Source organism: Lepus europaeus, chromosome 2, assembly GCF_033115175.1.
Source record: "Lepus europaeus isolate LE1 chromosome 2, mLepTim1.pri, whole genome shotgun sequence".
In the NCBI taxonomy this organism is placed as follows: Eukaryota; Metazoa; Chordata; class Mammalia; order Lagomorpha; family Leporidae; genus Lepus; species Lepus europaeus.
Window position 1 is genome coordinate 93,689,399 of NC_084828.1, and position 121,896 is coordinate 93,811,294.

The window sequence follows — 121,896 nt, forward strand, 5'->3', positions numbered from 1 at the left end:
AAAAATAAACAACTAATATGACATATATATAAAGACCCATTAAATAAAAAGAAAATTAATAATACAGTAGAGAAATGGTGCAAACAAAAGGCATGAACAGAGCATTCACAATAAAGGAAATACTGGTGACTTTTAACATTCTGAACCATCAGTTTTCAAAAGGTGTCATGTATTCTGGGCACTAAAGAAAGCTATTGCATTGTTAATTCTGCCTCTGATGGGCTTGAAGACACCTGGGGTCCTGCAATACTCTTCAGATTACTACTTCTAACTGGACAGGGCCATATAGAAACTTGGTAGAGTTTATCCTGACTCTGTGAACACTATATTGCCTAATATGGTAGCCACTGGCCCACAAGTGGCCATTTAAATTAATAAGTTAAAATTAAAAATTCAGTACTTTGGTTGCACTGGCCACATTTCGAGTGCCCACTGGTTACAAGTAGCTATTGACTATCATAATGGACAACATAGATACAGACCATTTCTACTATCCCACAAAATTCTATTGGACAGCATTGGACTAGAAAGAGTTTTTGAATAAATGATTTTTGACTCACTTAATCCTTCTTTAGCCCCAAAATTTTAAATATAAGTGGATTTATTCTCATTTGCATTTTCTATAATGAATATGTATTATTTTTTAAAGATTTATTTATTTACTTTGAAAGTCAGAGTTACACAGAGAGGGAAGGAGAGGGAGGGAGGAGGGGAGAGAGAGAGAGAGAGAGAGAGAGGGGTCTTCCAACCGCTGGTTCACTCCCCAATTGGCCTCAACAGCCAGAGCTGCACCGATCTAAAGCCAGGAGCCAGGAGCTTCCTCCGGGTCTCCCACGTGGGTGCAGGGGCCCAAGCACTTGAGCCATCTTCTACCACTTTCCCAGGCCATAGCAGAGAGCTGTATCAGAAGTGGAGCAGTCGAGATTCAAACTGGTGCCCATATAGGATGCTGGCACTGCAGGCAGCAGCTCTACCCACTTGGCCTCAGCGCCAGCCCCTATGTATTACTTTTTAAGTTACAAAAATATCAGTATAGAAAAACTAATAAAAAGAAAAATGCAATAGGAAAGTATGCTTCTTGGAGCAATCCAGTGGTTTGATTGCAGGAATCAGGGGTTTCTTGGCTTGGAAATCAGGCTGCCACCACATAGCAATTATTCAGAATTGACAAACTTATCTTCCCAAGGTTCACTTTTTTTCTAGTTTTTTTTAATATACTACCACTAGCATGGGTTTCCTGTGACTTTCAATTACTAGCATCAAAAGTAAGATATTCTCCCTCCCCACTAAAAATTATCATCATCATCATCATCATCGTTCCTGAAACTCACTGATTACATTCCTCTTTTGCAAGTTCCAAGCACAAAGGAGAAGAAAGGCCAGAAGAGAGCCACCCTCGCTTCCCAATTGTCTGCGCTAGCCTTCTCTCTGTCTGAGGGGCTACATCAGGTCCTTCACAGCTCCTCTCCCCTGCCCTCCTCAATACCCAGCCTTCCAGAAATGGAGATTGGTAACTCCCTTTGGAATGAGACTTAGAAGTGGAGGTACTTGACTTTCCTTTTCCAGGTCACCTGATGTCCACAATGCATCTGTCAACTACCAAGTTTACCACTGTGTTGTCAGGGAGCTGAAAATATGCTGGTCTGAACAGGCCAGCAGCTCATGCATCCTTTCTAATGACCCACAACATTACTTCAGCCCAATAGCTGGAAATAAATGCCCCCAGGGCCTAAAGACATAGCGAGAACACCATGCCTCGGCACACACCCACCAGGCAGCTGAGCACAGGCTTGAAATGGAGCGCCAATGAAAACACAACCTTGGTGGTGGAACCATCAGTAGAGAAGACAGCACTCCCTGGCATTCAGCTTCTGTTTGTTACTAATCAGCCAAAGTGTGAGTTGGATGGGTTCATACTTCAGTGTTGGGGAATGGGTTTTCCATTTCCCTAAAGCTTTGTGCTCCCAGCACAACTTCCTGAGACTCCATCATGATAGCAGATTGTCCAGGAAGCGGTGGTAACACTGTGGTCAGGGCCACTCAGAGGCAGAAGTTGGCATCTGAGTTGCTCAAACTCTGCCGTGTTTGCCGGGAACTGGCCTGCCAGGGTTCCCTGGCCCTCCCTTATCGGTTACAGGTCTCTCTTTGCTGGGCTCAGCTTCCTGGCCTCCAGCCCACAGCCTGGACCAAAGCACAGTGAGGCCTGGCTGCAGCCCGAGTCCTCCCCAGCATCTCCTGGCAGCCCATATGAGGGACCTGTCTACCACCATTTACCTCACCAGTCCCCAAAGGTAGACTCTTTGGTTGTTTTTATCTTATGTTAATACAATAATGTAAATAATGTAAATGTAATGTGATCTGGTAAAAACCATATTTCCTCATTATGTAGGTAAAAAAATTCCCAGAAATACGATGCTGGGTCAAAGTGGATACACTTTTTTTTTTGTTCCCCCAAAAGCAAAGTGTCTGCAGTCTCTCAAACAGAACATGTGGCCTAACTTTTGGACTTGTGCCAGTGAGGCAGGTGAAATAGAGATGTTAATTTGTTAATTTGCATTTCTCTGAACATGGTTTACTGTGGTTTGGACACTTGTCCCCTCTCAAACTCAGGCTGAGCTATAACCGCCAGTCTAGCAGGATGAACTGGTGAGTACTCCAAGAGGTGCCTGGGCCGCAGAGACTCCGTCTCATCAACACATCAATGGCATTACCGCAGGAACAAAAGGCTGAGTTCTGCTCCCTTCTCTCTGTCTCCTACCTCCTCTCTGCCCTTCTCCTTCTGCCAGGGATGATACAAGAAGCCCCTTGCCCTGTGCCAGCCCCTCAGTCTTGGACTTCCCAGCCTCCAGCACCAAGAGCCAAGAAATTCCCATTTGTCACAGAGTGCCCAGTCTCAGGTATTGTATTGCAGCACAAAACAGACTAAGGCCAGGTTGAGATGAGCTTTATACATACTTAGAACCATCCATATTTCTTTTTCTGAATTGATGATTGCTGGACTTTGCCCATTTTTCTACTGGGACTTTTCTTTCTCAACTTGTAGGAGTTGGTTATACAGTGGTGCACTGCTTACCAAAGGAACACATTCCAAGAACTGCGTCACCGTGTGAACACCACGGATTGCACCCACATACACCCACGTGCTGTGGCCTACGACATACCCAGGCCATGTGGTACCGCTTATGGCTCCTAAGTCACAAACCCACCCAGCAGGTTACACAATAGTAACACAATGGGAAGTACTTGTGTAACTAAAGAAAGAAAAGGTACAGTAAAAATGTGGTATAAAAGGTCAAAAATGGTCACCTGGATAGGGCAATTCCATGAGTGGAGCTGGCAGGACTGGAAACTGCTCTGGTGAGCCAGTGAGTGAAGGCCTAGGACACTACCATCCACTACCGCAGGCTTTATCCACCCCAGACACTTAAGCTACTCTCAATTTGTGAAAAGAATTTTACTTCTTCGATAAATAAATTAACCTCATTTTATACACTTTTTAAATTTTAACATTTTGACTCCCTGGTAATAACAGTTAGCTTAAAACATAAACACACAGTACATCTGTGCAAAGCTATTTTCTTCCTCTATATCCTTACTCTAATAGCTTTCTCTAATATATCTTTTTCACTTTTTAAACTTTCTTGTCAAAAAATTAAGACAGAGGCAGATGTTTGGCTTAGCAGTTAGGATACTACTTGGTGGCCCAACATTGTTGCACAGCAGCTTGCAACATTAGCACCACTTGCAATGTTAGCATCCCATACATATCAGAGAGCCAGCTGCTCTATTTTGGTCAAATTTCCTGTTAATGCACCTAGGAAGGCAGATGATGATGGCTGGAGTACTTTGGCACCTGCCCTCCATGTAGGAGACCAGGATGCAGTTCCTGGCTCTTGGCTTTGGCTTGGCCCAGCCCTGGTGGTTGTGGCATTTGGGGAGCAAATCAGTGAACAGAAGATACCTCTTTCTCTCTCTCTCTCAATCTGTGTGTGTGTGCATGCACGTGCGTATGGGGGGGGGGGTTCACTCTGCATTTCAAATAAATACTTTTTTTAAAAAAAGATGCCACTTGGGTGCCCACATCACATGCCAGAGTGCTTGGGTTAGAGTCCTGGCTTTGCCTCCAATTCCAGCTTTCTGCTATTGCTGCACCTTGGGAGGCAGCAAATGATGGCTCAAATAGTTGGATCCCTGCTGCTCACACAGGAGTCTTGGATTGAGTTCTGGCTGTGATCTGGCCCAGACCAGGCAATTGCAGGTGTTTTGGGGAATGAACCAACTGATGGGAAACAATCTCTCTCTCTCTCTCTCTCTCTCTCTCTCTCTCTCTCTCTCTCTCTCTGACTCCCCTATCCGCCTTTGAAATAAAATAACTAAATAATTTTTTTAAAAATATAAGACACAAACACACACCGTACCCTGTGCCAAGACAGTATCAGGATCATCAATATCACTGTCTTCCACTTCTGTATCTTATCCCACTGGAAGGCCTTTGGGGGCAACAACATACATGATGCTCTCTTTTTTAAGATTTTATTTATTTATTTGACAGGTAGAGTTATAGACAGTGAGAGATAGAGAGAAAGGTCTTCCTTCCGTTGGTTCACTCCCCAGATGGCTGCAATGGCTGGAGCTGCATCAATCCGAAGCCAGGAACCAAGAGCTTCTTCCTGGTCTCCCACGTGGGTGCAGAGATCCAAGCACTTGAGCCATCTTCTACTGCTTTCCCAGGCCATAGCAGAGAGCTGGATCAGAAGAGGAGCAGCCAGGACTAGAACCGGCGCCCATATGGGATGCCAGTACCACAACTGGAGGATTAACCTAGTGCACCACAGCGCTGGCCCCGGAGCGCTCTTCTGTGATAACAATGTCTCCATCTGGAATGGTCCCTGGAAGACTTGCCTAAGGATCTTCTTGAGAATGTGTCACTCTTTGCAGAAACATGTCTTGTTCTTGGTTTCTTAGTTGTTTCTTTTTGTCCATTGTAGATTTACTTGTATGCAGATAACGTATAATAAACATTCCCTCTATTAATGAAAACTGCTTTGTGTTGGGGATCCGTGTTTTCAAAGTTTTTAAGGTGCTTCTTGAGGTCTGCAAAGGCTCTGCTGAGAATTTTCTTGGAAGTTTTTTTTTTTTTCCTTCTCCTGTAGTTTCCTTTTCTCTTGTCTCCCCTTCAGCTGTGCATTCCTATTCTGGTTCCGACAACTTCTCATTGGCCAGTTCCTCAGGAACCACCTTTCCAATGTCATCCTCATCCACACACATGTTAGAGTTCTCTGCCATCTCAACCATAGCCTTGTTGTTTTTGCAACCTCCTCATCCTTGGCAAATCCTTTAAAGTCATGGGTAAATCTCTTACAAGTCTTCTTCCTGGCAAAATTCACACAGTCCTTAGTGATGTCACCCCAAGCCCAAGCAAGGTTCTTGCTGACATCATAGATGTAATTTTTCTGGAAATGCATCAGTGCCTCCTCAGCTAGAGCAATAGACTGCACAAAGTCCTCCTCAAGCAGTGGACTTTAAAAGCTCTGGAACTCCTTGATCCACTGGTTCAATCAAAAAGGTGGTGTTTATAGCAGACTCATAGAATGACAATCGCTTTAAGTAACACTCTGACCTCACAGTCAGCCTTTAAGGTTTCCTGGTCTGGCTAAAAGCCCATGAGAGCATTTCAGGTATGGAAAGCCAAGACACTGTGGCAAAATTAAAAAAAAAAAAGTTCTAAGTGGAGGACCTCTCTGGGTGAAACCCCAGTGAAAGAAATGCCATCAAAGAAGGATGTACTTTTCTTTATAGGGAGGAGAGAACTTCCACTTTGCTTATGGCCTTGTCTAAATACTGATGGAGTTTGTGGACTCAACGGCTTCCATAGCCTTGGCAGCTCATGTCGAGAGCCTCGGGTGGTCACTGATGTCATACATAAGAATGTTAATTGCTAAATTAACAACAGGAGTCACTGTGCACTAACTCCCCAGGCAGGACCTCTGTCCTCAATGAGTTGTATTATGAGAGTTAACTGTAAAACTGGTTCTCAAACAGTTATTGTGTGTGTGTGTGTGTGCAAATTGTGAAATATTTACTTAGTATAGAGTTGATCTTCTGTGTACAAAGTTAATTGAAAATGAATCTTAATGGAGAATGGGACTGGGAAGGGGAGAGGGAGGAGGAGGAAGGGTGGGAGTGTGGGTGGGAGGCAAGTATGGTGGGAAGAATAACTATATTCCTAAGGTTGTACTTATGAAATTTGTATTCTTTAAAATTAATTAATTTAAAATTAATTAATTGTTTAAAACGGTGGTGTTTGGGGGGCCAGCATGGTGGTGCAGTGGGTTAAGCTGCCGCCCTCAGCACCAACATCCCATGTGGGTATAGGTTCTAGTCCCCAGTGGTCCACTTCCAATCTAGCTCCCTATTAATATGCCTGGGAAAGCAGCATATGATGTTCCAAATTCTTAGGTGTTGCAGTTGATTTCTCAACAATGTTGCAGTGGATTCATTTCTGAGAGGAGCATGGTGGGGGCAAGAGGTGCGGAGTCACCACACAGACCCCGGGAGTAGAGTGAAAGCAGGCTTGAGGCAAGCATTCGGCAGACTCGTTTATTTCAGTTAGTACAACAGCTTATATAGCCAAGACCAGCCAATCCAGTCATGGGGTGGTCTATGCCCCAACCAATCACAGCCTGTTGCCAGGCAGTTTCCAAAGCCATCCAATCACAGCCTGTTGCCAGTCAGGCTCTTGTTGCCAGGCTTTTTCTGAAACCATCCAATCATGGCCTGCTGTCAGTCAGGCTCTGTTGTCATGTGGTTTCCTCTGTTGTCATGTGGTTTCTGAAGCCATCCAATCACGGCCTGTTGCCGGGCAGTTTCTGTTGTCAGCAGCCATCTTGGCATGAACTTTTCACCTCAGTGGCCATCTTGATAAGACCTTTTCACTTCATTCCACCACACTTAGGTCCCTGCCACCCATGTGGGAGACCCTGATGGAGCTCCAGGCTCCTGGCTTCAGCTTGACTCAGCTCTAGCAGTGGCAGCCATTTGAGGAGTGAAAACAGTAGATGGAAGATCTCCTTCTCCCTGTCTCTCCCTCTCTGTAACTCTGCTTTTCAAATAAATAAATAAATCTTTTTTTAAAACAAAACATGGTGTTTGGAAGGAGAAATACCATATTGATATTAGGGAGAAGATCACCAACAGAAAAATTATTATTTTTTTAATTAAACTTTTATTTAATGAATATAAATTTCCAAAGTACAGCTTATGGGTTACAATGGCTTCCCCCTCCCAAAACTTCCCTCCCACCCACAACCCTCCCCTTTCCTGCTCCCTCTCCCCTTCCAATCACATCATGATTCATTTTCAATTCTCTTTATATACAGAAGATCAGTTTAGTATATATTAGGAAACGATTTCAACAGTTTGCCCCCATATAGCAACAGAAAGTGAAAAAAAATACTGTTGGAGTACTAGTTATAGCATTAAATAAGAGTGTACAGCACATTAAAGACAGAGATCCTACATAATATTTTTTTAAATTAATTAATTTTCTATGCCATTTCCAATTTAACACCAGGTTTTTTTTTTTTTCATTTCCAATTATCTTTATATACAGAAGATCGATTCAGTATATAATTAGTAAAGATCTCATCAGTTTGTACTCACGCAGAAACACAAAGTGTAAAAATACTGTTTCAGTACTAGTTATAGCATCACTGCACATTAGACAACACATTAAGGACAGATCTCACATGGGATGTAAGTACACAGTGACTTCTGTTGCTGACTTAACAATTTGACACTCCTGTTCATGGCGTCAGTAATCTCCCTAGGCTCTAGTCATGAGTTGCCAGGGCTATGGAAGCCTTTAGAGTTCGCTGACTTTGATCTTATTCCGATAGGGTCATAGTCAAAGTGGAAGTTCTCTCCTCCCTTCAGAGAAAGGTACCTCCTTCTTTGATGGCCCCATTCTTTCCACTGGGATCTCACTCACAGAGATCTTTCATTTAGGTCTTCTTCTTTTATTCTTTTCCATGGTATCTTGGCTTTCCATGCCTACAATACTCTCATGGGCTCTTCAGCCAGATCTGAATGCCTTAAGGGCTGATTCTGAGGCCAGAGTTGTTTAGGACGTCTGCCATTCTATGAGTCTGCTGTGTATCCCACTTCCCATGTTGGATCTTTCTCTCCCTTTTTGATTCTATCAGTTAGTATTAGCAGACACTTGTCTTGTTTGTGTGATCCCTTTGATTCTTAGACTTATCAGAGCCATCGAATGTGAACTGAAATTGATCACTTGGACTAGTGAGATGGCATTGGTACATGCCACCTTGATGGGATTGTATTGGAATCCCCTGGCACATTTCTAACTCCATCATTTGGGGCAAGTCTGATTGTGCATGTCCCAAATTGTACATCTCCTCCCTCTCTTTTTCCACTCTTAAATTTAACAGGGATCACCTTTCAGTTAAAATTTAAACACCTAAGAATAATTGTGTGTTAATTACAGAGTTCAACCACTAGTACTAGAACAACAACAACAACAACAAATACTAAAAAGGATAAAGTATTACATTGTACATCTAGAGTCAGGACAAGAGCTGATCAGGTCATTGTTTCTTATAGTGTCCATTTCACTTCAACAGGTTTCCCCTTTGGTGCTCAGTTGTCACCGATCAGGGAAAACAAATGATATTTGTCCACCAACAGAAAAATTATTAAGAATAAATGGGGAGGAGTGTGGAGAAGGGGGCTGGTGTTGTGATGCAGCAAATTAAATGGCTGCTTGATGTGCCTGCAACCTGTCTCAGAGTGCTGGTACTAGTCCCAGCTACTCTGCTTCTGATCCAGCTTCCTGCCACTGTACCTGGGAGGCCCAAGTACATGGGTTCCTGCCACAAAAGTGGAAGACCAGGATGGAGCTCAGACTCCTAGGTTTGATCTGGCCTAGCCCAGACTGTTGTGGGCATCTGGGGTGTAAACCAGCAGATGAAAGATCTCTCTCTTCTCTGTCTCTCCCTCTCTCTCATCATTCTATCTTTCAAATAAATAAATTATTTAAAAAAAAAAAAAGAATAACCAAGGGACAGGCACTTGACCTAGCAATTAAGGTACCTGAATCCCATATTGGAGAACCTAGGTTAAATCTAGTTCTGGCTCCAAACTCCAGCTTCCTGCTAACACAGACCCTGGAAGACAGTGGTGATGGTCAAGTAGTTACTCCTGCCACCCACCCATGTGGGATACCTGGATTGAGCTTCTTAGTCCTGGCTTTGACCTAGCCCAGGCCTGCGGGCCTCAACCACTGCAGGCATTTTGGAGAATGGACCAGTAAATGAGAGCTATCTATCTATCTATCTATCTCTCTATCTCTATCTCTCTCTCTCTCTCTGACTCTCAAATAAATAAATACTATTTTTCATAGAATAATCAAAATCTTGAAAGGTTAAGTCATTCTACAAACAGTACTTCTCCATTTCACTGACAGAACAATTCAGGGCAGCAGGTAGGAGGAGGAGCTGGGTCACTCACCACTTCCCACTGTGCCCGCAGGGTGGTGGCACTGTGTGCTTACTGATGTGCTTGAAATCCAGATCACAGAGGGTTCCAATCTGTGCCCAGCAATTCTGCCCCCAAGCGAGACTGCTAGCCTATCCTTAAAGGCCTTGGAAGTGCCATTGACTTGTCCTCCTTATGGGTGAAAGTCTTTGCAGGCATCCATTTCCAGAATCGAGAGGTTTCATCCACATGCACAAATCTGTTCTGGCAGGTAATTTTCCTCCACAATCAGCTGAGGTAGAGTTTCCAAAAATTCTTCAGCTGCCTTCACGTCAGCACTGGCAGACTCACCATTCACTTTCACATGAAGTAATGAGTAACAATTCTCAGATGATTTGAGCCACCCAGAGCTGGCAGTAAATTCAGTGTCACAGTGAGAGGCAGCCTTTCCTTGCAACATCGCAAACCAACTGTTTCCTGGGCCATGACTGTCATGCCACTAGGAGGACTCTGCTTCTATCTGCTTCTTCTTCTTCTTCTTCTTTTTTTTTTTTTACAGGCAGAATTAGACAGTGAGAGAGAGAGACAGAGAGAAAGGTCTTCCTTTTCTGTTGGTTCACCCCCCAAATGGCCGCTACAGTCAGCGCTCTGCGCCAATCCGAAGCCAGGAGCCAGGTGCTTCCTCCTGGTCTCCCATGCGGGTGCAAGGCCCAGTCACTTGGGTCATCCTCCACTGCCTTCCCGGGCCACAGCAGAGAGCTGGACTGGAAGAGGAGCAGCCGGGACAGAATCTGGCACCCCAACCGGGACTAGAACCCAGGGTGCCGGTGCCAGGTTTATACCCCAGATAGAGCCGCCCCAGCAGCCTCTATCTGCTTCTATAGCCTGCCTGCAGGTTAGCAGAATTTTCTCCATATGGAATCTAGGTCCTTCCTGAATTTTTATCCATCTGTTTCTCTTTAATGAATCCTTTAATAGCTACTGTCACTTTGTTCTTGTTCTTCAAGATGGTTGCTGTGGGGGCCAGTGCTGTGGCATAGTGGGTAAAGCCGCTGACTGCAGTGCTGGCATCATATATGGACTTTGAGTCCTGGCTGCTCCAATTCTGATCCAGCTCTCTGCTATGGCCTGGGAAAGCAATAGGAGATGGCCCAAGTGCTTGGGACCCTCTTCCCGCATGGGAGACCCAGAAGAAGCTCCTGGCTCCTGACTCCTCACTTCAGATCTGTGTGCTCCAGCCATTGCAGCCAATTGGGGAGTGAACCAGCGGATGGAAGACCTCTCTCTCTCTCTCTCTGCCTCTCCTTCTCTCTCTCAGTAACTCTGACTTTCAAATAAGTAAATAAATCTTTTAAAAAAAAACAGTCAAGATGAACAAAACAGCACAAAACTAAACCAAGTAGAAGAAAAAATTACTAAATCAAGAGACATAGTAAACATGAGATACATGAGGCTGTTGCTAGTATAATTTGGCATACTATTATACAGTAAGTTTTTAAATTAAGAAAAGTACTTGTAAATAAATATATAAATTTTATCCGCAAGTCAGAGAGACAAAGAGCTCTCAAATGCCTGAAACAACCAGTACCAGACCAGGCCAAAGCTGGCAGCCAGGCAGGCACTTGATCCAGGTCTCCCATGTGGTTGGCAGGGACTCAACTACTGGAGCCATCAGCTGCTGCCACCAGGAAGCTGGAATCAGGAGCAGAGCTAAGACTCAAACCCAGGAACTCTAATGCGGGATGTGAGCATCTCAACTGGTGGCTTCACCACTGGCCAGTCACCTCAATTTTTTATATTATTATTTTTATAGTAGTATGGAAATAATAAAAAGTATAGAAGAGTAAATACATAAGCCAGTAACATAGTCATTCACTACCAAGTATTGTATACTATGAATAATTGTATGTGCTATACTTTTATACAGCTGGCTGCACAGTTTTGTTTACCCTAGTCCCCAACACGTTGCCACCATAGGTGAGTCTTCAAAAGGCTGTTGCTTTGTTCAGTCCACCTAGCTGCTTCAGGTTAATGAAGTGCATAAGGCCAGTGAACACCATGAGCATGAACCTAATGCCACACTTCATTTTCCATTAGATCAATTCAATTGATCAAAACTAATGTGTGGGGGCCAGCACTGTGGCATAATAGGCTAAGCTTCCGCCTGCAGCACCAGCATCCCATATGGGCACAAGTTTGAGTCCTGACTGCTCCTCTTCTGATCCGTCTCCCTGCTAATGCACCTGGGAAAGCAGGGAAAATGGCCCAAGTGCTTGGGCCCCTGCAGCCACGTAGGAGGCCTGGAAGAAGCTCCTGGCTCCTGCTTTGGATTGGTCCAGATCCAGCCATTGCAGTCATTTGGGGAGTGAAACCGCAGGTGGAAGACCAACTCTGCCTCTCAAATAAATAAATAAAATCTTAAAAAAAAAAAAAAAAGTAATGTGTGTGGATTCATGGTAGAATATGGAATTCTTAAAGTTTATAGATAGTAGTTTTGGCAGAGGCACTGAGGGCAGGGAAGAGAAGTTGTATTCAGAATGAATGCCTGTTTCAATGAGAAAAAAACTCTGTCCCCTCCACAGTGAGACTGATCCTACATAATTAGCAACCATGGGCTGATCATCTCCTGGGAAATGAGGCCATACCTGAGGTTCAGTGTTTATCACTGTTATCAGTGGGTTGGGCACAATAGGCCTTAAAGTTTGAAAGTCCAGATCATGGAGCTCATGCAAAACACCAATCCCTCTTGTCACGGCCACTTTGTTTATGAGTCCACAGAGCAAGGACAGGAGTGACTGGGGAAGAGGTTGACATTCATGCACAGAATGACTCATCGTGTCCATTTGCTTGTTAAAGCCTCAGCGGTGAAGCCTGGTCTTTAGGGAGCATTTAAAAATATCTTCGCAGTCCCTGCCCATTTGAATAAGTCTATCCACAAGTCTCTTCCTTACACCCTCTTGTCATCAATTTTCCAATAAAGCTTCTTCCCGCTCCCCCAGCCACCCGCTCTGGCATGAATATGGTTCACGTCCTCTGAAGCTCATCAGGCATTTAATCCCCATTGTGAGATATTATTAAGGGGGGTGGAAATGTAACCCAACTATGGCATTTAGAGGTATGGTCTTTGGGAAATGATTACGATCAGATAGGTCATCAAGTGGAGCCCTCAGTACTGAATATTGGTGCCTTTATAAGAAAAGGGAGGGGCTGGCACTGTGGCATAGTGGGCTAAGCCTCCCCCTGCAGTGCCAGCATCCCATATGGGCGCCAGTTCTAATCCCCAGCTGCTCCTTTTCTGATCCAGCTCTCTGCTATAGCCTGAGAAAGCAGTGGAGGATGGCCCAAGTGCTTGGACTCCTGCACCCGCATGGGAGACCCAGAAGAAGCTCCTGCCTGGCTCCTGGCTTTGAAAAAGCTCAGCTCCAGCTGTTGCAGCCATTTGGGGAGTGAATCAGCCTATGGAAGACCTCTCTCTGTGTGTGTCTCTCCCTCTCTCTCTTAACATTACCTCCCAAATAAATAAATAAAATCTTAGAAAGGAAGGAAGGGGCCGGCGCCGCGGCTCAATAGGCTAACCCTCCGCCTTGCGGCGCCGGCACACCGGGTTCTAGTCCCAGTCGGGGCTCCGGGTTCTGTCCATGTTGCCCCTCTTCCTGGCCAGCTCTCTGCTGTGGCCAGGCAGTGCAGTGGAGGATGGCCCAAGTGCTTGGGCCCTACACCCGCATGGGAGACCAGGAGAAGCACCTGGCTCCTGCCTTCGGATCAGCGCAGTGCGCTGGCCGCAGTGCTCCAGCCACGGCAGCCATTGGAGGGTGAACCAATGGCAAAGGAAGACCTTTCTCTCTGTCTCTCTCTCTCACTGTCCACTCTGCCTGTCAAAAAAAAAAAAAAAAAAGGAAGGAAGGAAGAAAGGAAGGAAGGAAGGGGAGAGAAATCAGGACACAAACACAGACATACACATGCACTCCCCGCCTCTTGCCATTTGATGCCCTGAGCTATCTCAGGACTGTCAGCAAGAAGGCCTTCGACCTTCAATCAGAATCATGAGCCAAAGCAAACCTCTTCTCTTCTGTGGTATTGTGTTATCAGCAATAGAAAAAATGCCAAGACATCATCCAACTAAGACTTTAGCCATTGTGCATGAAGTAGAATCAATTTGCATTTTTGGCCATCTCTCTTCCTGTGCAAAATGAACAACCAGGTGCCCTCCTCAAAGATCCCCCCAGGAGGTTTCCCTTTGTCACCCTCCATCAGCGCCATCTTAGCACGAGGCTGGAGTGCAACAGCTGTACACTGTGCAGTAGTGTCAGCTCATTGTACAGAGTCACAAGTCAACTGTACTTCCTCAGTCAGCTGGTCAGAGGGATCTTCTCAGGAGGCCACCAGTGTGAGCTGAGAAGAAAGAGACCATGGGGCAGGAGCAAAGGCTCGGGCTTCAAGGGCTACTCCCCTGGGTTACACTGTTCACAGTACCCACAGTAACTCCTAAGGGTATCCAGCACAGTGACAGAAACAGGCTATGTGACTTCCAAGTCAGTGAGGGAGGAAAACGAAATAAGGAAAGAAAATGCTGAACCCAAAACAAGGCAAGAAAAGGAGTGAGCGATTAACCTATGGATTGAGAGGCCTGCCCTGCTCCTGCCTCCTACCCCCCAACCCCCAGCTCCGGCTCCTGACTCCAGCTTCCCACCAATGCAGACCCTGGGAGGCAGCAGTGATGGCTCAAGTAATGGGCTCCTGCCACGCATGCAGGAGACCTGGATTGCCTTTCTGAATTCAGGTTCTGGCCCTAGTCCAGCCTTGGCCATTGTGGGTGTTTGGGGAAATGAACCATAGGTGAGATCATCTCTCTTCCTCTCTTTCTCTCAAAAATAATTTTTTAAAGTTTAAAATATGCCCATGGTTTAAAAACCTCAACATTATGTGAGTGAAAAGTGAAAGTCTCTCTGCACTCCCTACTGACAAATATTACTGTGTTTGAAGTCTTCTATGAGAGCCCACCCACGCATATCATGTCTCTTCCCTCCAAGAAAGCCATAACCATTCTGAATCTCATATTTATCACTTACTTATAAAGCACTTTAGTTCTACTGTATAGGCATACATTTTTAAACAATGTGTTGTTAAAATATGTACACTTTTTAGAACACACACATCTATCACATAGACTCAACTCTACACAAAGGGGTTTCAAACGTTTGTGGGAAATGGAAATTAAAAATAAGTTTATTTTAGGACAAAAACATTTGAAATTCACGTATTATTTTTCAAAGTATGCATTTTCACAGACTTTTTAAAGATCCTCTCATCTGTATTCTGCAACTTCTTTTGTTTTTATCTTTCATTTCATTTGAAAGGCAGAGAGAGAGAGACAAGGAGACAGGGAAACAGACAGAGATCTTCCATCCACTGGTTTACTCCCCAGATGCCCACAACAGCCAGGGCTAGGCCAGACAAAAGCCAGGAGCTCCAAACTCCATTCAGGTCTTCCAGGTGGGTGGCAGAGACCCAAGTACTGCTGCCTCTAAGAATGTGTATTAGCCGGAAGCTAGATTGAAAGTGGGGTAGCCATGGCGACTCAGACCAGGCACTCCAATATAGGATGCAGGGGTCCCCAAGGTATCTTAACTATTGGACCAAATGCCCACCCCTGCAACCTGATCTTACAATTCAATTTTATGCTTTTGAGATTCAACCATGTTGATAGGCTACATATTATTCTGCTTACATCATTACCTGCAGTAATGGGCACAAGTGGCTATGGAACACTTGAAATGTGGCTACGGTATTGAGGAGTCGAATTTGCAATTTTAGTTACTTTAAGTTTTGGTGGTGACATGTGACTAGTGGATGCTGTATAGAACACTGCCACGTTCGAGTACAAACTCCTGGAAGCAGCACTGCTGAGTCATGCCACACGTGCGTCTCCACTGGGGAGACCATGGCAAGTTGTTTCCTCACGTGTCTGCACGGCCATCCATAGTGTGTAAGAGTTCCCCTGGCTCTGTAACCTCACCAGCACTTCCACTATCAGACTTTTCAGTTTTTGCTATCTGTTAGGAATGAAATGATATCTCCCTTCAAGTCACTGACTTTGCACTCCCATAATCATAAATCAGACTAAGTATCTTTTTATATGTTTATGGGCTGCTTGTATTTCCTCTTTCCTGAAATGCCCAATTCATGCCTTTTACCCATTTTTCTTAACAGGTTGTTTCTCTTTGCTATTGATTTATAAATATGCTTTGAATCTTTTCTATTATTCTTTCGTCAGTTATATTGCAAAGACATCTTCTCAGTTTGTGACTTGAATTTTCTTTTTCTTTTTTTTTTAATTTATTTACTTATTATTTGAAAGCCAGAGTTGGGGCCAGAGCTATGGCACAGTGGGTTAAAGGCCTGGCCTGCAATGCTGGCATCCCATATTGGCACCAGTTCAAGTCCCAGCTGCTCCACTTCTGATCCAGCTCTCTGCTATGGCCTAGGAAAGCAGTAGAAGATGGCACAAGTGTTGGGTCTCTGCATCCACGTGGGAGACCATGAAGAAGCTCCTGGCTCCTGGCTTCAGACTGGTGCAGTTCTGGTCATTGCAGCCATCTGGGGAGTGAACCAGTAGATGGAAAACCTCTCTCTTTCTGGCTCTACCTCTCTATGTAACTCTTTCAATAAATAAAATAAATCTTAAAAAAAAAAAAAGGCAAAGTTACAGAGAGGCAGAGAAAGAGAGAAGTCTTCTATCTGCAGGTTCACTCCCCAATGGCTGCAATAGCCAGAGCTGCACCAGTCTGAATCCAGATGCCAGGAGCTTCTTCCAGGTCTCCCACGTGGGTGCAGGGGCCCAAACACTTGGGCCATCATCTACTGCTTTCCCAGGCCACAGCAGAGAGCTGGATGGGAAGTGGAGGAATCGGGACTTGAATGGGTGCCCATATGGGATGCCAGAACCGCAGGTGGATGCTTAACCTACTGTGCCATAGCACCAGTCCCTTGAATTTTCAAATTTAGTCACCTTTTCTTTTTTTAATTCTTTGTTTATGTTTCTTATTTATTTATTTATTTGACAGATAGAGTTAGACAGTGAGAGAGAGAGACAGAGACAGAGAGAAAGGTATTCCTTCAGTTGTTTCACCCCCCAAAACGGCCGCTACGGATAGAGCTATGCCAATCCGAAGCCAGGAGCCAGGTGCTTCTTCCGGTCTCCCATGCGGGTGCAGGGGCCCAAGCACTTGGGCCATCCTCCACTGCCCTCCCGGGCCACAGCAGAGCTGGACTGGAAGAGGGGCAGCTGGGACTAGAGCCCAGCACCCATATGGGATGCTGGTACCGCAGGCGGAGGATTAACCAAGTGAGCATGGCTCAGGCCCCGTCACCTTTAATGGACAAAGCTTAACATTTTCAACCTTTTTCTTTTATGATTTCAATGTTTTAAGAAATTCTTGCTTATCCAATGTTCAGTTCTTGAAATGCAGAGATATTGGATCATTCACACATTGCTAGTGGGAATGTAAAATGACACAGCCAGGGGGTCAGCACTGTGGCATAGCGGGTAAAACTGCCGCATGCAGTGCTGGCATCCTATATGGGCACCAGTTCCAGTCTCGGCTGCTCCACTTTTTTTTTTTTTTTTTTTTGTGACAGGCAGAGTGGATGGATAGTGAGAGAGAGACAGAGAGAAAGGTCTTCCTTTTTGCCGTTGGTTCACCCTCCAATGGCCGCCGCGGTAGGCGCGCTGCGGCCAGCGCACCACGCTGATCCGATGGCAGGAGCCAGGTGCTTCTCCTGGTCTCCCATGGGGTGCAGGGCCCAAGTACTTGGGCCGTCCTCCACTGCACTCCCTGGCCACAGCAGAGAGCTGGCCTGGAAGAGGGGCAACCGGGACAGGATAGGTGCCCCGACCGGGACTAGAACCCGGTGTGACGGCGCCGCAAGGCGGAGGATTAGCCTAGTGAGCCGCGGCGCCGGCGGCTACTCCACTTCTAATCCAGCTCTCTGCTATGGCCTGGGAAAGCAGTAGAAGATGGCCCAAGTGCTTGGGCCCCTGCTCTCACCTGGGAGACCGGTAAGAAGCTCCTGGCTTCTGGCTTCGGATTGGCACAGCTCTGGCCGTTGCAGCCAACTGGGGAGTGAACAAGTGGATGGAAGACCTCTCTCTCTCTCTCTCTCTCCCTTCTGCCTTTCCTTCTCTCTCTCTGTAACTCTTTTAAATAAAAATAAATAAATCTTAAAAAAAAAAAAACCAAAAAGATACAGCCAGGGCTGGAATTGCGGCATAGTGAGTAAAAAGATGCTGCCTATACAACCAGCATTCCATAAGGGAACTGATTGGAGTCCCAGGTGCTCCACTTCTGATCCAGCTCCCTGCTGATGGCCTGGGGAAAGCAGTGGAAGATGGTCCAAGTGGTTGGTCCCCTGCTACCTATGTGGGAGACCCAGATAAAGCTCCTGTCTCCTGGCTTTGGCTTGGCCCATCACAGGCTGTTTGAGCCATCTGGGGAATGAACCAGCAAATAGAAGATTGATCTCTCTCTCTCTCTCTCTCTTTCTCTCCCTCCCTCCCTCTCTCTGTAAGTCTGACTTTCAATATAGACAAATATTTAAAAACTAAACATGATTAGCATACAATCCAGCTGTTACACTTCTGGGAATTTATGCAGGAGACTTGTATTCACAAGAAAACCCGTACACAAATGTTTATAGCAGCTTTATACATAATAGCCCAAAATTGTAAACAACTCAGATGTCCTTCAGCAGGTGAGTGGTTAAACCAACTGTGGTCTAGCCATAATGAACTCCTGATACATGCAACAACCGGGATACATCTCCAGAGAATGGAGCTGAGTCCCAAAGCTGTACTGTATCATCTGATTTAGATAACATCCTTGAAGTGGCAAAATGAGAGACCTGGAAAACCGATTCATGGGTCCAGGCCTTGGCGGTTAGGGAGGGAGGTGGCTGTGTCTGTGAAAGACAAGTGAAGCCTCCTGGTGTTGATGATCTGTGTCTTAACTGAGGCAATCATCAATGGTTGTAATAGTGCCTTACAGGCCAGCCCAAAGGTTTCAATCAAGTGAGTGTGAATCAGCTGGTGAACTACATGCACACCACCCCTCAGTGGGGGTGGTGAACAGATCCAAAAACGACTGTGTGCTGCCACACTCCCCGATGTGTCCAGGGCTGTAGGCTTTTAGAGACATTAGGTGAGGGTGGGTATTCAGAAGAGTTCTACTTTAGGAAAATGGCAAAATGGAGGATTTGGTTGGATTGAAACTGGATTGAGGGTGCTCTATGAGTAGGTAACTGCAGTGGTTCAAACAAGGTATGAGGCGTATCTGTGCTACAGTGCTTTCTGTGGGGAGAGAGATCTACTAGTCAGGTTCATGTGTCAGACATGCAGCTTAACTTTTCCAGCGAGTTTCTTAATTCAGTATTGACAATAATCCCTAATGACCACTGTAAAGCATATTTGCCTTGGTCTGCCACAAAATTATTGCATGTTCTTACTTTCCAAAGTTAGCAGTGTCCCCCAATAAGAGAGCATCACCATTCCTCTCCTGGTGGCCACACACTGTCCTTGAGGCACAGTCAGCTCCACAAAGATGTCAAGAAGACGGCAGAGGTGGCCTCACCTGACCCCTCCCTCAAGTCCTGTTTTCTCTCCCAGGTACTTGCAACACAGATTTAAAACCACCCCTCTAGACAGGCCTGCAAAGTGGGTGTTTCTCCCATAGCCTTGGCCTCCATGGCTGCTCACCTGCAGCCTGGAGGGCATGCCCAGCAGGGGCAAAGGAGGACATGCACCTGTATCCTCTCTGCCCAGGCTTCACACTAGAGAATGTCATCTGACATAAGCGGCATTGAAAACCAGGAACCAACGTGTGGCCTGAGCTCCTTCGAGGGTAAATGTTTGGGGCCTCTGCTGAATCCCCAGAGGAGAGTCCAGAAAAGGAGAAGGGAAGGGGTGGCCTGTTAGCGGGGACTCCTCTGCCCCACTGTCAGCCGTCTGCTTCAAGGCAAAGTCAGTGAGAGCAGGGGATGATGGGAATACGTTTGCTCATTCTGTAGAGCGGTAGGGTATCTGAACCAGACGGGTTAAAATTCGGTGGAGTAGCTACGTTCTGGCTTCCTTTTTGAGGCAGATGAAAACCCACTTCACTGATCAGGACACACAGCCCCTCGCATCTGCTCACAGAGACCTACCACAAACTGCGTGTCCTCCCATTTTACCACTGCTCCAACTCCACCCCTCTGTACCGTCCAACTTTCCCCTTCTCCTGAGACACGGTAACTGTGACAGGGTAGTGTGGGTCCTGCTGACAACACCCTCACTCCTTTCCTGTCCCGCTTGGGAGGAAGTGATGGGGGTGGGCATTGGTTTCTCCCTGGTTTGGACAGGAAACTTGTGAATCAACTGGTGTGGAAAGGCAGTGCAAGCAACAAGGGAAAGGACCCCCTGGCTTTACTTACAGTCATCTCCTGTCCCAGTTTCCTGGGACTGGGTGTGGGTGGGGTGGACAGGAAGGCTTTTACACTGCATAGCTCCACCAGCAACACGGTGCATGACAAGGGAGACCTTCTCAAGGTGCTAATGATGAAATGGCCCTCACAGTTCTCAGAAGTCTGAACTTAAGAAGGGTATGAGGGGGCTGGCACTGTGGCATAGTAGGCTAAGCCTGTGTCTGCGGTGCTGGCAACCCATTTGGGCACCTGTTCCTCTTCTGATACAGCTCTCTGCTATGGCCTGAGAAAGCAGTAGTAGATGGCCCAAGTGGTTGGGCCCCTGTACCAGTGTGGGAGACCTGGAAGGAGCCCCTGGCTCCTGGCTCCTGGCTCCTGGCTTTGGATCAGCCTAGCTCTGGACATTTGGGGAGTGAACCAGCGGATAGAAGACCTTTCTCTCTGTCTTACTCTCTCTCTGTGTATAACTCTGGCTCTCAAATAAATAAATAAATCTTTATATTAAAAAAAGGGGGCATGGGGTACAACACACAGTAGGTACACCATAAATTCACATCAGGCACAGAATTTCATCAGTCCCCATACTCACGATCACTTTCCAAATTCTTTTTATAGGAAACATGAAGGTGAGAAGGGAAAATCTAGAAAAGACATTTTAGGAAACTTTTGCTCATTTTAGACATTTTAGGAAAATTTTGAGGAAGAATCATTTTAGAGCTGGAGAAGAAATAAAGGACAAGAGAGTTTATTTGTTTTTATTTAACTGTTTTTATTTAACTCTCTGAAAGGCAGAGAGACAGAGAGAACTCTCCCATCTGCTAGTTCATTCCCCAAAAGCCCACAGCACGTAGGGCTCAGTCAGCCTGAAGCCAGGAGCTCCGAACTCAATCTGGGTCTGCCCCATGGATGGCAGGGACCCCCACACACTTCAGCCATCACCACTGCTCCCCAGGGTGCACATCAGCAGGAAGCTGGAACCTGCAGCAGAGCCAGGACTTGAACCCTGGTACTCCGATATGGACGTGAGCATGCCAGGCTGCACCTTAACTACTAGACCAAACACCAGTCCCGAGGCCAAAACGTTAGGGTTTCCAGCTTGAAAGGAATAGGACTCCTAAGTGGTTATTTGCATACAAATTTGGATAGGCTTAAGTAGGAGTGGAAACACAGGAAGAAAGGTCTGAGCCCTGACTCAGCTCGCCACATCAACTTCCACCATTTGCCTGTCAGACCTGCCCGTCCGCCTGGCCCCGACAGGACGAGGGTCTTGGCTCAGTAGGGCAGGGTTCACATGCTTATTGATGTGTCCACATTTTCCTTCTCTGTGGAGAGACCCTAGGCCTGGTACCTCTCTCACACAGGAAACACTGGCGCTCTGTTCCCATCTCTCGCAGAAGGGCAAACCCTCTCTCCACCAATTGCTCAGGATTGACGCTTGTGCTTTCTAGGCTGTAATAAACCAGAACACCTCACAGCTGTCATCAACTACAGCATCCTCGTTCACATCAGCAACTCCTTCACCCAGAGAGCCATCCTGGTAGGTTCAGACCCCTGCATTTTTCCAAAGGCTTCCACTAGGGAGCAAAGACTCTTTACACTGTCAGCCCAGTATCGCCCTGGTCCTGCAATAAGCAATGAGCTTCCTGAATGAATTCTGTACAAGACAGAGGTCCGCCATAGAGGGTAGGGAGACATGAGTGGGAAAGCTGCAGTAATATTTCTGCAGAGAATGTTTGTGAGTCCTGCTCTCATGGGAATATTCTGAAAATGCTTCCCAATGGGGCTTCCTACTGTTTTTCACCTACATTTTCCATGAAACTTGCATTTTTCTGTTTTTAAAAAAAGATTTATTTATTTGTTTGAAAGTCAGAGCTACATAAAAAGAAAGAGAGGCAGAGAGAGGTCTTCCATCCACTGGTTCACTCCCCAGTTGGCCACAACTGCCGGAGCTGCGCCGATCCGAAGTCAGGAGCCAGGAGCCTCCTCCGGGTCTTCCCACATGGGTACAGGGGCCCAAGGACTTGGGCCATCTTCTACTGCTTTCCCAGTCCATAGCAGAGAACTGGATCGGAAGTGGAGCAGCGGGACTCGAACTGGCGCCCATATGGGATGCCGGCACATCAGGTGGCTGCTTTACCTGCTACGCCACAGTGCCAGCCCCGAAACTTGCATTTTTCTGACCTATCTTTTCTCCTGCGACTTGTGACTGAAAAGCTGGAGTGTCACAAGGAACCACTTAGAGGGCCACAGCAGGAGGTGGACTAGGGCCCAGTTCCACAGCACTAATGATCCCATATGGGAACGTTGTTTTCATTGCTGTTGGGATGTACAACTTCAGCTGCTGATGTCATTTCTGTGGTTAAACATGGTATGTGAAATTCAGCTCTTCCTCCTCTTTTTTTTTTCTGGCTTTGCTTGCAAAAATCACATTTGTTGAAATTGGCAGTTCCTGAGGGAACACAAATGCAACCCACATGGGGCCAGCGTTGGTGATAAACAGTGTTCTGGCTGCCAAGCGACTTTGAAATCATAGATGGAAAACACAGGGAGAAGAGGACGTACAATTGGAAGGCCTTGAATTAGTTTCAAGGCATCCAGCTTGAGAGCTCTCTTGAATGGAAAGCGAAAGGCCAGTAAGACTCTGGAGCAGGCCGGGTCTCCTGGCACTGCACACTAGGCCGCTGCCTGGGATGCCAGCACTACGGCCATTTGCAATGTCAACCAGTGAATGGAAGATTACTTATGCTCTCTTTGTCTCTCCTTCACTCTATATCTCTAGATACAACTCTGCTTTTCAAATAAATAAAATAAACCTTAAAACGAGAGAACATGAGACAGTTATCACTAGGGAAAGAAGAGAAATCATAATTTAAAAGGAAGTGATGTCAAAAATCGATATGCCCAACAATATGCATAGTAGATTCTGTCATGTAAATAAAAATGAATCATGAAGGGCCGGCACTGTGGCACAGTTAATCCACCACCTGCGGTGGGAGCATCCCATCTGGGTGCCAGTTCTAGTCCTGGTTGCTCTTCTATGGACCCAGCTCTCTGCTATGGCCTGGGAAAGCAGAAGATAGCCCAAATCCTTGAGTCCCTGTACCCACGTGGTAGACCCAGAAGAAGCTCCTGGCTCCTGGATTCAGATTGGCCCAGCTCTGGCCATTGTGGCCATTTGGGGAGTGAATCAGTGGATGGAAGACCTTTCTCTCTGTCTTTCCCTCTGTCTGTCTGTTACCCTACCTCTCAAATAAATAAAATCTATTAAAAAAAAAGAATGCTGGAATATGCATTAACTTCTTTTTCTGGAGTGATTCACAAGAAACTATTAATGAGGCTGGGATGGGATAGGGGCTGAGTTGGGGTGAACCAAGGAAGGAGAAGCTTACTTTTTCATACTACACCTTTCTGGAATGGTTGAAGTTTTATCATGTGCCCACAGGACACAAATTTAGGGTCTGGCATTGTGGTGCAGCTGGTTAAGGTGCTGTGCAACTCCAGCATCCCATATCAGAGTGCCAGTGTGAGTTCCAGCTGCTCTGCTTCCAATCCAGTTCCCCGCTAATGTATCCTGAGAAAGCAGCAAAAGATGGCCCAAGTCCTTGGGCCCCTTCCACCCATGTGAGAGACCAGGATGGACTACCTGGATCCTGGCTTTGGCCCCGCCCAGCCTCAGCTGTTGCAACCATTTGGATAGTGAACCAGCAGATGAAAGGTCTCTTTCTTTCTGTATCTCTCATTCTTTCTGTCACTATTTCTTTCAAATAATATATATATATTGGCCGGCGCCGTGGCTTAACAGGCTAATCCTCCGCCTTGCAGCGCCGGCACACCGGGTTCTAGTCCCGGTCGGGGCGCCAGAGTCTATCCCAGTTGCCCCTCTTCCAGGCCAGCTCTCTGCTATGGCCCGGGAAGGCAGTGGAGGATGGCTCAAGTGCTTGGGCCCTGCACCCCATGGGAGACCAGGAGAAGCACCTGGCTCCTGGCTTCAGATCAGCCAGATGCGCTGGCCGCGGCGGCCATTGGAGGGTGAACCAACAGCAAAAAGGAAGACCTTTCTCTCTGTCTCTCTCTCTCTCACTATCCACTCTGCCTGTCAAAAAATAATAATATATATATATATTTAGAAACAATGCATATGTATGTATATATTGTAAAGGAAATGGAAGGGCAGGAGATGCTGGCCTAAATGAGCTCCAGGTTTCAGCCATAACTGACCCTGTGCTCTAGACCTGGGATAGCTCATTCATCAGCTGGACCTGAAGAGTGTGCTGACAGCAATAAACTCACCGTGACAACTGAGAACTGGCATTGAAGCTAGGGAAGCTGGATGCCCTGCCTTCAAGGAACAGCCCAGGGCAGTGCAGGGCAAACCCATTCAGTGGGGCCATGGAATACGTATTTCAGAGAGAAGCAAGATCACAGTGATCACCTTTTCCCCTAGAAGCAGGAAAATGGGGGAAAAGGCAAGATGGTGAGGCAGCCTTAATGGGCCCTGCCCTACGAAAGAAATCGCTAAATGAAACCCAGAGCTCAGGCCTCTCTCCCCTTCTACCACCTGGCATGCATGTGGATCAGACCCCAGAGAGGCCTTCTGCACGTGAGGTAGATGACAGTCACATTGTCTAAGAAGCTGATGCCAGGAGCAGCAACCATAGCCCAGACATCCCCTCCCACCGGCAGAGCTGTGCTCTGGCCTCTCACCACTTCCCCTCCCAGGAAGTCAAGGTGCAGGTTCTGGGGTGGGGTCACTGAGGGCAACCAAAGGGACAGCAAAAAAGCATCCGCAGGTGAAGTCATTTCAAACTACATAGAGAGAGACCCTAGGGTAGTTGCTGACTGAGGATGTGTGGATGGTGGGGGTGGGGTGGAGTTAAGTTTGGGAGAGGGTAAGATTTCCAGAAAAAGCCCGGGCTGGAACTCCAGTTGAGCAGCAAGGAAATCATGTCATTGGGCAACGTGGGAAGGGCAGCAGAAGTCGTTTTCGAAGTCATCACCAAGCCCTGTCGGGGGTAGGTGCTGAGCAGATGTGAGTTGGTTGAAAGTTTGTCTCCCCCACAGTGGAATAGCACACGGAACAGTCACTAGGCAGGGACAAGGAAGGGTGGAAGGCAGTGCAGATTCTACACAACCCTGTCTGCACACAGGGGCGTGGGACAGTTCCTGCCTCAACAAGGCCATCTGAAAGATGTCTGTGTCTCTGGGCCCTTTCACCACTTCATAGTCTACATGAGCCCAGGGATCCGGGCATGGCTGTCCTCCCTACCACCACCTCCCTCACTAGACCCCTCTGGCTCGCCACATCAGAGCCTTTCACTGTTCCAGCCTCCCCATGCCTAAACAGTCATTGCCAGCACTCTCAGAAACAAGACAGTATTTCCTAAGTATAATGAGTTCAGAATATGCATGCTTATATTAGGAATGTAATTTTACAGGAAAAGGCAGGCACCTAACTACTTGAGACATCACCTGCTGTCTCTTGGGGTGCACATTAGCAGGGAGCTGGAATTTGGAGCAGAGCCGGAACTCGAACCTGGGCACTCAGATATGGGATGCGACTGTCCCAAGTGGTATCTGCCATGGCCACACCTGTCCCAAACCTCTTTAAAAAAAAAAATGCTACATATTTTCTTTGAACAAATGTTCACTGAGCACCTACATATGTATCAGGCACTGTTCTGAGTGCTGGAGACACAGCAGTGAACTAAGCTGACAGAAATCTATGCCCTCCTGGAGCCCATGTGAGAGGTGGAGAGAAACAGCCATACATGAGACATACCGCGTGTGTTAAGGAGAGAGGAGAAAAGGCAAAGCCCACCAGGGACAACAGGAGTAGGGGAAAGGGTGGCAAGTGCAGCTTGGGTGGCCAGGGCAGAGCTCAAGATACACCTGTCTGACTAGCTGCAATGCCCTGTTTCACAACACATCTGTTTTACAAGAGGCTTGGAGGTTATGCAACTGGCCCGAGGTCATGCATCTGGCACTGTTTCTAGCTTTTTCTTAGGGTAAGGTTCCAGGTATGTCTTTGACAGGTTTAGGGAGCACAGGTGATATTGTAATTATAATGCTATTGGCCAAGCCCTTCAAAGACTTTGAGATGATGTCTTGTTGTCCAGCTGGAGAAGTAAAATAAACATTGAAAGAATTTCAATTAAATATAGAACATGCTTTTAAAGTTTTGTTGAGCACCATTAAAGAGAAACTACTTACTATAAATTTTACAGGAGAAAGGATGGTTTTAGCTGGAGCACCGGTTCTCAGTCTTGGCTGCACATTAGAATCATCTTTTAAAAAAATTTATTATTTGAAGGCAGAGTGACAGGAGAGAGACAGAGAGATTGATTGATTGATTGATTGATTTTCCATCCTCTGGCTTACTCCCCAAATGGCCATGATGGCTGGGGTTAGGTCAGGCTAAAGCTGGGGGCCTGGAACTCCATCGGGGTCTCCCACTTGGATGAGAGAGGCCCAAGTACTTGGACTATCATCTGCTGCTTTCCAAGGCACATTAGCAGAGAGCTGGATCAGAAACACAGCATCCAAGATTCAAATCAGGTGGATATGGGATGCTGGCATCACAGGCAGCAGCTTAACCTACTGCACCATAACACTGCCCCCTCACCACACACAGCCCCAGGAGCTTTTTAAATAGGGGAAGGTGTTAGGTGCATCCCCTATCAGGGTGCCTGGGTTTGAGTCCCAGCTCCACTCCCAGTTCCAGCTTCCTGCTTGCTAATGCACGCCACTCACGTGGGAGACTCAGATGGAGTTCCAGCCTCCCGGCTTTGACCTGGCCTAACCTTGGCTGTTGCCACATGTGAGAAGTAAACTAGCAGATGAAAGATTCTCTAACAATTGAGAAAATTTATTTAATAAATCATTGTCAATTTTTTAATGTTTTGAAAAAAGATCTCTCTTTCTCTCTCTTTGCCTTTCAAATAACATTTTTAATTGTTTTAATAAACAATCCCAATGCCCAGGTCTCACCCCAGACCATTTAAACATAACCTTTAGGGGCCTCAGTGTTAGTGAGTTTGAAAGTTCCCCCCATGAGATTCTAACATCTGCATACAGAGAAGAGCATCATGACTTTCACAGAGGTTACAGAATCTTAGTAGTGTTAGAACTTGCTAGATCGCTGGAACACAAATAGTTAATTTGACACCTAGCAAACTAAGCCCAATTAAGAATGACCCTGAGGATGTCCCAATGAAATTTCATGGCCTAAGAGTCTGTCCTGGCTCTCATAGCTGCTAGCTTGGGACATCCAGAGCTGATAAGACCCCGTGTTGTAAATTGTTGACAATAAACACCAGTCAAGGGGGTTCCTGCCCAGTCTCTGCATGTTCTCAAGTCCCCCTCCCAACAAACAACACAAATAGCCTGTTGCTCATTGCCTTGTGGGCTGAATATCTTCTCAGACCCCCATCCACCATTCAAGGAGGCTGCCACCTCACTTTCCACCTACCATGCTCCCTCTACCATGCTGTCCTGTCTTCAGGAAGTCTTTCCTGTTTGTAAATGGCTGCCTTTTCACCTTCTTAGGATCCTACAAAATCCTGAGCCTAACAAGCAGAATCCCCATATTTGGAATCCTGAAGACACCCAAGTTTTAGCTTACAGATGCCTACTTACAGTAACCCTGAATTAGCAAGTTTTCAGAAATGATCCATGGGACCAGTGCTGTGGCATAGCAGGTAAAGCTGCCACCTGATGTGCCAGCATCCGATATGGGCGCCAGTTCGAGTTCCGGCTGCTCCACTTCCAATCCAGCTCTCTGCTATGGCCTGGGAAAGCAGTAGAAGATGGCCCAAGTCCTTGGGCCCCTGCACCCATGTGGGAGACTCGGAAGAAGCACCTGTCTCCTGGCTTCGGATCGTCGCAGCTCCGGCCATTGCAGCCATCTGGGGAGTGAACCAGTGGATGGAAGACCTCTCTCTCTCTCTGCCTCTTTTTCTCTCTCTGTGTAACTCTTTCAAATTAATAAATAAACCTTTAAAAAAGAAAAAAAAGAAAAGAAAGAAATGATCTTATGTGATGTGTAAGACTGAAAGAAGGACCTGAAAAAGGACATGGATTTGTTGGTCCTTTGGGAGACCCTCACCACCCTGTGGGAGAGACCCTACTCACTTCTCTCTGGGGCATCCATACCTACTATACCTGCATTCTCCACAGTCCTCTGACTAAAATTTGGACACATTATCAGATTCTTTTTCTGATTTGTAGAATCTACACCAACAGCCTTTTTAAAATCTATTAATACAATTACATTCATTGGCCGGCGCTGTGGCTTAACAGGCTAATCCCCCACCTTGCGGCGCCGGCACACAGGGTTCTAGTCCCAGTTGGGGCACCGGATTCTGTCCCGGTTGCCCCTCTTCCAGGCCAGCTCTCTGCTATGATGGCCCGGGAAGGCAGTGGAGGATGGCCCAAGTGCTTGGGCCCTGCACCCGCATGGGAGACCAGGAGAAGCACCTGGCTCCCGGCTTCAGATCAGCGAGATGCGCCGGCTGCAGCGGCCATTGGAGGGTGAACCAACGGTAAAAAGGAAGACCTTTCTCTCTGTCTCTCCTCTCTCTCACTATCCACTCTGCCTGTCCAAAAAAAAAAAAAAAAATTACATTCATTGACTTAGAGATTTACCATTATTAAAAAACAAAGTTACATAAAAGAAATATAAAAATTGCAGGCCGGCGCCGTGGCTTAACAGGCTAATCCTCCGCCTTGCTGCGCCAGCACACTGGGTTCTAGTCCCAGTCAGGGTGCCAGATTCTCTCCTGGTTGCCCCTCTTGCAGGCCAGCTCTCTGCTATGGCCCGGGAAGGCAGTGGAGGATGGCCCAAGTCCTTGGGCCCTGCACCCGCATGGGAGACCAGGAGAAGCACCTGGCTCCTGGCTTCGGATCAGCAAGATGCGCCAGCCGCAGCGGCCATTGGAGGGTGAACCAACGGCAAAAAGGAAGACCTTTCTTTTTGTCTCTCTCTCTCACTATCTACTCTGCCTGTCAAAAGAAAATATATATATATATATAAATTGCAAACAAGGATAATTAGCTACTAATACGTACCCATACTTTTGTCTTTGACCTGCTGTTGAAGCTGATAGGTTGAAGAGATATTATTCCAGTCATCCATGTTGATCAAAAATTCTACTTGCTTAACTATTACAGGGCTGAGTGAAGCAGAGGCACGGTGGCTTCTGCAGTGTTCATGAAAAATTTTTGTTTAGGCCTCCCTTGGTTTGCACATAGAAACATTACTTTAATAATAATAACCAGCTTTGTCTGGGTACTTTCTATATGCCAATCCCAGTAGACTCATTATCACACTTGGTCCTTACAACTGTGCTATAAGGTAGACACTAATATTACTTCCACTTTCAAAAGAAGAATACGAAGGTCAGGTGCTGTGACATAGCGGGTAAAAGCTGCCGCTTGTGGTGCCAGCAACCCATATGGGTGCCAGTTTGAGACCTGGCTGCTCCACTTCCAATCCAGCTCTCTGCTATGGCCTGGGAAAGCAGTAGAAGATGCCCCATGTGCTTGGGCCCCTGTACCCCTGTGGGAGACCCAGAGGAAGTGCCTGGCTCCTGGCTTCAAATTGGCTCAGCTTCTGCCATTGCGGCCATTTGGGGAGTAAACCAGCGGATGGAAGACACCTCTCTCTCTCGCTCTCTCTCTCTAACTCTGCCTTTCAAATAAATAAATAAGCTTTAAAAAAAAAAAGAATACCAAGGTCAAAGGAGGTCAGCATTCCTTCCCAAGAAGGATAGAAGTGATAGAATCAGGGTTTGAACTTAAATTTGTCTCTTAGTCCTCTGAGTTTTCTTTTTAAAGATTTATGTATTTACTCATTTTAAAGATAGAGTGGCAGAGACAATAAACAGTGACAGAGGCAAAAAGAGATCCTCCATCCACTGGTTTACCCTCCAAACAGCTCCAATGGTCAGGGCTAGGCTAGGCTGAAGCCAGGAGCCAAGATCACTATCTGAATCTCCCACATGGGCAGCAGGAACTGGTACTTGGGCCACCATATGCTGCGTTCAGGTATATTAGCACAGAGCCCAATCAGAAGTGGAGGAGCCGGGACATGAGCCAGCGCTCCCATATGACATACAGGCATCTCAAGCAGGGTCTTAGCCCTCTGTGCCATAGCACCTGCTCCTACCCTCTGTTTTAACACAACAGTAGACTTTCAATTCAGAATGATCCCCATCAAAGAAATCCCACCTGAGTCTACTCAATAATTCTTAGCCTCATGGTATCAGTCTCTACTGTGGACACCATCAGCTTTTGGACTGACCTATCTTTCCCAGCTCTCGTCATTTCCTTGCTTCTCTCACAGGGAGCCTCAGAAACTGGCTTGCTCACACACAAAAATGATTGCAGGGTTCGGTGTTTGGTAGAGCAGTTTAGATACCACTTGGGACCCCACAATCCACAACAGAGTCCCTGGGTTCAACTCCCTTCCCTGTTCCCAACCCAGCCTCCAGCTAACGCAGGGAAGCAGCAATGCTGGCTTAAGTAGTTGGATCCCTGCCACCCACGTAGGAGACCTGGATTGAATTCTGAGCTCTTGATTTTGGCCTGGCCCAGCCTCCATTGTTGTAGACATTCGGGGAGTGAGCTAACTAAAAGATTGATCTCCCTCTCTCTCTGTTTCTCTGTCTCTCTCTGTCTCTCTCTTTCTCTATCTCCCCCACCCCACCTTCCAAATAAATAAAATTATTTTAAATGAATACATTTATAACTGGTGTAATCCAAATGGACTCTATGGATAGAGCAATTGAGAATTAATTTTCAGAAAAAAGGCAAAAATCATGACTCTCATATAAATGTAAAAAGGAATATATACTCAGTAAGTGGTTGAACTCTCAGTCTCACAGCAGATGCTATAACAAGTTGAAGGGAAAGGTCGAGAAGTATAAACTTGGATGGTGTAAAGATATCAAATTGTAAATGGAAGTAAAATTCATTTCTTGGGAGGGAGGAGGGAAGTCAATTGGGACACCATAGGAAGATAAGAGTTGGCATAATGACAACATCAAACCTTAACTGAGTACTTGTGTTTCCAGAAACAGCTATGGATAAAAAAAATAGCCTTTCCTTTTGTGCTCCAGGGATCAGTTTACACAAAGAACCACCCTTCCTTGTCCTCTTAAAACAGCCCACTGTTCACCTTTCTCATGGTTCCCATAGAACACACAGGTGACTCCCTTGTCCTTGTGATAAAATCAAACATAGAATTTCTCCTTTTGCCTGAACCCACTGACAAGACCACATACAGAACTTCTAACTCCCCATTTCTTATCACAAGATTAGCTGAGATCAGAACTGTTTGTCTCCTAGGCACAGAAGTAAACATTCCCAGTTCAGCTACCGACTAAGGCTTCCCCTGATCGAAAAATAATCCCAACTACTAATCATCCCAGCTATAACTTGTCTACTCTCCCCTGTAAGAGTCTAGGGCAAAACCAGCTCACCGACATACTCTGGTTTTCACATCTGGGTGATCTTCCTATTGCAATAGCCTGAATAGAATCGATTTTCTTAACCTTTTGATAATATTCATCAATTACCTGCAATTTAAGAATTGAGCTAGGATCAGACAGGTGGGAAAAGGTGCTATCTTCAAAGAAGTTTCTCATCAAAGTACAAACTTTTTCCTGTAATCTCCTCCCTTTTCTATTAATCTTCCCAATCTCAAAGGAAGATTATTATCAAACACAAAATAGATTGGTCTCATAACATCTGGCTTCATTGTTTACATGGGTGCAATAAGAATAGGCATTCACTGTTTAGGTCTTCTTAACTTCACATTTCTAGAAGCTTTCAAAAAATCTCAAATATAACTTTTAAAAGCATCTTGGAAGTTAGATAGCTACACAAAGAACTCACCATGAGACTTCACCCACAAGACCCATAAATTTGGGTGAATTTCTCTCTTCTTCAGATCCCCCAAACATCTTAGGGTACTAGGCTTGCTGGAAGTGACCTATAAAATTTGGGAATCCTTGGGGCTGGCGCTGTGGAGCAATGGGTTAATCCCTGGCCTGAAGCACCGGCATCCCTTATGGGCACCGGTTCGAGACCCGGCTGCTCCACTTCCAATCCAGCTCTCTGCTATGGCCTGGGAAAGCAGTAGAAGGTGGCCCAAGTCCTTGGGCCCCTCTTCCCGCATGGGAGACCCAGAAGAAGCTCCTGGCTCCTGGCTTCAGATCAGAACAGCTCCAGCCATTGTAGCCAATTGGGGAGTAAACCATCGAATGGAAGACCTCTCTCTCTCTCTCTCTCTCTCTCTCTCTCTCTCTCTCTCTCTGCCTCTCCTCTCTCTGTGTAACTCTGACTTTCAAATAAATAAGTAAATCTTTAAAAAAAAAAATTGAGAATCCTGTAAGCCAGGTACCAGGTCAGTTTTCCTGGCAAGTTTTATAAGCATTGGCTTCATAAACTCAACTTGAGTTCCTTAGAAGTATCTGACCATGTTTGATTAAATTAACATCATTCTCAAATTCCAGGAGAGGCCTCAATTGTACAACCACTGTTTCCAATATGTCCTGGTTAGAGAGGAGGACAGAGGGTCAGCTGTTTGACACAGCAGTTAGGTCATTGCTTGGGACACCTGCATCCCATGTGGGACTGACTGGTTCATGTCCTATATCTGCTTTCTGCTAATACACACCCTGGGAGGCAGCAGATGATGGCTCAAATACTTTAGCCCCTGCCACCCACATGGGACAACCTGATGGAGTTCTGGGCTCTTGGCTTTGACCTGACCCAACCCTGGCTATTGTAGCTTTTCACTCCCTAATTAAAAGCTGTGAAAGATCTCTCTGACTCTCTGCCTTTCAAAAAAAAAAAGAAAAGAAAAAGAAAGAAAGAAACTTAAAAAAAAAATACAGTTAGAGGGGCTGACACTCTAGTATAGTAGGTTAAGCCTCCACCTGTGGAACCAGTATCCCATATAGGCGCCAGTTCAAGTCTCTGTTGCTCCACTTCTTATCCAGCTCTCTGCTGTGGCCTGGGAAAGCAGTAGAAGGTGGCCCAAGTCCTTGGGCCCCTGCACCCGCATGGGAAACCTGGAAGAAGCTCCTGACTCGGCTTCAGATCCTCCCAGCTCCAGCTGTTGCAGCCATTTGAGGAGAGAACCAGCAGATGGAAGACCTCTCTCTCTGTCTCTCCCTCTCTCTGTATGTAACTCTGCCTCTCAAATAAATAATTACACCTTTTAAACAATAATAATAGGGGCATAGTGAGTTAAGCCACCACCTGCAGTGCCGGCATCCCATATGGACACTGGTTTGAATCCCAGCTATTCCACCTCCAATCCAGCTCTCTGCCATGGCCTGGGTAAAGCAGTAGAAGATGGACCAAGTGCTTGGGCCTCTGCACCCACATAGGAGACCTAGAAGAAGCTCCTGGCTCCTGACTTCAGATTGGCCCAGCTCTGGCCTTTGCGACCATTTGGGCAGTGAACCAGCGAATGAAAGGTCTTTCTCTCTGTCTCTCCCTCTCTCTGTCACTCTGCTTCTCAAATAAATAAATAAAATCTTAAAAAAAAGAGAGAGAAAAAAACAGCTTCTATAACTACCCCAAAAGTAGGAGAAGTAGATATCTGTGTGAAATGATGGATATGTTAATTTGTTTCACTATAGTAACCATTTTACTATGTGTATGTGGGTGATAATATTATGTTGTTAAATATACAAGTAAATTTTTACTATCCATTTCAGTCAGATATGCACAGAGACACTCCAATGATGGGTGCTCAAGGAAAGCCCCAAGCACAGTTCAAATTGGTACTGGTTGGAAATGCTGGTACTGGAAAAGCTACATACAGGAAATGTCATTTGACTGGTGAACTTAAGAAAAAGTATGTGGCTACCCTGTGTGATGAGGGCCATCCCCTTGTGTTCCACACCAGTGGAACCTATTAATTTCGTTGTATGAGATACAGATGGCTAGAAATTCGGTGGACTGAGAGACGGCTGCTATCCAAGCCCAGTGTGTCATGTGTGATGTAACGTCTAGCAGGCACACAGATCTGACAGCACTATTGAAAACATCTCAATTGTATAGCTTGACAGCAAAGTGGATAGTCAGAACAGGAAAGAGAAGGCAAAATCCACTGCCTTTCAAGTAGAATCATTTTTTAAAAAACACATATTCAATTTTTAGACCCACGTATTTAGCTGTTTTGCAACATAATTTTTTTAAAGTGGTAAGCAAGGTAGCAAGGGTCAGTGGAGTAGGGCATCCATCAGACTGGACAGGCACCTCTCCAGACAGAATCCAAGAGAGAGTGCCCACTCATTCAGACTGAGGAAAGCAAGGATGCATGGTCTAATAGAGAATACACTAGCGGGCCATGCAGGCAGCTCAGGAAAAGTTGAGAGCTGCTTAATCTGTATTCAGATGGGGGCTTATAAGGGAATGGGGTCCAGCTCTTCCCACTGTTTCTCCTTCCCCTCCTCCCTCTTCTCCAGGATAAAGGGTTTGCTGAATGTGAATTAACTAAAAACCTCCTAAGACAAATAGGAACTGACAGGAGCAGAATTTGGGGGCTTAATAATAATTGGGTAGGCTTTAAGGCCTGGCCAGGTATGTGTGAGGCCCAGACCTATCTGTATCTTCACATGGAGTACTAGGAAAGACATTATAAGGGAGGTGTGGACCTCCTTAAGGAAGGCACTCCCACTGACACCTGTTACTTGGCTGGACTGGGAGGAAGGCTGGTCTAAATAGGAGGCTAGTACAGAGTAGCCAGTGTCTCTAAATGGAAGTTTGATTTTTCCTGAAATGTCACTGACCCTAGGTCATCCACTCAATAGTGATGGTTACTTTGGAAGCTGGGCAGAACTAAGGGCTTTTCTTAGTTTCGGGCCATCAGGGCCTGTGGTTCTGACCCCAGGGCTGTTCCATTTCCAATGCCTGGCTCTTGGCAGAGCTGACAGGGCTCTTCAGAAGCTGGCTTCTGCACTGCTTCTGACAGCTGCTTGCCCAATGCTCTGGCTTTCCATATGGAAAACGGGTGCCATTGGGGGATGTATTGATCTTAACAGAAGACCACCACATAAAGCAGCTATTTTTCTAAAAAATATTTTATTTATTTATTTGAGATGTAGAGTCACAGACAGAGAGAGGGAGAGACAGAGAGAAAGGTCTTCCATCCGCTGGTTCACTCCTCAGATGGCTGCAACAGCAGAGCTGGGTCGATCCGAAGCCAGGAGTCTGGAGCTTCTTCCGAATCTCCCGCACGGGTGTTGAGGCCCAAGCACTTTGGCCATCTTCTACTGCTTTCCCAGGCCATAGCAGAGAGCTGGATCCACTTCGTATCCAGTCCCCTGCTAATGCACCTGGGATAGGAGAGGAAAGTGGCTCAAGTGTTTGGGCCCCTGCACCTGTGTGGGAGATCCAAAAAAAACTCCAGACCCTTGGCTTCAGATCAGCCCAGCCCTGGCCATTGCAGCCATTTGGGAAGTGAACCAATGGATAAAAGATTCTCTCTCTTTCTCTCTCTCTCTCTCTCTCTCTCTCTCTCTGTAACTCTGCCTTTCAAATAAATTTAAAAATAAAAAAGAAGCTGTGGTCATGGGCAAATTCTCACACTTTGTATTTCCCTGTGCAACATAATTTTTTCCTTCTCAAGTTTCAATTATAAGACTGCTACAGCCCCATCACAATATTCAATGGTGAAATCTTATTTGTTCTTGTCATTTCCATTTCCTATTCATTTAAAATCATAATAAGACTATATTTCAAAAAAACCTTTTTTAAAAAAAAATCCAGAAGATAGACCATTACAGCAACATGAACAATATTTCAAAAACCACATTCAACCCTCCTTAGTCCATTCAGTCCTATGTAACTAATTCTTCTTCCCCTGGATCTTAGAAGTTAGAGGTCTCATGAGTCCATTGGCTTTTCAACTAGAGTTCTAGAAATCCTGACCCAGTCCATTGTGTGGCCTCAAGGGTTTTAAGTGATGCCATCAGATGCTATATGTAGGCAAGGAGGTAGCTAGCAAGGAGAGAGCTGAAGTCACTAGCTCCTCCCTAAGACCCTGCCTACTCCACCCAAACCCCACTCCCCCTCGTGCTATAGCTGAGGTCACCCAAAACTGCCATTTCCACAAAACCACCACCCAGAACCAGCTCTGGCTGAAAATGCCCAACGTGGCTGCTGACCATGTCCCCACAGTGACCTATGGCTAATTATAATAACATGACTCTAAAATTTCCATGGCTGACATTCCTAATCCCACCATGCCCCTGAAGCCATGACCCTCTGAGACTTCCTTAAAAAGCAAGAGAAAGGGCAGTACTCAAACTCTACCCCAAACATAACCTTCTATGAATATTCTATCATAAAAAAGGGATAATCCCAAAGCTCACGGGGTGCAGCTCACTGTTGAGTGTGTCCTCACTACCTTTTTTTTTTTTTTTTTTTTTTAAGATTTTTTTATTTAGGTCGGCGCCATGGCTCAATAGGCTAATCCTCCGCCTGCGGCGCCAGCACACCAGGTTCTAGTCCTGGTCGGGGCGCCGGATTCTGTCCTGGTTGCCCCTCTCCCAGGCCTGCTCTCTGCTGTGGCCATGGAATGCAGTGGAGGATGGCCCAAATGCTTGGGCCCTGCACCGGCATGGGAGACCAGGAGAAAGCACCTGGCTCCTGCCTTCGAATCAGCACGGTGCACCGGCCACAGCGCGCCGGCCGCGGCGGCCATTGGAGGGTGAACCAATGGCAAAGGAAGACCTTTCTCTCTGTCTCTTTCTCTCACTGTCCACTCTGCCTGTCAAAAAATAAAAGATTTATTTATTTATTGGAAAGAAAGAGTTACAGAGAGGCAGAAGCAGAGAGAGAGACACAGAGAAAGTCTTCCATCACTGGTTCACTTCCCAAATGACTGCAACAGCCAGAGCTGGGCCTATCCAAAGCCAGGAGCTAGGGGCTTCCTCTAGGTCTCCCACGCGGGTGCAGGGGCCCAAGGACGTGGGGTATCTTCTACTGCTTTCTCAGGCCATAGCAGAGAGCTGGATCGGAAGTGGAGCCCAGCGCCCATATGGGATGCTGGCACTGCAGGCAGTGGCTTTACCTGCTAAGCCACAGTGCCGGCTCCCTCACCACCTTTCAAAGTACATGCCTGCACTTGGTTCATAATAAATCTTGCTCCTCTGCTAACCTTCACTTACAGCTCACCCTTGAATTCTTTCATGTATCCAAGACAAGAACCTGGACCCAGCCATCCAACGACAATCCTGTGCCCAGAGCATCTGACACAAGCCTTTTTCACAGGATTCTGAGGCAACCTGCTGTGCTTCAATGTCTCCTCCAGACCTCACGCTGAAATTTAACTGCCGCTGGAACAGTCTTAAGAGGTGGGAACTTGACGAGCTAATTAGACCATGACAGCAGGCACCTGCATGAATGGAGTAAAGCTGTAAAAGCTGTAGAGTGGGAATGGGTTAGTTATCTCAGGAATGGGCTCCTGGGAGAGGGAGTTCTTGATACCCCTGTCTGTCTCACCTGTGCCCAGTGGCCCTCCTGCCTTGTTTGACACAGCACAGAGCACTGTCAGATGCCAGCACCACACTCCTGCACTTCTCAGGCTCCAAAACCCGGAGCAAATAGACTTCTCTTTCCTCTCCGCTACCCAGTCTGTGTTGTTCCGTTACAGTGCAGAAAACACAAAGATACGATCTTTTGTTGAAGACAAAGCCTAAGACAAAGCACTGTGGTTTGTGGCTGACTGCTGCAATTTCACGGAAGCATTAGAGAAGACAAAAAACTCTAGATGACCGAAGACTTCAAATGGTTGATGTTAGCTTCCTAACTCACTGACAACTGGCAAAAGTGAAAGATCTAATGAGAATTCATTACAAGAATTATGCAGCTGACAAGGAAATGTGGTTGCCTTTGTGGGATGCAAAACAAGATAATAAAGCCTTCCAATAAAGTCAATCCAAAAATCCTTTAGACGAGACAGTTATTAAAATATCATCAATAACTTTTTGTAAGGGAGACAGCATGCATTACAAATGTGTAATGTATGAACATACTTGCAGAGAGAAAGTATTGAGACATCACTTACAATAACCCTGCTGTGACGTATCACATAACATGAATTCACAGCTAGAACATACCAAGACTATCAAGTAAAGAGATCTGAATAAATCCTAAACATCTGGATATTAATAAAATTCTATAATGATCTGAATCCCTAGTTGAAACTTACTGACCTAAAGGACACTAGATTTAAATCTAAGAGAGCAAAGGCAACCAGGTTAACATTAAAAAGAAATAATGACTAAAATAATGACCAAGGCTCCACCCACATGGCCAGAGACCTGCTGCCCTCTCCTGGAAGCCACTCCCCCATTCCCCTCTGGCTGGAAGGAAAGGGAGGAGGCCTACAGAAGCTTTTACTTCCTCCCTTCCTTCCTTTTTCCTCCCCACTCCTCCCCTTCATCCCCTCCCCTCCCTTCTCTCCTCCTCTTCTTTTCCTTAGTTTCTTTCTCTCTTGTTTTTAAAAAAGAATTAGTTATTTGAAAGGCAGAGAGACACAGAGAGAGATCTTCCATCTGCTTATACACTCCCCAAATGGCCACAACCACTAGGCCTGGGCTAGGTTGAAGCCAAGAGCCTGGAACTCCATCTGGGTCTCCCATGTGTGTGACAGGAGCCCAGGTACTTGCGCCATCTTCCATTGCTTTGCCAGGCACGTTAAGCCCTCCCGTTGGTCTACCTTTCTTAGTTATTTAAAATTTATATGAAAGTTGCAAAAACAGCACACAGAGCCCCCTCTGTACCTTCACTCAGCTTTCCTAAGTGTGACTATTTCTAAATCATTGAGAATAAGTGCAGAGTTGATGTCCCATTAACCCTGAATAATTCAGTACATATTTCCCAAAAATTAGGACACCTCTATGTCATAACCAGAGCATAACCAAGGAAATCGGAGAACTAACATCAACCCAATGTATACCATGTGTTGTCAGCTGTTTTAGTGCAGTCTTCCAAAGCCCAGGAGTCAGTGCCGGAGCACATGGTACATTTAGCTGCCTCTGTCTCCAGTCTCCTCCATATGGAACAACTCTTTGGTCTTCCTTGTCTTTCATGACCTGGGCATCTTTGAAGAGAAAAATAAGATACATAGCATTTGAGCATTTACACACCATGGACCATTTACATCAGGGCAACAAGAGTGGCAATTTGCCATATAGACCTTCTTGAGTTTGGTCTGTGGAGGTTTTCATAAAGAATCTCAGATCGCAGGGGTTTTTTTTTGTTTTTGGTTTTGGTTTGTTTTGTTTTTTGGGTTTTGGTGTTTTTTTGTTTTTTGTTTTTTTTTCTTTTTTTTTTTTTTTTTTTTGGACAGGCAGAGTGGACAGTGAGAGAGAGAGACAGAGAGAAAGGTCTTCCTTTGCTGTTGGTTCACCCTCCAATTGCCGCTGTGGCTGGCGCGCTGCGGCCAGCGCACCGTGCTGATCTGACGGCAGGAGCCAGGTGCTTATCCTGGTCTCCCGTGGGGTGCAGGGCCCAAGCACTTGGGCCATCCTCCACTGCACTCCCAGGCCACAGCAGAGAGCAGGCCTGGAAGAGGGGCAACCAGGACAGAATCCGGTGCCCCGACTGGGACTAGAACCCGGTGTGCCGGTGCCGCAAGGCGGAGGATTAGCCTATTGAGCCGTGGCACCGGCCAGATCGCAGTTTTTATATGGTCTTCAGGCTAGGAAATCACACCACACACTTTCCACTAGATTTCCCCTCCAGTACCCATAAATTTGGAAAAAATGTCCTAAAATCTCTGGGTTTGCCAGGAAACGATTTTCTTTACTCATCTCTAAGTCTGGGAACGCAGACAACAAGATACCAGGACCAGTTTTTCTGACAGGGTTGTGTAAGGATCTCCTCCTTAAAGTCAACCTTAGGGGGCTGCCACTGTGGCTTAGTGGGTAAAGCTGCCGCCTGCAGTGCGGCATCCCATACACTGGTTCGAGACCCGGCTGCTCCTCTTCCAATCCAGCTCTCTGCTGTGGCCTGGGAAAGCAGTAGAAGATGGCCCAAGTGCTTGGGCCCCTGCACCGGCGGGGGAGACCCGGAAGAAGCTCCTGGCTCCTGGCTCCTGGCTTCAGAGCGGCGCAGCTCTAGTGTTCCGGCCAACTGGGGAGTGGGAGACCGTCATTCTCCAACGCGGCCTGCCAGGCAAGCGTCTGCTGCATAAGCAACCTGTCCTCGTGTGTATTTGCAAAAAGGAGGCCAGATTCTCACTGAACGGATGCCTGAAAACAGAAATATTCAGGAACAGTTTCTGAATTCTGGAAGGATCATGCAGGGAGAATGTCGTTTACAAACACTGCGTTTCCATTTTTACTAAAACGCTATAAGTTTTAAGCTATAATAGCTTAAAAGGAAAGAGAAGAAGTGTCGAATCCATCTGGAAATTAGAACACTACAACAACGTCAGCAATATTCCAAACAAAATCTGCAGTCACCTGCACCTGAGAAACGGTGCTCCTGGGGACAGGTGAGGAGGTCGGCGCGCAGGGCCCGGGCGGCTGAGGTGGAGGCGCCAGGCCGAGCGACCGGGGACGCCGGGAGAGGCGCTCGCGGCCGCCGGGAGAGGGCGCCCGCGGCCCACAAGCGGACGCGCCAGCTCGCGAGCGGCGCACGGGCGCCTGCGTGAGCGCATGCGTGGGCGCCTCTTCCGCGCCGCCTCCCGTTTGCTGGTCAGCTGAAGGGAGCCCTGCGCGACCTACACGCGCAGGGACAGCCCTTTGAGGTGACATCGCCAGGGGCGCCAGCCTCTTGAGCCAGGGAGACTTTTTTTTTTGAACATCGGCCCTAACCAAGTTCATTATCAGTTGAGGTGTTTGTTTCGTTTCGCAGTCGCAGCCTGTGGATCTTGCGCAGGTCTCCCTGGGCGACCTGCGGTGGCCGGCGGGCGCCTGTGACCTCCGTGCGGGCGCCCTCGGGCCCTGGGTGCCCCGCGCCTGGCGCCTGGCTCTCGGGGTGGGCGGCCCGCCTGGCTGTTGTGTAAGGGGAGCCGTGTTCATGTTCCTGAGCATGTCGCCGAAGGATCCGTGCCAGAAACAAGCGTGCGAGCTGCAGAAGTGCCTGCAGGCCAACAACTACCTGGAGGCCAGGTGTCAGGCCGTCCTGCAGGAGCTGCGGAAGTGCTGTGCTCGGTTTCCCAAGGGGAGATCTGCGGTGTGTTCGGGATTTGAAAAGGAAGAGGAGGAAAGCCTGAGACTGAAGTCGACGCCGGAGTGAAGTTCCTGGAAGTTAAACCCTGCTCCCAGATTCCACGAAGCGAGTTTGATTTCTCCTCCTCCTTTGGGCCAGGTACAGCAAACAGCACAGGGGAGAGTCAGCGATAAGAATATGCGGTCCATGCAGAGCAGAAAGAAACCTATTAAAAGATGTGTACAATGTAATAAAACTAACCCCGGATAAACCTGTTTACGTGGAAATTTATTTTGGTATTGAATGCATTTTAAGAAGAAAAAAACTTGTCATCCATTCGTTCAGTCTGTGTAATTCCTGTTCCACTAGATGTTGGGTTAGCAGGTCTTGTACTGAATCTTGGTGGCTCATGAATGCATCTGCTTCTTGAAACATGGTCTTAAGTAGTCTTTAAATTTGGCTTCAAAGTCATTTCAGCCAGGCCGTGGGAAACCTGTATCCCAACGTGTCTAGCACAGTCCGTTTCCACAGCACCCTTTGGCCTACAACTGGTCACTGAGCTTCCCACCAAGTGTCAGAGTGAAATGAAAAACTCTGTAGACCACAAAAGATTTAAAAGTACTGTGGTTAGCTTACAACTTACTGCTGAAATTTTCCAAAAGTGAAAGTTCATTACAAGAATTACACAGCTGGAGCCAGGGTGTGATGCAGCAGGTTAAGCTGCCACCTGCGATGCTCATCCATCCATAGTGGAGCACTCTTTAATGCCCCAGCTGATCCACCTCCCTGCTGATGTACCTTGGAAGGCAGCAAAGGATGGCTTAAGTACTTGGGCCCCTGCCACTCACCTGGGATACCTGGATGGAGTTCCAGGCTCTTGACTTCAGCCTGGCCCAGACCTGACTGCTGTGGACATTTGGGGAGTGAACCAATGGTTGGAAGATTTCTCTCTGTCACTCTGCCTTTCAAATAAAATAAATATTGAAAAGAATAATGCAACTGACAAGAAAATTCTATGGCTTCTGTGGCTTGCAAAACTCTAAGTCCAGAGGGTTTCACTAGTGAATTTACCAACCATGTGAAGAATTGATACCAATCCTTCACAAATTTGCCAAAAATAGGAGAGGAGGCTACACTTGATAGCCATTATATAAGACCATTATTACTAGTAAAACAAGACAAAGACATCACAAAAAAAGAAAGAAAAGAAAGACTGCATTGGCCGGCACCGTGGCTTAACAGGCTAATCCTCCGCCTTGCGGCACCGGCACACCGGGTTCTAGTCCCAGTTGGGGTGCCGGATTCTATCCCAGTTGCCCCTCTTCCAGGCCAGCTCTCTGCTATGGCCCGGGGAAGGCAGTGGAGGATGGCCCAAGTCCTTGGGCCCTGCACCCGCATGGGAGACCAGGAGAAGCACCTGGCTCCTGGCTTCGGATCAGCGAGATGCGCCAGCCGCAGCGGCCATTGGAGGGTGAACCAATGACAAAAAGGAAGACCTTTCTCTCTGTCTCTCTCTCTCACTATCCACTCTGCATGTCAAAAAATAAAATTAAAAAAAAAAAAAAGAAAAACTGCAGACTAGTATCTTTGTAAATATAAAAGTTCTGGCAAGCCAAATCCACCATGACCAAATGAGATTTATCCCAGGAATAGAAACTTGGTTTAACATCCAAAAATCAGTATAATAAAACATTCAGAGTGAAAGAAAAAAAAAACATAAAACACAAACAATTCAAAGTGTGAAAACATGTTTAACAAGACCCAACACTCTTTCGGTGATGGGGGTAAGAGGGTAAAACAAGAATGAAAGTGGAGGGCAGGTGCTGGCCTAAGGGTTAAGCCACTGGTCAGAACACACACATCCCCTGTCAGTGCAGAAGTTCAAGTCCTGGCTCCACTCCTGATTCCAGCTTCCCATTAAGGTACATCCTGGGAGGCAGGAGGTGATGGCTCTTTGCCACCCATGTGTGAGACCTGCATTGAATTCCCAGGTCCCAGCTTCAACCTGTCCTACCCTCTGCCATTGCAGGTATTTGGTGAATGACCCGGCATATGGGAGAACTCGCTCTCTCTTCCTTCTCAAATGAAGAAATAAATTTTTAAATTTTTAAAAAGAATTGGGGGCCAGCACCATTGTACAGTGGGTTAAGGTTTGGGTCCCGGCTGCTCCGCTTCAATCCAGCTCTCTGCTAATGGCCTGGGAAAGCAGCAGAAGATGGCCCAAATCCTTGGGCCCCTGCAACCACGTGGGAAATCCAGAAGAAGCTCCTGGCTCCTGGCTTTGGTCTGGCTCAGCTCCAGCCCAAAAGGCATGCTGATATGGGATGCATTTCAAATAAATAAAAATTTTTTGAGAATTCCTATTAAAAAAAGAATGGGGGTGGGTGTTTGGTGCTGTTCTTAAGACACTACTCGAAATGTGAGCATCCCAGATCAGCATGCCTGGTTTGAGTTGTGGCTCTGCTTCCTATTCCAGCTTCCAGCTAGTACGCACCGGAGAGGCAGGTGATGGCTCAAGTACTGGGTTCCCACCACCTGTGCGGGAGACCTAAACTGAGTTCTAAGCTCCTAACTTTGATTTGGCCCAGCCCCAGCTATTGCAGGCATTTGGAGAGTAAACCAGCAGATGGAAGAGCTCTATCTTTCTCTCTTTGCCTATCCACCCTTCAAATAAAATGAAAATAAATAAAAATTAAGTGAAATATCTCAACTTGATAAAAGGCATATTTTAACATAGCTAACATCATACTTGATGGTGAAGACAGAAAGCTTTCCCCCCCAAAAAGAAAAAAATCAGAAAAGAATGTCCAAATTTGGCACTCATATTCAACGTGTACTGCAGATTCTAGCCCAGGAAACTGGGTAAAGAAGAGAACTACTATGTTACTATGTGTCTCATTTACTATAGTCCTTCTAGTGGACATAAAGTGGCATCTTGTTGCGGGTTTGATTTGCATTTCCCAAATGACTAATGCTATGTAGCTTCTTTCATGGTTTTCTTAAAAGCACTGTCCACACTATTGAACTGTGAGGGACCCAGGTACACTTACTTCTGGGATATCCCCCCAACACACATTATAGTAAATGGAAGGAAAGGCACTCCTATCTCCTATCCCATACATTATTCATTCAAAGATACATTATTTTATATGCTCCCGTTGGATAGGTGTGCTACTGGAATTCAGAGTTTGTCAAGTTTTAGAACAGTAATAGGCTGCATATACACATGCCTTATCATACTTCCACAGGGTCTGAGACAGTTCCTGTAATCAAAAAAATGCATATGTCCAGGGCAGAGGCGGGAAGTACGAATATTCACACAAAGGAGAGTAAATGCAGATCATAAATACCTTCACTGTTGGCATGAGATTGTGCTTCCCAGTGAGTTCACCTTAAACTAACAAAATTTTTAAAAACTTCATTGTTGGGATGTTTCTGGATTTTAGAATTATGGATAGAGCCTTGTGGCCCTACTTATACCAGTGTAAGAGTTGAGTTGGCTAATACAGTGTTCAGATTTTTGACATTTCATTCAATATGTATTAATTTTTGATGATCTTGAAGCTTTCTTTTGATTTTTTTACAAAATACTTATTTATTTATTTGAAGGGGAGAGAGAGACTGAAAGACAGAAAGACACAGATCCTTCATCTGCTATTTCACTCACCAAATAGTGGCAACACCTGGGGCTGGTCCAGGCTGAAGCCAGCAGCCTGAAATTCCATCTGGATCTCCCACACAGATGGCAGGGGCCCAGAGATTTAGGCCATCTTTTCCTGCTTTTCTGGAAAAGAAGAAACTGGATGGAAACTAGTGCCACCAGTACTCAAAATAGCACTCTAATACGGGATGCTGGTATTGCTGGTGGAAGCTTAGCTCACTGCACCACAATGCCAATCCCTCTTTCAATATTTTGAAACCAATGATTTTTTTCCCAAATCCCAAACATTTGGTAGGCCAGTAGAAATTTCTTAAGCTCAGTACATTTGCCTCCTGTGTTTTATAGGTTAAAATAACCCTGCAAATTTATGCAAAAGAGAGAAGAAGGGACTCAGAAGCAAAGACAAAAACAAAAGAGTGGCATGAACAAGTACGAGCAGAGCAGGAGGACTTGTGGCCAGCAGAAGCTGACACTTGAAAAGCGCTGCAATGAAGAAGGGACACTACTTAGCACCTATGAGGGCTCCGCGCTGTGCTCACTGTGTGTCAGGTGTCACCTGATTTAATCACCATCACTGGCTATTCTTATCCCCACTTTGCCATCGGGTACACTGAGGGGTTTAGACGCCCCCCCCCCCAAATTAAACAGCTGGTATGCAAGGGAAGCAAGATTTGAATCTGTATCTTCTGATCCTAAATTCAGTATTGCTCCCATCACATTGTCTTGAAATATTCAGAACAAAATGTCCACAAAGAGAAAGATTCACCCTGGAAGAGATTTTTATCTTTCCCATTAAGAAAAATAATTAAGTAGATTGGAAAGGGGTGAGCCAACATGACCAAGTACATATCTATAAATATAAGGAAAGAGAAACAGGGCATCCACCTAATTCAAGATTCTACATCACCAAGCCTAAGAGTTTCATCAAAGGTTAATCAGAGGGGCTGGCGCTGTGGTGTAGCAGGTTAAGCCACCACCTGTGACACCGGCATCTTGTATGGGATCAGTTTGAGTCCTGGCTGCTCCACTTCTAATCCAGCTCCCTGTTAGTGTACCTGGAAAAGCAGTAGAAAATGGCCCAAGTGCTTGGGCCCCTGCACAAATATGGGAGACCCAGAAGAAGCTCCTCTTTCTCTCTGTCTCTGTCTATGTGTGTGTGTGTGTGTGTGTAACTCTTTCAAATAAATAAAAAGCAAGTTGCATTACTATACACTGATAATGTACAATCAGAAATGTAATTACAAAATCAATTCCATTAACATAAAAAGATGGTAAAATCTGACCTAATCTTGTGCAAAACTCTTTAGTTACATCTTAAACAAATGACTTACAGAGGACAACATAGTGATCGCTGGCCCACCACTCCCAAAAACTGCACCAAAACAAGCCCATCTTCTTTTTTGATATGGCTCCTCAACTGGCTCTTTTTTAAAGCTTTTAAAAATATATTGCTGGCTGGGGCTGGCGCTGTGGCACAGTGAGTTAATGCCCTGGCCTGAAGCACCGACATCCCATGTGGGCACCGGTTCGAGACCCGGCTGCTCCACTCCCCGTCAAGCTCTCTGCTATGGCCTGGGAAAGCAGTAGAGGATTATTGCTGTGAATTCGTTCTGAGAGGAGGAGTGTGGTGGGGGCAAGAGGTGAAGAGTCACCACACAGACCCCAGGAGTCCAGTGAAAGCAGGCCAGAAGCGAGCAGTCCACAGACTCGTTTATTTCAGTTGGTACAGCAGCTTAAATAGCCAAGACAGCCAATCTGGTCAAGGGGCGGTTTATGCCCTAACCAATCACAGCCTGTTGCCAGGCAGGCTCTGTTGCCAGGTGGTTTCCCAGGGGGTTTCTGAAGCCACTCCTGAGTTACTGACGCTGGCTTCCCAGCAGCCATCTTCGCATGGCCCTCTCATTCCACCACAGGGGATGGCTCAAGTCCTTGGGCCACTGCACCTGCATGGGAGACCGGGAAGAAGCTCCTGGCTCCTGGCTTCAGATTGGCACAGCTCCGGCCATTGTGGCCAGTTGGGGAGTAAACCAGCAGATGGAAGACCTCTTTCTCTGTCTCTGCCTCTCCTTATATCTCTGTGTAATTCAAATAAATAAATAAATCTTTAAAAATAAAATAATATTGTTGGGTTGACTGGAAAGGCAGAGCATCAGGGGAGAGAGAGAAGTGAGCCAGTGGATGTAAGATCTCATTCCCTATCTCTCCCTCTCTCTCTCTCTCTCTGTAACTCTTTCAAATAAATAAAATAAATCTTTAAAAAAAAACATAAACACACGGAAACACATTGCATCTCACACTGGAAGATGTAAATTTGTTAAGATGTCAATACTACCTAAAGGTGATCACCAAATTCAATGCAATCCCCATTGCAATCTCAATGACATTTTTTCGCAATAATAGAAAAATGAATCCTAAAATTCACATGGAATTTTAAGGGGCCCCGAATACCCAAAACAATGCTTAAAAAGAAAAGAAAAGCTGCAGGGCTCGTATTTCTTTATTTCAAAACTTACTAGAAAGCTATAGTGACCATAACAGTACAGCACAGGCATAAAGACAGACATAGATCAACAGAATAACGTTTGGCACAGCTGTTAAAACACTGCTTGAGGGGCCTGCACTGTGGTGTAGCGGGTAAAGCAGCTGCCTGCAGTTATGGCATCCCATATGGGCATCGGTTCAAGTTCCAGCTGCTCTACTTCCAGCCCAGCTCTCTGCTATAGCCTGGGAAAGCAATGGAAGATGGCCCAAGTGCTTGGGCCCCTGTACTCACATGGGAGACCCGAAGAAATCTCCAGGTTCCTGGCTTTGGATCGGCGCTGCTCCAGCCATCACAGCCATTTGGGGAGTGAACAAGCAAATGGAAGACCTCTCTCTCTCTCTCTCTCTCTCTCTCTCTCTCTCTTTTTCTCAGCCTCTGCCTCTGTAACTGCCTTTCAAGTAAATAAATAAATCTTTAAAAAAAAAAAAAAAAAAAGGCCGGCGCCGCGGCTCACTAGGCTAATCCTCGCCTTATGGTGCCGGCACACCGGGTTCTAGTCCCGGTCAGGGCACCGGATTCTGTCTCGGTTGCCCCTCTTCCAGGCCAGCTCTCTGCTGTGGCCAGGGAGTGCAGTGGAGGATGGCCCAAGTGCTTGGGCCCTGCACCCCATGGGAGACCAGGAGAAGCACCTGGCTCCTGCCATTGGATTAGCGCGGTGTGCCAGCCGCAGTGTGCCAGCCGCGGCGGCCATTGGAGGGTGAACCAACGGCAAAAAGAAGACCTTTCTCTCTGTCTCTCTCTCTCACTGTCCACTCTGCCTGTCAAAAAAAAAAAAAAAAAAAAAAACACTGTTTTAGATGCCTCCATCCCATATAGAAGCACCTGGTTCAAGTCCTGGTTCCTCTGACTTAGCTTCCTAGCTTCCTGCTCATGTGCACCTTGGAAGGCAACAGATAATTACTCAAGTACTTATGTCCCTGCCACCCACATGAGAGACCTGGTTAGAGTTCCAGGCTCCTGGCTTTGGCCTGGCCCAGCTCTGGATGTTGAAGGTATTTGGAGAATGAACCAGCAGAAGCCTACCTTCATTGTAGCAAGTGGCCGCCTATGTTGTCTTAACTTTCCCATCAGCCTACTGGCTCCAAATGCTAATGTAAATTGTGTGAGATGCCAGAGGGCAAGGGGTCAAGGGTGAAGAGAGAGTGTGCTTCTCTTCTGGGAAGTTGACACGGTACCGTGGAAAGAAAGTGGGGTTTGGAGACAGGTGGACCTGGGTTTGAATCTTACCTTTCTACCTGGCTACTTTTGTAATCTTGAGTGAGCTGCTTAACTTTCCTGAGCTCCAGTTTCCTCAACCATAAACTATAATAGGACCCACATTGTCAGGTTGTGAGGATTCAACAAGACAAAGTGTGTTGCCTAGTGCTGGGTATTTGACAAGGCTGATAAATGCCATCTGTCCCCCAAGGTTGTCACATGACTTCTGGACAAGGGGATACAGCAGAGGACTGACCCCAAAGTGGCTTTTGAGGCCAGTACAGGAAAAACACACAGTGTGTGTGGTCTGGGCAGTGGAAAACATTATAAAATCTCCTCTGGGAAATTGCTGACAGAAATTGACAAGTGAGTATTCACTACTCATGGAATGATTCAAGGATCTGCCTGCAGAGCCCCGGCACTTTGGGACAGATAAGGCTGGACGTCCTTGGCATAGAGCCCATCAGCCATCTCGCTCACACCAGGCTGTTGCTCCTCCACCAAATGTGCACCAGTAGAAAAAAATGAAATCTTTACTAATCATAGAAGGGGAGCAGAGAGCACCTCAAAAGCTCTGAACTCGAAAGCTAGTTACAAAGCTGAGCAGCAAAGCAGGGAGCAGGAAGGTGGGGGGCAGTCATGGTAAAACCAGGTGTGCTCTCTCCGGGGCCCCGAGACTATAATCTTAGCTATGGCTGGCCCCGTCCCTGGGCTCAATATGGGTACAGACTTGGGCGTACCTTGCGTGGAGACAGAAATGTGAGAAGCGAGGCCAGAACACTAACTCAGTTTACCACATCAGCGTCCATCATTTGCCTTCCTCCCTGGCTTTGGCAGGAAGCATCCCGCATCGGGGCCCCTTGTGCTGGTCCCCTCCCCCGTTCCTCAGCTCATCACTGAGGCCATACAGTGCAGCAGCAGCAAACCAGCCTGGGTTCAGCCCAAGTCCAGTTTCTGCCTGTTGTCATCTGTTTGCCCTGCAGAAGTTACGCCCTCATGTTGCACCCTAGCAAGTCATGTATTCCATGAAGACAAAAACAGCATCTTCCTGATAGATGATTGAAAGGGGTAAATGAGAATCCATTTAAAGACCTTAGAGGGGCAAGGGTTTGGCACAGCAGTTAAAAGCTGCTTGGGAGTCCTGCACCCTGTGTCAGAGTATCTGGTTTGATTGCCAGCTCCACTTTTAAAAATGTATTTATGTATTTGAAAGAGTGACAGAGGGAGAGGGAGGGACATAGAAAGATCTTCCATCTGCTGGTTCACTCCCCCCCCACCCCCCGCCACGATGGTCACAATGGCTGGGACTGGACCAGGCCAAAGCTGGTTGCCAAAAACTCCATCCTGGTCTCCCGCATGGGTGGCAGGGGCCCACGTGCTTGAGCCATCATTTGCTGCCTTCCTAGGCACATTGTCAGCTGGATCTGCTGGGCCAAAAGCAGAGCAACCAGGACTCTGGGACCCTGATACAGGCATCACAAGCAGCAGCTTAAACCGCTGTACCACCATGCTGGCCTCCAGAGCTGCATTTCTGATTCCAGTTTCCTGCTCATGCACACCCTGGAAGGCAGCTTGTAATAGCTCAAGCACTCAGACTCCTGCCACCCATGTGGGAGAACTGGATTGAGTTCCCAGCTCCTGGCTTCAGCATAGCCCAGCCCCAGCTGTTGCTGACATCTGGGGAGTGAACCAACAGATGAAAGATGTATGTGTGTGTGTGTGTGTGTGTCTGCCTCTCATATAAATAAAAATAACTAAAGGCTTAGAATATATTTGACACATAATCAATACTCAATAAATGGTAGCTATCACTGTTACATGAGCTCCCCTGGGCCCTGCTCTGGAACCCCTCTCATACAGGGAACATCCCTCATCTCACACATTTGATGTCCACTGCAGGAAGGGGCGACACTTTCACTATCAGTTGCGTGGAAGCTCACTCTCAGTGTGAGTGGATCTCACTGTTCTGCATTCATGCTCAACAGAAAGGCCTTCCGTCTAATCCTGACTTCAGCATCCCCAAGTGGACACTGCCTTTGTGATGTATGCCATCCCAGATGTGGTGAGTGTTGACTGCTTAGCCCTCCTGAGTGTCCTTTATTTTTTTCCCAGCCCCTGGCAAGGCAACCCCCAAAGCCCTTAACCACATAACAGCTTCCTCCACCATTGCTGTAAGGTGTTTGCCTTCCATGAGGGCCTCAGAAAAGCTCCTTCCAGTTCAGCAGGGTGAGGTAAAGCAGCATACTAAAGAGGATTTCCTTTCTTCCCACCCAGTGATTCTCTACCCTGAGTTCACCAGTGTCTAGGGCCCTCCCCTCTCCCCGCCCCGGAGGTTCTGATTGGATAAAACCCAGGCATCAATATTAACATCAATATCTCAAGTTACTCTAAGACACAGCCAGGGTTGAGAAGCACCACTGTACTCCAGTCCTGCTGTGAACTCGCCCACCCCCTCGCCTAAAACATCTGATCAGGCTTTTCTCCTGGACCTCTAGGACTGGCCGTGGCTATAGCACCATTTTTACATACCTTGGGGATTGCTAGACAAAAATGGGAAGCCAGGCGAGGTAGGGATGAACAGACCACTTACTGGGAGCAGGAAATTCTGGCAGGATGAGGAGCCACAGCTCTCGTTGTCGCTCCTGCGGCTGGATGGGGCAGCCAACACTTTGCTCTCAGACTTCATGTACAGCCAGAATGGATTTAAAACAAAGATGTGGGGGCCAGCACTGTGGTGTAGCAGGTAAAGCTGCCGCCTACAGTGCCGGCATCCCATATGGGTGCCGGTTTGAGTCCCGGCTACTCCACTTCTGATCCAGCTCTCTGCTATGGCCTGAGAAAGCTGTAGAAAATGGCCCAAGTCCTTGGGCCCCTGCACCCACATGGGAGACCCAAAAGAAGCTCCAGGCTCCTGGTTTCAGATTGGCACGGCTCTGGCCATTGAGGCCATCTGGGGAGTGAACCAGCAGATGGAAGACCTTTCTCTCTCTCTCTCACTCTCTCTCTCTCTCTTTCTCCCTCTGCCTCTCTAGTTCTACCTTTTAAATAAATACACAAATCTTTTTTAAAAAGGTAATATATGACCTTTTGTGTACCTAACAACATCGCTTTAAAGAGACAGGAACGTGAAATCAGAAGATCCACAATAATGGTGAAAGCTATATTTTGCTTTCAAAAATCAAGTAGAAAAAGAGTAAATACAGAGTGATTCTTAGCAACACTATTAGGACACATAATCTAATAAATACACCAAAGTTTGTATTAATGAATATGCATAATCTTTTCTGACACACATGGAATACCTCTCCAAACTAACCACATTTTTGATCACAAAAAAAGTTGAACAAAATTGGGAAAGGACAAATATTATCTTGATCACATTCTCTGACCATAACACCAAAAACAGAAGCCAAGTACAAAAGGATAGCCTCCAGAAAACTGTGTTTCTTGGGAATTTAAAATTAAACTTCTAAATCTTTGGGGCTAAAAAGAAAATAAAACAGCTACATAGAAATAATTAATTAAAAATGACAAGCACCACATATGAAAATCTATGGAATGTAGTTGAAGTCTACCTCAGTGGACAGTTCATAAATAAAATGCATTGATGAGAAAACAAGGTGTGTTGTGGGGGGAGGGTGGGAGTGAATGAACTGAGTCTCCCACTTGATCAGCTGGAGGGAAGGAAGGAGCAGAGGAATGACAACAACAGTCACGTGCTGTCACAGTGTGATTCCCAAACGGCAGCACCACTCCTTGCACCACCTTGGTGCATTATTAGAAATGCACTCAAGAGGCTGGCCTTGTGGCGCAGTGAGTTGAGCCACAGCTTGCATCAATGGCATCCCACACTGGAGCACCGGTTTGAGTCCCAGCTTTCCTTACAATCCAGCATTCCTGCTAGTGCACCTGGGAGAGAAGCAGATAATGGCCAAACAACTTGATCCCTTCTGCTACCCATGTGGGAGACCAGGATGGAGTTCCTGACTCCTGGCTTTGGCCTGGCCAGCCCTGGTTTTGTGGCCATTTAGGGAGTCAACCGGTGGATGGAAGATCTCTCAGTGTTATCTCTCCCTCTCTCTCTTTGTTGCTTTGCCTTTCAAAAAGAAAAAGAAAAGAAAAACACTCAAGTTCAGATCCCACCTAGAATGACCAACCATCCTGGTCAGCCCAATCCTGGAGAGTTCTCAGGACCTAGGGCTTTGAATGCTAAAACCAAGAAAAGCTTCTTGTAAATCAGGCTCAGCCACATGAAGATTTCCTGGGCAGCTACAGTGGTGAAACTATTCTCTCTGTAGAGTGTTCAATGCAACCTGCTGCTACTGTAGTATCTTCAAGTACAATTCCCTTCACAACCAACAAATCTGTTTTTGTAGCCAAGGGGATCTTTCAAAGGTTTTCCAAACCTCTTCTCTTTAACAATTGAATATTCAAGAGAACTAAATAAACTTCTCTTTGATACAAGTACCATTATATACAAACTTCTAGGGCTAGAGTTGTGATGCTGCCACCTATACCAGCATCCCATATGAGCACTGGTTTGAGTTCCAGCTGCTCCACTTCCCATCCAGCTCTCTGCTATGGTTTGGGAAAACAGTGGAAAATGGACCAAGTGCTTGGGACCCTGAACCCACGTGGGAGACCTGGAAGAAGCTCCTGGCTCCTGGCTTCAGATAGGCCTAGCTCCAGCCATTATGGCCATTTGAGCATGAACCAGCAGATGGAAGACCTTTCCCTCTGTCTCTCCCTCTCTTTTTTTTTTTTTTTTTTTTTGGACAGGCAGAGTGGATAGTGAGAGAGAGAGAGACAGAGAGAAAGGTCTTCCTTTTGCCGTTGGTTCACCCTCCAATGGCCGCCGCGGCTGGCGCACTGCGGCCAGCACACCATGCTAATCCAATGGCAGGAGCCAGGTGCTTCTCCTGGTCTCCCATGGGGTGCAGGGCCCAAGCACTTGGGCCATCCTCCACTGTACTCCCTGGCCACAGCAGAGAGCTGGCCTGGAAGAGGGGCAACCGGGACAGAATCCGGCGCCCTGACCAGGACTAGAACCCGGTGTGCAGGCGCCGAAAGGTGGAGGATTAGCCTAGTGAGCCACGGCGCCGGCCTCTCCCTCTCTTTTTAACTAAATCTCTCAAATAAATAAATAAATATTTAATATATACACACACACACACACACACAAACTTCTATTTTTGTCAGTCCTTACCACCTCTCTGAATTTTCATAAATTTCTATTATGCATGGGTAATTTTTTTTCACAAGGGTAACTATATACTGGCAAAAGTATACTATAAATAAAATACTTAATATTCAAAAAAGAAAGAAAGAACAAAGCTCGAAGCATCATAATACCAGATTTCAAGACATAATACAGAGGGCCGGTGCTGTGGTATAGGGGGTAAAGCCACCACCTGCAGCACCAGCATCCCATATGGGCGCTGGTTAGGGTCCCAACTACTTCACTTCTGAACTGGCTCTCTGCTATGGCCTGGGAAAGCAGTAGAAGATGGCCCAAGTCCTGGGGCCCCTGCACCCACTTGAGAGACCTGGAAGAGGCTCCTGGCTCATGACTTCGGATCAGCACAGCTCCGACTGTTGAAGCCTTCTAGGGAGTGAACCAGTGGATGGAAGACCTCTCTCTCTCTCTGCCTCTTCCTCTCTGTAACTCTGCCCTTCAAGTAAATAAATAAATCTTAAAAGAAAAAGAAAAAAAAGACATAGTACAGAGTTATTGTAACAAAAACAGCCAGGTACCAGCATAAAAACATACACACCAATGGAACAGAATAGAAACCCCAGAAATAAATCTGTGCATCTACTGCCAACTTATCTTTGACAAAGGTGCCAAAAACATATCCTGGAGAAAGGACAATCTTTTCAATACATGGTTCTGGGAAAACCAGATTTCTGTATGCAGAAGACTGAAGAAGACCCCCAAAACACACACTACCTCCCACGCCATACAAAAATCAGCTCAAAATGGATCAAAGAGCTCAATGTAAGACCTGAAACTAGGAAACTACTAGAAGAAAACATGGGGGAAATACTTCAAAACATTGGCATAGGCAGTGATTTTTTTGGATAAGACCCCAAAAGTAGAGGCAGCAAAAGCAAAAATAGATAAATGGGATTATACTAAACTATGAAGCATCTACACAGCAAAGGAAACAACCAGCAGAATGAAGAGGGAACCTCCAGAAGGCAAGAAAATATTTGCAAGCCACGCATCTGACAAAGAATTAATATCAGAATATATAAAGAGCTCAAAGAACTCAACAACAACAAAAAAAATCAAGTGAAGAAATGGACAGAGAATCTAAATAAACATTTTCCAAAAGAAGAAATACAAATGGCCAACAAATGCAGGGGGAAAATTGCTGACTATTCCTAGCTATCTGGGAAATGCAAATCAAAATTACAATGAAGTATCATCTCATTCCAGTTAGAATAGCTATTACCAAAAAAGACAAAAAATAACAATGCTGGCCAGGACGTGTAGTAAAGGAAACCCTATAACACACTATTGGTGAGAATGGAAATTTCCAAAAACTAAACCTAGAATTACCATATGGCACAGTAACTCCACTTGCATTGCATTATACTCAAAATGGGTGAGAGCAGGGACTTGGGCAGATGTTTGTACATCCTTGTTCAAATTAGCATCATCCACAATAGTAAGAAATAGAAGCAGCCCAAGTGTCTACTGATAGATGTTGGAGACACCAAATGTGGCATCTACAGAAACTGGATTCCTATTCATTTTATAACAGTAGTATAAAACAAAGCAAATCCATGGCCGGGGCCATTGCTCACTTGGCTAATCCTCTGCCTGCGGCGCCAGCACTCCAGGTTCTAGTCCTGGTTGGAGCATTGGATTCTGTCCCAGTTGCTCCTCTTCCAGTCCAGCTCTCTGCTGTGGCCCGGGAGGGCAGTGGAGGATGGCCCAAGCGCTTGGGCCCTGCACCCGCATGGGAGACCAAGAGGAAGCACCTGGCTCCTGGCTTCGGATTGGTGCCAGCCGTAGCAGCCATTTGGGGGGTGAACCAACGGAAGAAAGACCTTTTTCTCTGTCTCTCTGTTTCTCTCTCTCACTGTCTAACTCTGCCTGTCAAAAAAAAGATGAAGAAAAAGAAACAAAGCGAATCCTGACATGTGCTACTAAATGAACCTTGAAGCCACTACGCTGAGCGAAATAAACCCATCACAAAGGAAGACAAACGTATGATTCCACTTACACGGGGTCCTTACAGTAGTCAAAGTCAGACACTGAAGTAGAAAGGTGGCCGCCAGCAGCTGCGGCTGGTGGGGAGTCACTGTTAGTGAGTACACCGTTTCAGTTTTGCAAGACCAACACTTCTGTGGACAAGTGCTGGTGACGGCAGCACATCAGTGTTGGGTAATCAACACTGCTGAACTGTCTGCCTCAGAATTAAGATGTTACCTTCTATATTATGCGCATTTTGGCTGGAATTCAAGGAGGCAAGGGGAAGAGCCTCAGGATGGGGACAGCCTAAAATCATTTTTGTTTGTCTAAAGTGTATCCGAGTCTCAGCTACTGACCAGCAACAACGGGTCATTGGCTCAACAAACAGTTATGGAGCACCTGCCATACCTGGCAAGCAGTGAATGATACCGGCAAAAAACGCTGATTTTCGGAGATTACATTTTTTTTTTTTTATTTGACAGGTAGAGTTATAGACAGTGAGAGGTCTTCCTTCTGTTGGTTCATCCTCCAAATGGCCACCACAGCCGGCACTGCGTTGATCCGAAGCCAGGAGCCAGGTGCTTCTTCCTGGTCTCCCATGTGGGTTCAGGAGCCCATGCACTTGGGCCATCCTCCACTGCCTTCCCAGGCCACAGCAGAGAGCTGGACTGGAAAAGGAGCAACCGGGACTAGAACCGGTACCCATATGGGATGCCAGCGCCGCAGGCGGAGGATTAACCAAGTGAGCCATGGCGCCGGCCCCAGAGATACATCCAAACTGACTGATCTTCAAGCCTCATCTTGAAATCTAAATGCAGATATGTTGATTTACAAAACAAATCAGAATGGACAACTGACCCAACAAATACAAATGAAATGATGTCCAACCTCACTCAAAATAAGAGAAATCCAAACTGACACTACACAGCTTTTTCTCTTACAGATTGGTAGAAGGCCCAAACTGCTACCAAAGCACACTGCTGGTGAGGCTATCGGGAAACAAGCACTCTTGTATTTAGTTGGTGCCAGGACCAAATGGCACCTTGTCTTTGAACCGCAACTAAGCACTATCTCTGAGTCCCACCAGGGCCCAGCAGCTTGCCTGTGGGTTCAACGTCATATCTCACTCCACAGGAATTACATCCAGTTCAAACCACTCACCCAACTTTGAGAATGAATTCTAAGAATTAATCTAAGCTCATAAAGATATAAACAGAAAGAAGGATGCCTGTTGCTGCATTACTTGTAATTGCAAAAAGATATACAAAAAAATCTGAACATTTATAATAGAGAACTGGTTGGGCCGGCACCGCGGCTCAATAGGCTAATCCTCCGCCTTGCGGTGCCAGCACACCGGGATCTAGTCCCAGTCGGGGCGCCAGATTCTGTCCCGGTTGCCCCTCTTCCAGGCCAGCTCTCTGCTGTGGCCAGGGAGTGCAGTGGAGGATGGCCCAAGTGCTTGGGCCCTGCACCCCATGGAGACTAGGATAAGCACCTGGCTCCTGCCTTTGGATCAGCGCGGTGCGCCGGCCGCAGCAAGCCGGCCGCAGCAGCCATTGGAAGGTGAACCAACGGTAAAGGAAGACCTTTCTCTCTATCTCTCTCTCTCACTGTCCACTCTGCCTGTCAAAAAAAAGAAAAAAGAAAGAAAGAAATAGAGAACTGGTTGGAAAAAGAATGACATGCTCACACTATGGAATACTATGGAATCACTGAAAATAGCTCTGTTTGTCTCCATTCCATCACACATAAAATAAAAATCAAGTTGCTGGGTTGGGGGGGGGGGGGCAGCATTGTGGTGAAGCAAGTTAAATTTCTTCCCATGCCCGGCGCCGTGGCTTAACAGGCTAATCCTCCACCTTGCGGCACCGGCACACCGGGTTCTAGTCCTGGTTGGGGCGCCGGATTCTATCCCAGTTGCCCCTCTTCCAGGCCAGCTCTCTGCTATGGCCCGGGAAGGCAGTGGAGGATGGCTCAAGTCCTTGGGCCCTGCACCCACATGGGAGACCAGGAGAAACACCTGGCTCCTGGCTTCGGATCAGCGAGATGCGCCGGCTGCAGCGGCCATTGGAGGGTGAACCAACGGCAAAAAGGAAGACCTTTCTCTCTATCTCTCTTTCTCACTGTCCACTCTGCCTGTCAAAAAAAAAAAAAAAAATTCTTCCCATATCACAGTGCCAGTTCGAGTCCCATCGACCCCACTTCTGATACAGCGCCCTGTTAATGCACACCCTGGGGAGAAACAGATGAAGGCCCAAGCACTTGGGTTCCCACCAGCCACATGGAAGACCTGGATGGAGCTCCTGGCTCCTGGTGTGAGTCTGGCCCAGCCCTGGGTGTTACAGCCATTTGGGGAGTGAACCAGCAGATGAAAGATCTCTCTTTCGTAATCTGTTCTTTTTGTTTCAAAACTTACAGGAAGATAGTGAAAACCACACATACATAATTACAAACACACACACACAAGTAACATAAAAAGTTAAAATCCTCCTCTCCAGTGGTGTGGCCCAGCAGGTTAGGTCACTGTCTGTCTGAAGTGCTGGCATCCCATATGGGTGCCGGTTCAAGTCCTGGTCGCTCCACTTCCAAAACAGCTCCTTGCTAATGTGCCTGGGAAAGCAGCAGAGGATGACCCAGGTGCCTGGGCCCCTGCACCCACATGGGAGACCTGGATGAAGCTCCTAGCTCCTAGCTTTGGCCTTGCCTAACCCTTGTCATCATGGAACCAGTGAATGGAAGATCTTTCTCTTTCTATCTGTAACTCTGACTTTCCAATAATAAATAAATAAAATTTTTAATAAAAACCCTCCCCCTATTTCTCTCACCTTACCCCATCTCCTGGGGTTATGACCATTACTAATGATTTGGCTGACATTGTTTTCATTTTTCTCCTTAGTTTATGTAGCCAGATCTAGACACACACACACACACACACACTGAAACACACACATAAGCATATTCACATACAAACATGGAGTTGTGCATGTAGACAACGCGTTGTATGATTACACGGTGGTACTCCAAAGCCAGCCTCCTCTTAGCTCCCATTCCAGCTCCAAGTGATTTCCCAGCTGGCAGGTTACTCAACCTCCCTCTGCCTGGACTTCATCTTTGAATTGGGATAATAATAGCATTACCCCAAAAGGTTGTTGTGACAATTAAATGAGTAGTATATGAAAAAGCCCTTGGTTGGAACACCATTTAACCCACATGGTCAATGTTGGTATTATTAGCTGTTATTGTGATGATACACTTTGTCTATGATTTTTTTTAAAAGATTACATATGTATGTATTCCTTTATTTGAAAGGCAGAGTGACAGCAAGGGAGTCTTCCATCTGCTGGTTCACTCCCCAGATGACTGCAATAGTAGGGGTGCTGGGCCAGGCTAAAGCCAGGAACTCCATCTGGGTCTCCCACATGGGTGGCAGGGGCTCAAGTGCTTGGGCTACCTTCTGCTGTTTTTCAGGAAGCAGAGCAGCAGGGACTCCAACCAGGACCCAGAAGTGGCTTAATCCCCTGTGCCTACACAATTTTTTTTTTTAATTTACTTTATTTACTTGAAAGACAGAGTTATGGAGAGAGAGAGAGAGAGAGAGAGAGAGAGAGAGAGAGAGAGAGAGGAGAGAGAGGAGAGAGAGAGAGAGAGAGAGAGAGAGAGAGAGAGAGAGAGAGGTCTTCCATCTGCTGGCTCACTCCCCAGACGGCTGTAGCCAATCCAAAGCCAGGAGCCAGGAGCTTCCTCCAGGTCTCCCAGGTGCGTGCAGGGGCCCAAGGACTTGGGCCTTCCTCCATTGCTTTTCCAGGCACATTAGCAGGGAGCTGAAATGGAAGTGGAGCAGCAGGGACTCGGACCCCACGCCTATACAGGATGCCAGCACTGCAGGCCACTTAATCCACTTCAATCACTGTGCCATGGAGTTGGCCCTGTCTACAGAATTTTAAGGCCTGGGTCTACTACTCCTACAAATGCCTTCTGCTGGGAATTCACTGTTCTCCGAGGTCCCCAGAATCCTCAAAAACTTCTAAAACAGAAGTGTTGTGGAACCCAGGTGAAGCCTCTGCTTGGGACTCCTGCTGCACATATGGGAGTGCATGGTTCAAGTCCCAGTACTTCGTACCCAGCTTCCTGCTGATGCATATCCTGGATGTAGCAGGTGATGGTCCAAGTCCTTGGGCCCCTGCACCCACATGGGAGACCTGGATGAAGCCCCTGGCTCCTGGCTTCAGCCTGGCCCAGCCCTAGCTGTTGCTGGCATTTGGGGGAGTGAACCAGCGGATTGAATATCTCTCTCACTCTGTCTCTGTTGCTCTGCAGTTCAAGTAAATGAAAATAAACCAACATTAAATGTTTCCTGTTAAGAAACTGGCGGTTTTAGCCAGGTGGCCACATGGACCAACCTCTGTCAAGCTCCACCCCCATCCTAAAGGGATCTGTTGCTCCTGCTTCCCTGCCCGCCCTCTGGCAAAGTTTTAAAAGGGCCTGTTCCTGAACACGTGCTCTCTTGGTTCTTCTCTCTAGCCTCCTTCTCTGGCCTCTGCTCTCTTGGCTCATCTCTTCTTCTCGTCTCTCTTCTCTCTCCTCTCTGTCTCTCTCTTACAGTCTCCTCTCTTTTTCTCTGTTCGCCCCTTCTCTCCGGTCTACTGAGTTTTCCCCCAATAAGCCCTTTCCCTTACTCCGGTGTTCAGTGTGTTTTGTGACACTAACATTAATATATAACATTTCCTACAATCGGGCTTACTTTCCCTTCCCTCAAACTTCCCCCTTCTGTGTGCCTGCACAACTCAGTAGTTCTGGCTAAGCACCCACACCTTTTTTTTTTTCCCCCTTTTTCTGCCTATTCATTCGCAGGGCAGTTAAATACCTTCCTTTACCGCATCGGTTCATTTATAAAACACTCACTGAGCTGCCTTTCGCTTCTCCAGGTTAAGCTTTCCTAAAGCAACGGGTGTCCGCCGAGCACCTGCTTTGCCTGGGAGAAGGAAGGAATGACAGAGCCCTCCGTCCCACAAGAGAGCCGCGGGAGCCCAGCCAGGAGCAGGGACCCGCCACGTGGAAACCCGGCCCCGCGAACTCCAACTCCCGACGTGCACCGCGGGCGGCGCAAAGGGCGCCGGGCCTCGCCCCCACGGGGCCGCCCCTCGCGGGCTCGGCGCTCCTCTCAGCCTCGGGCCTCGCCCCCACGGGGCCGCCCCTCGCGGGCTCGGTGCTCCTGTCAGCCGCGGGCCTCGCCCCCACGGGGCCGCCCCTCGCGGGCTCGGCGCTCCTCTCAGCCTCGGGCCTCGCCCCCACGGGGCCGCCCCTCGCGGATCGTCCGCCTCTCAGCCTCGGGCCTCGCCCCCAAGGGGCCGCCCCTCGCGGATCGTCCGCCTCTCAGCCGCGGCGCCTTTCCCCGATACGTGCTGCGCCCCTTCAGCCTCGGGCCTTTTCCTGCTCAGTTTCCCGCTGCTCTAGGGTCCTCCCCCCATCTCCTTTCCGCCCAAGATGCTGCGTAGGCTGATAGGTTCAGAATGAATCCATGAATACATCCTAGACATTGTTGTCCCCACAGGAGCCGGCAGGAGGCGTAGGGAGCCGTGAAGACAGAGCAGGTCGCACTTGCTAGCTGGGTGGACTTCCTTCGAGGTGTTTGTGGAACGAATGAGTGAGAAGTCTTGCAGATAGGTGACGGGTCAACCGAGTTCAGGCTTGCTCCGTGCCTGGCCCACAAACAGCGCTCAGTAGGATTCCCACTCTCCCAACTGTGAGCCCCCGCGGGGGAGGCGATGTCTGACCCACAAACAGCGCTCAGTAGGATTCCCACTCTCCCAACTGTGAGCCCCCGCGGGGGAGGCGATGTCTGACTCGGTCCCGGCGTCCCAAGGCGCCGGGTTCCATTAGGTGACCAGACTGACTGGGGAAGCCTACAATTGTTAACAAGGGCGGAGAAACCAGTGGGCGACTACGGATCCCGAACAGCCCCAGCCCCTTCGCGGCACCCACAAGTCCCATCATGCCGCAAACATCTCGGCTAGTCCACGGCCAAACCGGGGCCTGAGCCAGCTGCAACCCCACCTGCGCCTCCGCTGGCTGCGCCGCGCCTCGCGCCCTCCCGCCTGGGACCTGCAGTGGGACCGGTAAGCGCTCGGGCGGGACGCATGCGCACTCCTCCTCCCTCGCCCCCTCCCTCCCGTCATTCCTGCGCGTTTCAAGTGTGAGGTCCTTTTTGTCCCCTACTGCTTGCGGTGTCTGTTTCCTCGCGGAAGTGGTGACGGCGAGAGACGAAGATGGCGACGACTGTGGTGGCGCCGCCTGGTGCAGTGTCTGATCGGGCCAACAAGCGCGGCGGGGGGCCAGGAGGCGGCGGCGGCGGCGGGGGAGCCCGAGGTGCGGAGGAGGAGCCTCCGCCGCCCCTCCAGGCGGTCCTGGTGGCCGATAGCTTCAACCGCCGTTTCTTCCCCATCTCCAAGGACCAGCCTCGGGTGAGCGTCGCGCACGCGAGCAGCGGGGAGGGTGGCGGGGCTGGAGCAGGTGGAATGCCAGCTCCTTTGGGCTGCCTGGTGAAGCATGCCCTGGAAGGACTTGTGTCCCCCTCTGTTGTCCTAAAATCGGGGGTTACCTGGATCGGAGGAAGACGGAGGCGTTGCCTACAGCCCTGATGACTGCCTGAGTCAGCGAGCGGCTGGTGACTTGGGCGCTCAGAGTGCTGTCCACCGAGGCGGGGGACGCGTGAGGAGACCTCGCCCCGACAAGGCGGAGACCGCACTGCCCTTTAACCTTGCCGAGGAGGGATGCTTAAGTGGAAAGGACCCGTCCGCCTCTCAAAGGGCGGCAATCTGCCTACAAAGGAGCGGCCTAGGTCTTGGGCCGTGTGCTGTTTTTTTTCCCTCCAGGTGCTAATGACAGCCAGTGCCATCTGTCAGAGGCGCATAGACCAGGTTTAGTGGCCGGTTGCCATCATCCCCTGAATTGTCTAGACAGTGGGGAATTGGGCTGAGCTAGTCCTGGGTGTTGCTAGCCCAGTTCAGCGAGAGAACTCCAGTGAGTTTAGAGGGAATTCTCCCTAGCTTCCCCCACACCCCGAGGGCCTGCTGGCTGCTCATTTTGAACACTAGTCCCTGATTCCTACAAAGATATCAAGGAAGGAAATGTTTCGAGAGATGTGACTGATTTCCATTACTATGCTTTGCTAGCAGTGGTCTACTGGGTCTCACGCTAGGCAGCTAGATTCCTTGCAAGGCATGATTCTCACAGACGGAACCTTGTTTTATCTTTGAATTGAAAAGATAAAGCAAACCGTAGTGCCCGGAAACACTGGTAGAGGCATGGAAATTGTTGCAGTGGGGAACCCAGAGGCCATCATGGATTCAAGACCTCCATCTTTCATCATATCCCACCCTCTAGGTCCTCCTGCCTCTGGCCAATGTGGCGCTAATTGACTACACTCTGGAATTCCTGACTGCCACAGGTGTACAGGAGACCTTTGTGTTTTGTTGCTGGAAGGCTGCTCAGATCAAAGAACATTTGCAGTAAGACCCTTCAACACCCCTTTCTGTTTTCACTGTCTTTTTCCAGCATTTTCAGAATGGAAAAGGGAGATGTTGGGGAAGGGGGAATGTGTCTAGTTAGAGCCTATTGTAAGGTCTTGGGGTGTTTTCTTCACTTATCAGGTGAACAGCTGAAGCCTTGTATCTCTCTTAAGGCTCCTACAACAAAGATTTATGTTGTGGCACAGTGTGTTAAGCTGCTACTTGGGACGCCGGCATCCCTTATTGGAATCCCAAGTCCCAGTTACTCGACTTCCAGTGCTACCTCTTGCTAATGCGCCTTGGAGGCAGTAGATGATGGCTCAAAAGTACTTGTGTCTCTGCCACCCAAGTAGGAGACCAGGTTGAAGTTCTGGCTCCTGGCTTTGTCCTGGCCCAGCCATGCTGTTACGGACAATTGGGAAATGAACCAGCAGATGGAAGGTCAATCGATCTCTGTTTCTCTCTCTTTCTCTGTCCCTCTGCCTTTCAAACAAAGAAGTATTTTTTTCCTTAAATCCTGCTTACATAGTGTGGTCCCAGTGGATTTTATTTTTTATTTAATGACTCCAATATGGAAGTTACAAGAATAGCATCTTTGTTTTTCCACTGCATTTCTGAATATTCTGTGTTCTGACCCTCAAGGACAAGAATGGACTCTGTTTCATCTTTTTATTCCCTCTACCTAGCTTAGTGCCAAGCACAAAGTGAGCATTTAATAAATGTTTGTTAAGATCTTAATGAAAAGAGTGAGTCTCAGGGCTTATGGAACTTTAGGAAATAAAGATAGGACATTAGAGAGGCTGGTGCTGTGCTGTGACAGAGCAAGTTAAGCTGCCGTCTACAGCACCAGCATCCCATATGGGCACCAATTCAAGACCAGGCTGCTTCGCTTCCAATCCACTCCCTGCTAGTGGACCTGTGAAAGCAAGAGAAGATGGCCCAAGGTCTTGGGCCCCTGCACCCGCATGGGAAACTGAATGAAGCTCCTGGCTCCTGGCTTTGGCCTGGCCCAGCCCTAGCTATTATGGCCATTTGGGGAGCGAACTAGTGGATGGAAGAGCTCTCTCTCTCTCTCTCTCCCCCTTCTCTGTAACTCCGCCTTTCAAATAAATAAATTAACTTTTATAAAAAGGATATTAGCACAGTCTTCAGACACTTTCTAAATTTGATGTGGACTTTAGAAAGGAAAGATGACATGAAAAGTGTATTTACGGGCTACTTTGTATACCGTAGGTTTCAGCAGGATTTCGAGTTTTAAGTGCATGTCTGGGGACAGGATTCAGGATATAGAGAGGAAATAATCATGTTCCTCTAACCCGTAAAACAAGACTGGTGACACAGGATGCTAAAAGTGTTAATTATAGTTCATAAGTCCTTTTGAAGTTGAGGACGCTGGCAGGAACCCAGAAAAGCCATACAGAAGGAGTGTGGATGCCACATGAGGTTGAAAAATTGGGGGTGGTGCACATAATCTTTATGTCTGATTGACTCATTGCCCTTACCACCCTCTTGCCATAGGAAATCCAAGTGGTGCCGCCCGACATCCCTCAACGTGGTTCGGATAATTACATCAGAGCTCTACCGATCGCTGGGAGATGTCCTCCGTGACGTTGACGCCAAAGCCCTAGTGCGCTCTGACTTCCTCCTGGTGTACGGAGACGTCATCTCCAACATCAATGTCACCAGGGCCCTCGAGGAACATAGGTCAGGGTGGGAGCGTGGCGGGGACAGGGTTGGGGAGCAGCAGAGCCTGAGGACTGCTTTTTTGCAGCTCTCTCCCTCCTGTCCTTTATAGGTTAAGGCGGAAGCTAGAAAAAAATGTATCCGTGATGACAATGATCTTCAAAGAATCATCCCCCAGCCACCCAACTCGTTGCCACGAGGACAATGTGGTAGTGGCTGTGGATAGTGCCACAAACCGGATTCTCCACTTCCAGAAGACCCAGGGCCTCCGACGTTTCTCTTTTCCTCTGGTGTGTAGCAGCCTAGGGTCTTTGAGGTAGGGAAGGGATGGGTCCAGTAAAGAACCCGGTTAAAGTGCTTGGAATTTCTTCCCACAGAGCCTGTTCCAAGGCAGTGGTGCTGGCGTGGAGATTCGGTATGACTTACTGGATTGTCATATCAGCATCTGCTCCCCGCAGGTGAGCGCCCCAGCACCGCATATTCACAGCGGGACCCTGAGGGTCTACTATCGCCTGCTTAGAAGGCCAAGGGGAGCACATAAATAAATTTCTAAAAGGCCAAGGAATATTTCTTCCCTCTCTTTTCTTAATATTTCTTCCCTCTCTGTTCTAAAGCAAAGATGTGTTGTCATCTTCTCCCTGTTAACCTATTGGGACCCTCTGTGGGATGCTGATTTAGTCTAGCTCTCTTTGGTGTGTTAAGTCTCTGGCTGCTTATCTTTGCTTCCAGGGAATCATTGCACAATAGTCCACCCCTACATCTCCTCTCCCCACCCCACCCTCCCCAGGTGGCTCAGCTCTTCACAGACAACTTTGACTACCAGACTCGAGATGACTTTGTGCGAGGCCTGTTAGTGAACGAGGAGGTGAGAAAAGGCTTCCAAGGCTTCTTAGGAAAGTAGGAGACGTCTCCAATTTTATCTTGTGCTGTTACTTGTAGTCCCAGTCTGTTTTACTGAGACTCGGGAGTGGGAGAAAGAGCTAAAGGAGAGGGGAACTCTGTTTGGCTGTGACAGTGAGAGCTGGCAGAAGGGAACTTAGAGGGTAGAAAGGTACGTTGGAGGCATTCTTCCTGTCTTGCTGGCTTGGCTAACCACCTTCTCCTTCCCTCATCAGATCCTAGGGAACCAGATCCACATGCATGTAACAGCTAGGGAATACGGAGCCCGCGTCTCCAACCTGCACATGTACTCTGCTGTCTGTGCTGATGTCATCCGCCGATGGGTCTACCCTCTCACCCCAGAGGCAAACTTCACTGACAGCACCGCTCAGAGCTGCACTCATTCCCGGCACAACATCTACCGAGGGCCTGAGGTCAGCTTGGGCCATGGCAGCATCCTGGAGGAGAATGTACTCCTGGGCTCTGGCACTGTCATTGGCAGCAACTGCTCTATCACCAACAGTGTCATTGGTCCTGGCTGCTGCATTGGTAAGCACAGGTGGGAAGCAAGCCAGCCATCCTAGGAGCAGGAACCGGGGACCCTGTGTCTCTGGATACAAAGATAGAGGTGTGAGGGCTAGTCCCTGGGAATAAGGAACCAGAGTGGCTACCCTAAGAAAGGAGGGAATAGGGGCTTGAAAGTAGTAATAACCTAATTTGTGGCCTGTGTACTGGGTGACTCTTCACATTCCAGGGTACCCTATATTCAGATTCAGGACCAGGTAGATAATTAGCATGCAGTAATAACATCTGTCTAACTGCATTACAGTTTACAAAGGGCTTTTACATATGTTATTTTGTTTAATCCTTACAAAAACCTTGCAAGGTAGTTATTATTTATCTCTCATTTACAAACAGGCTCAAAGAGGTTGTCTTGCTGGTCATAGGTAATAAGAATCAGTGCTGGGACTTGAATCTGGGTCCAGTGTTCTTTATTCTTCCATATCTGACTCGTTAGCCTCTTGGCAACTCACTTTGGTTGTGGGAATGTGATGCTCCTAATGGTACTGCCCCTTTAAAAGATCAACAATAAGATTAAAATTCTAAAATATACAAGAAGAGGCCGAATAATTTGACTTGATTTTTTTAGACATGGATATTATTGTAATAAGGTTCTTTTTTTTTTTTTTTAAGATTTATTTATTTATTTGAAAGAGTTACACACAGAGAGAAGGGGAGGCAGAGAGAGAGAGAGAGAGAGGCTTTCCATCCACTGGTTCACTCTCCAATTGGCTGCAACAGCCAGAGCTGCGCCGATCAGGAGCCAGAAGCTTCTTCCGGGTCTCCCATGTGGGTGCAGGGACCCAAGGACTTGGGCCATCCTCCACTGCTTTCCCAAGTCATAGCAGAGAGCTGGATTGCAAGTGGAGCAGCCAGGACTCTAACCGGCGCCCATTTGGGATGCCGGCACTGCAGGCGGTGGCTTTGCCTGCTATGCCACAGTGCCGGCCCCTGTAATAAGGTTTTTGAATTGAGGAGGTTTCCAGAAACTTTACAGGTTCTCAGTTCTTAGGTCTCTATATTGTTTCTAGTAGTTGTCCACTGTGGGGAGGATGGACCAGCTGAGCAGTGTTCTACTCTCAGGCCTGGGCCTGGAGGGCGAGGGGGCATTTCTGGTAAACAAGGAGGGAGAGGAGGGTATCGGAGCTAGAGGGGGTTTGCTGGGATCAGGCAGCCCTGTCTTCCCCGAAGGGCTCTGGTCTGGTTTTGGGATCCTGAGTGACCAGGAGTCCTTCCCATCCTGAGCCAGGTGATAACGTGGTGCTGGACCGGGCCTACCTGTGGAAAGGTGTTCAAGTGGCTTCTGGGGCACAGATCCATCAGTCTCTGCTCTGTGACCATGCTGAGGTCAAGGAAGAAGTGACACTGAAGCCACACTGTGTCCTCACTTCCCAGGTGAGATCTGTCCCCTGCTCCATGTAGGCCCTGAATTGATTGGTAGTCACATTGACCCAGAAGGGGCCTTATTTCCACCCACAGTCCAACCAGAACTCAGAGTCCAAATCCAGTGGTTTCATTGGCTTAATAAAGAAAAGTTGCTTTCATTGTCAGGATGTATCTTTCCTCCATGCACTGTGGGGTCGGTGCCACCTACTACTTTTTTCTCCCCCAGGTGGTAGTGGGCCCCAACATCACGCTGCCTGAGGGCTCGGTCATCTCTTTGCACCCTCCAGATGCAGAGGAAGATGAGGATGATGGCCAGTTCAGTGATGATTCTGGGGTCAACCAAGCAAAGGAGAAAGCGAAGCTGAAAGGTGTGAGGCTCAACAGGTGTGGGGCGTCTGTGTGTCTCTCTGCCCCATAGGAAAACCAGTGATCCCGCCTGGGGGGGTGCTGCTGCTTCCCATGGGCCTTCTCTAAAGGGCGGCATGCTTCCAGGTTACAATCCAGCGGAAGTAGGAGTTGCAGGCAAAGGCTACCTCTGGAAAGCTGCCGACAGGAACACGGAGGAAGAGGAAGAACTACGGCAGAGTCTGTGGGGTGAGCTCGGCCTCATGCCTGTCTTCCTCCTCTGCTCAGTCGGAATAATGGAAAGGATAATGAATACCTCGGGCCCGGATCACTTGTTGGCTGCTTTCCTCACACACAGCAGATAAGTCGCTTTCCTTATTTTTCTGATTTCTCATCCTTTCTGCATTTTCAGGACTCACGATCAATGAGGAAGAGGAGAGTGAGACTGAAAGTGAGCGAAGCATGGATTCTGAGGAGCTGGACAGCCGAGCAGGCTCCCCCCAGTTGGATGACATCAAAGGTAAGTGGCCAGGGCAGCCGTGTCCCGGACAAAGGAAGAAAGCCTCCAGGTTATGGTTTGCCTGGACCCACTAGGCAAACGCATGTGTTCCTCCCTGAAAAGGTTTCTTGTGGAGTCAGGGCCATATAACTTAGAGCGTTTCTGAAGTGATGTTGGCCTGTGAACTTACTCTTGCTTTCATTTTCAGTGTTCCAGAATGAAGTCCTGGGAACACTACAGCGGGGCAAAGAAGAGAGCATTTCTTGTGACAATCTCATCCTGGAGATCAACTCTCTCAAGTAAGAGGACCGCCTCCGTGTTCTCTCCTCACTGGGGTAACTCAGGCAGGTAGAGGTTCTTTCCTAAGTGTTCTCTTGCCCAGATAGGAACCTTTTTCTTCAAGAACCCAATAGAGCAGGAAGAGCTTTAGGTTCCAGCCTCCGCAGACTTTCTCCCTCCATGTTGTTCCCTCTGACTTCCTCTCCTTGGTATTCTGTCAAAGTCCTAGTCCTACGGCATGCTGACAGGGCCAGTGAAGGCCCTGGTGTCACCCCAGTCTCCCCACAGGTATGCCTACAACATAAGCCTAAAGGAGGTGATGCAGGTACTGAGCCACGTGGTCCTGGAGTTCCCACTGCAACAAATGGATTCCCCGCTGGAAGCAAACCGCTACTGTGCCCTGCTGCTTCCTGTGAGCAAAGACCGGGACTGGGGACAAGGGATTGGGTGGTGATGGACACATGTATTTGCCATGCTTGACTTCACAGGAAATCAGGTTATTTGCTGCATTTACCTCCTTTCCCTTTGCCTCTGGAAGCTGATTGGGATCAATACTGAGTAGCCTTTGAGACTACAGGATTCAGTCCATGCTAGGCTCTCAAGGGTATACTCAGGATAGACCTGGACTTTCAGACCCTATGAAAATGATTTGACCCTGAATGAGATCAACCTCGAGGCGGGGACTAGGTATTTTGAGGAAGCCTACAGTGTCTGACCCCCTTTTACCTTTCCTGGGGAACCATTTTTTTCCCCACCCCTGACTGCCAGTAACTTCTAAGTCCTTCCGCCATGATTCCTCAGACCTGTATCGTTTCACTCTTGTCCTCCCATATCATGAAAGGCTCATGTTATCAGTGTTGATTTTCCTTGATGTTCCGATACAGGTAATGCCCAGGAATGTATTCCAACTTCATTCTCCTTTCTTCCATAGTTGCTCAAGGCCTGGAGCCCTGTTTTTAGGAACTACATAAAGCGTGCAGCCGACCATTTGGAAGCATTGGCAGCCATTGAGGAGTTCTTCCTGGAGCATGAAGCTCTTGGTACTTGCATAGCCAAGGTGAATACCACCTCGAGCCCCATGCTCCTGCACTGACTTTGAAACAGGCCTTGGAGACCCCCATGGACACACAAAACAGAGACTCACATGAACCCAGTCAGGAGTTTGGTGGATAGCACCATCCACCCCCAGTGTCATGCTTATTACTGGAAGAGTACAGCTTGGAGTGGTAAGGCTTAGGAGGACAGACATTTGGGATTGGCCTGGGAATGTGCAAAACACTCCCCAGCATTAGTTCCAGAAGTTATACCTGCTCTACTACCAAAGTAAATAGCTCACTGTTGTCTATTTTGGAGGAGGCTGCTTGGTATGGAGAAGGAAGCTGAGGCCTGGTGGTCAGGTGCTAAGGTCCTGCCTCCTCTTCCTCTGTTATCCATTATATCTTGCTTGCCTCTGCAAGGCCCCTGAGATCCCCTTTACTGGCCTTCTGCAGGTACTGATGGGTTTCTACCAGCTAGAGATCCTGGCTGAGGAGACGATCCTGAGCTGGTTCAGCCAAAGGGAAGTAACGGACAAGGGCCGGCAACTGCGCAAGAACCAGCAGGTGAGGAAGGCCATCCTGTTTCCTAGTCTTTGACCCTAGTTTCCAGGGTGGCTGGAGTCTAGTCAGAGCCGTTTATGTGCCATGGGGATTAAATAGGAGGGTAATGTGCCTCCCCAGTAGCTGAGCCCTGCATCTCCTTACAGCTGCAGAGGTTCATCCAGTGGCTAAAAGAGGCAGAGGAGGAGTCATCTGGAAGATGACTGAAGTCACATGCTGCCCGCGTCCTGGGGCTCTGAGTCATTGTCCTCCTGGTTCCTGGGCCAGGGACAAGTGCGGAGCTGGTTGTGGAAGGATGAGTGACCACCGTCCTGTGACCCAAGGAGCAGAGGCCGGAACTACAGTATTCACACCGCCAGCAACCATGTGCCTCCCGTCCCAACTGGGGCGCTGGGATGAGAGAAGTCGGACTAGAACAAAGCATCTGCTAGGGAGGAGCTGGGCAGGCCTGCGGTTGGAGGAGGGCCAGAGGAACCTGTGTGCTCAGCTCTCCCTCAGGGAACAGCAGAGAGCAGCTGGCCTCTCTGCTGCTTGTATTTGTTAATATTAAAAAAGAGAGAAGTGTATGATTTCTCTGCAGCTCTGACTTACCAGCCATTGGCGTCCGGATCCTGGGACTCCCGAACACCTGAAGGAGAGGGACGGGGAGCTGTTCTCGCCACTAGGGGGCACTGTAGTGCCTCGCCACTTAACCACCCGTCGCCATGACTCACAGATGGTGTAGAACCTCGATTCTTTCCCAGCATTTGTGATCCATTTGTGGTCCTGAGCCTATTTCCACAGGGGGCCCTGGTCTAAACTCTTCTGCCAGAGGGTGACAATGTCTAGCAGATGGAAACGGCCATTACCACTAGTCCTGTCAAGGAGGCCGGGGTGGCTCTTCATCTTAAAGATACAGAAATCTGCTCAAGGTCCATACTCAAAAAAAAAAAAATATATATATATATATATATATATGTGTGTGTGTGTATATATATATATATATATATATATATGAAAGGCAGAGATCCAGAGAGAAGGAGAGAGAGAGATCTTCCATCTGGTGGTTCACTCCCCAAATGGCCACACAACGGCCAGGGCTGGGTCAGGCTGAAGCCAGGAGCCAGGATCTTCTCCCAGGTCTCCCATGTGGGTGCACTGACCCAAGCCCTTGGGCCAATCCTCTACTGCTTTTCCAGGCACATTAACAGGGAGCTGGATCAGAAGTGGAGCAGCCAGGGCTCAAGCCAGCACCCATATGGGATGGCTTAGCCTGTGCCACAGCGCTGGCCCCTTGCATAACCCTTAAAGAGGAAAGCTAGGGACTTAACCCTCAGAATCCAGAACTTTCTCAAAGAGGCAAATACAACCCAAAGTCAGTAATGGAACCCTGAGAACACAGGAGATCCTGTGAAATGTTTTAAATATAGAGCGAGTGGCTACTGTTTGATGGGCATTTTGCTATTTGCTAAATACTTGTCATGTGTTATTCCATTTAACCCTCATATCAGCCTATGAAATTAAGTGATAAGCTTCATTTCTAGATGAAGTGCCTGCAGCTCAGAGAAGTCTCAAGACTGGTAATGGACAGAAGCGGGAGCTGATGCTAAAGTCAGGCTCTACCGTCTGTTACTTGCTCAACCACGAAACAAGCCCTTCCCTCTTATCTTTTGAACTCTGTTACCTCATGTTGACACTTAAACTGCCAGTTGTCTCTGTGTAACAGGTGGCTGACACAGAGGAACATCAATAGTTAAAGCGGTTGCCTTCATTTCGGCTGTGTGGGAAGGAGTGAGCTGAAGCGTTGAGCTGAGCACACTGAACTCCATGTGGGCATGTGAAGCGTTACTGAGGATTTATTTCTAAAGAAGGGAGAACATGCTGGCCAGGGTTTGGCATCATTTAGTGTCCCTTGTTCAGTAAATCTGTTTTGATCTGAGTCGAGTGCCTGGAGAAGACATGAAGGTTATGGCCTGGACCTAATGGGGCAGTTAAATCCAAGTAACTGTAAACATCTCTGGCCTGTACCAGATGGGTGGCAGGGGTCACAGTGACCTCTGCAGCTTTTCAGGAAAGAGATCTGCTTCCGGTGGGTGATTAGGGAAGACTGCCACGTGTGATGCTGGAGTGTCCTGAGAGATAGGAAAGGTTACAAGGGCACATCCACAGCAAAGCAAAGTGTTTTCCAGTTAAGTACATCAGCTTTCTCGCTTGCTCCAAAAATCCCATTACAATAATAGAAAAGGAATTATTTTTTTTTTTAAGATTTGTTTATTTATTTGAAAAGCAGAATTAGAGGACAGAAAGAGAGGTCTTCCATCTATTGGTTTACTCCCCAAATAGCCATATAGCCAAGGCTGGCCAGGCTGAAGCCAGGAGCCAGGAGCTTCTTCCGGTCTCCCCATGTGGGTGGTAGGGGCCAAGGATTTGGGCCATCGTCCACTGCTTTCCCAGGCACATCACTAGGAGCTGAATTGAAGTGGAGCAGCTGGACTTGAACCAATGCCTATATGGGAGTCAACACTACAGGCAAGCAGCTTAACTAACTGTGCCACAGCATTGGCCCCAAGGAACGACTTTCCTAAAAAAGCACTTGACTGGATAAGGAAAGAGAAGTGACAATGGATGAGAGACATTATTTTGGGAAGTGAAAAATAGTGACCCAGGCACTAAAGCTGTGGAGTAGCAGATTAAGCCACAGCCTGCAATGCCACATCCATGTGGGTGCTGGTTCAAGTTCTAGCTGCTCCACTTCAATCCAGCTCCCAGCCCCTGCTGATGTGCCTGGGAAAGCAGCGGAGGATGGCCCAAGTGCTTGGGCCCCTGCACCCATGTGGGAGACCCAGAAAAAACTCCTGGCTCCTGGGTTTGGCCTGGCCTAATCCCAGCTATTGTGGGTATTTGGGGAGTGAACCAAGAAGTGGAAGATTCTCTCTCTCTCTCTCTCTCCCATCTTTCCTTCTTTCTCTCTCTCTCTCTTTTTTTTTTTTTTTTCTAAACCAGGCAGAGTTAGACAGTGAGAGAGAAACAGAGAGAAAGTTATAGCCAGTGAGAGAGACAGAGAGAAAGGTCTTCCTTCCGTTGGTTCACCTTTCAATGGCCGCTGCGGCCGGCGCATTGTGCTGATCCAAAGCCAGGAGCCAGGTGCTTCCTCCTGGTCTCCCATGTGGTGCAGGGCCCAAGCACCTGGGCCATCCTCCTCTGCCCTCCTGGGCCACAGCAGAGAGCTGGATTGGAAGAGGAGCAACCGGGACTAGAACTCGGGGTGTGGCGCCAGCCTCCTCTCTTTTTATAAGTCTGCCTTTCAAATAAATATTTAAACTAAAAAGAAAAAGTAAAAAAACTGACTTAGCAGAGTAAGGTGGGCTCTGTCTGCCAGGATGGTTATTAACAGAAGTTGGTGTACCCTTTGGCAACCTAGAGAAGGCTCTGAACCTCACAGGAGGGTAAGGAGAGGGAGGGGATGGTGGGGGTTTCAAAGGTTTGTAGAAGAACTTGGCCTCTAAGGTCCCCTCCAGATCTGACCCAGCTAAGTGATTACTGCTGTTCTCCCCTGCAAGAGACGGGAGCTTCAGGCTCTTAGGAAATACTTAGGGTTTTCTAAACCCAAATGTCATAAGTTTCCACACTGACAACTCCCCCTCCCCAGTCGCTGGCATACTGAATGGAAAAGCCCATGAAATTTCAGAACGTCGGGGGAGAATTTAAATACCAGAGCTTCTGGCCTCAGCAGCTGCCATGGTGGGATTGGGGATGAGGGATTACATAAAAAGTAAGGAATTAAGTGAAAGCACGTGAGTGGTGAGACGCTGAACCTCAGCACACACTAACTTACACCTTTCAGGCAAAAACAAGCTGAACCTCTGCAGGAAAAAAAAGGCCTATGAATGCAAACAGTTTGGTTTTCTTGACAAAACTTTCTTCCACTTACTACCCTATGGCAAAGCCTATTAATAAACCTTGTACATAGCTTCCAATCAGCTTTTTAGTGTCTTACTCTTAAATGTGAATAGACAGGTCGGCGCCACGGCTCACTAGGCTAATCCTCCGCCTGCAGTGCCGGCACCCCGGGAACTAGTCCCGGTTGGGGCGCCAGATTCTGTCCCGGTTGTTCCACTTCCAGTCCAGCTCTCTGCTGTGGCCTGGGAAGGCAGTGGAGGATGGCCCAGTTGCTTGGGCCCTGCACCCGCATGGGAGACCGGGAGGAAGCACCTGGCTTCTAGCTTCGGATTGGCACAGCGTGCCGGCCACAACACACCAGCCATAGCGGCCCACTTGGGGGATGAATCAACGGAAAAAGGAAGACCTTTCTCTCTGTCTCTCTCTCTCTCACTGTCTAACTCTGCCTGTAAAAAAAAAAAAAAAAAAAGTGAATAGATGGGCCGGTGCTGTGACATAGCAGGTAAGCAGCCTCCTGCAGTCCAAGCATCCCATATGGGCACTAGTTCAAGTCCTGGCTGCTCCACTTCAGATCCAGCTCTCTGCTATGGCCTGGAAAAGCAATAAAAGATGGCCAAAGTCCTTGGGTCCCAGCACCCATGTGGGAGACCTGGAAGAAGCTCTTGGCAGCTGGTTTCAGATTGGCCCAGCTCCAGCCCCCAACTGTTGTGGCCGTTTGGGGAATGAACCAGTGGATGGAAGGTTTTCTCTTCTAACTCCTCCTTTCAAGTAAGTAAATAAATCCTTAAAAAAAAAAAAAAACCTAGAACTGAGGGACAGAGAAAAAGATGGCTAGTATGGTTATCTTTTAGAATTGTACCTATGAAATACATGAAATCTGTTCACTTTATATTAACAAAAAGTTTAAGATTTATTTATTTATTGGAAAGACAGAGTTACAGAGAGGCAGAGAGAGAGAGAGGTCTTCCATCCGTTGGTTCACTCCCCAACTGGCTGCAATGGCCGGAGCTGCGACGATCCGAAGCCAGGAGACAGGTGCTTCTTCCGAGTCTCCCACGTGGGTGCAGGGGCCCAAGGAGTTGGGCCATCTTTTACTGCTTTCTCAGGCCATAGCAGAGATCTGGATCGGAAGTAGAGCAGCTGGGACTCGAATCGGCGCCCATATGGGATGCTGGAACTGCATGCAGGTGACTCTATGCGCTACGCCACAGCGCCGGCCCCATTAATAAAAATTTAGAAAGAAAAACCAAAACTCAGGGGGTCAAACGTTGTGTACTGGATCAAGCCACAGCTTGCAATGCCTGCATCCCATATCAGAGGTGCTAGTTGGAGTCCTGGCTCCTCTGCTTCCAGTCCAGCCTCCTGGATTGGAATGACCTGGGAAGCAGTGGATGATAGCTCAACTACTTGAGGCCATGTCACCCATGTGGAAGATCGGCATGAATTTTCTGGCTTCACCTGACCCATCCCCAACTTGAAGCCATTTGGGGAAGGAAACCAGCAGATGGAGGATCTCGCACTCTCTCTCTTATTCTCCTCTTTCTCTGTTACTCTGCTTTTCAAATAAATCTTTGAAAATTCAAAAGAGGGAAAATACTGTATATAAGTGCCACAAAAAAAATTGAGGGCCAGCAATTTGGAAGACCAAGTAAAGCCATCACTTGGAATGCCAGCATCCCACATGGGCACCAGTTCATGTCCCAGCTGCTCCATTTCTGATCCAGCTCCATGCTATTGGCCTGGGGAAAACAATGGAAGATGGTCCAAATGTATGGGCCACCCAGCTCAGGCTCCCTGGCTCCTGGCTTTGGCCTGACTTAGCCTGGCCATTACAGCCATCTGAGAAGTGAACCAGCAGAGAGATGATATCTGCTTTCCTCATCCCCGCCCCCTTCCTCTCTTTGCAACTCTGACTTTCCAATAACATAAAATAAATCTTAAAAAAAAAAGAGAGAGAGAAAAGAACAGGCTGCCACTGTGGCATAGACTCCTGGCTGCTCCACTTCTGAACCAGCTCTCTGCTATGGCCTGGGAAAGCAGTAGAAGATGGCCCAACTGCTTGGGCCCCTGCACCCACGTGAGAGACCCAAAAAAAGCTCCTGGCTCCAGGCTTCAGATCAGCCCCAGCTCTGACCATTGTGGTCATTTGGGGAGTGAAACTGCAGATGGAAGACCTCTCTCTCTCTAGCTCTACCTTTCTCTGTAAAATAGATAAAATAAATCTTAAAAAGAAAAAAAAACTGAAGAACTGGCAGACAAGAAAGTGTTCTCAGAACTTTAAATGAATTGCTTCCTTCTGTTGACGTGTAGCAGGCTAGAGAACCAAATACAGATGATTCTTTGCGTTTCTAGCTTATGTACTCCCTGAATTTTGAATCATGACTAGTTTATATGTCAAGTAAATATATAATTTAAGACAAGTATATGGAATGAATAGGGACAACAAATATATTGCAAAGATAAATGATTGAGAGGTTGGCAATAATGTTAAAATTTACCCAAAGGGGACAGCGCAGTGGTTAAAGACCTGGCTGAAGTGCCAGCATCCCATATGGAAGCTGGTTCTAGTCCCGGCTGCTCTTCTTCCGATCCCAGCTCTCTGCTGTGGCCTGGGATAGTAGTAGAAGATGACCCAAGTCCTTGGGGCCCCTGCACCCACATGAGAGACCCGGAAGAAGCTCCTGGCTCCTGGCTTCAGATCAGCACAGCTCCGGCCATTGTGGCCATCTGGGGAGTGAACCAGCAGATGGAACACCTCTCTCTCTGTCTCTACCTCTCTCTGTAACTCTGTCTTTCAAATAAATAAAATAAATATTTTTTTAAAAAATCTTACCCAAAAAGGTGAAGTCACTTTTCTTAGAAAAGGAAACGAATGATAAATGAGGCAAATGATAACAAAATGATGGAACAATCCAGAAGGCCCAACATCTGAAAGGAGTTGCACAAAGAGAAAAAGAAAAATTTTTCCATTTTTAAAATATTTATTTTATCATTTATGTTAGAATTAGGAGAGGGAGAGAGAGTGAGAGGGAAAGAGTGCCCTTCCACCTGCTGGCTCACTTCCCAAATGGCCACAATGGCCATGGCTGGGCCAGACGGAAGCCAGAGCTTCTTCTAGGTCTCCCATGTGGGTTCAGAAGCCTAAGCACCTGGACCATCCTCTGCTGCTTTCCCCAGGCACATCAGCAGGGAGCTTAGAGCAGCCAGGACTCAAACTGCCACCCATATGGGATGCTGGCACTGCAGATGGCAACTTAACCCAATGCACCATAGCACTAACCCAAGACATGCTTTTCTAAAACAAGAGAATAAAGTATCCAGGTATCAGGGATCTAACAGTCAGGAGAGGTAAAGAGAATTCTGGTGATGCTTAGAAGAACCAGGATGACAGCTGTGTATGGATGGAGATGGCCTGCAGTAAACAAAGTGCAAAAGAATAGAAGATTCCAGAGGGAAATGTGATGATGGGTTCTCTGATAGATTCGATTGAACAGTATGTGAATTGAGAAACAATTAAATTATATGGGAAGGACAAATGATGGGTGCCATATGTTAAAAAAAAAAAAAAAACATGAAAAAGTAAAGCAATATTTAATGCCGGGAGAGACAAAAAGTTGGAAAGATAATCACGGCTCAAGAGGGCTCAGGAGTGAGCGTTTACTCATAGTCAAAATAACACCAGTACTGCCGGCGCCGTGGCTCAACAGGCTAATCCTCCGCCTTGCGGCGCCGGCACACCGGGTTCTAGTCCCGGTCGGGGCACCGATCCTGTCCCGGTTGCCCCTCTTCCAGGCCAGCTCTCTGCTGTGGCCAGGGAGTGCAGTGGAGGATAGCCCAAGTGTTTGGGCTCTGCACCCCATGGGAGACCAGGAGAAGCACCTGGCTCCTGCCATCGGAACAGCGCGGTGCGCCGGCCGCAGTGCGCTACCAGCGGCGGCCATTGGAGGGTGAACCAACGGCAAAAGGAAGACCTTTCTCTCTGTCTCTCTCTCTCTCACTGTCCACTCTGCCTGTCAAAAAAAATAAAAATAAAAAAAAAAAATAACACCAGTACTAAGTACTATATTGATTTGCTCCTTTAGGGGACTAGAGAGGGAAGAGAAATTATCATCAATCAGAATTGGAAATCAATAAGCCATGTCTGGAAGTTATGATGCAAGAAATAGTATAGGGGCTGGTGTCCTGGCGTGGTGGGTTAAGCTACCACCTGCAATGCTGACATCTCATATACCCATATACACCAGTTTGAGTTATGACTGCTCCACTTCCAATCCAGCGTCCTGCTAATGTGCCTGGGAAAGCAGCGGAAAATGGACTGAGTTTTTAGGCCCCTGCCACTCATGTGGAAGACGTTGATGAAGCTCCTGGTTCCTGGCTTTGGCCTGGCTAGCCCTGGCTGTTGTGGCCATTTGGGGAGTGACTCAGCACATGGAAGATCTCTCTATTTCTGCCTCTCTCTCTTTGTAACTCTGTCTTTCAATAAATAAACAAATCTTAAACAAGTAAACAAATCTTAAAACAAAAACAAAAAAAACAAAGAAAGAAAAGAGGGGCCGGCGCTGTGCGCCTGAAGTGCCAGCATCCTATATGGGTGCCAGTTTGAGACCCAGCTGCTCCACTTCCGATCCAGCTCTCTGCTATGGCCCGGGAAAGTAGTACACCCACCTACATGGGAGGCCGGAAGGAGGCTCCTGGCTCCTGGCTTTGGATCGGCACTACTCTGGTTGTTGCAGCCAATTGGGGAGTGAACCATCAGATGGAAGACCTCTCTCTCTGCCTCTCTCTCTCTCTCTCTCTTTCTGCCTCTCCTCTCTCTGTGTAACTCTTTCAAATAAATAAATCTTTAAAAAAAGAAAATAAAATAAATACTCTGAGTTTTAAAAGAATGGAGTTGTTCTAGGGGTGGGAGAGAAATGGAAGAGGACTTTTTTTTTCTTTCTTTTTTTTTTTTTTTTTGACAGGCAGAGTGGACAGTGAGAGAGAGAGACAGAGAGAAAGGTCTTCCTTTTGCCGTTGGTTCACCCTCCAATGGCCGCCGCGGTTGGCGCACTGCGGCCGGCGCACCGCGCTGATCCGATGGCAGGAGCCAGGTGCTTATCCTGGTCTCCCATGGGGTGCAGGGCCCAAGCACTTGGGCCATCCTCCACTGCACTCCCTGGCCACAGCAGAGAGTTGGCCTGGAAGAGGGGCATCCGGGACAGGACCGGTGCCCCCGACCGGGACTAGAACCCGGTGTGCCGGCGCCGCAAGGCAGAGGATTAGCCTAGTGAGCCGCTGGTGCCGGCCTTTTTTTTTTTTTTTTAAGATTTTTATTTATTTATTTGACAGGTAGAGCCACAGACAGTGAGAGAGAGAGAGAGAGAGAGAGAGAGGAAGGTCTTCCCTCTGTTGGTTCACCCGCCCAAATGGCCACAACAGCCAGAGCTACAGCGATCTGAAGCCAGGAACCAGGAGCTTCCTCCTGGTCTCCCATGCGGGTGCAGGGGCCCAAGCACTTGGGCCATCCTCCACTGCCTTCCCAGGCCACAGCAGAGAGCTAGACTGGAAGAGGAGCAACCAGGACTAGAACCCGGCACCCATACAGGATGCCAGTGCTACGGGCAGAGGATTAACAGTGTGCCACGGTGCCAGCCCCTTCCATTTTTGCTAAAAGCATTCTCAATGCTATTTGACTACACATACATATTAATTTTAATTAAAATGTAAAATAAAAGGAAAGGCATGACATTAAAATATATAATGCGTGTACAGGGGGCTAGCAAGTTGGTTTATTTGCCTGGAGTCAGAAAAAACATTTTTTTTAAAAGATTTATTAATTTATTTGAAAGTCAGAGTTACACAGAAAGAGGTCTTCCATCCAATGGTTCACTCCCCAGTTGGCCACAGTGGCCATAGCTGTGCCAATCCAAAGCAAAAGCCAGGAGCTTCCTCAGGGTCTTCCCATGTGAATGCAGGGGCCCAAGGACCTGGGCCATCTTCTACTGCTTTCCCAGGCCATAGCAGAGAGCTGGATCAGAAGTGCAGCAGCCGGGGACTCTAATTCTAACCAGCGCCCCACATGGGATGCCGGCACTGCAGGCAGCAGCTTTACCCACTACGCCACAGCACCAGCCCCTGGAGTCAAAATTTTGTCCAATATAGGGGAAGGCATTTGACAGAGTAGTTAAAGCACTAGCTGGGATGCCCACATCTTGCATCAGAGTGGCTAGTTCAAGTACTGGCTCCTCCACTTCCATGCCAGCTTTTTGCTAATGCACTGGAAGGCAGCAATGATGGCTCACATATTTGGAGACATGAATGGGGTTCTGGGCTCTATTCTTTGACCCTGGCCCAATCCTGGTTATTGTAGGCATTTGGGGAATGACCAGCAGATGGAAGATCTCTCCCTCCCTCCCTCCCTCTCTCTCTCTCTCTCCTGTTCCCTCCCTTTCTCCTCCCCTGCATTTCAAATAAATATATATCCAAGGATCATATGAACGTTAAGGATATTGGGAAAGCATTACGGAATGTGGAGCGGTTTCCCAGTGGAAGAGGTGAGTGAAAGTGCTGCTTGCTAACTTGGCAACAGTGTACAAAGTGTCCGTGCTGCCGGTTGTGATCTCGCCCCTGCCTACCTTTCTAGCTTCACCTAGTCCCTATAGGCTCAAGTGGCCTTCTTACTCCTCACACGTGGCAAGCTTTCTTCCTGCCTTAGCTTTTCCAAGTGGCCATGAAATACTCTTCCCCCCATCCCATGGCCGCTTCCTGCTTGTTATTTTTAGGTCTTGGCTCAAATGCAAAAGGCCTTCTCTGACCACCCAGAGTCCTCCTGTTCCTGTCACTATCACAGTACCCCCTTGTATCTTTCCATAGCATTTGTCACTATGAAATTATTCATTCCCAAGCCTCAGTGCTTCCTGGCAGGTGAGTGAAGGCCCTAGATACCACTGCTCTATCTCCATGCCTTGCCCTTAGTACGCACTCTGTATGTATTACGTTAATTAAAAGCTAAGGGATGAGGAGGCCTGTTAGGAAACCGATTAGACCTAGCTCCCACTCGAGACTGGCCCAGTGATGCACGCATATGCTCATTCTTCCCGCAGTCCATTCACCTAAGCCACTACTTCGCTCCCAGACGCTGAGGTTCTGAGGGACCGTCAGGCCCTCAGGGAGCTCAGTCACCGCGGCGGGGCTCCTCAGCGGACCCGGGCCGCGCTGAGATAATGTCCTCCCGCGATCCAGTCAGGTCCACACCCCTCCCCCAGTCCATCTCCCGAGCCCAAAGCGCCCCCTGCATTCCAGCCCTCTCGGGCAGGGCAGCGAGCACCGCCCGGTCCGCTCCAGCGGGGAGCCCGGGACGCGGCTGTCCCGAGAGAATCCGCCCCTCCGCCCCCGGGGCCTGGGGCCCCGGAGCCGCCGCGCGGTCGGGGTCACGGAGGCCAGGGCGTCCGCCGGGGCCGGCATCTGCCGCTCTGCCCGCGCCGCTCGGCGGCTGCGGCGGCGGGGGGGCGGGGCCGTGCCGGGGCGGGGCCGCGCCGGGGCCGGGGGAGGGGAGGCGGCCGGGCCCCGCGAGCGCCGAGCCCGGCGGGCCGCGGCCACCGGAAGAGTCGCGGTCGCCAGCCCAGCCGGGGGAGCGGGGGGCGGAAGCGGGCGGCTGGCGGCCGCGGCGGGCGGCGCTGGGACCCGGGAGCGCCGGGAGAAACAAGGGAGCTGGCGCCGCGGCCGGCCGCCGAGCTGGGCTGAGCCGCTGGGCCGCGCCGAACGCCGCCGCCGCCGCCGGAGAGGCCCGGCCCGGCCGCCCGAGCAGGCCGCGCGCGGGCCGCCGGCCCGAGCCGGGGCCATGGGCGAGACTAAGATCATCTACCACCTGGACGGGCAGGAGACGCCGTACCTGGTGAAGCTGCCCCTGCCCGCCGAGCGCGTCACCTTGGCGGACTTTAAGGGCGTCCTGCAGCGACCCAGCTACAAGTTCTTCTTCAAGTCTATGGACGACGATTTCGGGTGAGCGTGGCCCCCCGCCTTGCCTCGGGGGCCGGCCTCAACTCCCCCGGCTTTCCCTGGGCCACCCTGGCTTCCAGCGAGCGACCCCCCTGGCTTTCTCGAAGGCCGGGGTTCCGGCCGCTCTGGACACTCCCCGTTCACCTCTCAAGGGGGGAATCTTGGTTTCCTAGTTTGGGGGGACGTCCCCTCTCCCAGAGCCCATCTCCTGCCCGTCGAGCCCCCCCCCACCCTCCTCAGAGACCACACGGAGGGACACACCCCCCACACCCAATTCCAAAGCCTTGGTCCCCCAGCGCCGTCCTGCAAGGAGCCACCTTTTTAGTGCAGACTTGGGGTGTTGGGTGTTGGGCACTCGGCCTTCGCCTTCCCCCATATTTGGAGTATCCTGCATCTGAGGGCCCCGCCGTGGGACTTTGAACTGGGGGAGGGGCGTTGGGGGATGCTCGCGCCAGGCTGGGAGCCGGCCTGTAGACCTGATGTTTATTTAGCTGTCTCCCTCTGGCCCGCGGGCAGTTCGGGGATTGTCAAGTGAACAGAGTGCCTGACCCCTGAGGAGCAGTCCTCACTAACCCAGGTGCTGATCCCTGGGCACTGGGGCCTTTCCTGTCCCGCCGTGGCAAGGTGGACTTTGGGAAGGGCCTCAGAACCTGGATGGGAGGGCCAGGAAGAGCTCATGGTGTTTGTCCCACCCTCCCTGGTGGCTTCTCCCTCCAGCTGCAGGGCTCTGAACCCACAGAGTTTGGAAGCAACCACTTCCCCTTTAAGAGGGGATGGGAATGTTGGAGAAAGGTTCTTAGCAGCTGGCCTGGGAGGGGGAGCCTGGCTGATCCCCTCACACACCCCCTTCCCCAACTCCCTGGGGACGAGGGGAGGGGGAGGCCCCCCACACTAGCCTGCCCCACACTTACTGGGCCCTGGGCCTCACAGCGGCGGCCTCTTCAGCCCTAGCCTGGGGCCCCAGAGCTGAGTGAGGGGAGGCATTCCTGTTCCCAACTGTTCGTCAGTCTGGCTGCCCTCCCAGGGCCCTGGCCCTGGGAGCCCCAGGAAGCAAGCACCTTCTGTGTCTGTCTGGCATATTTGGCTGTCACCTTCTGCCCTGGAACTCGGGGTGTGAGGAGCCCTGAAGTGTGTGCATGGACGTGTTGTGTACAGTGGGAAGTGTGGGGCTCACTCTTTCTTGTTTGTGTTGTTGGCGCTTCTGCCCTGGGGTGGGGTACTCCTGGTGTGGTGATGATTGTCTGGCGTCAGACACCCCTGATGAGTAGATTCTGAGGGATTAATCTGGAAGGAGTGGGGGCTAAGGGCTGGTGCCTTAGCCTGGCAAGAGAAGAGTGGGGTTGGAAGAGACCCGGATGCTACCTTGGGATACAGGATTGGGGAAAAGCAGCCAGAGTCAGTGCACCAGGGCCAGATGCCTGGAGGGACTAGGCTAGGCCTGTGTCTCCACCCTTCACTGACCCCCGCCTCTGAAGCTTAGACTCTGGGGGCTGCCTCTCCCTTTGCCTAACTGCAGCCATAGCCTTGGACTCCCTGTCACTGTTTCCTTACAGTTTTTCTTTAAGTCCACTGTCAGTCCACTCTGTATGCTTCTTAGCTTGACTCCATGATATGAAATTACAGAGCCAGTTTTCTTAAGGTATATTCTTTATAAAATACATTACAGATACGTATGGAACTGAGCAGCATTTATTCATGTGCCACCTGGCGCCATCTTGCATACAGCCTCTCTGTGAGGTATCCGAGGGGCTGTCCTAGCAGGGTTGAGAACAGTGCTAAATATGAAGTGGAGGTGATTGATCTTGTTTGTATCCCCTGAAGGAAATGAGCAGGAGACTGGCAGGGCCGTCTTAGCACAGAGGATTGACGGCTGAGGAGCGTTTATATGTTTCATCTATTTGACCAAACTTTGTGGGCCTTCCAGTGTGCCAGGCACTGATCTAATGCTGTTCAAATTTTCACTCATTGAATCCTCATAGCAGCCCTATGAGATAGGTCATAATATCCCATTTACAAATGAGAACACAGAAAGCTCAAGTAACTTGCCCAAGGTCACACAGCGAGTAAGCAGCAGAGCTTGTTTAGACATCAGAAATTTGGCTCCAAAATCTAAAGCCATAGTCACGCAATTCCAGGTAAGATTATTATTTTTTTAAAAGGGTTTATTTGTTTGAAAGGCAGAGTTAGAGAGGAGACAGAGACCAAGAGATCTTCCATCAGCTGGTTCATTCCCCATATGGGCTCAATCACCAGGACTAGGCCTGGCCAGAGCCAGGAGCTTCATCTGGTCTCCCAAGTGTGTGGCAGGGGCCAAGTATTTAGGCCATCGTCTGCTGCTTCCCCAGGCACATTAGCAAGGAGCTGGATCCAAAGTGGAGCAACCAGAACTCAATCAGTGCCCATATGGTGCTGCAACGCCCCCACCCCCCATGTGAGATTATTGTTTCCTAGTACAGGTGTGTCCTCTAGAACAGAGATAGTAAACCTTGGCAAGCTGTAGGGGCCATAGGGCTGCCACTCATCCAAGCCCCAGGCCAGGGACCCCTGCTGAGAGAAGGGAAAGTGAGTCGAATGAGGAAGGTTGCTTTCTCTCCATACCAGCTCAACCCCTGAGGTCCTGGGTGTGAGGCCTGAAGATGCCCCAAGTCCCATCTGGTCTCTAAAAGTTTTTTTTTTTTTTTTTTTTTTTTGACAAGCAGAGTGGACAGTGAGAGAGAGAGAGACAGAGAGAAAGGTCTTCCTTTGCCGTTGGTTCACCCTCCAATGGCCACCGCGCTGCAGCCGGCGCACCGCGCTGATCCGAAGGCAGGAGCCAGGTGCTTCTCCTGGTCTCTCATGGGGTGCAGGGCCCAAGCACTCCGGCCATCCTCCACTGCACTCCCGGGCCACAGCAGAGAGCTGGCCTGGAAGAGGGGCAACCGGGACAGAATCCGGCGCCCTGGCTGGGTCTAGAACCCGATGTGCCGACGCTGCTAGGCGGAGGATTAGCCTAGTGAGCCGCGGTTCCGGCCACAGAAGTATTTTCAAACTCAGGGTAGGCTCAGCCCTCCTAAATTATTTGGGAAGTAGGAGGATAAATATTTTTAGCAGGGCTGGCACTGTGGCGTAGTGGGTTAAGCTGCCGCCTGTAGTGCCGGCATCCCATATGGGCGTCAGTTCATATCCTGGCTGCTGCGATTCCGATCCAGCTCTCTGCTTTGGCCTGGGAAAGCAGTAGAAGATGGCCCAAGTCCTTGGGCCTCTGCATCCGCGTGGGGGACCCAGAAGAAGCTCCTGGTTCCTGGTTTCGGATTGGCGCAGCTCTGGCTGTTGCGGCCAACTAGGGGTGAACCAGCGGATGGAAGGCCTCTCTCCCTCTGCCTGTCCTTCTCTCTCTCTGTAATTCTGACTTTCAAATAAACAAATAAATATTAAAAAAAAATTAGCACTGAAGAGATCACTGATGGATGGAAGAGCTAGGTACTCACTGCTAGACTGAACTTGAGCTGGGGAGGGGTCACTGTGGCAGATTAACTCACTAACTTTTGTTGCTCCTCACTCCTTGTCCCATACTGTCCTACCTCTGGGCCTCCTGCACAAGTGCTCTTACCCTGCTTCCTCCAGAACCATGTTCTGTCCTCCAGGCTGAGCTTTCTTTAAAAACATCACGGCACCTTATCCTCTTTATCCCCGCACCCCAGCCAGTGCCTAGCCAGGGCCTGACACCTGAGTAATGTTCAGCAGATGTCTGTTCATGCACACATCTGCTACTTTTCCAGCTCTGACTGCTTCCCACTTGCAGTGTGCTCACACGAACCATCTGCTGGATGGCAGCCTCTCTCAGAAGGTTTGGAGGCCAGCACTGGACCTAAAGCCCATAGAGCTCTCAACACCCACTTTTTAATTAGATGAACAGTGAATGTTGAGCAGATTTATTTGGTCCCTGCCTTTAGAAACTTAGACCTAATTAGAAAGTATACATCTCAATAAAAATTGACAAAATTAGGGTGGCATATTTTTTTAAAAAGATTTATTTATTTGAAAGGCAGAGATACAGAGAGAGAAAGAGAGGTCTTCCATCTGCTGGTTCACTCCCTAAATGGCTGCAATGGCTGGAGCTGGGCCAGGAGCCAGGAACTTCTTCCAGGTCTCCCATGTGGCTGCAGGGGCACAGAACTTGGGCCATCTGCTGCTGCTTTCCCAGGTGCATTAGCAGGGAGCTGGATGGAAAGTGGAGTGGCCGGATTCAAACCGGGGCCCACATGGGCCGCCGACACTACAGGTGGAGGCTCAACTTTCTGCACCACAGTGCCGGCCCCATTAGGGCAGCATTTGCCTAGCAGTTTAACTGCCTTTTGGGATGCCCATGTCCCATATTAGAGTGCCTGGGTTTAAGTCCCAGCTCCAGCTCCCAATTCTGACTTCCTGCTAATGTACTCTGGGAGGAAGCAGGTGGTGACAGAAGCAGTTGAATCCCTGCTACCCACATGAGATTCCTGGATGGCGTTTCCAGCTCCAAGCTTTAGCCCAGTCTGGTCCTAGCCATTATAGGCATTTGGGGAACGAACTACTGGATGAGAGCTAGCCAGCTCTCTCTCTCTCTTTCTCTCCCTCTCCCTCCTCCTCTCCCTCCCCCTCCCTCCCCCCAACACTGCCTCTCAAGTAAAAAAATAATGATCATTCACAAACTTAGTAATAAGCTTTTTATTGTATGTCTAGACAGTGCAGACTGTGGCAGGCATATAAGAATCTCATTTGCCATGATGAAACAAAGGCTTGGAAAAGTTAAGAAAAGTCTCTAAGATGGGAGGGCTAATAAGTGGTAGAATTGGAATTTGAACCCATATTTGTCTGACTGCACTTGGAGTATAATTGTGTATGTGTGTGTGTGTGCGCACGTGCATTGTGGAACCCCAAGCCATTCGGCTCCACAGTGGGGATGGGAGAGCCTGGCCGAGGTCCCCCAAGGCTGCCGAGATCAGCTGATCATTGTGAGTCAGCAGAGTCTTGGCGACCTGTCAGTGACCCCCCAGAAGAGAGAAAACATCTGTAGTGTGGTGGGGCCTGCTAGGGGAGGGGGTGAGGACTCGGTAGTTTCTCACCACAGGGAGACCCCCTCCAGAGCAGACCCTAGAGCCCAGGCCATGTGGCCCACCCCACCCTCTTTTCCTTTGAGCCCCAGCTGTTTTCAGGGCTGCGGGCTTGGGGTACCCTGTGGGCAGCCTGGCTGGTGAGTCTGAGCTACCCCTGTTCCTTCTTTCCAGCCTCATCTATCTCCAGGCTTTTTGCCATGGTGGGCCGGAGCAGGATGATTTGGGCTGCTTTCCTAGGGTTGTCTTGGGGTTAGAAATGGCAGGGGAGCCAGAGCTGAATGGGAGGGAGATAGGCAGGCTCTGCCTTCAAACTTGGCTGTGAGTCCAAGAATGTAAGCATCACAAGAAGACAAACATGTTCCTGGCTCTGGGCAGAAGCTGCTCAAAGAACAAGGAAAGACTAGGCTTCCCAGCTTCTTTCCTTGCTGTCGGTTGTCTTTGGTGCAAACTCCAGGCATGTGTCATTCTCTTACCACTGGTCACATCCTCCAAGCTCTGTACTCCTGGGCATTTGACAGTCTTGATAGTCCTTAACTTTTCCATTCTCTTCCCTGGCCCTGAACCGAGTCCACGTCTGACTTCCTGCCTCACCACATTCCTCAAACCAGACAATATGGCCATAACCACATCCCATACACCTCAGGCCCTACATCGCTGCCCCCCACCACCCACCCTCCGCAGAGACCCACATCACCTCTGTCCTCGTACAGGAAAAACTGAGCTACAGTGGAAGGTGTGGGTTTTGAAGTCAGACAAGCCTAGGATTGAATGCCAGCTCTGACATCTACTAGATCTGTGGCCTTGGAAAGGTTACTGAAAGTTGTTCAGTTTCCTTTTTGTGAAATGAGAATCATATTGTCTACCTAATGAGGCTGATATGAAGATTGTATTTTTTTTTTAAAGATTTACTTATTTATTTGAAAGAGTTACACAGAGAGGAGAGGCAGAGAGAGAGAGAGAGAAAGAGAGGTCTTCCATCCGATGGCTCACTCCCTAATTGGCCACAGCTGTGCCGATCCGAAGCCAGGAGCCAGGAGCTTCTTCCAGGTCTCCCACATGGGTGCTGGACCCAAGGACTTGGGCCATCTTCTACTGCTCTCCCAGGCCATAGCAGAGAGCTGGATCAGAAGTGGAGCAGCCAGGTCTCGAACTGGCACCCATATGGGGATGCCGGCACTTCAGGCTAGGGCGTTAACCTGCTGGGGGGGCCCAGAGTCCTCAGGGCCATTTGCCCCACCATACCCGGGAAATGAAAGCCCCACCTGCTGGTGGAATCATCCTCATCTGAGTCAAAGAAATGCTGGCCCCAATTGTATGTTCTAACTATAGAATATTTAAGGAGATAAGCTGGTATAAACAGCTAAGGATATGGGCTTTAAGTCTGATGAGGATTCAAGTTTTAGCTCCTCACTTAAGTGGTATGAGTCTAGGTGAATTACTGAATCTGTTGAGCCTGGTTTCTCTGGGTGTACCTATCTTTTTTTTTTTCAAAAGATTTTATTTATTTACTTGAGAGGCAGAGTTAGAGAGAGGGAGAGAAAGATCTTCCATCCCACTGGTTCACTCCCCAAATGGCTGAAGCTGCAGGAGCTGGGCTGATCTGAAGCCAGGAGCCAGGAGCTCCCACACGTGTGCAGGGGCCCAAGCACTTGGGTCATCTTTCACTGCTTTCTCAGGCCAGGCCACAGCAGTGAGCTGGATTGGAAGAGGAGCAGCTGGAACTTGAACCGGCACCCATCGGGGATGCAGGCAGTGGCTTTATCCACCATGCCACAGTGCTAGTCCCTGGGTGTACCTTAAATGTGACATTAAATGAAGTCATACACATGCTAAATGAGATCACTTATTATTGTTTAGTTATCTTAATGTCATGTGGTAGATGTTCAGTAAATGCTTTCTGCCTTTTTCTTTACTAATTTCCTTAAATTCTGAGTCCATACCTCCCAGAACAATGTCAGGATTCCCAGTTGAGAAGGGAAGGACAAGCAGTAATTGTGTGCTTTTTCCCAGTTTAGGGTCAAAAAGGAAGAGAAAGTACAGCCCAGGAAAGTCACGGTGGAGCTGGGCAAAGCACCCTGGAGGTTCTCAGGGGTGGTATGGGGGCAGCCATCTGCCACCCCTGACTGAGGGGTTGCCCCAAGGCGGCAGCTGGCATCTTTCAGGTGGTAACAAAGAGCTGCCCTTGGATTGGTCCCACCCCTGATCTCATATAAACAGTCTTGTATTAGTGCTTGATTCCTAGAGTAGAAGTAGAGGAACCTCTATTTCGATGCTAGAAAGTTCTCTCTGACATCCGTGTTCCCCTGCAGAGTGGTGAAGGAGGAGATCTCTGACGACAATGCCAAGCTGCCCTGCTTCAATGGCCGCGTGGTGTCCTGGGTAAGGAGCCCTCAACCTTGTGTCCATCTGTTTCCCTGTGCTGGGCTAGAGGAGGGAAGGCATCTCTGTTCTGGTAGCTAGCTGGTGGTTTTGTGCTTCAGCATCTGAATCTTCCTTTAGTTTCTAACTGAGCTGTTTCTCACCTCAGAGTCTTAGCCTTAGTGAAAAGTGGGAAAGCGGTGGGAAGGGAGAAGAGGAAGAGATAGGACTGCACAGTGGGAACAAACACAACTCCTGGGCCCATCGAGACACCTGCTGTCACCTGCCAATCCCTGCCTCAGACCCTGCACCCACTCTGCCTCACCAACCCGTGTCTCGCAGCCGCTCCTCTTCTCAGCCCTGTCCCTTGTCCCTCAGTGTTTCCAGCTGCTTCCCCTAGGCGTCATGCATTGCCAGAAGCGCCTTCTCCCTGTGCCTCTGGAATGTAGCCCTCCTCACTTTCTCCCCACCAGCTGGTGTCAGCTGAGGGCTCACACCCAGAACCAGCCCCCTTCTGCGCAGACAACCCAGTGGAGCTGCCACCGCCTATGGAGCGCACCGGTGGCATCGGGGACTCGAGGCCCCCATCCTTCCAGTGAGTGTGACCTTCCATGGGGGAAGGCCGCCTTAGCCCAGCCCGGGACTGGGGCAGGGAGCCCTCAGCCTGCCCCGCCCCCACCAAGTCCTCTCTTCTCTGCAGCCCTCATGCTGGCGGGGGCAGCCAGGAGAACCTGGACAATGACACCGAGACGGACTCGTTGGTGTCTGCCCAGCGGGAACGGCCTCGCCGCAGGGACGGCCCAGAGCACGGTGTGTGTCCCCCCGAGCTGAGCAGGGACGTGCTCTCCGCCCTCCCCTCCAGCTCCCATCCCTTCACCCCCACTTTCTGGCTGTCTCTCCTCCCTCCTCTGCTGCACTGGGCTCTGTGTGAACCCAGCTGCCTCTGTCCCCTGCAGCGGCCCGGCTAAACGGAACTGCGAAGGGGGAGCGGCGGCGCGAGCCCGGGGGTTATGATAGCTCCTCCACCCTTATGAGCAGCGAGTTGGAGACCACCAGCTTCTTTGACTCAGATGAGGATGATTCCACCAGCAGGTGGGGCTTTCATTTCCCGGGTACGGTGGGGCAAGTGGCCCTGAGGGCTCTGGGCCCCTGGGAGGGATGTGGGCCCTGCAGTGCCTCACCTGGGGCAGGGCTGGGAGCCTGGTGGGGAACGACTGTGGGCCCCCCAGGTTCAGCAGCTCCACAGAGCAGAGCAGCGCCTCGCGCCTAATGAGAAGACACAAGCGGCGGCGGAGGAAGCAGAAGGTCTCCCGGATTGAGCGGGTATGTGGCTGGGGGCCGGCTGCGGGGTGCGAGGGGCAGACGGCGAGCCCGTCCCAGGCAGGCAAGGCTTGTGCTTCCCTTAGGGGCGCTGGGGGCTCACCATGGGGAGGAGGCAGGTGGGCCCTGCGCTCAGGGCCTCTGTCTCTTCCAGTCCTCCTCCTTCAGCAGCATCACTGACTCCACCATGTCCCTGAACATCATCACCGTCACTCTCAACATGGGTGAGTGCGGGACCAGCACCCCCCAGCACCTGCCACATGCCACGCCCTGGGCATACGCGAGCATTTAAGGGGTACAGGACGTGTTCCCTGCCCTCATGGAGCTCTCTTTCAACAACGTGTCCATGAGCAGGGCTGTGACAGAGATGAGCACTGAGAGCTGTGGGAGCAGCAAATGGCATCAAGGGAGGCCTCCTGGAGGAAGTGATTTCCTTGAGCCACCCTTTCCCATCTTTCAGCCTTTGCCTCCTTGCTCTCTGGTTTCTGCCTAGGTACTCTCTTGGGGAGACAGCTGGATGCAATAAAAACAGTCCAACTTTGGAATTTAGTTCTGAGTTTGAATTCTGGCTCTGTCAACTTACTTAGAAAAGTCACTTAAATTTTATGACCTTCAGCTGCCTGCTCTGTGAACTGGGGCTCCGCAAGTCCCTGCCTCACAGCGAGGGAGGAGTAGGTGAGCGCGTAGGGAAGCGTGCTGAACGCAGTGCTTGAGTCAGGCTCAGTGAAGGTCTGAAGGTCCGCTCTTGTCCCTCTGCACCCTTTTCTTCCTGTCTGTCCTCCTTGCTTTTCTCCCTCCCCTCTCTCCCTCTCTCCTTCCCTCCCTCCCTTCCTTTCTTAGGTTTATTTGTTTGTTTATTTGAAAGGCAGAGTTGGAGTGAGGCAGAGAGCGAGAGAGAGAGAGAGAGTCTGTCTTCCATCTGCTAGTTCACTCCCCAGATGGCCGCAACAGCTGGAGCTGGGCTGATCCAAAGCCAGGAGCCAGGAGCTTCTTCCAGGTCTCCCACATGGATGCAAGGGCCTTGGGCCATCTTCTGCTGCTTTCCCAGACCACCGCAGAGAGCTGGATCAGAAGTGGAGCAGCCGAGACTCGAACCAGCGCCCAGATGGGATGCTGGCACTGCAGGCGGAGGCTTTACTTGCTATGTCACAGCACCAGCCCCTCCTTTCCACGCTTTTCTAATAAGGGGTTGGGATTTGGGTAGGAACCTTGCTTCTCTCTAAAGATCTTAAATTACTCCCTGTAGAAAAGTATAACTTCTTGGGCATCTCCATTGTGGGCCAAAGCAACGAGCGTGGTGATGGAGGCATCTACATTGGCTCTATCATGAAGGGTGGGGCTGTGGCTGCTGATGGACGCATCGAGCCTGGAGACATGCTGTTACAGGTACCATTGCCCGCCCGGGGAGGTGGTGCGGGTAAGGAGCAGGATGCTGTCCCTCTCCTTAGTACCCTGCTCATTCAGAAGCTCCTGCTTGGTGAAAGGAAGACCCCCTGAACCCACCAAGCGCAGCTCCCTGGCCCTTTCCCAACACAGCTGCTTGTCCCACTCCTGGTCTTTTTCCCAGGTAAACGAGATCAACTTTGAGAACATGAGTAACGATGATGCAGTCCGGGTACTGCGGGAGATTGTGCACAAACCAGGGTATGGCTGGAGGGGCACTGCTGAGGAGGGGTAGGCATTTCTGGCTATCAAAAGAGGCTTGGTGGCCTTCACATGCCTGCTCTCACTGGGACAACGTTGTTTTCAGGCCCATCACCCTGACTGTAGCCAAGTGCTGGGACCCAAGTCCACGTGGTTGTTTCACATTGCCCAGGAGTAAGTGAATGGGGGACTTGATGCTAAAGGCTTAAGTTGGCATATATGAACCCTGTCTCTCCTTTCTTCTGTGTTGTCCTAAACCCCTACACCTACCCTGTGGGCCCAGCAGCAAGCAGGGTGGGCAGTCCATGACTCCTCATCCTCCCTGCAGGTGAACCTATCCGGCCCATTGACCCTGCAGCCTGGGTCTCCCACACTGCAGCCATGACCGGCACCTTCCCCGCCTACGGCATGAGCCCTTCCCTGAGCACCATCACCTCCACCAGCTCCTCCATCACCAGCTCCATCCCCGACACAGAGCGTGAGTGCCCAACCCTGTCCCCTGAGCCCGCAGACCTGGCTGTGTGGGAGGGACTATTAAGGGTCACAAGGTGACTCTTGCTTGGGCATCAGAGAGGGCCGGAGAGGGGACTCACCTCACATTGCAGCTTCCCTAGTGAGCACTCCAACCCTCACCACATGTGTTTGCTTCTGAGCCTGGATCGCGTATCCTAGAGCCTCAGTTCTCTCTTATAAAAGGGGACTGATGATACGAACTTGACCGGGTCCTGCGGGTTTAATGAGAGCATGAAAGTGAAGCATCGTCACAGTGTATGCCACAGAGCGATCACTCAGTAGATGGCTGCCGTGCTGACAATCATGATGTGTGTTACACACTGTGTTGAGCACCTTGTTTACATTATTGAGTTCTTTCTTCAAGTGTCCTTGTAAAGTAAATATTAAAATCCCCATTTTTTTACAGAGGGGGAAACAATGTCCAAGAAGTCAGTAGTTTGCCCAGCGGTGGTCCCATAATTATTAGAAGGTAGAGCTGGAATGCAAAATCCTGTCTGCCTAACACCAACACCACTTTCTCCCTTCCACCCGCAGGCCTAGATGACTTCCACCTGTCCATCCACAGCGACATGGCTGCCATCGTGAAAGCAATGGCCTCCCCTGAATCAGGGCTGGAGGTCCGAGACCGCATGTGGCTCAAGATTACCATCCCCAATGCCTTCATCGGTGAGAAAGCCCCACCGTGGGATGAAGGGCGGGGGCGGAGAGTGGAGGGGCAGAGAAGGCCAGGGCCCCGAATTGGGTACCTCACCCCCAGGCTCAGATGTGGTGGACTGGCTGTACCACAACGTGGAAGGCTTCACCGACCGGCGGGAGGCCCGCAAGTACGCCAGCAACCTGCTGAAAGCCGGCTTCATCCGCCATACTGTCAACAAGATCACCTTCTCGGAGCAGTGCTACTACATCTTTGGTGACCTCTGCGGCAGTACGTGCCTCCCCTCTGCCCTGTTTCCTGGCGGCGAGTAGGGAAGTGCCCAAGAATATGGTTACAGACTCTGAGGATCTGGATGGCAGGAGGGATGGGAGTGGGGGCGAGGCAGAGCCAGGGGCCCAGCTCAAGGCCTGAGAATTCTGCAGGGGAAACAGAGTCCAGCCAGCCCCTGTCCTGCCTCTCTTTCCTGGGCCCTGCATCTTAAGTGCCTGCTTAGCTTGGCCAACAACAGAACTGGTTGTTTCTAAATCTGCTTCTCTTGCGCTCAAGCCTCACGGGGTTCCTGCCGTTGCTATACTATTGCTATTCCTGTTTTCAGATGAAGAACCCAACACTTGTAGCTGGTGGTCTACTCCAGGTCACACAGCTGGAAGCAGAGGAGCTTCTCTGGGGCTCCAGAGCCCTTGTTCACCTAACCACCTGGGGCTGCCCTGGGTGTGTGGTGCCAGGGCAACTGGAGTTCCTGCCCTGGGCTTCTGCACCAAGCAGGTTCCAACAGGGCAGGCCTGAGGCTCCAAGTCCTCCCCAGAGTCCCGGGATGAAGCTGCAGAGGGCTTTGCAGCTGTACCAGGGAGGTTAGACTTGATCTTAAGAGAGTACAATGCCAGTGCAGGTTACCAAGCAGGAGGATCTCCACAAGGAACCACCCTTCTTCCTAGCCTGGACCACCCCTGAGATGGAAAGTCCTCATACAGGACAGCAGTTTTCAGGGTGGGAGCCTTCTTTCAGCCCAGTGGTGCTGGCTGGCACCCAAAGGCATTCTCTCTATTTTATTTACTTATTTGAAAGATAGAGTTACAGAGAGGGAGAAACAGAGGGAGAGGTCTTCCATCCTCTGGTTCACTCCCCAAAGGGCCGCATGGCTAGAGCTGGGCTAATTGAAGCCTGGAGCTTCTTCCAAGTCTTCCACGTGGGTGCAGGGGCCCAAGCACTGGGGCCATCCTCCATTGCTTTCCCAGGCCACAGCAGAGAGCTGGATCAGAAGTGGAGCGGCCAGGACTCCAACCAGTGCCCATATGGGATTCTGACACTGCAGGTGGCGGCTTTACCCGCTATGCCACAGTGCTGGCCCACAAAGGGCTCTCTTAAAATGCTTCCAATTGGGGCCGGTGCTGTGGTGTAGTGGGCTAAGCCACCACCTGCAGAGCTGGCATCCTATATGGGCACTGGTAAATCTTTTTTAAAAAATGCTTCCAATTACGTTCTGGGAACTAGAATGTCTGTTCCTATGTGCAGATCCTGGTTCCTGGGTGGAGAGAGCTCCACGGCCCTCAGCACAGCAACACCGCCTCATGGAGTAGTCAGGATCCATCCATCCATTTTGGTGTTAGACATTTCTGACTAACCAATACTCCAGTGCCTTCATCAGTGACAAAGTTCAAATTTTAGCTCCTCTTCCTGATGTGTGAATGTGAGTGAGTGACATAACCCTTGGTGCCTCAATTTCTTGATCAGTAAGCAGAGATGATAGTGGAACCTATGTTACAGCATTGTTTGGAATACAAGAATTCCCATAATGCTCTTTGCATAGCATCTGGCCCACAGCAAGTGCTCTGTAAAAGTTGTCCATTGATTGTAACATGCATATTTTCTCACATTGGAATATCTGAGAAGTTGGGGTATGTCTTATCACTAGGGACTTCTCGGACTTGAGGAAGTATAGTTATTGACAACATCGTTAGTAGAAGCTGGCCCTGGCCCCAAACCTCCAGTGACACATAGAGCTTCTCAAGGCTGCTCTGGGTTCTGCTCAAGAGACAGTGCTCCTTACCTTGGTCCACCTGGCATCCATGGACCGAGGCTACCAGTGCCACAGTGATAGAACAGATTTTTTTTTTCTAAAGATTTATTTTTTATTTGAAAGAATTACACAGAGAAAGAAGGAGAGGCAGAGAGAGAGAGAGAGGTCTTCCATCCACTGGTTCACTCCCCAATTGGCTGCAACAGCCTGAGCTGCACCAATCCAAAGCCAGTAGCCAGGAGCTTCTTCCAGGTCTCCCACGTGGACGCAGGGGCCCAAGGACTTGGACCATCTTCTACTGCTTTCCCAGGCCACAGCAGAGAGCTGGATCAGAAGTGGAGCAGCCGGGATTAGAACCAGTGCCCATATGGGATGCTGGCACTGCAGGTGGCAGCTTAACCCGCTAAGCCACAGCACTGGTCCCTAGAATAGATCTTTTACTTGTCACTGGCTTAGGTGTTCTCAGCTAGAAGTATAACAAGCTCAAAGGGAAGAATGGGGTGCTGGGATGCCCTAGGAATACACAGTTACTCCCCTCAGGACAGTAACCTGGAGGCTAAATTCCTCACTAGTCCTCACCGGATCAAGCCCGATCACTGCTTCCCCCTGCACCACCCCATCCAACTGCTGGCATTGTGACAGGTTGAAGGCTTAGCTGGCAGGCTCCAGGGGCTCCTGACCTTTCCCTGGAAGCCTGGGCTGGCTCATGTTAGGGCTTGGAGGAAGGTCTTACCTGCATCCAGGCAGGTGGTCCCTGATGCTAGTCCAGCTCTCTCAGAGCTCTGGGATCTGATACAGATGGTGGGTAGGCAGAGAGTGGCCCAGCAGGTCCTGGTGGTCCCTTACGCTCATCCCCTTCAGGTAGTTCCAACATTGTTAGGGGGAGCCAGAGTCATGAAATAACTCCTGTTGATAGGGTGGGACTGGGCTGTGAAGAGCTCCTCCGGGAATGGGGTCGAGAGGTCAGAGGAGGTGCCCAAGCTGTCCTGTCTTCTGACCCTTCCCATACCACTCCACCCCTCCCAGCAGCACCAGAAACGTGAGCTCAGGGCCAGGGCATTCTTTATGGGGAGGTGCTGAAACGCTGATGCCGCTCGAGGCTTTTCATGGGGTTTTGTAATTCTGGAGCTACAAGAGTGCAAAATTCCCCCAAACTTTGCTGCTGCTGCTGCTGCTGCTCCTTCTTCTTTTTTAAGATTGATGTATTTATTTGAAAGAGTTACACAAAGAGAGAAAGATCTTCCAATCTTCCATCCACTGGTTCACTACCCAATTGGCCGTAATGGCTAGTGCTGGGCCAGGCCAAAGCCAGGAGCTTCATCCAGGTCTCCCATGTGGCTGGCAGAGCCAGTACTCATATGGAATGCTGATATTGCAGGTGGTGGCTTAACCCGCTGTGCCACACCCCGGCTCCTTCTCTGCTCTTACATCATGACCTCATCTGGAAAGGTCAGGAAAAGCAAGCAGCTCCTAGCTCCTGCTGTAGCTACAGTGTAGGCTGACCTCAGGCTGCTCTCTCAACCTGTCTAGACCTCACTTTCGTCATCTGGAAGAACTGTGACAAATGCCTTCTTCATAGGGTAGTGGTACGCTTGCAGGAGATGGAGTGCTTTGTACTGTGCCTTGGGAATTGCAGGTGTACAGTACCTTGTGGCTCTCTGCTGTTTCAGCCTTCCCCCTTTTCCAGCCTCACTGCTGAGTGAACAAAAGAGAAAATGGCCGATTAAGAGTTTTGCTCCTTCTCCGGGCCCACTGAGGAGGGAGAAGAAAGTACCCAGAGCTTGGCAGGGGCCTCCAAGGGTGTGGCTGTGGAGTTGAAATGGTGGCCCAGAGGTCCTGCAGGGTCTCCCCAGGGTTGTCTAGAGGTAGCAGAGGGGTCTACAGAAAGGGTGAGCTCTTGGCCAGAAACTACCTGCTGACCCACCCCCACCTAGGCTGGGGCCCTCTCATGGTCAAGGGGAATGGGGAGGTGGGGCAGGCCTGGCTCACCCAGCCCTCCTTCCCCAGACATGGCCAACCTGTCCCTCCATGACCACGACGGTTCCAGTGGCGCCTCGGATCAGGACACTCTGGCCCCTCTGCCGCACCCTGGGGCCGCCCCTTGGCCCATGGCTTTCCCTTACCAATACCCGCCGCCCCCACACCCCTACAACCCGCACCCGGGCTTCCCGGAGCTGGGCTACAGCTATGGCGGAGGCAGCGCCAGCAGTCAGCACAGTGAAGGTGAGGGGCTGAGGCCGGGGAGGGGGGCCGCCGGGAGCCCCAAACTTTCTCTCTGGTGCTGAGCGTCCCTGGCTCTGCCTCTTGTCCCCTACAGGCAGTAGGAGCAGTGGCTCCAACCGCAGCGGCAGCGATCGAAGGAAGGAGAAGGACCCGAAGGCAGGGGACTCCAAGTCGGGCGGCAGTGGCAGCGAGTCGGACCACACGACTCGCAGCAGCCTGCGTGGGCCACGAGAGCGGGCTCCCAGCGAGCGCTCGGGCCCGGCGGCCAGCGAGCACAGCCACCGTAGTCACCACTCGCTGGCCAGCAGTCTGCGCAGCCACCACACGCACCCCAGCTACGGTCCTCCCGGAGTGCCACCGCTCTACGGGCCCCCCATGCTGATGATGCCCCCGCCGCCTGCAGCCTTGGGGCCCCCTGGAGCCCCTCCGGGCCGTGACCTAGCCTCGGTGCCCCCCGAACTGACCGCCAGCAGACAGTCCTTCCGCATGGCCATGGGAAACCCCAGTGAGTTCTTCGTGGATGTGATGTGAGCAGGGCCCTCCCCAACTTCCATCCTGCCCCCTCCCTGGCCGGCCAGCCCTTCTCCATTCGTCCGTCTTTTTTACTTTGGTACCTGAAAGGGAAATAAACAAAACTAAACCCAGGCGCGCTAACTGCTCGCTGGCCGCAGCGGGGGCCGGGGAACGTCACCAGCTCCGCTGCCCCTAACCTGCCCCAGCTTGTCCCTTTGCCCACTAACCGCTGTGCAGGGTCCTTCCTGTGCAAGGCTCTGGACTTGCAGGTGCTGTCCCACCCATACACACTTTAGGAGCTGACCCCAGGAGTGTCCTTTCAGTTCCCATTTACCATTGATTCAGCCACGTGGGCCCTTTGCCAACCTGTGGGCTGCTCCCCTCCCCAGCATGTGTGCAGATCTCTTGTCTGTGCCCCACCAAACTGACACCAGAAATCACTCCCCGGTCTGCCCTTCCTAACCGCCCCCTGCCTGTGGCCTCCGTCCTGGCCCTGGAGCTGCGTTTCTCTCCAGGAGCCATTCATGCCTTCCCTGCCTGTACCCCGCTGGGACCATGCCTGCCTGTGTGCTACTTCCTCCAGAGCCTAACCCCACTAACCAGCAGGCTCATTTCACTCCCAGGCCTGAAACGTTTCTTTTCTTTCTTTTTTCTTCCCCCAATTTTTCCTGGGCCTGGAGCAGCCAAGAATTTCGGGCTGTTTGACTTTCTGTGAGCCCCCAGCGAGGGGAGGCCCAGCCTCCGAGGAGACCAGGAACCCTGCTTCAGCAGCCCCTCAGGGCTCCCCAAGGATGTCCAGTCCCCACACCCGCACCTCAACACACTGAGTCCCAGGGCTTCTGGGAGGGCCCCAGCGTCCTCCATGCCGGAGAGATGATTCTCTCAAGAGACAGTCTCTCTCTCGTTCTCCCACTCTCTCTCTCTCTCTCTCTCTCTGTATTTGTCTGTCTCTCTCACACACACGTACCTATGCAAGTTTGCTTAAGCCTCAGGGCTGGTCCCTGCCCAAAGGGCTGGACCCTGTGCCCCAGTCCTCTCCCAGGCTGGGGCTGGTTCCCTAGCCTCCCACACACACACCCCGTGTCCTCCTACATGGATAAAGCCTGTGAGCTGGGTCTCAGGCTAAGCTTGGCAGAGGACTCCCCTGTGACTGACTGACAGGCCATTCTTAACACCCACAACGCCCACCACATTCACCCCGACACCCCGGGGCACAGCCACAGGGGCCTACAGGCCAGCTATGGATTCACAGGGGTACTTCTGAGCGCCAGATTTTCTTTTTACCTTATTCTCCACTTTAAGCCAATCAGGTCTTTTCTCTCTAAGCCTCTGCTATAAATCCTGGCTCATCCAAGCTGCCATGTTTTCAGGGCTGGGATGTCAAGAGTAAGATGAAATCATTAGCTCCAAGCTTTGCAGCTATCCAAGGTAGGGACATTTTGGCATTTATTTTATAAATCCTTCCTGGAGTTTGTTGAGCAAAGGGCTGGGTTGGAAGCGTGAGTCAGTCCTGCCTGCTTTCTGGGAGCTCTGGATTTGCTCCTGACTGAAGCCAAGGCTTCTTCAAGCCACCACCACAGGACTGTTTTCTGTACTGTTTGCTCCAACTCTCTTGAGAATTCCTCCACTATTGCTCATGACTTCGTTGATGTTTCTGTTATTCCATCCTTGGTCCACTTCTCTTTCCTATTTCCCCCCCCAAGATGGTATCATCCATCCTGATATCCTCAATTGCTGCTGGTATGCTGGTGATTCCCAGATGTGTAGCTCCCACCCCAGCTTCCCCCAATCTTGGCAGAGTATTTTTATTACCCCCTGGACATCCCATGGACATGTCTACATGAACTCAACTCATGTCCCCAGTCAAGTGTGTTCCTCCTGCATTCTAGTCCTAATTACCTTCATCGTGACCTACATAGACTCACCAGCTAGGAACATTTATAGGCTTAAATCCCTTCCCATATCTTACTAGTCATCGTACCATATCCATTGCACCCAACAGTCTCTGGAATTTGGCCCTTTCTCTCCCCTCTTCCTCTACTTTAATTCACTGGAGTGTGGGGTTTGGACTCCGGTTGTTCTGAGTCTGAATTCCAGCTCTACAACTTTTTGATTGCGTGATAGGAGAGTTATTTAACCTCTCTGAGCCTCAGTTCCCTCATATGTAAAATGATAATAATACCTACCTCACAGGGTTGTTGTGAGGATTTAAATTAGATATTGTACGAAAAGTGCCTAGCACAGTGCATGGCACAGAATAGAGTAGGTGCTCAATAAATGGTAGCTATTATTATTATTATTATTATCATTATCATTTACCATTATTATTTACTCTTAAGTTGATAGGAGTTTAGGATGTGTTTGGAAGATAAAGCTTTTGCAAAGGCAGGCAAGAAGGATTAAATGCCTTCAGGCTGTGAGGGAGGCCAGATCTTCACCTACTACATACTGTCTGGCAAGAGACTGCTAGAGACAGTAAGGTTTACAACCAGGTTTGCCCCTCCTTCCCATGACAAGCTGAGTCCTCCCAAGGAAGTCATCAGAGTATCTGTCTACAGAGAGAGAAGAACTCTGTTTCTTCCAGTCCTTTAAGCACCAGGCAGGCCTTTCATATTTGAAGGCTGGCTCCACTTCTTCCTTTCACCTTAGATGTGAAGATTAATTCTGCATCCTTTGGCCAACTAAGTTCAACTTGCCAGCATTTTCTAGGAAATGTATGCCTGTCACTAGAAGGTGCACACACACAACACTGGCACCCTCATGAAAAGCTTTAGCTAATAGCTTTCAGGTTTGCCTCCCACCTCCTGCCCTTCTGATCCCTAGAGAATGAGACTCATGTCTGGAACAGATATATAAGAAGAGCTTGGGGGAATCAGGTGGTGTTAGAAAACAATAAATTCAGCACAGACACTTCTGCCATGTTGCATGTTTGTGCAGAGTAAGCACAGCCAGTCCTCGGACTCTGGAGACAGAGAATGTCCTGCAGCAACCTCTGGCTTAACAGATGGGACCCGACAAACTAATCCTCTGAGACGCTTCAAAACACTGAAATAGGAACGGGGGACAACAAAGACTACAATCCCCAGAATGCTCAGTAAGGAAAATGAAGTGGGTGGGGCCGCACGTGCCGGGATATGTTGGGAAGGCTAAGGCCACGCTTCCCAACCCCGCCCCTCGGCCATACACACCCGCCCCAAGACGGGGGGGGGGCGGTCTCAAAGGCAATCGGTAGTTGTAGTCTTTCGAAACCTGTTGGCGTTTAAAAATCGCCGGTGAGGGGCCTGACGGGATTTGTAGTCTACGCAGGAGGCGGAGGAGAGCGCGCACGCGCAGCCGAGGCCGGGGCGGGGCCGCGGCACTGCGGTGAAAGCCGAGGCAGCGGGCAGGCGAGCAGGGGGCGGGCGGACATCTTGGGATCCGAAGAGTGGCCGGGCCGGCCGAGCCCTCGGGCCGCGGACGCCAGGTGAGCGGGGGACTTGGCATTTTGGGGTGGGGGACGATGCCATGGGTCGCCCACCCCGCCTCCCAGCGTTGCCTTTCCCTGCGCGGGGTAGAAAGCTGCCCACACCCGGGAGTGGCCTCAGCCTTCAGACCCGGGAGGGAGCTGACGGCGGGGCGGGGGCGCCCGGGGCGCGGTTGCAGGAAGGGCGGGGAACGGCGCCCTCCACCTGAACCGCCGGGCGCCTCTCGTGATGGGGGAGACTCCCTGGAATCCCCCCGCAGCAGGGCCGCCGCGCGGGCCTCCTCGCTGGGATCGTGACAACCCCCCGAAGCTTTCGGCGCCGCCGCCTCGGCGTGGGGACAGCTGCCCCGTCTCCCGGGGCCCGGACACCCCCTGTGTCTTCTCCTTGGACTGTGACAGGTCTCACAGCGGGCAGCACCCCGTCCACTCAGCTCAGTGACACTCGGTGGCACCATGTCTTCCCGCGATGTCGCTTCCTTGGGGCGAAAAGCCCCACACTCCTTCAGGCCTCTGCACATGAACCCCAAAGCAGGCTCCGTCTCCCCCAGCTTTCCCTCTTCACCGCTGTCACTCTTCCCTCCCGGTTCTCCCTCCCCGACGCCGTCACCCTGACCTTTTCCGTGCTGGAAACGCTCTCCTTTAGCTGCCCCCACCGGGGCTGCTGCAGGTTCACCTGAGTAGCCGCTGGCTGCTGCCACCTTCAGTGAAATGTGCCGTGGAGTCCAGGGCCCCACCTCTGGTTCTGTGGCGCCCTGAGCTACCTACAACTTGATACCTATGGCCTTGGTTCTATGCCCAGGGCTCTACCTCCATTTTGCATTTCTTTCCCTAGCCTCAACGGGGCTGAGGGATGGCGTTGTCGGCACCTTTGGAGACAACTCACTGGCCTGGGAGACCTTGATCTCACAGTAAAAGCCTTTATTTTCCCGTTTATTAAATTCTGCTGACCGACTCCCTGTGAAATTAATGCCAGGGCTGATCCAGGAAATCTAGAACCAAATTAACCCCTTTTCTCCAACAGTGTCTATTAGTTTGACCTACATAGTTTGGATAATTCGGGCATTCCGACATGCTTGCCTCTTGCTTGTAGGTGCTCTGGCCAGAAGGGAGCTACTTGGTGCATCTGGAATCACAGTTCCAGCTGGAAGGATCTAGGAACCCATTCCCCCTGCCCAGTCTTTATTTTTATTGCACTTGGGGCCTTTTGAAAGAGGGGGTGGGTGTTAGAAATAACTGTAAATGGCAGCTTGGGTCATTGGCCGTAGTCTGCCAGCACCTTTCTCCTCTGTTCTTTGCCTGCTTATCTGATTGCCTGGGAGAAGTTGGAGCCACACTCCCAGGTCCTTGTCAGGGCCTGAGGCCTTCTTTCTCTCCTCCCACTCCCACCCTGCACAGCCTTTCCTGGAATGTTTAGGCTTCTGAGGGTTCAGGCCCTGCTGCCTTCCCAAAGGCTGGAAGGAGCCTGAGAGAGGGCGCCTCAGGCCGGAACCAGCTGGAGTGATTGCTGCCGCCAGCCAGCCATTCCTGCAGCCGCAGGCGGGCCTTCTCAGTGACTCACTGGCATTAGCTGGAGTGAGAGTCTGTACTAGAGGGGGTTGGAAAGGACCCTTGCTGAGCTCAGCGCTGTGGAGGGGGAGGTGGGAGCTACTCTGGCTCAGCCCCAGAAAAGGGAGGGTCAGTGGCCTTAGACTCCTGGGCCCAAGTCTCTCCTGTTTTTCCCCCATCTAGAGTGGAATAAACAGGAACTGGAGCCTGGCTGAGGGGAGGGGCGTGCCTGGGAGGGCCACAGGGTCACTTGCTAGAGGGTTGAGTCAGGAAAAAAGCCAAGCCAGTGATCTGTGCAGCCCCACAGGGGCTGTTGGCCAGGCTTCTGAGGTCTTCCCTCGCCCCACCCCTGCCTGTCCTAGGTCTGTTCTCAGAGCGATGGGCCGCCGAGACTGAGCTGCCGCCATGATCGGAGGCTTATTCATCTATAATCACAAGGGGGAGGTGCTCATCTCCCGGGTCTACCGAGATGACATCGGGTGAGTGCCCTGGCTGAGCCAGCTGTGCCCCTGCCACCACAGCCCTCCAGCCCCAGCATGCAGGACCAGGTGTGTGCCATCCAGAGGCTTGACTTGGGCCGCTCCGTCCCCTTGCTGCATCCTGGAAGCTCAGCTGCTATAGCCCGGGTCCCAGCAGGTCTGACATCCAGCTTGCTGGCCGCTAAGTGGGACCTGAGCAGTGGCGTGGCTCCCGTAGCCCTTCCTCCTCCCATTTCCCCTGGTTACGAGCCTGGTTGTAGGAGACCTCCCAGGCAGGCAGATTCCTCCCTTAGGGAAGTGGAGTTAGTGACCAGGCTGCAGGTACTCATCGTTCTGTGTCTTGCTCTCAAAAGCTCTCATGCTGAGCTCGCCTGCACTGGATTCTCTTGAAAGCCTCTCCAGGCTGCCGACTGCTCTCCCACTCCCTTTCTTAGGAGGTGTCAGGCTGCTGATTCAGCTGCTTTCTGTTCCTCCGGAAGAGAGGTTGTGAGCAAACTTGAGGCACTTCCAGGCCATTGCGGGAAGGGCAGGGCGGCCACGCTCTCCTTTCTGGTCCATAAGGGAAGACTCAGAGCCGCTCCATGTCCTGGGACCCTTAGAACCTGCAGTGCCACAGCCTTACTTCTCATTCTGCCCCACCCTGCATGACACTGTCCTTTCCCGGCTGAGGGGCCCTCTCCCCGCCTCAGCAGCTCTGATGAGATTATGTTGCTCTTGTTCCTGCTACCCTGAGAGCAGGGACTTCCTCAAAGAGCTTGAGATAAATAGTCAGGAAAAATGGGCCTGTGGCAGTGCCCGGCTTCTTGGCTCCCTGGCTGATGGGCTGGCCTGGCCTTTGTGGCTGTTTGCCCCTTACTGGTGGCGCGGCATGAGCTAGACTTGGGGACAACACCTGGCCTGTCTGACCTGGCTGGCTGGACCTGGCCAAGCCGGGGCAAGGGCACACACGACCTTGCATGCCTTGCTGTGCTCTTATCCCTTGCCTGTCTTGTCCACTGCCACCTCCTGGTGTGTGCCGTCCTCCCGGTGTGTCGTGTGTTTAACCCTCTCTCTCGTTGCTGTCACTCTCCTCTTCTTGCTGGCGTCATTTCTCTCATCCCATCTCATTGGCTGCCGTAGCAATAGGTAAGGGGCCTGTCAAGCTGCTGCCCAGGTACAGGTGGGTGGGGGAACCTTGCCCACCCCACCCCCACCCCTGTAGTCCTTCATTCCTTGAACTTGTCCTGGAGTTGGATCCCAGACAAGAACGGGTGGCACAGCTCCATGGTCCCATGGTACTTCTCCCGCGGCAGGGCAGAGCCTTCTCCGAACTCACGCTTTGTGTAACTTCTAGAGGCGTCAGCCTTGCCCACTGCAGGGGCTGCTAGTGGGAGGACTAGAGAAGAAGCAGGCTCTCATTCTCTCCTGCCCTGGAACTTACCAGGACGCTAGAGGCGGCAGCTGGTTATAGGTGGGAAATTGGAAGCAGGCCTAGCAGTCAGGGACATGGCTGCCCAATCTGAAGTGCTTTAGTTTATTAAGCTTATGTCTGCCTTCCCGCACTGCCTCTTCACTTCCCTGTTTCTCATGGTCTTTGGCCCAGCTCAGGCCACCTCCTGTGCCCCACTGGTTCCCTGCTGGTGTAGGCTTTGGCTATAGACTGTGTGCCAGACTTCAGCTGTGAGGAGGGTAGGGCTCTCAGCAGCTGTGGTTGGTCCCTGAGGTTTGCCTGAGCAATCCCTGTGCACCCTTTTCCCTCAGGAGGAATGCAGTGGATGCCTTCCGGGTCAATGTTATCCACGCCCGGCAACAGGTGCGCAGCCCCGTCACCAACATTGCTCGCACCAGCTTCTTCCATGTTAAGCGGTCCAACATCTGGCTGGCAGCTGTCACCAAGCAGAATGTCAACGCTGCCATGGTCTTCGAATTCCTCTATAAGATGTGTGACGTAATGGCTGCCTACTTTGGCAAGATCAGCGAAGAAAACATCAAGAACAATTTTGTGCTCATATACGAGCTGCTGGATGGTAAGGCCAGTGGGGCTGTGGGCCTACAGTGGGGATGAATCTGACTGGGCCCAGCCTGGCAGCGGGAGCTGAGCGGAAGCTGCAGTGCATGCTGAACTTTCTTTCTGGAGTGTCTGCTCTCTTGGGCTGGGATTAGGCCAGTTCAAATCCAGGCCTAAAGGCTGCCCTGAAGTGGAACACAGAAGTAGGCCAGCAGGTGGGGGCTGGGGAAGTTTCAGCTGGAGCGTGACTCTGGCTTCCGTGCCTGGACCTCCCGTGTCCTTCCTCTTCCTTCCTTGGCGGTTTGCACCTTCGTTCACCGTCCTCCCAGCTTTCCATCTCGGCAGCTGCTTCAGAGCCTGGGAAAGCGCGAGGTGTTACAGGCCCCTTGGGGTGCACTGCTACCTTTGTTTTCTGAAAGGTGTGCTCTGCGCATGAGCCCTCCCACTTTCCTATCATCTGTTTTCTAAAGAAAACAAGGTCTCAGCCTTTTGACCTCTGACCCACTGGGCTCGTGACACTTCTGCCGATTTCTTTACTTGAAAAAAATCAAACACTGTCATGTTTTCTTACAAAGCACAGATCCCAGGGTAAATGCTACAAAGCTGAAGGGAGGCTGCTGTGAATGATTCTCCAGGGTCTTTGCCAGCTTTGCTGGCCAGACGTGTCCAGGCCAGGGGAGGGACTAGAATGAAGGCACCTTCCCCTCTGTCCAGGGCTTTATGGTTCCCTTCCTTTTGCAGAGATCCTGGACTTTGGCTACCCACAGAACTCTGAGACAGGCGCTCTGAAAACCTTCATCACCCAGCAGGGCATCAAGAGTCAGGTACTCATATTGTACAACCACTGTTGGGGTGGAACCCAACCTCCCTTCATGCCAGCTGGCCCCAGCCTTGTCCGAGCTGACTCATGAGTCCGCCCTTGACAGGAAGTACTGGCTTGAGCCTCCTGCCGTGACTGCAATCCTATTTTGTCCACGTGGCCCTCCCCACCGCCCAGGCAGGAGCAGCTGATTCAGCATCTCTGTTACCGGGAATACATCTCAAGCAGTTTCTTTCTGCACTGGGGGCAAGGGGTGGGCTGTCTAGAGGAGCATGCTTGGGCCTACTTCTAGGATCCAGGCCTCATAGCCTTCTCCTTCTTTTCTGCCTCTCCTGCGGCTTCGTGTGGGCACCTTGTTGGTCCTGCGGCCTACAGCATCAGGTAAGCCGTCCTGTAAGCGTCCACCCTTGCAGCTTTGCGCTGTTTCTGCAGGCCTTGCACCATGCAGCAGGTGGAGACTGGAAGGGAGGAGGGAGGAGGCTGCAGTGGGGACCCAGACAGGAGGATTAAAAGGAGAGAGGAGTGAGACCTCTGCTGCATCTCTGCCCCCACTTAGACAAAAGAAGAACAGTCCCAGATCACCAGCCAGGTGACTGGGCAGATCGGCTGGCGGCGAGAAGGCATCAAGTATCGCCGGAATGAGCTCTTCTTGGATGTGCTAGAGAGTGTGAACCTACTGATGTCCCCACAGGGTGAGGGCCCTCTTGTGGGACAGCCAAAGGGGGGCCCAGGGCAGGATGCAGAGCCTGCCTGCTTGACTCAGCCGCTCCCTTTTATCTGTTTGGTCACCAGGGCAGGTGCTGAGTGCCCATGTGTCCGGCCGGGTGGTGATGAAGAGCTACCTGAGTGGCATGCCCGAGTGCAAGTTTGGGATGAATGACAAGATTGTAATTGAAAAGCAAGGCAAAGGCACAGCTGATGAAACAAGCAAGAGGTGTCTGATTCAGGGGAGCAGTGGGAAAGGGCAGGCCTTAGAGGGCTCAGTGGGGCCTGGGGAAGGTCTTTCTGAACTTCATTTCTGTTGTAATCCTACTGTCTTCCCAAGGGTGTGCTTGGCTAGTTGCTCTTGACACCAGTTCTAAGAGCAATGAGAGATGAGGGGTTTGTCTACCCTGGTCTCGTCAGAGGACAAGCCCTTTGGTGGGTCTTCAGGACCAAGCTTGCACGTGCCGATGCCTCTGCCCGGTGTGCCTGAAACACCCGAGTCCTGAGCAGCAGCATCTTGAGGGGAGGGGCGTGCAAAGCTCCCACTCATTCCACACTCAGGCAGGAGGCTGCATTTGGGCAGCTTTCCATAGTCTGTGGTGTCAGCCTTGGGTGGTTCCCCAGCATGACACCTGCCGTTCTCCTGGGCCAATGAGATTTCTTTTGCCCCAACTACAGCGGGAAGCAATCAATTGCCATTGATGACTGCACCTTCCACCAGTGTGTGCGACTCAGCAAGTTTGATTCTGAACGCAGCATCAGCTTCATCCCACCAGATGGAGAGTTTGAGCTCATGAGGTGCCACTGGGGTGCTCCTGACAGAGTGGGGACAAGGAGGGAAGGGAACAGCTCTCTGGTGCCAACCTTGATCCCTCTCCCCAAAGGTATCGCACCACCAAGGACATCATCCTTCCTTTCCGGGTGATTCCGCTGGTACGGGAAGTGGGACGCACCAAACTGGAGGTAAAGGTGGTCATCAAGTCCAACTTCAAGCCCTCACTGCTGGCTCAGAAAATTGAGGTGAGGGCAGGGAGCTTGGGGAGGAGGAACTTGGCTCCATGAATAAAGGCAGCTGATGTCAAGGCCTGACCCAGCTCCCTGACAGATACATCCCTTTCAGGTGCGGATTCCAACCCCACTGAACACAAGCGGTGTGCAGGTGATCTGCATGAAGGGGAAGGCCAAGTATAAGGCCAGTGAGAACGCCATCGTATGGAAGTGAGTCTTCATGAGGTCCCAGCAGGGATCAAGATGCCATGATGTACTCTCTTGTTAGCTTTTGCCTCTCATGCTTTCCAGTGTGTGGGGGGGAGGGTGAAAAGTGTGCCTATTTGCATCCCAGGAGCTTCTGCTTGTGCTGTCGGTCCTTGCATCCATTGTGTATCCCATGCCTACACTTGGTTGTGCGTACACTTTTCAAGATGCTTTAATGTTTCTCCGCTTGCCCCTGTCATCTCTGTGAAACAGAGCAGAGGATATCATACACGTGTATTTAAGCAGGACCTGCAGCCATAGTGCTAAAGGAGTAACAGATGCAAGGTTCCATAGTGGCTCTCAGGGTCCTTCTGCAAGCTCCTAGACTCTCTTCCTGCTTGAAATGAATAACCGCCCTTGAAATTCTTCCAAGCTACCATGGGCACTTGCTGCCCATCATCTCTGTGTTCCCAGGATCAAGCGCATGGCAGGCATGAAGGAATCGCAGATCAGCGCAGAGATTGAGCTTTTGCCCACCAATGACAAGAAAAAATGGGCCCGACCTCCTATTTCCATGAATTTTGAGGTATGGCAGAGGAGGGACCTACAGCCATGGCAAGGTGTGCTGGGAAAACTTGTTTATTTATTTGAAAAGTAGTGTGCCAGAGAGAGGTGGGTGGGGAGGTGGGGCTTGGATCCAGAGTGAGATAGCTTCCATCTGCTGGTTCACTTTCCAAATGGTTATGATAGCCAGGTCTGGACCAGGTTAAAGCCAGGAGCCCAGAACTCTATCCTAGTGTCTCGTATGGGTGGCAGGGGACCAAGTAGTTGGCCCATCATGTGCTGCCTTCGCAGGCACATTAGCAGGAAGCTGGATTAGAAGTGGAACAGCTGGCCAGTGCCGCCGCTCACTAGGCTAATCCTCCACCTTGCGGCGCTGGCACACCGGGTTCTAGTCCCGGTTGGGGCACCGGATTCTGTCCCGGTTGCCCCTCTTCCAGGCCAGCTCTCTGCTGTGGCCAGGGAGTGCAGTGGAGGATGGCCCAAGTGCTTGGGCCCTGCACCCCATGGGAGACCAGGAGAAGCACCTGGCTCCTGCCATCAGATCAGCGCAGTGCGCCGGCCGCAGTGCGCCAATCGCGGCGGCCATTGGAGGGTGAACCAACAGCAAAAAGGAAGACCTTTCTCTCTGTCTCTCTCTCTCACTGTCCACTCTGCCTGTCAAAAAAAAAAAAAAAAAAAAAAAAACTTACCTGGCAGGGGAGATACCATGATCACGAAGGTGGTTTTCCCAGGGCGAGGCTTATCCATTGCACTCCGGATGTGCTGACCTCTGCGATTTCCCCAAATGCGGGAAACTCGACTGCATAATTTGTGGTAGTGGGGGACTGCATTCGCGCTCTCTCCTGCTTAAAAAAAAAAAAAGTGGAACAGCTGGCACTTCAGTCTAGGATGCTCGCATCACAGGTGGCAGCTTTAACCCACCATGCCACAGTGTCAGCTCCAGATCTTGGAAATCATTCTGATCTACCTCTGTGCCTTAGGGCTGAGGAAAGTGAGGCCTAGGAAGAGGAAGTGACTAATTCATAAACCTACTTCTTCTGTCTTCAAACCTCTTAATAGAAAATGTTATTGAACTGAGAAAAGTCTTTGACTTCTCTTAGCTTGTAAAACAATTCTTTTGGGAAAATTTTGATCATCTGAATGCCAGGTAAGACACCAAGTTTACCTACAGACAGGCTAGTGAGCTGACTTTGCCTTGAAGTTGGTAATACGGAGCAGCGGAAGTGTGTTCTAAAGCAGTTCTTTGGTCACTGTCTCCTGCTGACTAAAGGAATTGATTCAGGTTATCACAGGCCTGACTTCAAACCCAAAATGCCTGCTAGTTACTCTTGGGATACACTTTCTTCTTTGGTACCTCATGTGGGCTCCTCACCCCTGGTTTCCTGCAGCTTTCAAGATCCAGTCATTTCCATACCTATAGCAGAGATGAGGGAGGGAAGCCAGGGCTATGGAGCTTCCCAGAGGAGAGCAGCGGTGAGAGGAGGGCCACATTCCTAACTGGAACTTACCTGCACAGGTGCCATTTGCGCCTTCTGGCCTCAAGGTGCGCTACTTGAAGGTGTTTGAACCGAAGCTGAACTACAGCGACCACGATGTCATCAAATGGGTGCGCTACATTGGCCGCAGCGGCATTTACGAGACCCGCTGCTAGTTGCCTGTGGCAGCTAGCCCACTCACCTGCCCACCCTCTGCCACGGGTCCGGATGCCCCCGGCCACCACACATCAGTGTCTCCTCCCTCCCTCCTGCTTTGCTGCCTTCCCTTTGCACCAGCCCCCGAGTCTAGGTCTGGACCAACCACGTGCGAGCTGGACAGGTGGAGCAGTCCCTGGGCTCCCTGGGCAGGGTGGTTTCTGGGGCTCTTGCTCTTCCATCCGTCCGTCTGTCCTGGTCTGTGTGCCAGGCTCTTTGAGTTCTGTGACCAAAGCCAGGTGGGCCCTCTCTCCTCCCAAACCCTGTGGCCATACCTCTGGAGTGGGAGGGTTGGCTGCCCCTCACCTCGGAGCTCCCCCAAAGGCCAGTAACGGATTCCCAGCCCTCAGTCCCTACTCTGCTTTGGGATAGTGTGAGCTTCATTTTGTACACGTGTGACTTCGTCCAGTTATAAACCCAATAAACTCTGTAGAGCGGAGTTGGCCAAGTGTTGACACGGGAGGGGAGCTGGTGGGATTTTTCATACTGCATGCTTTGAGTACAGTTTTGAATTTTCTATTCTGTAGGCTCTCAAAGCTCTTCCCCCCTTTTGTCCCAATGGATAGGCCTCTTCTGGGCCTGCGAAAGCCTAGGTCTCCTGATTTCTCCAACAGAAAATAGCCTCAAGGCCATGCCACCCCCAGGTCCCTAACTCTGAGTCAGGTATTATCTAATTAGCATAGATAAGCAAGGTTAACTTTTGACCTGCAGCCTTCCTGAGAGACCCCTCTTAATTTCAGCCTTGCCAGTTTCCCCAGGCTTTGGTGCCTTGGTGGGTGGAGGGTAAGGAAAGATTGGATTCTGGAGGGGGTGGGGGGCACCACTGGGGACTCCGACCCGCTTCTCAGGAAACTTCCTGGATACTGTCACCATTCCACAGAGCTATGTGGTGAGCAAGTCTCTGAAGGAACTGCCCATATCCTGCCAGTGTATTAGGGAAGATAAGAGTTGATTTCGCCTCCACAATTTCCCTTCCGGCTTTTTTAAACAAAATTTGAGAACATTTCAAACATTTCAAAAGTAGGGTAACACATGCACCCTCATATACCATCATCCAATTTCAACAATGATTAACTCACGGCCAATTCCTAGTATCACATCCTATCTGTGCTCATTTAATCCAGATATCCTATGAAAATTTCCACAACATCCATCTGGATCCAAACAGGATCCACTGTGGTTGGTTAACCCACCTGAAACGTTTTACACTCCATACCTTTCCCTCCGCTCTTGCAGTTTTATAAAGAAACGAGTTCTGTAGTTTCCCCATCAGAATTTGCCTGTTGGGTCTCCTGCCAATATATCCCCCATTACCTTTATTTCCTATAAAATGGTTACTTGATCTAGAGGCTCAGTTAACACGGGGTTTGGGCAGTGGTTAATCCAGACGGGTAATTATGTAATGTCGGGTCCTAGTTTTAAAGCCAGGTCACAATATTCACATTAAATACAACGCAGTAGCCTCATTTGGAGGGAAAATCCCTCGCTTTTACCTGAGGGAATCCTTGAAAGTAAACAGCCTTTCCCTGTAACTTAACAGGCTCTGGTGCACAGAAGTCAGTCCTGGGACGCAGCTAGGGACCAAGTACCAATGAGTTTATCCGGGCTGTGATCTGGTTTTCTCGCTTTAGGCGGTGGGGGAAGTTGCGCCCTGGGGCGGTGAAGAACTGAATGGGCAAGGTTCGCCAAGGGTCGGCTGAACCCTGAGGCCGTGGGAAAGGACTGGGGGTGCTGGCCAGCCGGCTGACGCAAACTGCAGGGCCTGAGGCCCCGGACCACGCCGGCGGACGCACGGAACGGAGCCGGGGGCTTCTGAGTTCAGAAAGCAGCGTGAGTCAGCAACGCTCACAAAACGGGTCGGTCCAGGCACGCAGTGGCAGACGCGCCCTGCGGGAGCACATAAAACCGAGCAAAGATGCGTCCTTATCAGCCGCCCTTCTCTCGGGAGGCGCCCACCAGCCGGAGCGGCGAAGCCTCGCGCCCTGATAACCCTCGCGCGCGCCTGTCCCGCCCCACCCCTCGCCTCCGGCTCTGCGCCTCCCAGAAGGCAGCGAGAACGGCACATGTGGCTCATCCCTCAGCCGAACAAGCGTCGCGCAGGCGCAGAGGGCAGCTCCGGCGCAGACTCTGAGCTGCGCTTGCGCACGGTTCGTCCGGGCCAGCTCAACCCACCCGTGGGTTCCGCGCACGCCGCTCCTGTCTTACGTCACTGCTACGCATGCGCTTTGGGAATAGGGGCGAGCTTTCGGGGAAGGGTAGGGGGCGGGTCTACGCCGAGGTCTCAAGGCGACTGCGCGTACGGGATTCCTGCTGGAACATGGCGACTTGCGCCGAGATCTTGCGGAGCGAGTTCCCGGAAATTGACGGACAGGTCTTCGACTACGTGACGGGTGAGCTGAACCGAATCAAGGGGCTGGGGAGGCCCAAGTGGAGCTCAGGGGGAAAGAAGGAGGGCAGTGCTGGGGACCGCTGCCAGGCCTCTTCTCCGCGTGACCTCTTGTCCCGAAGGCCGGTTGGGTCTGGAGCCCCGACTGGGGGCCGCGGTTCGGGGACTGAAACTGCTTGTGTGTCCACCTTGCCCGGTGTCCTCCTCGTCCTGCCACGCCCGGCCCAGGCGTCCTGCACAGCGGCAGCGCGGATTTCGAGTCTGTGGATGACCTGGTGGAAGCTGTCGGGGAACTGTTGCAGGAGGTGTCCGGGGACAGCAAGGATGACGCGGGCATCAGGGCCGTGTGCCAGCGCATGTACAACACTCTGCGCCTGTACGTGTCGGGGATCGGGGCGGCGGGGACGGCGGGGGCCGTAGGGCCTTTCCCTCAGTTCCTAACTCGGCACTTTCCATCCCTACCCACCTAGCGCCGAGCCACAGAGTCAAGGAAACAGCCAGGTGCGACTGGATACCCCCATCCAGTTGTCAAAGATAACGGAGAACTACGGTGAGCGTGAGGGGAAGTTGAACTTGTTGCTCCAGCCACCTGCCCCCTGCAGCTCGAGCTGCCAGACTTGTCTCTCACGAACTTGGTTGTACTGAGGCCAGCGTGAAGGGAATGGGTGTGGAGGGGTCTCCGCGCCTGGGTAGGGTAACGAAGTCTGTGGCCTGGAGCCGCCTAACTTGATTTCAGCTCCCAGCTTTGCAACTTCCTAACCAACTGCTTGATCTTATCAAAAGAGTTGCTTGTGTGCCTACACCAGTGGGGCTTATTGTTTTGGGGGTGGAGAGGATGGTAAGGTTTTTGTATTTGTGCCCCTGGTTCATGTTAATCACTCCGAACCTTAGTCTCCCTTCTTTCTGGGAGATGGGTGACTGCTTTTTTTTTTTTTTTGTATTGCTTACAGACTGTGACCCCAAACTTCCAGGACTGCTGAAGAGGGAGCAGTCCTCGGTGAGGAAGGGGAGGGGGAGGGGCGGTGTCTGAGGTGGAGGTGGGAGTTGGAATGCTCCTTCTGGGGGTCCCTGTTCTGAGCCTCACCCTAGGGTGAAGTGGTTTTCTTTGGAACTTTAGACGGTAAACGCAAAGAAGCTGGAGAAGGCGGAAGCACGGCTGAAGGCGAAGCAGGAGAAGCGCTCAGAGAAGGACGCCCTCAAGACCTGCGGCCCTCTGTGAGTGTGGGGAGCAGAGCCGGCGCCACGGGGCGAGCGGTGGCTGGAGGCGCTGAACGGCCTGTTCTCTCCCTTCTAAGAGTCCTGGAAGAGGCGTCGGCCAGCCAGGCGGGCAGCAGGAAGGAGAGCCGGCTGGAGTCCTCCGGCAAGAACAAGTCCTACGACGTGCGGATCGAGAACTTCGATGTGTCTTTTGGTGATAGGTGAGGGGGCTGGCAGTGAGGGTGGCATTCTCCTTTTCCAATTAAAGGAGACTTCGCAGAGGTGAAATGGAGCTACACACAGTGCCCCGAAACCAGCCGGTCTCTCTACCACCCCTGCAGGGTACTGCTGGCTGGAGCCGACGTGAACCTGGCGTGGGGCCGCCGCTATGGGCTGGTGGGGCGGAATGGTCTAGGGAAGACAACCCTGCTGAAGATGCTGGCCACCCGGAGCCTGCGGGTTCCAGCCCACATTTCCCTGCTGCACGTAGAGCAGGAGGTTGCGGGAGACGACACCCCTGCCCTGCAGAGCGTGCTGGAGAGTGACAGCGTGCGGGAGGACCTGCTGCGGCGCGAGCAGGAGCTCAGCAGCCAGATTGCAGCTGGCAGGTGAGAGCCCCGGCTGTCTGTCCTGCGGTGCCTGCTGTGCCAGCACAGCCCCCGCAGTCACCTGGCCGCGCAGAGCTCGGGACTTGCCACTTGCCACCACCGGACGGGACTCTGGAGTCTGTTCTTTTTTTTTTTTTTTTCTTTAAAGATTGATTCATTTTTTTTGAGAAGCAGAGTTAGAGAGCAAGGAGGGCAGAGACAGATTTTCCAGCTGCTGGTTCATTCCCCGAATAGCCATAACAGGCAGGGCCGGGCCAGGCCAAAGGCAGGAGCCTGGAACTCCATCTAGGTCTCCCATGTGGGTGGTAGGGCCCCAAGCACTTGGGCCATCTTCTGCTGCTTTCTCAGGCACATTAGCAGGGAACTGGATCAGAAGTGGAGCAGCTAGAACCGGAATCGGCACTCATATGGGATGCTGGTGTCACAGACAACAGCTTAACCCATTGTACCACAGTGCTGCCCTCTCCCCTCCCCTCCCAATGCTCTGTTCTTCCCAAAATGCTCTTGCCCCTGCTACTTTGGCCAGGTTCTTCCTGTCTTCTGTTCCTGTCCCGGCGACAAGGTGCCTTGTTGCCCGCCTTGCAATTGTACAAGGTGCAGGGGGACATCCTGCTGGGCTGCCTGCACTCAGGCCGATTGTTTCTTCCCCTCCCGTGCAGGGCGGAAGGCTCTGAAGCTGCACAGCTGGCAGAAATCTATGCTAAACTGGAAGAGATTGAGGCAGACAAGGCACCTGCCAGGTATTTAAAAGTGTCCCTGTCTTCCAGTTTGACTTTCCCCTCCTGTGAGTTGTTCCAGCGGGGTTCTCCGATGTCTTCACTTCTAGGGCATCGGTCATTCTTGCTGGGCTTGGCTTCACTCCTAAAATGCAGCAGCAGCCCACCCGGTGAGTGGCCCTTGCCATTCCTGACTCTTGAACGCCGTTGGCCCTGCCCTGATGAACACCCACCCCTGACGTGGCTCTTTCTTTAGGGAGTTCTCGGGTGGCTGGAGGATGAGACTGGCCCTAGCCCGGGCCCTGTTTGCTAGGTGAGTCTCCTGGGCCCTGTGTATGGAGCCCTGTGGACGATGGGCCTTGGCTCTTTGAGAGGTGGCATTTGAGTCCCTGACCTGCATACAACCTTATGCCATGTGTTCTTTTTCCTAGGCCGGATCTTCTGCTGTTAGATGGTGAGCCTGAAATGGATGCTCCTGACTTTGGGATGAGGAAGGGTGGTAGCATGCAGGTTCCTAGTTCTCTAGCCCCTCAGTCACAGGGGTGTGCTCCCCACTTCTTCTCCAGAACCCACAAACATGCTGGATGTGAGGGCCATCCTGTGGCTGGAGAACTACTTGCAGGTGAGGGCCTCCAGACCCTGGTGTGGGTTCCGGGCAGGTCTGCTGGTGTGGGTTCTGGGAACTGACTGCCCTCCCAAACTGGGCCTGCCATCCTGTGACCCCCTCAGACGTGGCCCTCCACAATCCTAGTCGTCTCCCATGACCGCAACTTCCTGAACGCCATCGCCACAGACATCATCCACCTGCACAGCCAGAGGTTAGACGGTTACCGCGGCGACTTCGAGACCTTCATCAAGAGCAAGCAGGAGCGGCTGCTCAACCAGCAGCGGGAGTACGAGGCCCAGCAGCAGTACCGCCAGCACATCCAGGTGTGTGGGGCTCCCACAGCGTGCATGGCAAGAGTTGGGGGTAGTGAGAGAGCCTGACCAGTGCCCATGCTACTCCTACCTCCCTCCCTCCCCCACAGGTTTTCATTGATCGCTTTCGCTACAACGCCAACAGGGCCTCTCAAGTGCAGAGTAAACTCAAGATGCTGGAGAAGCTGTGAGTACTGTGTTCCCGGCTGGGCCCTGATCCTCATGTCCTTGTCTCTTCCCTCATTTTGCAAGCCAGCCCTCGCCCTCCCACACTAGGCCTCCGTTTGCCAGAAGCCACCTTTGCCTTCTCCTGCAGGAGAGCGGACATTCTGTATTGCTCTTGCAGAGTTCATCTTGCCTGGGCAACCACGGATCTGCTTCCTGTCGCTGTTTGCTTACTCTGGACATTTCATTTAAATGGAGTCATAAACATACAGCCCTTTGTATCCGATTTCTTTCACTTAGCATCATGTTCTCAAGGGTCATACGTGTTGTGTTGTAGCATGGATTAGTACTTCATTTACTTTTTATGGCTAAATAATATTCCACGTGTGTATAGGCACATTTCGTTCAGTAACTTATCAGGGGCTTGCCTCCATTTGCTTATTATGAATAATGCCATTATGAGCCTTTGTGTAAAAGTTTTTATGTGGACATATGCTTTTAACTTGCTTGAGTGCATACCCAGTAGTGGGTTTTCTGGATTACTTGGTAATTCTACATTTAGCTTTTTGAGGAAGGGTCAGAGTATTTTCTAAAGGAGCCGCAGTGGTTCACATTCCTTCCAGCAACGTAGGAAATCTCCAGTTTCTCCATATCCATGCCGCTAACTGTTCTAGTTTTAGCCATCCTAGTGGATGAGAGGTGATAGTTTGTTGTGGCTTTGATTTGCACTTCCTTAATGACTAATGATAGTGGGCGTCAGGGATTTAATCTTGAAGTGAATGGAGCTTAAAATCATAAGGCTGAGAGCTTTGTGACGTGGGAGTATACACGTGGTCCACCCTGAATGAGGACAGTCCTGTTTGGCAGAGTGCAGTGGACTAGAAGAACGTCCTTCTCCATGGGTTATGTGTGTGGTGGGAGCGTAAGCCTTTTCTGAGTTTTCTCTGTGCAGGTGCTATTGTGCAAGAAGAACAGATATTTATTTTTAATCTTTTTAAGGATTTACTTATTTGAAAAGCTGAGTGACATGAGGCTAACACTGTGGCACAGCAGGTTAAGCCACAGCCTGCAGTACTAGCATCCCATATGGGCACCTGTTCGAGTCTCAGCTGCTCCACTTCTGATCCACCCCTCTGGGAAAGCAGCAGAGCTAGAGCACTTGGGCCATCCTCCACTGCTTTCCCAGGCTTGTTAGCAGGGAGCTGGCTCAGAAACAGAACAGCTGGGACTCAAACCAGGGCTTTGATATAGAATGCCGGCAGCGCAGGCTGCAGCTTAACCACTGTGCTGCAACACTGGCCCCAGTGGTGGTTTTTAAAGTCATAAGTTTGTGCACCCATCTCTCCCCTCAGACCGGAGCTGAAACCCGTGGACAAGGAGTCAGAGGTCGTGATGAAGTGAGTGCTGGGCCCGAGGGACCGGTGGGAAGCTCTTGTTCCCGGCCACCTCCATGGCCCTCACCCCTGCCTCCTGCAGGTTTCCTGACGGGTTTGAAAAGTTCTCCCCGCCGATCCTGCAGCTAGATGAGGTGGATTTCTACTACGACCCTAAGCACATCGTCTTCAGCCGTCTCTCCGTCTCCGCTGATCTCGAGTCCCGCATCTGTGTGGTACGTTTGCTGTGTCCCCGCCCCGTGAGCTGGAGCTCTGCTACCTCAGCCTTCGTCGGTACGGCTTGGCCCAGACCCGCAGGCCACAGAGGGAGGGTCTGTGTAGTGGGGGAGAAGCCAGGGCCTGGGCTGAGGACTCCGCGTGCCGCTGTCGCCGGTGCCCTTCAGAGACGCTGAGCCTGGCGTGCAGCACTTGATGGATTCTTAGAGCTGTACCTCCTCTTACTGCTCTCAGGTCTGAGTTCCTTAAACTGTGGGGCTTCGAGGGTGTGGCCTGGCCTTGAGGGTCAGACTGCGCATCCTGACTGCTGTTTCCTAGCTCAGTTACCAGGCAGCTCCCTCATCCTTAAATGGACATGACATCTGCCTCGCTTGGTTGTTGGGAGCAGTCAGTCCCCAGCACTTAGCAGGTACTCGGGTATTGGTTCCCTTTCTGGCTTTACTTCATGTTTCTGCACAGTTCCTTGAAACTGTGATGTTGCTTGTTGAGGCGGTCACTGGGACAACCCGGGACACCGTCTCGCATCGGTCCCTTCTGTGGTGCGCACATGCGTACTCCAGCAGCTCGCATTTCCGCAGGTTGGGGAGAATGGAGCTGGGAAGTCCACCATGCTGAAGCTGCTCATGGGGGACCTGGCACCCATCCGAGGCATCAGACACGCTCACAGGTCAGCCTCCCTGCCCGCCTGTGGACGCTGCCTACAGACCTTCGTGGTCATTGCTTTCCATGCCCTTTCGCCTTCATTTCTGTCTGTAGGAATCTGAAGATTGGTTATTTCAGCCAGCACCACGTGGAGCAGCTGGACCTGAACGTCAGTGCTGTGGAACTGCTGGCGCGCAAATTTCCAGGTGCGTTATGGACCTGAGTTGAGGCAAGACAGTCAGAGCAGGCCCTGCAGCGTGGCCTGCCTTGGGTGGGTACAGAACAGCTACTCCTAGCCCCCCACAGACCCCAAGAGTAGAGGGCGCCCAAGGTCAGGGCGTGGGCACTTGTTTGTGTTTTTAAAGATTTATTTAGTTATATATTTGAAGGAATGACAGGGAGAGACAAATCTTCCCTCTGATGGTTCATTCCCCTCCCCAAATGCCAGCAATAGCCAAGGCTGCACTAGGCTGAAGCCAGAAGTCAAGAATCCCATCCAGGTCTCCTGTGTGCGTGGCAAGGGCCCAAGTACTTGGGCCGCCTTCTGCTGCCTTCGCAGGTGCACTAGCAGGAAGCCAGAACCAGTGCTCCAGTACTGGATGCAGGTGTCCCAACAACAGCTTAACCCGTTGCCCCACAACACCCACCACCAGACGTGGGCAGGGCTGGAGGGTCAGGGAGGGAGCTGGGCCAAGAACCCACCCGATGGGGCCCCTTTTGCAGGGCGGCCTGAGGAGGAGTATCGCCACCAGCTGGGCCGGTACGGCATCTCTGGAGAACTGGCCATGCGCCCTGTTGCCAGCTTGTCTGGGGGCCAGAAGAGCCGGGTGGCCTTTGCGCAGATGACCATGCCCTGGTGAGGTCTCATTTTCCAGCGCTCTTGCCCTCCTGCTTCTTCTTCTTGTGCAGCAGGAAGCGGCCCTCTCCCCTCTGTACCCGAAGAGTTCATTCTCTCCTACCCCTTCAACCCCCTAACCGCACACCTTGCCGGCTTCTGTCTTCCAGCCCCAACTTCTACATTCTGGACGAGCCCACAAACCACCTGGACATGGAGACGATCGAGGCTCTGGGCCGCGCGCTCAACAGCTTCAGGGTGAGTGTGCCTTTGCACTGACTGCTGCCCCAGGCCGTGGCGCCCCTTCTGTCCCCTGAGCACCTCCTGCTCTGCTGTCTTTCAGGGTGGCGTGATTCTGGTGTCCCACAACGAGCGCTTCATCCGGCTGGTGTGCCGGGAATTGTGGGTGTGCGAAGGAGGCGGCGTCACCCGGGTTGAAGGGGGGTTTGACCAGTACCGAGCCCTCCTCCAGGAACAGTTCCGCCGGGAGGGTTTCCTCTAAAGCCGCCAGGCTGAGGACCGTGCCCAGGACATGGACTGGTACGCCAGACCCCTGGGTCACCACCAAGGCCACCAACTCCAGGCCACGGACTTCCCCCAGTGGGACAGCCTTACCCCCAAATCGCTCTCCTGTTGACTGGAGTGCCCGCTGTACGGCGTGGAGGACTGGTCTCCCTGGGGAAGGGTCGGGGCTGCCCTCTGGGGTTAGAGTTCCCCTGGTCCCTGCTCTGACCGGGCCCAGGTGGCTGCTATGTAAATTAAACCCCCCTGGCATCTCCCTGGCCGCCTCTCTGCTGCTCCCTGGGCAGGCGCAGTGGTTGCCTGCTGCCGAGGGGTGGGCCCTCCGCTGCCGTTTTCCTGGGATCCTTGTTTTAGTTACACGGAGGAAGCCACAGCAGCACCAGCTGTGTCCCTGGGAGGAGCCATCAAGGCCACCGAGGCATGGAGGGCGCCTGCCTGAGCCCATGCAGTGGAGTGGAGTGGAGTGTGTGCCCATCACTGCGGTGCTGTTCCCTTCGCCTGGGCTCAGCCTCAGCCAGAGGGGTCTTTGGTTTGCTGTCCCAGACCCCGCTGCTGCGAGTTTGAACTGCTTCTGGAACCTGGCCTCAGACCCGCTCCGCCAGCTGCTTTTGCTGTGGTTTCTGGCCCTGGGCTCGTCCTGCTTCTCTAATCTGGACCCTCAGGGCTGAAGGGAAACATCTCTGTCCCCGTTTTGCTGGAGTGCTTTCCTGTTCCCGGTAGGAGGGGCCGGGAAGTGGAGAGTGAGAACAGCCTCTGGTGGAAAGAAGTGGGGCACTCTGTTTTCCAATTCAGCAATCTGCGGGGAGAGGAGCGCTTAGCCGGAGCAGTGTGATTTATAAATGGTATTTCTTGAGGGCCTAGCTGCTGTATGGAATTGTTGCACATAATTAAAATGGAGACATTGCTGTGCTCTTGGTGACAACAGGGAAAGCAGAGTCAGCAGAAGGAACTCGCTGGCTTTGTGGAGATTGTAGTCACAAGGCTTAGCCAAGGCCTCCGAGCCGTGAGCTGCGGCAGGTGCTGGGAGAACAGACAGGAAGGCTCTGTTGACTGATCACGCAGCCAACGCGGGGATGGCTCCAGGTGGCAGGAGGGCTGCTGGGCTGCCTGCTGCTTTACCTCCCTCCCTTCAGAGTCCAGAGGACATGTTCCTCCAGCTGTGTGTAGCCAGGTGCACCCCCAGCATTGCTGAGAAAACTCACA

At 50.3% G+C, this 121,896-nt stretch overlaps 5 protein-coding genes and 1 non-coding gene across 6 annotated transcripts; all 6 read left to right on the top strand.

The window, feature by feature from the left end:
- The first annotated feature begins 40,668 nt into the window (after positions 1 to 40,668).
- Positions 40,669 to 42,416, top strand: CMC4 (C-X9-C motif containing 4). Its single transcript, XM_062177614.1, has one exon. It carries the CDS (start codon positions 41,002 to 41,004, stop codon positions 41,218 to 41,220), a length of 219 nt encoding a protein of 72 aa, XP_062033598.1. The 5' UTR covers positions 40,669 to 41,001; the 3' UTR covers positions 41,221 to 42,416.
- Positions 42,417 to 61,927: 19,511 nt separating this feature from the next.
- On the top strand, positions 61,928 to 71,041 carry EIF2B5 (eukaryotic translation initiation factor 2B subunit epsilon). Its single transcript, XM_062210499.1, has 16 exons — positions 61,928 to 62,198; positions 63,121 to 63,245; positions 64,764 to 64,949; positions 65,041 to 65,218; positions 65,306 to 65,386; positions 65,716 to 65,793; positions 66,044 to 66,356; positions 67,618 to 67,763; positions 67,981 to 68,122; positions 68,247 to 68,348; positions 68,512 to 68,619; positions 68,807 to 68,897; positions 69,166 to 69,289; positions 69,809 to 69,934; positions 70,368 to 70,478; positions 70,622 to 71,041. The coding sequence occupies exons 1-16, from the start codon at positions 62,004 to 62,006 to the stop codon at positions 70,676 to 70,678; spliced, it is 2,163 nt and encodes a 720-aa protein (XP_062066483.1). The 5' UTR covers positions 61,928 to 62,003; the 3' UTR covers positions 70,679 to 71,041.
- An 11,095-nt stretch (positions 71,042 to 82,136) lies between these two features.
- Positions 82,137 to 100,950, top strand: DVL3 (dishevelled segment polarity protein 3). The gene is made up of 16 exons (XM_062210512.1): positions 82,137 to 82,334; positions 89,713 to 89,782; positions 90,235 to 90,356; positions 90,462 to 90,571; positions 90,718 to 90,853; positions 90,991 to 91,084; positions 91,236 to 91,305; positions 92,328 to 92,467; positions 92,649 to 92,725; positions 92,832 to 92,899; positions 93,054 to 93,203; positions 93,773 to 93,904; positions 93,996 to 94,163; positions 97,918 to 98,133; positions 98,228 to 98,638; positions 99,330 to 100,950. The coding sequence occupies exons 1-16, from the start codon at positions 82,174 to 82,176 to the stop codon at positions 99,359 to 99,361; spliced, it is 2,157 nt and encodes a 718-aa protein (XP_062066496.1). The 5' UTR covers positions 82,137 to 82,173; the 3' UTR covers positions 99,362 to 100,950.
- Positions 100,951 to 102,003: 1,053 nt separating this feature from the next.
- AP2M1 (adaptor related protein complex 2 subunit mu 1) lies at positions 102,004 to 111,533 on the top strand. Its single transcript, XM_062210538.1, has 11 exons — positions 102,004 to 102,109; positions 104,017 to 104,133; positions 105,874 to 106,139; positions 106,862 to 106,944; positions 107,497 to 107,632; positions 107,733 to 107,874; positions 108,324 to 108,443; positions 108,530 to 108,665; positions 108,766 to 108,863; positions 109,314 to 109,425; positions 110,920 to 111,533. The coding sequence occupies exons 2-11, from the start codon at positions 104,060 to 104,062 to the stop codon at positions 111,052 to 111,054; spliced, it is 1,302 nt and encodes a 433-aa protein (XP_062066522.1). The 5' UTR covers positions 102,004 to 102,109; positions 104,017 to 104,059; the 3' UTR covers positions 111,055 to 111,533.
- On the top strand, positions 110,085 to 110,248 carry LOC133753058 (U1 spliceosomal RNA). Its single transcript, XR_009865025.1, has one exon. It is a non-coding gene; the product is annotated as a U1 spliceosomal RNA (small nuclear RNA).
- Positions 111,534 to 113,341: 1,808 nt separating the features above from the next.
- ABCF3 (ATP binding cassette subfamily F member 3) lies at positions 113,342 to 120,950 on the top strand. Its single transcript, XM_062210525.1, has 21 exons — positions 113,342 to 113,484; positions 113,709 to 113,856; positions 113,951 to 114,030; positions 114,431 to 114,477; positions 114,598 to 114,695; positions 114,776 to 114,898; positions 115,019 to 115,285; positions 115,945 to 116,025; positions 116,112 to 116,171; positions 116,258 to 116,314; positions 116,433 to 116,455; positions 116,568 to 116,623; positions 116,731 to 116,931; positions 117,030 to 117,106; positions 118,437 to 118,481; positions 118,561 to 118,693; positions 119,273 to 119,361; positions 119,451 to 119,542; positions 120,060 to 120,192; positions 120,342 to 120,429; positions 120,515 to 120,950. The coding sequence occupies exons 1-21, from the start codon at positions 113,412 to 113,414 to the stop codon at positions 120,671 to 120,673; spliced, it is 2,130 nt and encodes a 709-aa protein (XP_062066509.1). The 5' UTR covers positions 113,342 to 113,411; the 3' UTR covers positions 120,674 to 120,950.
- The last annotated feature ends 946 nt before the right edge of the window (positions 120,951 to 121,896 follow it).

Bases quoted from the DNA above. Each gene is read 5' to 3' on its own strand.
- CMC4 (XM_062177614.1), top strand. From the start codon at position 41,002: ATGTTCCTGAGCATGTCGCCGAAGGATCCGTGCCAGAAACAAGCGTGC.
- EIF2B5 (XM_062210499.1), top strand. From the start codon at position 62,004: ATGGCGACGACTGTGGTGGCGCCGCCTGGTGCAGTGTCTGATCGGGCC. The intron at 68,620-68,806 runs GTAAGTGGCCAG...TTTCATTTTCAG, and splicing joins CCAGTTGGATGACATCAAAG to TGTTCCAGAATGAAGTCCTG. The intron at 70,479-70,621 runs GTGAGGAAGGCC...ATCTCCTTACAG, and splicing joins AACTGCGCAAGAACCAGCAG to CTGCAGAGGTTCATCCAGTG.
- DVL3 (XM_062210512.1), top strand. From the start codon at position 82,174: ATGGGCGAGACTAAGATCATCTACCACCTGGACGGGCAGGAGACGCCG. The intron at 90,854-90,990 runs GTGGGGCTTTCA...TGGGCCCCCCAG, and splicing joins GAGGATGATTCCACCAGCAG to GTTCAGCAGCTCCACAGAGC. The intron at 92,900-93,053 runs GTAAGTGAATGG...TCCTCCCTGCAG, and splicing joins TTGTTTCACATTGCCCAGGA to GTGAACCTATCCGGCCCATT.
- AP2M1 (XM_062210538.1), top strand. From the start codon at position 104,060: ATGATCGGAGGCTTATTCATCTATAATCACAAGGGGGAGGTGCTCATC. The intron at 107,633-107,732 runs GTGAGGGCCCTC...TTTGGTCACCAG, and splicing joins CCTACTGATGTCCCCACAGG to GGCAGGTGCTGAGTGCCCAT. The intron at 109,426-110,919 runs GTATGGCAGAGG...TTACCTGCACAG, and splicing joins CTATTTCCATGAATTTTGAG to GTGCCATTTGCGCCTTCTGG.
- ABCF3 (XM_062210525.1), top strand. From the start codon at position 113,412: ATGGCGACTTGCGCCGAGATCTTGCGGAGCGAGTTCCCGGAAATTGAC. The intron at 114,899-115,018 runs GTGAGGGGGCTG...CCACCCCTGCAG, and splicing joins GATGTGTCTTTTGGTGATAG to GGTACTGCTGGCTGGAGCCG. The intron at 116,456-116,567 runs GTGAGCCTGAAA...CTTCTTCTCCAG, and splicing joins GGATCTTCTGCTGTTAGATG to AACCCACAAACATGCTGGAT.